The sequence below is a fragment of the Pecten maximus genome, chromosome 14 (genome assembly GCF_902652985.1).
Source record: "Pecten maximus chromosome 14, xPecMax1.1, whole genome shotgun sequence".
NCBI lineage: Eukaryota > Metazoa > Mollusca > Bivalvia > Pectinida > Pectinidae > Pecten > Pecten maximus.
The window spans coordinates 37,531,053-37,675,231 of NC_047028.1; the positions used below are offsets into that span (position 1 = coordinate 37,531,053).

Genomic DNA, 144,179 nt, shown 5'->3' on the forward strand with positions numbered 1-144,179 from the left:
GGATGCGTTAGACTTCAGAGATACACATGCTTGAACGTATTTTACCAAACCAGAACGGTCTTCCGCTTAATGATTGGTTATTCAACTTATTGTTAATTCGTCCGCGTGGTAACGTCACACAAAATGGCATCTTTTTCATAACCAGTTACATTTCAAGCTTGATTGACTACTCACATTGCCTACCTCTTTTGGTAGCGGAAAACTTTGATTTAAAAACGAGATGTCAGCATCGTCATCAACCTTATCTCCATTCGACATGACTGGTCTCGGGGCAGGATTCGGGCTATACAGGCCCCGCAGGCCAAGTTATACATACGCTACCCAGGCAGGTAGACAACGAACAGAGAGCTATAGGTACGCCGTTAAGAAAAGTGCTGCAGATGTTGAAGAGCAGACGGATTTTATAGAGGGGTACCTTACCAAGAGAGGACGAAAAGAAAGCTATGTAAGAGCCACTAGGAGAGGGGACGATGCCCTCGAGTTGAGATCAGTTCTTGACAATTGTTCTTCACCAAAACCCTCTAAAAACAACATACTGATGACATCTGCTTCCCACGTGGAAGACAATATCAAAAACGACGAAAAACAGCAACAGCAACAACAGCAGCAGCACCACCACTACCAGCAGCAACAGCAGCAACAACAGCAACAACAACAAAAACAGCAACAGCAACAACAACACCTTAGAATGAATCACGCACCAAACAACCGGATGACTGTTAGTCTAACCACTTCCGGTGGGGGAACTCCGGACCATATTGACGAGCTTAAGACGGCGATTGCTTGTAGGTCTAAAATTACAAAACCTAAACAGTCTGTTTACAAACTAAACGATGACCTAAATATCCAGAGTCCAAGCTACAACAAAGGAGGAGGCGGTAAAAGGCTTCCAATAACAGGCGAAAACCACATTGTATGTCATGATAATACAAAGGAAAATGTCGGGACTCCCTGCTCGGAATTAAGTAGCACTGTACCATCAATTATTGTTTTTACATTCAAGAAAAATTTAGTGTTTTTATGCATTAGTTTTATCACACTGTTTTCCTCATTCAGGGCTATACAGAACCTGCAGAGCTCCATCAACGACAAAGGAAACCTAGGCATTATTGCAATGGCGGTTGTACACGGGACCATGTTTTTAACGTGTTTGTGGGCACCGTCAATCATCAACAAATTGTCTGCAAAGTGGTCTCTTGTTATTGGGATGTTGAGCTTTCTCACGTGGATTGGAGCCAATTTCTATCCTACATTTTACACACTTATACCTACAGCTATATTTTCGGGATGTGGTCAAGGAATTCTTTGGACAGCAGAAATTTCTTACATTTTAAAACTAGCATTTGATTCTTCTCGTGTAAGTAGGGGCAATGTAGACAGAGAGGTCCTTCGGTTTCACGGAATATTTCTAGCTTGCTTCCAAACAACACATATCTGGGGCAATCTGATTTCCTCGTTTGTGCTGAATTTCTACAAGGAAGAGCCAAAACCGTTTTATCCTGTGGATCTTATCGGAAACTTCACAGACATGGATATGTACGGCGAAGAAGCAGGTGAAGATGTCGCTGTTTTAAAAAGCTGTGGCGTCCTTCATCCGTGTGGTATCCCAGACTCCAGGAAAACTACAGGTAATTTTTCACGTCTATATCACACAACTAAAGGGACATTATGTAAAATTCCTATCTTTTGTTAATAGGAAAACAGACATATTTCTCTACATCGAGAAAATTGTTATAAAGTACTGCGAGAACATTGCCATAGGTGAAGTTCATATATCATATATGTACTGTCTATATCAGTATATCAACACTGTACTGTCTATATCAGTATATCAACACTGTACTGTCTATATCAGTATATCAACACTGTACTGTCTATATCCACACTGTACTGTCTATATCAACACTATACTGTCTATATCAGTATATCAACACTGTACTGTCTATATCAGTATATCAACACTGTACTGTCTATATCAGTATATCAACACTGTACTGTCTATATCAGTATATCAACACTGTACTGTATATATCAGTATATCAACACTGTACTGTCTATATCAGTATATCAACACTGTACTGTCTATATCAGTATATCAACACTGTACTGTCTATATCAACACTGTACTGTCTATATCAACACTGTACTGTCTATATCAACACTGTACTGTCTATATCAGTATATCAACACTGTACTGTCTATATCAACACTGTACTGTCTATATCAGTATATCAACACTGTACTGTCTGATACAAACACTGTACTGTCTATATGCAACACTGTACTGTCTATATCAGTATATTCAACACTGGTACTGTCTATATCAACACTGTACTGTCTATCACTCAAACACTGTACTGTCTATATCACGCCTGTACCTATATCAACACTGTACTGTCTATATCAACACTGTACTGTCCTATATCAGTATATCAACACCTGTACTGTCTATATCAGGATATCAACACTGTACTGTCTATAATCAACACTGTTACTGTCTATATCAGTATATCAACACTGTACTGTCTATATCAAACACTGTACTGTCTATATCAACATGTACTGTCTATATAAACAATGTACAGTCTATATAGTAGTATATCACACTGTACTGTCTATAATCAACAATGTTACTGTCTATAATCAACACTGTACTGTCTATATCAACACTGTACTGTCTATATCAACACTGTACTGTCTATATAAACAATGTACAGTCTATATTAGTATATCAACACTGTACTGTCTATATCAACAATGTGCTGTCTGTATCAACACTGTACTGTCTATATCAACACTGTACTGTCTATATCAGTATATCAACACTGTACTGTCTATATCAACACTGTACTGTTTATATCAACACTGTACTGGTCTATATCAAACACTGTACTGTCTATATCAGTATATCAACACTGTACTGTCTTATCATTTTATATCACACACTGTACTGTCTATATCAACACTGTACTGTCTATATCCCAGTATATCAACATGTTTACTGTCTATATCACACGGACTGTACTGTCTAATCATATATCAACACGTCTGTCTATATTCAACACTGTACTCTAATCAGTATATCAACACCTGTACTGTCATATCAACACTTTTACTGTCTATATCAACACTTTACGTCTATTCAACACTGTACTGTCTATCAGTATCAACACTGCTACTTTCTATATCAACACTGTACTGTCTATCATCAGTTATATCAACACTGTACGTTTCTTACTGTATATCAACCTGTACTGTCTATATATCAACCCATGTACGTCTATCAACACACTGTTAACTGTCTATATCAGTAGTATATCAACACTGTACTGTCTATATCAACACTGTACTGTCTAATCATAATCAACACGTACTTCTATATCACACTGTACTGTCTATATCAGTATATTCAACACTGTACCATGTTTATATCAACACTGTACTGTCTATATCAACAGTACTGCTATCAACACTGTACTGTCTATATCAACAACTGTACTGTCTATATCACACGTACTGTCTATATCAAACACCTGTACTGTCTATATCAACACTGTACTGTCTATATCAACACTGTACTGTCCATATCAACACTGTACTGTCTATATCAACACTGTACTGTCTATATCAACACTGTACTGTCTATATCAACACTGTACTGTCTATATCAGTATATCAACACTGTACTGTCTATATCAACACTGTACTGTCTATATCAACACTGTACTGTCTATATCAGTATATCAAACACTGTACTGTCTATATAAACACTGTACTGTCCTATATCAACCTGACTGTCAATTATCAACACTGTACTGTCTTATCAAACACTGTACTGGGTCTAGTATCAACACTGTACTGTCTATATCAACACTGTACTGTCATATGCAGTATATCAACCTGTACTGTCTATATCAACACTGTAGCTGTCTATATCACACTGTACTGTCTATATCAGTCATATCAACACTGTACTGTCTATATCAAGTAGAGCACACTGTACTGTCTATAATCAAACACTGTACTGTCCTATCGTATATCAACCATGTACTGTCTATATCAGTTATCAACACTGTACTGTCTATATCAACACTGTACTGTCTATATCAGTATATCCAACACTGTACTGTCTATATCAACACTGTACAGTCTATATCAACACTGTACGGTCTAATTCAACTACTGTACTGTCTATATCAGTATATCAAAACACTGTACTGTCTATATCAACACTGTACTGTCTATATCACAATGTACGGTCTATATCAACACTGTATGTCTATACACTGTACTGTCTATATCAACACTGTACTGTCTATATCAACACTGTACTGTCTATATCAGTATATCAACACTGTACTGTCTATATCAACACTGTACTGTCTATATCAACACTGTACTGTCTATATCAGTATATCAACACTGTACTGTCTATATCAACACTGTACTGTCTATATCAGTATATCAACACTGTACTGTCTATATCAGTATATCCACACTGTACTGTCTATATCAACACTGTACTGTCTATATCTGTATATCAACACTGTACTGTCTATATCAACACTGTACTGTCTATATCAGTATATCAACACTGTACTGTCTATATCAACACTGTACTGTCTATATCCACACTGTACTGTCTATATCAACACTGTACTGTCTATATCAACACTGTACTGTCTATATCAGTATATCAACACTGTACTGTCTATATCAACACTGTACTGTCTATATCAGTATATCAACACTGTACTGTGTATATCAACACTGTACTGTCTATATCAGTATATCAACACTGTACTGTCTATATCAACACTGTACTGTCTATATCAACACTGTACTGTCTATATCAGTATATCAACACTGTACTGTCTATATCAACACTGTACTGTCTATATCAACACTGTACAGTCTATATCAGTATATCAACACTGTACTGTCTATATCAACACTGTACTGTCTATATCAACACTGTACTGTCTATATCAGTATATCAACACTGTACTGTCTATATCAGTATATCAACACTGTACTGTCTATATCAACACTGTACTGTCTATATCAGTATATCAACACTGTACTGTCTATATCAACACTGTACTGTCTATATCAACACTGTACTGTCTATATCAACACTGTACTGTCTATATCAGTATATCACACTGTACTGTCTATATCAACTGTACTGTCTATATCAACACTGTACTGTCTATATCAGTATATCAACACTGTACTGTCTATATCAACACTGTACTGTCTATATCAACACTGTACTGTCTATATCAGTATATCAACACTGTACTGTCTATATCAACACTGTACTGTCTATATCAGTATATCAACACTGTACTGTCTATATCAGTATATCAACACTGTACTGTCTATATCAACACTGTACTGTCTATATCAGTATATCAACACTGTACTGTCTATATCAACACTGTACTGTCTATATCAGTATATCAACACTGTACTGTCTATATCAACACTGTACTGTCTATATCAGTATTATCAACACTGTACTGTCTATATCAACACTGTTAACTGTCGTCTATATCAACACTGTACTGTCTATATCAGTATATCAACACTGTACTGTCTATATCAACACTGTACTGTCTATATCAACACTGTACAGTCTATATCAGTATATCAACACTGTACTGTCTATATCAACACTGTACTGTCTATATCAACACTGTACTGTCTATATCAGTATATCAACACTGTACTGTCTATATACAGTTATATCAACACTGTACTGTCTATATCAACACGTACTGTTTAGTACACTGTACTTCATATCAACACTGTACTGTCTATATCAGTATATCAACACTGTACTGTCTATATCAACACTGTACTGTCTATATCAACACTGTACTGTCTATATCAGTATATCAACACTGTACTGTCTATATCACACTGTACTGTCTATATCAACACTGTACTGTCTATATCAACGTATTCTATACAACACTGTACTGTCTATATCACTCGTCATATCAACACTGTACTGTCTATATCAACACTGTACGTCTATATCACATTCAGTATATCTATCAACACTGTAACTGTCTATATCAACACTGTACTGTCTATATCAACACTGTACTGTCTATATCAACACTGTACTGTCTATATCAACACTGTACTGTCTATATCAACACTGTACTGTCTATATCAACACTGTACTGTCTATATCAACACTGTACTGTCTATATCAACACTGTACTGTCTATATCAACACTGTACTGTCTATATCAGTATATCAACACTGTACTGTCTATATCAACACTGTACTGTCTATATCAACACTGTACTGTCTATATCAACACTGTACTGTCTATATCAACACTGTACTGTCTATATCAACACTGTACTGTCTATATCAACACTGTACTGTCTGTATCAACACTGTACTTTCTATATCAACGCTGTACTGTCTATATCAGTATATCAACACTGTACTGTCTATATCAACACTGTACTGTCTATATCAACACTGTACTGTCTATATTAACACTGTACTGTCTATATCAACACTGTACTGTCTGTATCAACACTGTACTTTCTATATCAACGCTGTACTGTCTATATCAACACTGTACTGTCTATATCAACACTGTACTGTCTATATCAACACTGTACTGTCTATATCAGTATATCAACACTGTACTGTCTATATCAACACTGTACTGTCTATATCAACACTGTACTGTCTATATCAACACTGTACTGTCTATATCAACACTGTACTGTCTATATCAACACTGTACTGTCTATATCAACACTGTACTGTCTATATCAACACTGTACTGTCTATATCAGTATATCAACACTGTACTGTCTATATCAACACTGTACTGTCTATATCAACACTGTACTGTCTATATCAACACTGTACTGTCTATATCAACACTGTACTGTCTATATCAACACTGTACTGTCTATATCAACACTGTACTGTCTATATCAGTATATCAACACTGTACTGTCTATATCAACACTGTACTGTCTATATCAACACTGTACTGTCTATATCAACACTGTACTGTCTATATCAGTATATCAACACTGTACTGTCTATATCAACACTGTACTGTCTATATCAACACTGTACTGTCTATATCAACACTGTACTGTCTATATCACTATATCAACACTGTACTGTCTATATCAGTATATCAACACTGTACTGTCTATATCAGTATATCAACACTGTACTGTCTATATCATCACTGTACTGTCTATATCAGTATATCAACACTGTACTGTCTATATCACTATATCAACACTGTACTGTCTATATCAGTATATCAACACTGTACTGTCTATATCAGTATATCAACACTGTACTGTCTATATCAACACTGTACTGTCTATATCAACACTGTACTGTCTATATCAACACTGTACTGTCTGTATCAACACTGTACTGTCTATATCAACACTGTACTGTCTATATCAACACTGTACTGTCTATATCAGTATATCAACACTGTACTGTCTATATCACTATATCAACACTGTACTGTCTATATCAACACTGTACTGTCTATATCTACACTGTACAGTCTATATCAGTATATCAACACTGTACTGTCTATATCAACACTGTACTGTCTATATCAGTATATCAACACTGTACTGTCTATATCAGTATATCAACACTGTACTGTCTATATCAGTATATCAACACTGTACTGTCTATATCAGTATATCAACACTGTACTGTCTATATCAGTATATCAACACTGTACTGTCTATTTCAACACTGTACTGTCTATATCAACAATGTGCTGTCTGTATCAACACTGTACTGTCTATATCAACACTGTACTGTCTATATCAGTATATCAACACTGTACTGTCTATATCAACACTGTACTGTCTATATCAACACTGTACTGTCTATATCAGTATATCAACACTGTACTGTCTATATCAACACTGTACTGTCTATATCAACACTGTACTGTCTATATCAACACTGTACTGTCTATATCAGTATATCAACACTGTACTGTCTATATCAACACTGTACTGTTTATATCAACACTGTACTGTCTGTATCACTATATCAACACTGTACTGTCTATATCAACACTGTACTGTCTATATCAGTATATCAACACTGTACTGTCTATATCAGTATATCAACACTGTACTGTCTATATCAACACTGTACTGTCTATATCAGTATATCAACACTGTACTGTCTATATCAACACTGTACTGTCTATACCAACACTGTACTGTCTATATCAGTATATCAACACTGTACTGTCTATATCAACACTGTACTGTCTATATCAGTATATCAACACTGTACTGTCTATATCAACACTGTACTGTCTATATCAGTATATTAACACTGTACTGTCTATATCAACACTTTACTGTCTATATCAACACTGTACTGTCTATATCAGTATATCAACACTGTACTGTCTATATCAGTATATTAACACTGTACTGTCTATATCAGTATATCAACACTGTACTGTCTATATCAGTATATCAACACTGTACTGTCTATATCCACACTGTACTGTCTATATCAACACTGTACTGTCTATATCAGTATATCAACACTGTACTGTCTATATCAACACTGTACTGTCTATATCAGTATATCAACACTGTACTGTCTATATCAACACTGTACTGTCTATATCAACACTGTACTGTCTATATCAACACTGTACGGTCTATATCAACACTGTACTGTTTATATCAACACTGTGCTGTCTATATCAACACTGTACTGTTTATATCAACACTGTACTGTCTATATCAGTATATCAACACTGTACTGTCTATATCAGTACAGCTGTATATTAACATGATGTTTTTAAGATATACTTTATGATCTTAAACATATACTCGTTTGAAAAATAATTTGCAGATTCTTTTCTGAAATAATATCAACCGCGGCCCCTAGGCCATTGTTTTTGAATTCATTCACAGTTCATCCAGAAATGTCTACTGATAATTCGTATCTGTGTGTATAGCGTTGATACTACAGTTAATTGTTATTACACTGTAATTCAAACTCTGACGGGTATACAGGCTCTCTTGTAGGCAAATATGAGGATATACAATAAGGAAGAATGAACGAGTCAAAATACAGTGTATTTGATTTCTTAAAACCCACACAAAATCTGACTGATGATTCAATATTCTGGATGTTGCAAAACTCGCTCGCTCCCATCTCATAGAAATGTGTATTTCGTAAAAACTGAAGCTTGCATTTCACTCGCAAGAGGCTAACCAAAATGAAAAATTCTGAATTCGTTCCCTGAATCCGTGATGCGATGGAGACACCTGTAAAACGTTCGTCTTGATTCTATCATGGGCCCCCATTTTCTACCATCACCACCCCTATACGGGGAACGTAGAGAATCGCACGTGCCGTGTTGAAACATGATGGTCTGCCTTCATTGGGCTGATTGAACATTTTATAAGGAAAACGATTGGTTTACTGTTCGACTTCAAACCGCTTCCTTCCTGATTCTAAGGTGCTCGTGGCGAAACGCTACATTGTCTTGTCCTTGGTCCACGTCCGTCCGTCCGTTACGTAATTGACTTCTCCATATGCATGTTCTCTTTGGTCCCTCATTATGCCAGCAGAATTTAAGACTGAAAACAAAATGTCCATTTTAAATTTAATAAAAGGAAAACGAGAAAATATTAATCTTACAAAGAACCAACATAGATAATTCAATGGTGGACGTCAAATAATATTTTTTTCTTTATTTTCCGTCTTGGAATACACACCAAATGCATTTTTCAGAGCAATTGTAATACAACTACGCAATTACATTTATGCATATCTCTTACACATATAACAGATCGCGTGACAAATTAAATTTTAATAAATGCCTCCGCTAGGGATCGAACCCAGGACCTCTGGCTTACTAGTCTTACGCTCACCCGATCGAGCTAAAGAGAAGATCTCTCTAGCCGAGCGGTATATTGCGGCTAGTATTTACCAGAGTAACACTTGTAAGCTGATATACCTCAAGCTATCGTGGATTCAATTAACTATATCTGTATAAGCGTTTTTATTGAAAAAGAGCCACATTTCTATAATTAACAAGGAAAACTTAAATGTCACGAGGTTACAGATTTATAGGGCTACACAGTTTGATAAATAACATTAAATAATTAATCTGCATCGATTCTCATCCACACAGAAAGTAGCATTTGCTATTCCAACAGAATTGTTTTGTGTAATTTATATTTGCTAACAACTTTTCGTAAAGAGTGGGTATATAATCTGGAGTTTGAAATGTCATTTTAAACGTAAATTCAAACACATATTGTCGACTTGTTCATTTCACCTCATCCTGGAATTTGGCTTGCCTTAGTAAAATCAAAGGCTACGTTTTCATCTCACATGTTAAGAAGAGGTATTTACATGAATTCAGATAAAGTTATTTTGCAATTTGTCAATATCTGAAAATTACTATACCCTAAATACTTTTTTGTCAGTTTTAAAATCTTTTTATTCATCCTTTTGCATATTATAAGTACATGAAATACACAGAAAAAAACATAAATTATAGATAAAGTTTGACAGCAGCACAATATCATTTTTGAGAAGAGCATCAAGGGTGACAATGATTTGGTATACATAATAGCAACATTTTAGAAAATGCGTACCTGTACCTTAAATACTTGTTATGTGTGTTTTGGTTGTGTTTTTTTTCGACTTTGTTAACAAAGCGACCCATTATCATGTTTGAATTTGGAAAGGACTTACGAAAACACAAGTTTAGTCGAAAGTAGATTAATATTGATAAGTAAACCAGTTAGGAGTGTTTAAGACCGATATCACCGTGTAAAGTAATGATAGTTGATGTCGTTAATGAGACATGCTCTTATTACTGCTGCACACAAAAAAATGGCCGACGATCTATTAATAGAATTGATGACGCCTTGTTGCTTCTTTTTCGAACACACATATAAATATACATTTACACTTCAGAACAAGACTTCATATAGTCAATGTAAACTTAATCTATTTTACAATTGTGAAACAATTTACATTAACTTATATTATAACCTCTTGTTGGCCAGAAACAAAGCACGTTCTTTTAAGACTTTGAGTCACACACTCTAAAGTACAAAGTTTATTTTCTCGAACTTTCATAACTCGAAGATCGCGCGTAAATCGAATAAAATCAGCTCTGACAGAAATGTTCCTTTTTGAAATATAGTCGGTTAGCTCAAATGCTCGATATATTTCGTATTTCGAAGTATCCCCCCCCTGACTTCGAGATAATAAAGTTTGACTGTGCATCATACTCTCGATTAAGAAATTGATTTTCTCCTTGTAAACCGTCTCTGTACTGGTGATGTATAGGGTCTATATGCTCTACTGGACTGGGTCACAACTGAGTCTATCGCTAAGAATATCATATTCTTTATCACACATATTGCGGGTACAAAACAAGGCATTTCCTCTTCGGGAGAAGCTCATTATTTCAGATGTTACTATTCAGGGAGAAACCGTTGTTCGTATCACAGACATTACTTCCTTTCAATGTTTAAATTTCATGGCGTCATTTGTTGTTAAACATTTGGGCAATAACGTTTGAAGTGATTTCTAACAATATATATATAAAAAGGAACTTTTGAATTTGAGGGACTACTAGTCTCCATACATATTGGTGATGGACTTTCATTAAAATATTTTAACTTTAAGATAACATCGTATCTATATAGGTAATCAATTTCCTGTTTTGAAATGCACCAACACAAAGGAACGTCCATCACACCTCTGATTAACTCACGATGGAACTATGATGTTTTGGACTGAAGTATAAGTATAAAGTGTAAATCTACCGAAGTTAGGTAAAAGCCGGTTCCGTTATTTATAGGAATGTAGACGTGGCATGCAGAATGTGTGTCCAATACCTTGTGAAACACAAGTGGGAATAAGGAATTTAGATGTTGCACAATCTAACTGAACATTCAGTTCCGTTCATGAACCCCAAGGACTGTTTGATGTTCCACAAAATACTGAAGTTTCAGATCTGTTCATGAACCTCAAGAACTGTATAATGTTCCATAATCTAGCTGAGGTTTCAGATCTGTTCATGAACCTCAAGGACTGCATGATGTTCCACAATCTAACTGAGGTTTCAGATCTGTTCATGAACCCCAAGAACTGTTTAATGTTCCACAATCTTACTGATGTTTCAGTTTTGTCAATGAACCTCAAGGGCTGTATGATGTTCCACAATCTAACTGAGGTTTCAGATCTGTTCATGAACCTCAATTACTGTATGATGTACCAATATCTAACTGTGGTTTAAGTTCTGTCTATGAACCTCAAAGGCTGTATGATGTTCCACAATCTAACTGAGGTTTCAGCTCTGTTCATGAACCTCAAAGGCTGTTTGATGTTCCACAATTTAACTGAGGTTTCAGCTCTGTCCATGAACCTCGACAGTCACCGTTATCGTTGACGTGGGCGGCAGGTTGAATAGACAATTTGGCATCACCAGGGGGAAACTGTCATCGAAAGCTTCGCGCGACATGCCGGTGTGTAACGTAATGAGTGGAATTGTCAGTGACAATGAATTCCCACGCTGGCTCGACAGATCTGATTGTATGGCATCTAAGTTGATAATGGTGCTGAATAGAGCTACATCCTCTCTCTGTCATGGCCTTCTCATGTTTCGGGAAGAAAAATAATCTTTAATACCGAATTTTATTCTGCCGTTAACACAGTACATATAAAATATGGATGTAACAAATAGTTGTCAAGGAAGAAATTTAAGGATCTCATTAAACAAAATATAGATGTGACGTATTGAAGTCAAGGACAAAATTATATCTCATTACATAAAATATGGATGTTATATATAATTGTAAAGGAATAAATTAGATCTCATTATACAAAATATGGATGTAACTTATAGTTGTCAAGGAATAAATTTTATCTCATTACACAAAAATGGATTAACTTAAAGTTGTCAAGGAATAAATTAGATCTCATTACACAAAAATAGATGTAACAAATAGTTGTAAAGGATCTCATTAAGTAAAATATGGTTGTAACTTACTTTTGTAAAGGAATAAATTAGAGGATTTCATTACACAAAATATGGATTTAACATATAGTTGGCGAGGATAGATTAGATTTCATCACACAAAATAATAGCCAAAACTAAGATGGTCATGATAAACACGTGTGTTAGATAATCTGAAGTACGGCACGTGAAATATATATTTTAGAGATTGCACAAATTTCGCTTTTCCTTCTGTTGCTATGAGTATGTGTTTTCCTCACTTAGCCGTAATTCTTAAGCAGCCATAACACAGCATGTACACATATCTTATTGACCCTGACCTAACTATTTGGCACATCATACAATCAGTGTCCTCCCTGCTAAAGGCACATTTCTTCGTTTAGACATTTGAAACATGCACAATTTCTATTGATGAAGTTTATGTCTGAAAGATGATTAGATGAGAGTTTGTGGCTACAGGTAATGAAATTAACGCAGAAATATAAAGGGAAAGGGCGTATCGTATACAAGTACCGTATGTCTTGGGGTAATTAGTGATAATTCGGGTCGAATTAAGAATTTTCAGGACTTAATACTCGAAGAACTTTGGTTCATCTTGAGAGTAAAACTGCCGTATTAATGTCACGACTATAACTTTTACTACATGGAAAAAATACACATTTCCAAGTATTATTACCTAAATTTTTTTCAAACGAAGGAATTCCCCTTTAATGGAGGAGGGTGCATTTATAACCCTGTCTATTAGTACAACTCTCTTTAAGGGAGATTACGCGGAAAACAAACCATATAGGTTCTCCATGGGAGGTTCTGCGGGAGACAAACTGTATATGTCCTCTACGGGAGCTTCTGCGGGAGACAAAATATAAAGGTCCTCCACGGGAGATTATGCGGGAGACAACCCATAAAGGCAATTAACGGCAGGGGCGTTTAGTGATGACACATTGTACAATTGTAGCTTGCAGCATATCACTTCAATCGAGGTTTTAGATTCGTTCAATCCGCATGAACGACACTCCGTTCATCTAATAAATGTTCCCGAGTAGACATCAATATCTCTATATCTACTTGATAGAAAGGCTGTTATCAATTTCTAGATTTTCATTATTTTTCATCAATTTTATATCGATTACAACCGCGCGGTATAATGGTATTGTTAACAGCATATTGTTTATTGTTGATTCTGGCCACATATTTGCTTTTCAAAAGATGTCTTGTATAGGAGTGCGACCATTTGAGTCTTGGCCTCTCTGAGCACTCAATTACTAGCTCTGATAGATTCTTAAGCCTCCTGGTAGGATGTCGGCTAAGAGAATTGGAAAATGTCAGTTAGAGCCCTCGATGCTTTCTAGTTTCGTTTATACCACAAATGTATAGTAAAATGGGATACTCTCTGCGAATGGAAATTACCGATATATTTACATCAATTTGACGACATCTATTTTAGGTTTAATTCCGGCAATTCCGGAGCTGGACCTAAATACTGCTGTACAATATGTTATCATTCTACTCTCTGAATGATTGTGAAATACGACCGTCAATGCTTACATTCCTAAATATATTTCTCTTTATATACATACTTTATTCATACTGTCTATGATATTTGCTATATCCATTTTACTCTGTATATATGTGACATCTATTGGTGGGGACTTATATAGGCTTGCCTGTTGTCCAATCCATTTGTTTTCTAAACAATTAAATTTGCTGAAAAAACCCATCTCAATTGATTTGACCTCGAGGTTGCCTGTTCTGTAAGCCATTTGCACAGCATGTGGAGAAACTGCTTTCTATTTAGAATAGAGGCTCCGCGTTGATGTTATATTGTACAGGAGAGACCACTGTGCTTGTTTATCTACAAGGTTTTATGTGGCAAACATTGTGGATCGCTAATTTATCATAACGCTAATCAGTTTTAATTAGCAGTTGCGCTAAATTTGAGCACACTAAAATAAGTATGTTATATGATTGATTGATTGATTGTTGGGACTAAACGTCCTTGTTACGGTTATAACCGAACCTGGGACACAAGTATGTTAAAAATGTGTTTTTTTAGGACATTATTCTTTTGCCAAATGGGGCCGCTGTGGTTGAGCTGTTAAGGTGTCTCGGCACTTTATCACTAGCCCTCCACCTCTGGGTTGCGAGTTCGAAACCCACGTGAGGCAGTTGCCAGGTACTGACTGTAGGCCGGTGGTTTATCTCCGGGTACTCTGGCTTTCCTCCACCTCCAAAACCTGGCACGTCCTTAAATGACCCAGGCTGCTAATAGGAAGTTAAACAAAAAACAAACAAACAAACAAAATTTTGGCAAAAGGATTCGGTATAGGCAAAAATAAAAGGCCACCTTTTCTCCAAAATAGCTGAAATTGTGACGTTACAGCTAAATCACGATTTAATTAATAACCTTATCAAAACATTGTCCTGCTACTCACAAGTATCTATACATGTTTCCATCACGGTAGAAACGGGCCTGATCGCTTAATTTGTTTTCGAAAGTAAAACTGTAAAAGAGTCTATACATCCTGCCTGTCACAATTGAGCAAGACAGAAACTGCGTGGAGATTAGATATACTATGTACTCGTCTACAATGTGAAATATCGTGTGAGAAAACTGTGCCCTGAGGAGGGCGTTGTCTTTGGACCAATCCAATTTAAAGCAGCCTTAGAAACATACTTAAGATAGGAGAAAAGTAATAAAGTGCTCTAATGGACTACTTGCTTTGCGATTCTCGGTAGAACATTACATGTGTACCAAAGTGTTCTAGTTCTGAGACTTTCAGCAAGAAATATCGCTCTCACGCACCAACAAATAAAATGTTGTTTTGTCTGATAAAGTATAACATTTTATGTATTTATACTATGTAATCGTTTATACTGTATTGTGCTGTCTTATACCCGAAGAATATGTCACACTTGTGCCTACTGCTTGCTATATTTCAACTACGTTTACTGCTGACTACGTCCTGTCAGCTATAGCAGTAGGCAGTGGGCAATAAGCAATAGGCAGTAGGCAATTGGAAGTAAGCAATAGACAATAAGCAATATGCAGTGGGCATTTGGAAGTAAGCAATAGACAATAAGCAATATGCAGTGGGCATTTGGAAGTAAGCAATAGACAATAAGCAATATGCAGTGGGCAATTGGAAGTAAGCAATAGACAATAAGCAATATGCAGTGGGCAATTGGAAGTAAGCAATAGACAATAAGCAATATGCAGTAGGCAATTGGAAGTAAGCAATAGACAATAAGCAATATGCAGTGGGCAATTGGAAGTAAGCAATAGACAATAAGCAATATGCAGTGGGCAATTGGAAGTAAGCAATAGACAATAAGCAATATGCAGTAGGCAATTGGAAGTAAGCAATAGACAATAAGCAATATGCAGTGGGCAATTGGAAGTAAGCAATAGACAATAAGCAATAGGCAGTGGGCAATTGGAAGTAAGCAATAGACAATAAGCAATATGCAGATGGTAATAAATAACAAAGAGTAGGCAATGGGCAGCTGGCAATAATCATTAGGCAATAGACAGTAAGCAATAAGCAATGTGCAGTGGGCAATAGGTCCTCCGCAGTAAGCAAGACGCTTATTGACTTCCATACACGCGGCGGCAATAATTCTCCTCCTCCTCCTCCTCCTCCTCCTCATCATCATTATCATCATCATCATTATCATCACCGAAGAGAACGCAGTTTAAAGGTCAACTGTTTATCTAAACAAATGCCTTGGTGTAAAATTACAATATATAGGTGTTTTCAGATGCGAGACGTTTTTTATTACAGATTATCACAACTACTGTTGTAGTAAGTGCAAGCCTGCTGGTCATCTGTCTGGACTAGTCCCAGCACACGCCATAGATGTGGGCGTTCTGTAATTTATTGCCTTCTGCAGTTTGAGCATAAACATCAGCATTGATGGAGCCCCATTAAATCAAAGGAGAAGAAAATGGGCTTGATGTTCCTGTGTCGCTTATGTTGTGCAATACTGTGTTCGGTGTTGATTTTTAAAGTTCCGCTGGCCAAGTATTCATTAATACCATCAACTAGTAAAACATGTTTATACATAATAGGAAACGATATAGCGACAAAAAATATCAAATATTGATGTTTTTCATACTTCCGTTGCTCAACACCCACGCGTAGTGTGTAAGTCTGATCACGTGACTAAACTGGCTGTTTCGCCATCATACCGCAGAATTCAGTTAAAAAGAATTCACAAACAACAACACATTCTTAATGAAAATATAGTTGAGCGGTCGCCTCTGTGAAAAAGGTTAAAGAGTCTGTCCCCTGGCTGAGACCTACCGGAGTCTATAAAACTGTTTCATTTTAGGGAGTGGGGCGACTGGTTCGAATGTTGTAGGTATAATGTGACTGGATGGGGTGTCCTGCTGGATGTCTTCGGCAGTATGTTTCTGTGAGATAGCACTATAAAGTCGGCAACAATATTACCAAATAACAAGGACAAAGATATAAAGATATCGCAGTCTACCAAAACACACATACACTCCTCGAATGCATCTAGCAAACAGAGGAGGCTGTCTTTAAAGGGCATTCCGTCGTTTGAATAAGGTTTAGGTCGTCAAAATTAAACTTACTGGAAAAAATGTACTGGAAAAATGTATTTTTAAAGTAGTTAAACTTATAATCTTTACATTAATAGGTCAGTTTTACTCTCAAAATAAACCAAAGTTCTTCGTGTATTAAGTCCTGAAAATTCTTAATTCGACCCTTATCACTAATTACCGCCAAGACATACAGTATTTGTCGACAATACGCATTTTCCCTGTACATTTCGACGGAAATTTCAGTATTTGTAGGCACAAACACTCATATAATCATAGTTCGGACATAGAGTATATTTTATTAATAGAAATTGTGCATGCTTCTGATGTCCGAATGAAGGAATGCCGCTTTAAATGACTAGAGCTTATGGACAATCCAAAACGTTCGAAACGGCACTGATGTTAATTTATATTTTCATACTAAAAGCCCCAAATTAAAAAGGAACAAGAATATACCGGTTTTATTAGAGTATTTAACGACTGGTTTGTCACCTTGAAGTTAGTTTGTGAAATAACGACGACAGTCCTTAAAACTTAACAATAATATATCAAATTAATGCTGAAATACGAGAGAATCTAATACACTCTCCCACTCAAAAAAATGGCTGCCCTCTAAATATGTTAAAAACAGATTTCCGGATTTGGAAGCTTTCCCGACATATTGATTTTACCGAGTCATCCAGGAAAAATAAAACACGGGCTTTGTACAGCTCACGTGCAGCATCGCCTGGTATTGTTTGACCCATTATATTCGTACGACCGATACATGTTTACGATCTGATCTCCTACAATATAGATATTGGTTTGGAGAGAGAGCGTACTTCCGGTTACGATTTGATCTCCTACAATATAGATATTGGGTTGTAGAAGTAGCGTACTTCCGGTTACGATCTGATCTCGTACAATATAGATATAGGGTTGTAGAGATAGCGTACTTCCGGTTACGATCTGCTCTCCTACAATATAGATATTGGGTTGGAGAGAGAGCGTACTTCCGGTTACGATATGATCTCCTACAATATAGATATTGGGTTGGAGAGAGAGCGTACTTCCGGTTACGATATGATCTCCTACAATATAGATATAGGGTTGTAGAGATAGCGTGCTTCCGGTTACGATATGATCTCCTGCAATATAGATATAGGGTTGTAGAGATAGTGTGCCTTCCGGTTACGATCTGATCTCCAACAATATCTGTATAGGTTTGTAGAAATAGAAGTATCGGCCTTCCGGTTACAATCTGATCTTCACAATATCGATATAAGGTTGTAGAGATAGAGGTAGCGAGCCTTCCGTTAACGATCTGATCTCCTACATTATAGATAGGGTTGTAGAGGTAGCGTACTTCCGGTTACGATCTGATCTCCTACAATATAGATATAGGGTTGTAGAGGTAGCGTACTTCCGGTTACGATCTGATCTCCTACAATATAGATATAGGGTTGTAGAGAGAGCGTGACTTCCGGTTACAATCTGATCTCCTACAATATAGATATAGGGTTGTAGAGATAGCGTGACTTCCGGTTACGATATGATCTCCTACAATATAGATATAGGGTTGTAGAGAGAGCTTACTTCCGGTTACGATCTGATCCCCTACAATATAGATATAGGGCTGTAGAGATAGCGTACTTCCGGTTACGATATGATCTCCTACAATATAGATATAGGATTGTAGAGAGAACGTACTTCCGGTTACGATCTGATCTCCTTCAATATAGACATAGGGTTATAGAGGTAGCAACATCCGCCCCTCTTTATATATATGATATATGTTAAAATGATTGTATTGTATCAGATTGAAATGATGAGCTCTAGAAACTGAGTATGAGACATTTGTAATAACCAGATATTGAATTTGTTTATTGCAACATCATCATCATCATTGTGCATTTATATTATCATCATTACATATATTTAAATTAACATATAAAAACATACAAAATATATGACACTCTTCCGCGACCTCAATACTTATCCTCTTACAAACAGATTTCTATCACCATCAATATATATTGTTATTGCAATTTCTTTTAAATTGACGTCTATAACAAAATTTTGTCAAGTATTTATCGCATATACCTTCTGTGTTTATCAAGTTCGCCTTAGTTAACGCCTTGTGTGTGCTTTAATTCAATTTCCTGGGAATAATGTCAATGTCGAGTCGTCTTAATACGATTTACTGGGGCGTGTCAATCGCAACATCCCAGGGAAATTTCCGGCAACACTCGGAAATTTTTCCGAGTGTTGCCGGAAATTTCCCCGAGATGTCGCGATTGGGGGCGTGTTTGTGTGGTTTCTCTTCTCCGTACAACCACGTGACTAGCAAGGTTTATATACATTACTGTTAGGATATTGGTTATATTTAACTCGTGGGAATTAATACATATGTCTGAAGGACGAGATTCATATGTATTATAGGAACATGTACACAAGAAATATTACATTGAAAAGAGGAGATAGACTATTAGCGAGTCTGGCTATTACTACATTTGTATGTACCTTCTGTTGACACTGTCCAGTGTTGATAATTAATGACAATTCTAACGCCGATTCTCACTTATCAATAAATACATTCTCACCGAGACAAGTACAAAATCTTACTCAGAAATAATTAAAATTTATATAATAACATTCATCTGCTGCTGACCTTCGCAAAGTTGGGCAAACTGTTAAACTCGGCATCGAGGCGTGATTCGCCGGGAGTTTTTGCTCATACTGCAGTTGTAGTTTTGACAGCCAAATGTTTATCTTCATTGTCAGAAAGACTCCCCAATAGCATTCGCTTTTAAGCAAAATGATGGTTATATTTATAAAAAAAAGAAAAGAAAAAAGATAACGATTTGTTAATTTTACGTTTTTGTTTTCAAAAATCTGTAGCAAGTTCTATAGAAAATGTTACGTATTGGTTCCAATAATGACTGCAATGGAAATTCCTTCTCCGTTCAGAATCAAATCGACATTTGGAAATGACATGGTATCACAAATTATACTTTATCGTCAGTACAGATGTACCGGTTGTGTCGCCGCATGCCCGTTTTCACTTGTTACGAGAAAATTCCTGATATTTTCCCGATGAAGGACCTTACCCACATTGGTTTAAAGCTGGATATGATTATATCATTATATTTCGTATGTTTTAACAAATGCATAAACAACACAAATACTCTATGTTTTGGCAATAGAACAACAAACACGTTGGTTGTTGAAAAATGAGCATTTTAGTAAATGCAGGTTACATATTCACAAACCAAACAAACTGATGGCTTCTTATTCAAAACGCCCCATTGACGTGCAAGTATAGGGGTTTCATTATGCACACAGGTAAAACAAAAAAATATTACACCGAATCCACACATAACAGTTAAATAAGGAGAACATAAAAAGCAGGTGGAGATATGAGCATGTGGTTATAAAATGGATAAACATGTTGTTGTTTTTTGTGTGGAAATAAATAAAGAAGGTTAATTAGTGACTCAAAATTTCATCTTGTAGTATTCGGTTATCCGGTTTTTATCTGTAGTTATAGAGAACACGGTTTCTATCTGTAGTTACAGAGAACACGGTTTTTATCTGTAATTACAGAGAACACGGTTTTTATCTGTAATTACAGAGAACACGAATTTTATCTGTAGTTACAGAGAACACGATTTGTATCTGTAGTTACAGAGAACACGATTTTTATCTGTAGTTACAGAGAACACGATTTTTATCTGAAGTTACAGAAAACACGATTTTTATCGTGTAGTTACAGAGAACACGATTTGTATCTGTAGTTACAGAGAACACGATTTTTATCTGTAATTACAGAGAACACGGTTTGTATCGTGTAGTAACAGAGAACACGATTTTTATCTTGTAGTTACAGAGAACACGATTTTTATCTGTAGTTACAGAGAACACGGTTTTTATCTGTAATTACTGAGAACACGATTTTTATCTGTAGTTCCAGAGAACACGATTTTTATCTGTAGTTCCAGAGAACACGATTTTTATCTGTAGTTACAGAGAACACGATTTTTATCTTCTAGTTACAGAGAACACGATTTTTATCTGTAGTTACAGACAATACTATTTTTATGTGTAGTTACAGAGAACACGATTTTTATGTGTAGTTACAGAGAACACGATTTTTATCTGTAGTTACAGAGAACACGATTTTTATCTGTAGTTACAGAGAACACGGTTTTTATCTGTAGTTACAGAGAACACGATTTTTATCTGTAGTTACAGACAATACTATTTTTATCTGTAGTTACAGAGAACACGATTTTTATCTGTAGTTCCAGAGAACACGGTTTTTATCTGTAGTTACAGAGAACACGGTTTTTATCGTGTAGTTACAGAGAACACGATTTTTATCTGTAGTTACAGAGAACACGGTTTTTATCTGTAGTTACAGAGAACACGATTTTTATCTGTAGTTACAGAGAACACGATTTTTATCTTCTAGTTACAGAGAACACGATTTTTATCTGTAGTTACAGACAATACTATTTTTATCTGTAGTTACAGAGAACACAATTTTTATCTGTAGTTCCAGAGAACACGGTTTTTATCTGTAGTTACAGAGAACACGGTTTTTATCTTCTAGTTACAGAGAACACGATTTTTATCTGTAGTTCCAGAGAACACGATTTTTATCTGTAGTTACAGAGAACGAGGTTTTTATCTGTAGTTACAGAGAACACGGTTTTTATCTGTAGTTACAGAGAACACGATTTTTATCTGTAGTTACAGAGAACACGAATTTTATCTGTAGTTACAGACAATACTATTTTTATCTGTAGTTACAGAGAACACGAATTTTATCTGTAGTTACAGAGAACACGATTTTTATCTGTAGTTACAGAGAACACGATGTTTATCTGTAGTTACAGAGAACACGATTTGTATCTTCTAGTTACAGAGAACACGATTTTTATCTGTAGTTACAGACAATACTTTTTTTTATCTGTAGTTACAGAGAACACGATTTTTATCTGTAGTTACAGAGAACACGATTTTTATCTGTAGTTACAGAGAACACGGTTTTTTATCGTGTAGTTACAGAGAACACGATTTTTATCTGTAGTTACAGAGAACACGATTTTTATCTGTAGTTACAGAGAACACGGTTTTTTATCGTGTAGTTACAGAGAACACGATTTTTATCTGTAGTTACAGAGAACACGGTTTTTTATCGTGTAGTTACAGAGAACACGATTTTTATCTTCTAGTTACAGAGAACACGATTTTTATCTGTACTTACAGACAATACTATTTTTATCTGTAGTTACAGAGAACACGATTTTTATCTGTAGTTACAGAGAACACGATTTTTATCTGTAGTTACAGAGAACACGGTTTTTATCTGTAGTTACAGAGAACACGATTTTTATCGTGTAGTTACAGAGAACACGATTTTTATCTGTACTTACAGAGAACACGATTTTTATCTGTAGTTACAGAGAACACGATTTTTATCTTGTAGCTACAGAGAACACGATTTTTATCTGTAGTTACAGAGAACACGATTTTTATCTTGTAGTTACAGAGAACACGATTTTTATCTGTAGTTACAGAGAACACGGTTTTTATGTGTAGTTACAGAGAACACGATTTTTATCTGTAGTTACAGAGAACACGATTTTTATCTGTAGTTACAGAGAACACGATTTTTATCTGTAGTTACAGACAATACTATTTTTATCTGTAGTTACAGAGAACACAATTTTTATCTGTAGTTCCAGAGAACACGGTTTTTATCTGTAGTTACAGAGAACACGGTTTTTATCTTCTAGTTACAGAGAACACGATTTTTATCTGTAGTTCCAGAGAACACGATTTTTATCTGTAGTTACAGAGAACGAGGTTTTTATCTGTAGTTACAGAGAACACGGTTTTTATCTGTAGTTACAGAGAACACGATTTTTATCTGTAGTTACAGAGAACACGAATTTTATCTGTAGTTACAGACAATACTATTTTTATCTGTAGTTACAGAGAACACGAATTTTATCTGTAGTTACAGAGAACACGATTTTTATCTGTAGTTACAGAGAACACGATGTTTATCTGTAGTTACAGAGAACACGATTTGTATCTTCTAGTTACAGAGAACACGATTTTTATCTGTAGTTACAGACAATACTTTTTTTTATCTGTAGTTACAGAGAACACGATTTTTATCTGTAGTTACAGAGAACACGATTTTTATCTGTAGTTACAGAGAACACGGTTTTTTATCGTGTAGTTACAGAGAACACGATTTTTATCTGTAGTTACAGAGAACACGATTTTTATCTGTAGTTACAGAGAACACGGTTTTTTATCGTGTAGTTACAGAGAACACGATTTTTATCTGTAGTTACAGAGAACACGGTTTTTTATCGTGTAGTTACAGAGAACACGATTTTTATCTTCTAGTTACAGAGAACACGATTTTTATCTGTACTTACAGACAATACTATTTTTATCTGTAGTTACAGAGAACACGATTTTTATCTGTAGTTACAGAGAACACGATTTTTATCTGTAGTTACAGAGAACACGGTTTTTATCTGTAGTTACAGAGAACACGATTTTTATCGTGTAGTTACAGAGAACACGATTTTTATCTGTACTTACAGAGAACACGATTTTTATCTGTAGTTACAGAGAACACGATTTTTATCTTGTAGCTACAGAGAACACGATTTTTATCTGTAGTTACAGAGAACACGATTTTTATCTGTAGTTACAGAGAACACGATTTTTATCTTGTAGTTACAGAGAACACGATTTTTATCTGTAGTTACAGAGAACACGGTTTTTATGTGTAGTTACAGAGAACACGATTTTTATCTGTAGTTACAGAGAACACGATTTTTATCTGTAGTTACAGAGAACACGATTTTTATCTTGTAGTTACAGAGAACACGATTTTTATCTGTAGTAACAGAGAACACGGTTTTTATCTGTAATTACAGAGAACACGGTTTTTATCTGTAATTACAGAGAACACGAATTTTATCTGTAGTTACAGAGAACACGATTTGTATCTGTAGTTACAGAGAACACGATTTTTATCTGTAGTTACAGAGAACACGATTTTTATCTGAAGTTACAGAAAACACGATTTTTATCGTGTAGTTACAGAGAACACGATTTGTATCTGTAGTTACAGAGAACACGATTTTTATCTGTAATTACAGAGAACACGGTTTGTATCGTGTAGTTACAGAGAACACGATTTTTATCTTGTAGTTACAGAGAACACGATTTTTATCTGTAGTTACAGAGAACACGGTTTTTATCTGTAATTACTGAGAACACGATTTTTATCTGTAGTTCCAGAGAACACGAATTTTATCTGTAGTTCCAGAGAACACGATTTTTATCTGTAGTTACAGAGAACACGATTTTTATCTTCTAGTTACAGAGAACACGATTTTTATCTGTAGTTCCAGAGAACACGATTTTTATCTGTAGTTACAGAGAACACGATTTTTATCTGTAGTTACAGAGAACACGGTTTTTATCTGTAATTACTGAGAACACGATTTTTATCTGTAGTTACAGAGAACACGATTTTTATCTGTAGTTCCAGAGAACACGATTTTTATCTGTAGTTACAGAGAACACGATTTTTATCTTCTAGTTACAGAGAACACGATTTTTATCTGTAGTTACAGACAGTACTATTTTTATGTGTAGTTACAGAGAACACGATTTTTATCTGTAGATATTGGGCCTGTAGCATGCTGGGGTGAAGGGCTACCAAGTTTGTTAAAATAAATTACTTTGACCTTCATTCAAGGTCACAGGGGTCAAATACACTATAATCTTCAAACAACTTCTTCTCAATAACCAGAAGACCCAGGGACCTGATATTGGGCCTGTAGCATGCTGGGGTGAAGGGCTACAAAGTTTGTTCAAATAAATGACCTTGACCTTCATTCAAGGTCACATGGGTCAAATAGGCTATAATCTTCAAAAGACTTCTTCTCAATAACCAAGAGGCCCAGGGACTTGATATTTGGCCTGTATCATGCTGGGGTGAAAGGCTACCAAGTTTGTTAAAATAAATGACCTTGACCTTCATTCAAGGTCACATGGGTCAAATAGGTTATAATCTTCAAACGACTTCTTCTCAATAACTAGGGCCCAGGGACTTGATATTGGGCCTGTAGCATGCTAAAGTGAAGAGCTACCAAGTTTGTTAAAATAAATGACCTTGACTATCATTCAAGGTCACATGGGTCAAATACACTATAATCTTCAAACGACTTCTTCTCAATAACCAAGAGGCCCAAGGACTTGATATTGGGCCTGTAGCATGCTGGGGTGAAAGGCTACCAAGTTTGTTAAAATAAATGACCTTGACCTTCATTCAAGGTCACATGGGTCAAAAAGGTTATAATCTTCAAACGACTTCTTAAATCTGAATAACTAGGGCCCAGGGACTTGATATTGGGCCTGTAGCATGCTAAAGTGAAGGGCTACCAAGTTTGTTAAAATAAATGACCTTGACTATCATTCAAGGTCACATGGGTCAAATACACTATAATCTTCAAATGACTTCTTCTCAATAACCAAAAGCCCCAGGGACCTGATATTGGGCCTGTAGCATGCTGGGGTGAAGGGCTACCAAGTTTGTTAAAATAAATGACCTTGACTTTCATTCAAGGTCACACGGGTCAAATAGACTATAATCTTCAAACGACTTCTTCTCAATAACCAAGAGGCCCAGGGACTTGATATTGAGACTGTAGCATGCTAGGATGAAGGGCTACCAAGTTTGTTAAAATAAATGACCTTGACCTTCATTCAAGGTCACATGGGTCAAATAGGCTATAATCTTCAAAAGACTTCTTCTCAATAACCAAGAGGCCCAGGGACTTGATATTTGGCCTGTATCATGCTGGGGTGAAAGGCTACCAAGTTTGTTAAAATAAATGACCTTGACCTTCATTCAAGGTCACATGGGTCAAATAGGTTATAATCTTCAAACGACTTCTTCTCAATAACTAGGGCCCAGGGACTTGATATTGGGCCTGTAGCATGCTAAAGTGAAGAGCTACCAAGTTTGTTAAAATAAATGACCTTGACTATCATTCAAGGTCACATGGGTCAAATACACTATAATCTTCAAACGACTTCTTCTCAATAACCAAGAGGCCCAGGGACTTGATATTGGGCCTGTAGCATGCTGGGGTGAAAGGCTACCAAGTTTGTTAAAATAAATGACCTTGACCTTCATTCAAGGTCACATGGGTCAAAAAGGTTATAATCTTCAAACGACTTCTTCTCAATAACTAGGGCCCAGGGACTTGATATTGGGCCTGTAGCATGCTAAAGTGAAGGGCTACCAAGTTTGTTAAAATAAATGACCTTGACTATCATTCAAGGTCACATGGGTCAAATACACTATAATCTTCAAATGACTTCTTCTCAATAACCAAGAGGTCCAGGGACGTGATATTTAGCCTGTAGCATGCTGGGTGAAGGGCTACAAAGTTTGTTAAAATAAATGACCTGGACCTTCATTCAAGGTCACATGGGTCAAATAGGCTATAATCTTCAAAAGACTTCTTCTCAATAACCAAGAGGCACAGGGACTTGATATTGGGCCTGTAGCATGCTGGGGTGAAAGGCTACCAAGTTTGTTAAAATAAATGACCTTGACCTTCATTCAAGGTCACATTTGTCAAATAGGTTATAATATTCAAACGACTTCTTCTCAATAACCAAGAGGCCCAGGGACTTGATATTGGGCCTGTAGCATGCTGGGGTGAAAGGCTACCAAGTTTGTTAAAATAAATGACCTTGACCTTCATTCAAGGTCACATGGGTCAAAAAGGTTATAATCTTCAAACGACTTCTTCTCAATAACTAGGGCCCAGGGACTTGATATTGGGCCTGTAGCATGCTAAAGTGAAGGGCTACCAAGTTTGTTAAAATAAATGACCTTGACTATCATTCAAGGTCACATGGGTCAAATACACTATAATCTTCAAATGACTTCTTCTCAATAACCAAGAGGTCCAGGGACTTGATATTTAGCCTGTAGCATGCTGGGTGAAGGGCTACAAAGTTTGTTAAAATAAATGACCTGGACCTTCATTCAAGGTCACATGGGTCAAATAGGCTATAATCTTCAAAAGACTTCTTCTCAATAACCAAGAGGCACAGGGACTTGATATTGGGCCTGTAGCATGCTGGGGTGAAAGGCTACCAAGTTTGTTAAAATAAATGACCTTGACCTTCATTCAAGGTCACATGGGTCAATTAGGTTAAAATCTTTAAAAGACTTCTTCTCAATAACCAAGAGGCCCAGTGACTTGATATTGGGCCTGTAGCATGCTTGGGTGAAGAGCCAAGACCCGATCTTAGACCAATAGTATGCTGGAATGAGGGACTAAAAAATATATTGACATGAATAAACTTAGCTTACTCTGATATTTGAATAAAGTTGTTATCAGCATAGTATCTGTAGAAATGACCTCAATCAACTGCAAATTTGCTCTAGAGCCAGGTGAGCGATACAGGCCCATTGGGCCTCTTGTTATCTGTAGTTACAGAGAACACGATTTTTATCGTGTAGTTACAGAGAACACGATTTTTATCTGTACTTACAGAGAACACGATTTTTATCTGTAGTTACAGAGAACACGATTTTTATCTGTAGTTACAGAGAACACGATTTTTATCTGTAGTTACAGAGAACACGATTTTTATCTGTAGTTACAGAGAACACGATTTTTATCTTGTAGTTACAGAGAACACGATTTTTATCTGTAGTTACAGAGAACACGATTTTTATCTGTAGTAACAGAGAGCACGATTTTTATCTTGTAGTTCCAGAGAACACGGTTTTTATCTGTAGTTACAGAGAACACGATTTTTATCTGTAGTTACAGACAATACTATTTTTATCTGTAGTTACAGAGAACACGATTTTTATCTGTAGTTCCAGAGAACACGGTTTTTATCTGTAGTTACAGAGAACACGGTTTTTATCGTGTAGTTACAGAGAACACGATTTTTATCTGTAGTTACAGAGAACACGGTTTTTATCTGTAGTTACAGAGAACACGATTTTTATCTGTAGTTACAGAGAACACGATTTTTATCTTCTAGTTACAGAGAACACGATTTTTATCTGTAGTTACAGAGAACACGATTTTTATCTTGTAGTTACAGAGAACACGATTTTTATCTGTAGTAACAGAGAGCACGATTTTTATCTTGTAGTTCCAGAGAACACGGTTTTTATCTGTAGTTACAGAGAACACGATTTTTATCTGTAGTTACAGAGAACACGGTTTTTATCGTGTAGTTACAGAGAACACGATTTTTATCTGTAGTTACAGAGAACACGGTTTTTATCTGTAGTTACAGAGAACACGATTTTTATCTGTAGTTACAGAGAACACGATTTTTATCTTCTAGTTACAGAGAACACGATTTTTATCTGTAGTTACAGAGAACACGATTTCTATCTTGTAGTTACAGAGAACACGATTTTTATCTGTAATTACAGAGAACACGATTTTTATCTTGCAGTTACAGAGAACACGATTTTTATCTTGTAGTTACAGAGAACACGGTTTTTATCTGTAGTTACAGAGAACACGATTTCTATCTTGTAGTTACAGAGAACACGGTTTTTATCTTGTAGTTACAGAGAACACGATTTCTATCTGTAGTTACAGAGAACACGATTTTTATCTGTAGTTACAGAGAACACGGTTTTTAGCTTGTAGTTACAGAGAACACGATTTTTATCGTGTAGTTACAGAGAACACGATTTCTATCTTGTAGTAACAGAGAACACGATTTCTATCTTCTAGTTACAGGGAACACAATTTTTATCTGTAGTTACAGAGAACACGATTTTATCTGTAGTTACAGGGAACACAATTTTTATCTTGTAGTTCCAGAGAATACGGTTTTTATTTCTTTTTCTATTAAGGAAGCCGGTTATGATTTATTATATCCGTAATTCCTATTTCTTATCAGTGGGAATTCAATCACTCTATTGACCAGGACTGGGCAATGCTTTAAACAATTTCCATTCAAAGCCTCACAGAAATAAATATGGATAGCCGATGGGTGCCCAATGTCGTCACAGAGCTGATAGATCAACCGCTATGTTGACATGCGTGTTCCTAAAACACCGCCATTACCGTTACGACGAACCCTATATGACGCGCCTCGGGCCTGATCTCGGCGGTAATAGGTTTGACCCGGAACCTCGGAGGAGCCTCGGAGGAACGTCGGGGAAAGCCATCGGAAAGGACACTTACCAGTAAAATACCAGCTTTAAATATACACAATATTTCTTAAAACAAATAGTGTTAGATGTGGAATTCATTGTGATTTTTGTGTCTGGGTTGTTCCATAGCAGAATGACTGATTGAGGGCGGGGATTTCCCCCTTAAAGGCCTCGTGTATTCGTGAACAGTGTAAAACGAGTGTGGGGCGATTTAGTATTTACATCTATGGTCAGTTGATGGTCAATATTTGGTCACTTCCGTGTGAGTGGACATTTGAGGGAGTCCATCTGAATCAATTTCTGTATGGACGTTCTGCAGTACTCGGAAACACTGTTCATTATCCCGATATGTCAACTTTCACTTGACATCTGTAGAAAGATCTACACAAGATTAATACCACAATATCTCAACTAGATAGCTTTGATTTCTGTTTCTTTGATATTTCTCATTTCTTCTATGATATTATACAGTTATCAAATGGGTATGAGGGCGATAGTAATTTTGTCAGTCCCGAAGCAACAACTGTTGCACGAGGGCTATAGCCGTGTGACAGTTTTTTCGAACTGTCACACGGTGTGATAGTCCTGGAAACACATGCACAATCCTCTCGAGGCTGATAGTCAAATTATCACATTACTTTTATATAGAGAAAAAAGGTTAAGGTATAATAACATGCCCTATAGATATATATATATATATGTTAGTTTCTGTGAAATCTTAGCATGACTGACATCACTGTGACATCACTGTGACTGTGACATCACTGTGACTGTGACTTCACTATGACATCACTGTGACATCACAGTGACATCACTGTGACATCACAGTGACATCACTGTGACATCACTGTGACTGTGACATCACTGTGCCATCTTTGTGACATTTTGATATCACTGTGACATCACTGTGACATCACTGTGACATCACTTTGATATCATTGTGACATCACTGTGCGAATGTGGGATATTTTTTTAGGATCAAAGTAAGGACATACTCCTTACCAGGAGAATGTCATTAGAAATGAGTTACTCACCATTGTTACAGCCTTATTAGTGACGTCACTGTTATTCTAGATAATATTTTAGGGGCTAGAGTACATAAACAGGAGAGTGACCGAAATGCCTTTTCCTTAATCTTGAGGGTGATATTGGTGGTAGTTGAATTTTTTTTTCCTCCGAGGTGATAGTCGGAGATATGAAAATATGCTCTACATGTATTCTGATTCAGTTTTATAAACACAATTTAAGCTTACAATGAATATCATATAAATTTCAATGATGGCACCACAAGAAAAACAAATCTTGGAAATTATTTAAAATAACAATTAATCACATTTGTAAATTAAGACTGATCTTGTCTCTAGTTTTGGGGGTATCTTTTGTTAAAAAGTAAAGAATCGAGCCGATATACAATTCAAATGTCGAATAGATAAACAAGGAGGCGGCTACTGGACTATGATCTACTTACAATGATGATACCAAACTGTAATACTGTTTACCTGTCATCGAAACGACACACTACTGAAATGCGCAGGTAAATCCTGACGACTTTTGATAAGTTTTGGTAAATCACCAATTAATTTTAGAAACTCTATTGATGGAAATAAATAAAACAGGCCAACATCTTATACCTATCATCATATACAAGCAGAAATAAAATGTATATTAGAAGGGAAAGATTCTAGGAGATCGATACCAGTTTTAGAGATCGACAAAGCTCCACACCAGGGGCAGTAAAAGTGGAAAGATAATGACTTGGAATCCATTCATTTGAAGAAAGTTTGAAACAGTTTAAGTAGACCTAGGAAAAATGGATTGATAAGTGAGTTTATCATTTGACGTATTTTTACTATAGAAAATAGAGATTTCAAATTTCAAACAGAATTATGGCAAAAATTGATATATCAAATACCAAGCAAGATGATATTTCAAAATTATATTCATCAATGTAATGTTCCTAAGTAGTAAATTTGATAGTTTAGATAACTTACTTATATGTGAATAAGAATGAGACTCTCTCGATGATTGATAAATATCCGGGGTCGGAAAACTGGTGTTCGGGGAAATAACACAGAAAACCCGTACGGAGTGAGGGGAGGGGGAAATGACACAGAAAACCCGTACAGAGTGATGGGAGGGGGGAATAACACAGAAAACCCGTACGGAGTGAGGGGAGGGGGAAATAACACAGAAAACCCGTACGGAGTGAGGGGAGGGGGAAATGACACAGAAAACCCGTACGGAGTGATGGGAGGGGGGAATAACACAGAAAACCCGTACGGAGTGAGGGGAGGGGGAAATGACACAGAAAACCCGTACGGAGTGATGGGAGGGGGGAATAACACAGAAAACCCGTACGGAGTGAGGGGAGGGGGAAATGACACAGAAAACCCGTACGGAGTGATGGGAGGGGGGAATAACACAGAAAACCCGTACGGAGTGAGGGGAGGGGGAAATAACACAGAAAACCCGTACGGAGTGAGGGGAGGGGGAAATAACACAGAAAAACCCGTACGGAGTGATGGGAGGGGGGAATAACACAGAAAACCCGTACGGAGTGAGGGGAGGGGGAAATAACACAGAAAACCCGTACGGAGTGAGGGGAGGGGGAAATAACATAGAAAAACCCGTACGGAGTGAGGGGAGGGGGAAATGACACAGAAAACCCGTACGGAGTGAGGGGAGGGGGAAATAACACAGAAAACCCGTACGGAGTGATGGGAGGGGGGAATAACACAGAAAACCCGTACGGAGTGAGGGGAGGGGGAAATGACACAGAAAACCCGTACGGAGTGATGGGAGGGGGGAATAACACAGAAAACCCGTACGGAGTGAGGGGAGGGGGAAATAACACAGAAAACCCGTACGGAGTGAGGGGAGGGGGAAATAACACAGAAAAACCCGTACGGAGTGATGGGAGGGGGGAATAACACAGAAAACCCGTACGGAGTGAGGGGAGGGGGAAATAACACAGAAAACCCGTACGGAGTGAGGGGAGGGGGAAATGACACAGAAAACCCGTACGGAGTGATGGGAGGGGGGAATAACACAGAAAACCCGTACGGAGTGAGGGGAGGGGGAAATGACACAGAAAACCCGTACGGAGTGAGGGGAGGGGGGAATAACACAGAAAACCCGTACGGAGTGAGGGGAGGGGGAAATAACACAGAAAACCCGTACGGAGTGAGGGGAGGGGGAAATAACACAGAAAAACCCGTACGGAGTGATGGGAGGGGGGAATAACACAGAAAACCCGTACGGAGTGAGGGGAGGGGGAAATAACACAGAAAACCCGTACGGAGTGAGGGGAGGGGGAAATAACACAGAAAAACCCGTACGGAGTGAGGGGAGGGGGAAATGACACAGAAAACCCGTACGGAGTGAGGGGAGGGGGAAATAACACAGAAAACCCGTACGGAGTGAGGGGAGGGGGAAATGACACAGAAAACCCGTACGGAGTGAGGGGAGGGGGGAATGACACAGAAAACCCGTACGGAGTGAGGGGAGGGGGAAATGACACAGAAAACCCGTACGGGGTGAGGGGAGGGGGAAATAACACAGAAAACCCGTACGGAGTGAGGGGAGGGGGAAATAACACAGAAAACCCGTACGGAGTGAAATAACACAGAAAACCCGTACGGAGTGAGGGGAGGGGGGAATGACACAGAAAACCCGTACGGAGTGAAGGGAATGGGAAATAACACAGAAAACCCGTACGGAGTGAGGGGAGGGGGGAATAACACAGAAAACCCGTACGGAGTGAGGGGAGGGGGAAATAACACAGAAAACCCGTACGGAGTGAGGGGAGGGGGGAAATAACACAGAAAACCCGTACGGAGTGAGAGGAGGGGGAAATAACACAGAAAACCCGTACGGGGTGAGGGGAGGGGGAAATACCACAGAAAACCCGTACGGAGTGAGGGGAGGGGGAAATAACGCAGAAAACCCGTACGGAGTGAGGGGAGGGGGGAAATAACACAGAAAACCCGTACGGAGTGAGGGGAGGGGGAAATGACACAGAAAACCCGTACGGAGTGAGGGGAGGGGGAAATAACACAGAAAACCAGTTATCTGCTGATAATGTCACGGGAAGTCGTCAGATGTGAACATTAACTGATATTCGGTGATTGGTCATTGATGATTAGACACGAACTGGTGACATAAATTCCGCCATGATTTCTGTCTTCCTAGAGTACACGGCGAATTCTCTATCGACTAACTGACTAACGCTCTCAGACGACTGCACATGTGTCGGGGAGTCGTATGGTGAGTCAGACAGCTGCAATTGCACAAATAGTTTAAAATATAGATAGGAACCGTGTCCCTAGAGCTGGTAAATTCTCGTCTGTGTAAACAGACAGAGGCTTCTCAAAACGGTCCTGTCGCTTATGTTTAACAGCAGACACGACAAACAACACTATAAAGAAATGTATGTCTGTTTCGATACCTAATTAAAGGTTGATAATATACAAATGTTTACTTTTGTATCTTGAACCAAAACGGGAAACACGAGTTTAGTACATTGATAGTTTCCGAGGCATTGAGCCATACCGGTAAATACGAGTTTTATTACATAGACAGTTTCCGAGGCATTGAGCCATACCGGTAAATACGAGTTTTATTACATAGACAGTTTCCGAGGCATTGAGCCATACCGGTAAACACGAGTTTTATTACATAGACAGTTTCCGAGGCATTGAGCCATACCGGTAAATACGAGTTTTATTACATAGACAGTTTCCGAGGCATTGAGCCATACCGGTAAACACGAGTTTTATTACATAGACAGTTTCCGAGGCATTGAGCCATACCGGTAAATACGAGTTTTATTACATAGACAGTTTCCGAGGCATTGAGCCATACCGGTAAACACGAGTTTTATTACATAGACAGTTTCCGAGGCATTGAGCCATACCGGTAAATACGAGTTTTATTACATAGACAGTTTCCGAGGCATTGAGCCATACCGGTAAATACGAGTTTTATTACATAGACAGTTTCCGAGGCATTGAGCCATACCGGTAAATACGAGTTTTATTACATAGACAGTTTCCGAGGCATTGAGCCATACCGGTAAATACGAGTTTTATTACATAGACAGTTTCCGAGGCATTGAGCCATACCGGTAAATACGAGTTTTATTACATAGACAGTTTCCGAGGCATTCATTACATAGACTGTTTCTGAGATCACCATGCCAACACAGAAGTTTATGTTGTATTTGTTGATAGTTCACAAGGAAACGATACATGCTCTGTGTACTATATTTGAATGAAGATATCAAACAAACAAAGAGTCGATAAACATATGAAAGAAACATTAAGAAGAAATTAAAAGTTTAATTACATCAATAATTAAACATTGACAGCCATATGACGGACAAGAAAAATAGAACGACATGACAAAAGAGGAGAATAAAATATCATTTACTTATAAAGTATACCAAACTCTTAAACCCTCTACCAAACTCTTAAACCCTCTACCAAACTCCTAAACCCTCTACCAAACTCTTAAACCTTATACCAAACTCTTAAACCATCTACCAAACTCTTAAACCATCTACCAAACTCTTAAACCCTCTACCAAACTCTTAAACCCTCTACCAAACTCTTAAACCCTATACCAAACTCTTAAACCATCTACCAAACTCTTAAACCTTATACCAAACTCTTAAACCATCGACCAAACTCTTAAACCAGCGACCAAACGCGGAAACCGCTGAGACCAAACGAGGAAACCCGCGACCAAACGCGGAAACCAGCGACCACACGCGGGAAACTCCGCGATTCCAAACGCGGGAAACTCAGCGACCAAAACGCGGAAACCGGAGACCAATACGCGGAAACAACAGACCAAACGCGGAACCAGCGACCAAACGCCGGAAACCGGAGACCAAACCGCGAACCCTGAGACCAATACCGCGGAAACCCCGGCGACCACCCGGGGGTCGGAAACGGCAGACCACAACCGCGGCGGAAACCAGGACCACACGCGGCTTGAAACCCGCGACCCAAACGCGGAAACCCGGGACCAAACGCTTGAAACGACAGACCAAACGCGGAACCGGAGACCCAAACGCGGAAACCCGGACCAACGCGGGAAACCCGGCGACCACACGCGGAAACCCTCTACCAAACGCGGAAACCCGTCCGACCAAACGCTGAAACCCGCGACACACGCTGAAACCCGCTGACCAAGCTCGTTAAACCCGTCGACCAAACTCGTAAACCCGCTACCAAACGCTGAAACCCGGGACCAAACGCGGGAAACCCCGCGACCAAACGCGGAACCCCGCGACCACACGCGGAAACCCGCGACCAACGCGGCAACCCGGACCAAACGCGGAAACCCGCTGAGACCAAACGCGTGAAACCGGAGACCAAACGCGAACCCGGGACCCAAACGCGGAACCCGCGACCAAACGCGGAAACCGCGACCAAACGCGGAAACCCGCGACCAAACGCGGAAACCGGAGACCAAACGCGGAAACCCGCGACCAAACGCGGAAACGCGCGACCAAACGCGGAAACCGGAGACCAAACGCGGAAACCGGAGACCAACGCGGAAACCCGCGACCACACGCGAAACCCGCGACCACACGCGGAAACCCGGGACCAAACGCGGAAACCCGCGACCACACGCGGAAACCGCGAGACCAAACGCGGAAACCCGCGACCAAACGCGGAAACCGGAGACCAAACGCGGAAACCCGCGACCAAACGCGGAAACCAGCGACCAAACGCGGAACCCGCGATCCACACGCGGAAACCCGCGACCCAAAGCGGAACCCGCGACCACACGCGAAACCGGAGACCAAACGCGGAAACCCGCGACCAAACGCGGAAACCGGAGACCAAACGCGGAAACCCGCGACCAAACGCGGAAACCCGCGACCACCACGCGGAAACCGGGAGACCAAACGCGGAAACCCGCGACCAAACGCGGAAACCCGCGACCACACGCGGAAACCCGCGACCAAACGCGGAAACCGTGAGACCAACGCGGAAACCCGGACCAAACGCGGAAACCGGAGACCAAACGCGGAAACCCGCGACCAAACGCGGAAACCGGCGACACACGCGGAAACCGGGAGACCAAACGCGGAAACCAGCGACCACACGCGGAAACCCGCGACCAAAAGCGGGAAACCGGAGACCAAACGCGGAAACCGGAGACCAAACGCGGAAACCGGATACCACACGCGGAAACCAGCGACCAAACGCGGAAACCGGAGACCAAACGCGGAAACCGGAGACCACACGCGGAAACCAGCGACCCAAACGCGGAAACCCGCGACACACGCGGAAACCCCAGACCAAACGCGGAACCAGCGACCAAACGCGTAAACCCGCGACCACACGCGGAAACCCCAGACCAAACGCTGAAACCAGCGACCACACGCGGAAACCCCAGGCCAAACGCGGAAACCAGCGACCACACGCGGAAACCCGCGACCAAACGCGGAAACCAGCGACCACACGCGGAACCAGCGACCACACTCTTAAACCCCATACCAAACTCTTAAACCCTCTACCAAACTCTTAAACCATCTACCACACTCTTAAACCCCATACCAAACTCTTAAACCATCTACCACACTCTTAAACCCTCTACCAAACTCTTAAACCCTGTACCAAACTCTTAAACCCATACCAAACTCTTAAACCCTCTACCAAACTCTTAAACCCTGTACCAAACTCTCAAACCATCTACCAAACTCCTAAACCCTGTACCAAACTCATAAACCCTCTACCACACTCTTAAACCCTCTACCACACTCTTAAACCCTCTACCACACTCTTAAACCCTCTACCACACTCTTAAATCCAATACTAAACTCTTAAACAGTCAACTACACTCGCGAAGAAACGTCCTGTTGGACTGTTAAGCAATGTTAAAGAATTTGAAAGGTGAACAATCACCGTTTTTTCAATATTCCGTCTATCTGTGATGGCGAATGCCTATATGACTCACATCTCTATTATGGGACAAGTCACGAGCCACCAGTCGCCATGGTAACTATTGGTTACATCTATTAAACAATAGTAATTGAATTTTTAATAAACCGTGCTGCTGAGGCCGTGCGAAATGTTGAACGACACCATCCTCCATTCTATTGCTCTTTATTTAATTGTCGATGACGTATGTTCTGCTCAAATCGAAATCACAAACATACACCAACCCAGCGGTTATAGCAGAATGTTAACGCAAAGGTATTCATTCTCCAGAAAACTGGAGTGTTAATACAGTGAGGGGCCTCGGTGGCCGAGTGGTTAAGATGTCCCGACACTTTATCACTAGCCCTCCACCTCTGGGTTGCGAGTTCGAAACCTACGTGGGGCAGTTGCCAGGTACTGACCGTAGGTCGGTGTTTTTTTCCCGGGTACTCCGGCTTTCCTCCACCTCCAAGACCTGGCACGTCCTTAAATGACCCAGGCTGTTAATAGGACATTAAACAAAATAAACTAAACCAAATCAAAGTGTTAATACAGAGTATTAGGTGAGTGTTAGTATACAAATATAGCATGGTTGTCTGTGCAATAGTCCAGAATATTTGACCCTCGGTACTGGTAATCGACCGATGTTCTGTTGCACTCGGCCGAAACTATTGCACGGACACACATGATATGCTTGTTTTATTACATAATCACTAAAACACACTTAGAATCACAGAAATCTTGACTTTTCTTTAGGCCTAGAAGTCGCCATGACTGTTGTCTAGCAGTGTTGACATCAGAGACGCTTGAAAGGGTAGGAATAAATCCTGAAAACGTCAGAGTTGTTCACTAGTTCGCAAGTGACCGAATTCTGAAATGTCAAAGGTGTTCAATAGTCTGCACGTGACCGAATTCTGAAACGTCACAGGTGTTCAATAGTTCGCACGTGACCGAATTCTGAAACGTGACCGTGCAATTGTCATTTACAGCATGCAATAGTTCGTAATATACCTTATGCGTATAATTAAGGATAATCAAATCCATCATGTGATAATACAGATTAGTTGCTGGTATTAGTACAGAGCTATTTATTCACCAGCCCTGTTTCACGTTTAGTTCATGTGCTTTTGAACTCAATTAGATATTGCACGTGTGTTACATACATGTACAGATACAGATAGAGATACAGATATTTTATTAAAGTCTCACCTTTCGTAATTACATTAAAACATTGCTGTACATACATATGGAAAATCACATAAAATTTCATCACGAAAGCCGCCCTAAAAGAGTTATGAGAGACTATAGATATATTTAAGAAATATGAAAAAGTTTTGTAAAGTAATTTTTTATTTTACATACATGAATTTATACATGGCATACATTAGTCACGTTTTGCTCTCGCATGGACGAGAATTGATCAAAGGACGGTGTATAGATCTATAAAATGGCTGCACTGTATATTTCAACGCAGTCGAAACTAAGCCTCTAAACTACATTGTATATTAGTCAGTTCATGGATTTAAGTTACCTAAACTGTTTGGCATGATCGACATCGTCTGAACGCTTTAAATGACGTCACTAAGCTAAAATGACACCAGTTCGGAAAGTGTACACAGTACAGCGATATCGTGCCCATCCCTCCATTAGCTGCTAGAAATGTTTTCTTCAGTTTTTACAAATGTTCGGTTGAGTTTGGGAATGGATATGTTTCCATGGTGACGGCTTTACAAATCTCTGAATTGTGACTCGCTCACGAATTGTTTACTGTCAGTTTCTTTGTTTTACTTAAATTTTTAAAATATCATGATATTGACATGCTAAGACTATATTTGAAAGTATATTTCACAGAAAAGCGGTGGTAAAGTTCCCGTGAAAGGAGACATATTTGGGAGGCTGTGCAACTATTTTCCAAAAATCTCATTACTTAGTAGTTTCTGACCTCCAACAATTCTGATTGGCTAACCTCTGACCTTTGACCACGGACTACTTTTTCAATCATTTGTTCTTTTTTGTTGTCGTCCGTCAATCATAAACATCAGCACGGACACGTTTTCCTGATTTACCAGCGGTTAGTATTGACGTAACTTGGTGAAAGGCGTGTCGTCAAGGAAAGATCGAACACTCTTGAGTTTAAGTCGTTTGAAATAAAATTTGATGATAGTATAATATGCACGGAACCGAGATAATGCATTGATCATAACGTACCAAAAGTGACCCCTATGTCCGTGAATATGTGAACCCCGATAGTCATGAATCTTCAAACCTGTATTAGTCACGGTCCCTTATCGTGGTTATTTGAATAAAATGGTCACGACCATCTAATGTAGACTAAGCCTGGAGCTTCCCTTCCCCTTGTGCAGTGGTAGGTTAGTGTCACTCGGTACGAACAATTAATGTCGTCAACAGAACTAAACAAAAAGCAAAAAGAAATTCATTTACCCTTTAAGCGATTTTTTATCACAAACACAAAAATATCAATTTCATCAGTAAGTTGATAAAGAAATTCCTTGTAAACACACTGATACGCAAGCATGGGTGAGCAATCCAACTCGGTTCCCGGTTTGTTGAAATGCATGGTGTCTTGAATGAATAAATGTCATGCTGAATTTTCAAAATCATTATAAATAATATTTGCATACGCACAAAGTTCAGGGAAAGACCAATAATTGAATCTGACAGTGATTAGATTAATATTCAGCTGTGACGTTCGACTTCGCGGTGTCGTCTTCGAATATTTGCGCGGAGTCATTTAAACAATTGTTCTATCAATAAAACAACAAGCTAAATGATTGTCATACTACAAATTAATTTTGTAAAACTGTCAGATTCACAAATAAAGCAAAATAGACATATGTCGTACATCTAAAACAGATAATAAGCTTTCCTTCATTACGAGCTATATTTTGTCGCGTAGTGATTCGGCTCTCAGAATTTTGTTATACGTGTGTATACTGTAGGTTGGTGGAATTGAACTCCGTGCATAATTAGGTAGCACACCACAGTAAGACAGCCTGGCCATGGCAATTTTTTTGTTAAGCAAATAACTCCTGTATTATGATATGCAAAAAAAAATGAAAAAATAAATGTACACTATAATTGGTATATTCAGTATGAAGTAGTACATACAGGCTTCACATTTATTAAAACAAAAATCAATAAATTGGTTCCGGATTTTAAATATCCGGATTTTCCGAACGTGTGTTTACACAGGAAATTTAGTTTTGCCTACAGCGCAAAATGGAAGCCCACAGAAAAGGTAAGATAGCGGAAAAACTTAATTTACAACATATGTCCAAACAAGATTAATTCTGTCTTTGGGATAGAGATATTTCATTTTAAATAGGTTTCAGAAAAAAAATTGTGTAGAGAATTGTGCCATTTTGGGTCAAATATCATAATATTTTGCAATTTTTGAGAATTTTTTAAGCTGTTACCATGGTATTCACAGCTCTAAAAATCACAGAAAATATCAGTTTACTTATCCTTCAGAGCTCTATTAAAATTGCAAATGTTGCACAGATTTCAAATATATATACTTTATTAGAGGTTATATGTAAGGTTAACTGGCAATGTTTACATATCTAAAACATGTGCCATATTTTTCAGAATTTGGCATTTTTACTGTACACTGCTACCTTAGTAGCGAGGTAAATGTGTTGTGAGATACATGTAAAATGTTCCACAACAGGTGACGGTTGTTAAACATGTTTATCTAGCTTTCATTAGTTAATTTTAAAATTTACAAAAGACACCATGCAGCTTTAGATGAACACGATAATCAACCTCTTTACTGGGGATACTTCATTGAAAACCGTACATATTTTTCGGGGTGAATCGAACACATGAAGGCTGGTCTGATCAGAGACATGTATATCACGTGGCACGTCTCTGCTCTGATGGAACACTGGTAGCACACTTGCGGTCCACATTGACAGCCTGGGTTAGGTTACCCGACCGGACATGAAAAGGTATATATGTGGTCATATGGACAACCCCGTGAAGTTTTCCCGGAAACTACGGTTTCCTCCGAAAGTAGGACTCCTTGCACGTTTCAATCCGGGCCAACAAGCTAAGATTAATATAATTATAAGTTGATATAACTTGTTTAGTAATTGCTGTACAATAAATAAAGTTTACAGAACACATATTTCTGGATATACTTAAGTACAGTGTAGAAAAAATCTTTACATAGAGATAGGCGCGTTAGTACTATGCTGAGCGCTGTATTACATGTACTTTGCTCTAGGCAAGATTAATTAATGTTGGTGATTAGTTCAAGTCTACACAATATTATTACTCATCTACAGAATTGGTTATGCCTTATTTTCATTTAACGATAGCCTTAATGTAATATTTGGTTCGCTATAGCCGGCTATATATTGGGATATATATAATTACAAAAAGGCACAATCGAGTATGGAATGCACTAATCCATGAAATCAGATAATTTTCACTCGAAGTGGCAAAATATTTTAAATGCAATAGTAGATGATATAGGGCTGACATAATCGTATTCTTTCCAAAAATCTCTTTTTTGAAACGACTGAAAATATATTATTGTACATAAGTTGTTTTTGCTTGATACAAAAAACAATGATCGATAGGATTCCATTGCATAATAACACATTGAATTTATCAACAACAACAAAATATATATTTTGAACTTTCAAACAAGATCACTTGGCACGTACAAAAATCTGCACTGACTTGTACAGTGTATGTACAGAGGTCACAATTCGGCTATCGATCGATCTTGCTAGCTCCGACACTATACCGAATGAGCTTAGGAGAAATTCTACCCAGTCGAGGCTGACAAAGGCTTCTGCCTCTTACACACTCCCTCCCTCGTCTGAGCTTAAATGGATATTTCCCACAAGTTAGCATTTTCGTTTTATTTTTATTTCTGTTTGATGTTTTTAACACATTCATAAGTATCTACTTTTGTTCTTTTTGAAATCATATACAATTAACGCGGTTCTGATTATGTCATAAGACTGCGTTGTAGTAGCCGAACTGTATGAAATGTTGCAGTTGCCGAACTGTATGAAATGTTGTAGTTGCCGAACTGTATGAAATATTGGTGTACATTATAGTTGTATTAGCCGAACTGTATGAAATATTGGTGAACATTATAGTTGTATTAGCCGAACTGTATGAAATATTGGTGAACATTATAGTTGTATTAGCCGAACTGTATGAAATATTGGTGAACATTATAGTTGTATTAGCCGAACTGTATGAAATATTGGTGAACATTATAGTTGTATTAGCCGAACTTTATGACATATTGGTGTACATTATAGTTGTATTAGCCGAGCTGTTTGAAACATTGAATTTGGTGTACGTTATAATTGTATTAGCCGAGCTGTTTGAAACATTGGTGTACATAATAGTTGTATTAGCCGAACTGTATGAAATATTGGTGAACATTATAAAATATGGGCTTAAAACTAACGAAACGATGACTTTGCGACCCCAACAGAAACTATAAATGAACAGCTACACATTTGTATTTTTACCAAATATTTTACATACAAATCTATGATCCAAGAGTCGTAAGTTCCGGATTCCCGACTGCTCTTTATTTAGACAGCCTATTTTCATATTGGCCAAAGTGACCGCAAGAAGTTAAAGATGGTTGTTTTGTATGTTTTCTTTCACTTGTCTAAATCGACCACAGGGAAAATGTGTTTATGCTGACAAAAGTTTGAATAGCAATTAGATAATAAAACATATTATCATTCTCGCTACGTTATGAAGATCATATATAATAATGCATATTTCATAACGATGATCTGTATTTTAATCAGACTGTTTAAATAGTCATTAGAAAGAGATCATACAAGGTACAGACAAAACAAGATATTTTGCTTCTTTTGTGGAACATCCCTTAAAGAGAGTAGCTCCCTAATCGAGCCGGTGGAAGGCGCCTACGTCTTAAACAAATACCAGTATGTCATTCTATCCATCTCTAGGGGAGAGCTTCCTCCTGGTTTTATAGTTTTAACACCGAGGCTTGTTAGAACCAGACTAAGATAAATTGTCAATATTTCTTGCGTCCATACATGGCCACCATTGTAACAGTGGTCATTACTTTTTCCATTGTCTAGGGATCGAACTGTGCACCTCTTTATTCTGTCATACTTAATACGTCTGGTTTTCAACGTTACGCTGTTAAGAGAGTTTTCTCCGGTCAAGTTGATAGCATTTACGTCATTGGTATCATTAACATGTTCAAGTCGATTTGCCGACATAGACACATGTATAGATGACAAACAGCATTAATATTGACTATGATATTAGAATAGCTGGACCGAATGGTCATCGCCTCATGGGCGACAAAACTTCATATCTGTGTGCATCATTTCATTTCTAAGTTGTTTAAGGCCCACAGAGAGACCTTCGGTTTTGCCGATTGCCGCCAGATTTGACCCGGAATACAATCGAAAACATAATAGGTCCTAACGGAAGACAAACATATCTATAATTTCACATTATGATGGTTTATAGGGATAGAGTAGCTCAAGGTCAAGGTCGCTGTTGCTAAAATAGAAACAATATCAACTGTTAATTACATCATTTAGAGCGACACAGTAACATTCTGAAATATTACTGATGATAAGCTGTGATATCATTATCGGTTGGTTTAAAAATACCCTAAGAGCTAGGTTAATGACGCTGTTTCCATAAATAGAACAGAAGGCTAACCTTGCCGGAACCCCACATTGCCATGATAAGCATATATGGGCTTATTAGATTTCCGTGGACATCGTTCAAGGTTAAAGGGGCGTTCCTTCGTTTGAATAAAGTTTAGGTCGTCAAAATTGAACTTAATGGGAAATATGCATTTTTTTAAAGTAGAAAAAGTTACAATCTTTACATTAATACGGCAGTTTTACTCTCAAGATAAACCAAAGTTCTTCGAGTTTTAAGTCCTGAAAATTCTTAATTTGACCCGAAGTATCACTAATTACCCCCAAAGACATACGGTACTTGTATACGATACGCGTTTTTCTTGTACATTTCGGTGTTTATTTCATTACATGTAGACACAAACACTCATATAATCATTGTTCGGACATAGATTTATCAATAGAAATTGTGCATGTTTCTGATGTCCGAACGAAGGGAGGCCCCTTTAATATGTGAACAATCACATTTTACTTTTTTTGAAACATATCACCCTTATTAGCTGACTTAGTTAAACATAATGTCCTTATAATAAAAATATTCTTTAACATCAAGTCAAAAGGTTATAAGAGGAATCAAACCGTATAGTAGATTATAGGATGTACAGGTACAACTAAATTCAATATAAAAACAAATGGGTTTGTAACATCTCGATTTCTCTTCAACGAAAAACCTTTTCTGCTTGTGACTAAAACAAATATCATAGATAATGCGCTGTCTTTGATATTCATTTATCTCATTACTGGTGTTATGTATGCACAATGTCATACAATTTAAACAAAACTTCGATTAAAAGATTCTACATTTGCACAGCCTCTTGCAGTCTAGTTCATTCATATGGGACACTATTTTACAACTTTTATTACACATTTTTTATCCCCATTTGATATCTTGTTTTATAGAAATTTATTTTTGTCATGACAGGTTTCTTTTGTCCCCTTATTTGTGTCACAGAATCGTTCCTTGTATTGCTTTCGTCCCTGTTAATTGTTGATAGGATTATGCCCCTCATAAGATATCGGGTGTCAAATGATGTGGACCTGCCCCGTTTACATTGGATTTTTAGACTTGGAAACTTGATTAATAACATTATATTCCTGGCTCGAGATTGGGATCATCAAAGACTTTTCCCAAAAGTGCCACCACCATTCCTGGTACTATCAACTAAAGTCGATGTGCAGTCTATTCTCGACTTTCTATGGAAGCCCATATGCGTTTTTATGTTTCAGTTTAGAGCAATCTCAACTTTCTATGGAAGCTCATTTGTGTATTTTTTACAGGGTTGGACAATTTCGACTTTCTATGGAAGCTCATTTGTGTATTAATATTTCAGTTAAGGGCAATTTCGACTCTCTATGGAAGCCCATTTGCATATTAATGTTTCAGGTTTGGACAATTTCGACTTTCTATGGAAGCTCATTTGTGTATTAATGTTTCAGGTTTGGACAATTTCGACGTTTTATGGAAGCTCATGTGTGCCTACATGGTATTGGGATTTCTTGGATTTTGCCTTATTTTCTTCTGCTTGGATAGAATTGGTGCCAAAGTTGACCCAGAGAAGACAATCTTCGGGGTAAGTGGTTTCCTACATGTGTATGTGTCGGTAATACGTGTGAGATTCAAATTTAGGTCACTGCTACTTTCTTCTTGCATATTGAAGTTACGTCAAACTCAAAATACAGCAATGTATGATTATTGATATTCCCGCGTTGCTAATAAATTCCCCATACACATTTGAGTTTTAGAAAAAACATTTATGATAACATGTATGCTTGTTGTAAATGTTAATTGATCTGTACGTTAAAGCTAAACTTTTAATTCACCATCAAGATGGAATTTGCGCATGAGCAGTCGACATATACAAAGTATTCGACGTGTTTATACAGCAGTACGTCTGGGTTATTCCAATGTTCCCTATTAAGAGAAAATCGCGTCCTTGACCTTAGCCAGACTATTTTATCGTTAAAACACGTTGTGGGTACGTTTCCTTCCGTGTTACGAGTTATTGAACAACTTTAGCTATATGGGAGGCCGACATCTAAGGTTTGGCTAAACCTCGATTGATTTTTTTTCTCTAAAGGATCAAACAACTTTTGCAAATTAATCAGCCGGCAAGAACCAGAGTTTGGTGAATATAAATAGGTTTGTTCGGGGTGTAGATGCTGTTTTGAGGACGGCTCGGCATGTAAACAATCGGGGGTGTAAACCGAGTCAGTGATTAGGCGCGAAGATGATGAGTTCCCGATAAGCTCTTGTGAAATGTATTTATCTCAAAAATGTCTCCTTGTAAGGCAATTTATACAAAAGAATATATATAAATGTATATGAAATAGGTACATTTTTGTATATATTTAGATTGCTTCTGTGTATAATATAGAAATCTCAATTAGACGAATAATGAAATTGTTCAGTATATGATAGAGCATGTCCGAAATATAGTTTTAGGTGATCTTGTCTGAAAGAGCCAGTGTATACAATACACTGACCAAAAACAACAACAACAACAAAAACAAAACAAACAAACAAAAAAAAAGGGGGGGGGGGGGGGGGGGGGGGGGGGGGGGGGGGAGGGGGAGAGGGGGGATGAAAAAAAAGATATATATGATATACATATATCTGAATGTAATCTTTACATGTTTACATCCACATTGATTGTTTAGCAGCTCCATTCAGTCCGTATACCTTGATATTTCCTTTTGATCAATTTTTATTTATTTTTTACATCGGTCATCCTTTGTGAAAAAAGAAAAAAAAAAGAAAAACAATCTCGCGATTTAGTCATTCTGTTATACACATGACCCTAATTATAGTTACGTAGGCGTTCCCGGGAGAATATCAAAACGAGATTTTGCCTTTGGTGCATAATGCATATTCTCATTTTTCTATAAAATAACATTAGTATAAGCGTTACATCGCATTTATGACTATATGGGGATCATAAAAATTAAGTTTTGACGAATTTCATTGCACCTCTTACTCAAAATCACGTCACCTGATTCTGAGCATGAAATGTAGATATATATCTAGCAATTCCGATATGCGTAAAAACTATTTTTCCCATACACATATTGTACAATTTCAACTGGTATTCTGTCTTTTTAACATTGATTTCAGCATCACTATTGTCAATTTCAGACTGTAATAAGTTGGATAATTAGAACTGGTTACACGTGACACACAAAACAATTTGTGACTCATTATATCGACAACATAATGTATTTAGCGGTAATTCTAGTCTAAAGCTTTTCGCGCTAAAAGCCTTTCACTAACTCAGTATTACGTTAACTACAATTTATATATATTTTTCAATAGCAAATACTGTGGGCGGAAAATTCATCCTTGCGTTAATTGTTTTAATTTTGATATGCACTAAAATTTCAGTGTGTCAATTTAAATACGGTTACTGTTTGAAATAATCTCGATACACGTCTGAAATCTTCATTAATTAACAAACTTCGATCACCAGGAATTCAATAAAAACATTTTGCTGAAGATTATATTGTCTAGTTACCAATCAACACTTGATAGTATGTTATGGCCGAGTAGTTAAGGTGTCCCGACACTTTATCACTAGCCGTCCATCTCTGGGTTGCGAGATCGAAACCCACGCGGAGCAGTTGCCAGGTACTGACCGTAGGTCGGTGGTTTTTCTCCGGGTACTCCGACTTTCCTACACCTCCAAAACCAGGCACGTCTTTTAATGACCCTGGCTGTTAATAGGACGCTAAACAAAATAAACCAAATGTTAATAAAGTACACATATAGGATAAGTGTGGTTCCAAGTAAAGATTAATATGAGGTATTTCCGGTTATCAGTGTTTCCGAAATACCTCATAGTTTTACCCGCCCGTCCATTAGGAGTTGTGACCGTTTCCTATCTTGACGTCTATCAACAAGAATATATGTTTACTTTTTTCTGAATTGCCAAAAATGAAAATGGATGGGCTGAATGATGGAGTTATTGTTCTCAGATTGACACCACGTACAAGGCAAATGACAATAGACTTTGTCATAAAAATTGATCCCGTGTATTGTGTTTTATTACAATACTTGCTCCAGTAGACGTTTCCATGCTGTTTGTTTAGAGATGCTATATCGGCCGGTCCGTAATGTCGGTTTTGTCACACGTGGCTCTGAGAGAGAGTGCTGAGCGAACACCATTATCGGCTATTGGTGTTTACAACATGGCCGCCATCTATCAGAGACGTCCCTAAATACATTAGTGTAGGATCCATACGCCTTTACAGGCATAACGGTGGAATCTCCATAGCGGACCCTTTCATCATAATTTCATATGGAAATGAAGTTATTTTAGGAAAAATGCTAGACATTTGCGTCTATTATGTTGTAACTCCAAACTCGTGTTTGACAGCCGACTTATGCCATATTTTGAAAACTAATATATCGATTAGTTATCAGGCAGAAAGCAAGACTACCGCTGAACCTCGCCGTAGAGTATTCCTCGTCTGTTTAAAAGCAATGTTATCAATGTTCGTGTATAGGATCAAACAGACTACATCTGCAATGTGTGTAGACTATATATACAATGTGTAGACTATATATACAATGTGTGTAGACTATATATACAATGTGTGTAGACTATATATACAATGTATAGACTATATATACAATGTGTGTAGACTATATATACAATGTGTGTAGACTATATATACAATGTGTGTAGACTATATATACAATGTGTGTAGACTATATATACAATATGTGTAGACAATATATACAATGTGTGTAGACTATATATACAATGTGTAGACTATATACACAATGTGTGTAGAATATATACAATGTATGTAGACTATATATAATGTGTGTAGACTATATATACAATGTGTGTAGACTATATATACAATGTGTGTAGACTATATATACAATGTATGTAGACTATATATACAATGTGTGTAGACTATATATACAATGTGTGTAGACTATATACAATGTGTGTAGACTATATACAATGTATGTAGACTATATATAATGTGTGTAGACTATATACACAATGTGTGTAGACAATATATACAATGTGTGTAGCCTATATATAATGTGTGTAGACTATATATACAATGTGTGTAGACTATATACAATGTATGTAGACTATATATACAATGTGTGTATACTATATATACAATGTGTAGACTATATATACAATGTGTGTAGACTATATATACAATGTGTGTAGACTATATACAATGTATGTAGACTATATATAATGTGTGTATACTATATATACAATGTGTAGACTATATACACAATGTGTGTAGACTATATATACAATGTGTGTAGACTATATATACAATGTGTGTAGACTATATATATAATGTGTGTAGAATATATATGGTGTGTGTAGACTATATATACAATGTGTGTAGACTATATATACAATGTGTGTAGACTATATATAATGTGTGTAGACTATATATACAATGTGTGTAGACTATATACAATGTATGTAGACTATATATACAATGTGTGTAGACTATATATACAATGTGTGTAGACTATATATACAATGTGTGTAGACTATATATATAATGTGTGTAGACTATATATACAATGTGTAGACTATATATACAATGTGTGTAGACTATATATACAATGTGTGTAGACTATATATACAATGTATGTAGACTATATATACAATGTGTGTAGACTATATACAATGTGTGTAGACTATATATACAATATGTGTAGACTATATATACAAAGTGTAGACTATATATACAATGTGTGTAGACTATATACAATGTGTGTAGACTATATATACAATGTGTGTAGACTATATATACAAAGTGTAGACTATATATACAATGTGTATAGACTATATATACAATGTGTGTAGACTATATATACAATGTGTCTAGACGATGTATACAATGTGTAGATTATATATACCATGTGTAGACTATATATACAATATGTGTAGACTATATATACAATGTGTGTAGACTATATATACAATGTGTGTAGACTATATATACAATGTGTAGACTATATATACAATGTGTGTAGACTATATATACAATGTGTAGACTATATATACAATGTGTGTAGACTATATATACAATGTGTGTAGACTATATATACAATGTGTGTAGACTATATATACAATGTGTGTAGACTATATATACAATGTGTGTAGACTATATATACCATGTGTGTAGACTATATATACAATGTGTGTAGACTATATATACCATGTGTAGACGATATATACAATGTGTGTAGACTATATATGTACTTAGATTCTTCCATAGTTAAGAAAATTAGGAGCCAGAAAACATCTTTGATAAAAACGCGAATAGTGCTTTTACATAATGCTGCGTACGCACGTCTAGAGAAACAAAACAATATGGCAGATGTTGACGAAAGTAAGAGCAACGTAAAAAGGATATAGATCTTAAAAATGGACAAACATAAACGAATTTCTCCGCAACACAATTTCAGCCGACCTGGTGAAACTGAAACTTCCCCCCTCGTTGGAGCTCACGAGTGTTACCACCAGCTGAACTCAGGCTGTAGTGTAATAGCCCATTAATGTGTTGCATGGTGTAAAAATCTGATTAATAACAAATAAAGCAATGCATTGATATTCTCAAATCAAAAATACCTGGAAAGATTATAAAGTTCTTACAGCAGCTCATATACGTTATCGTTTAAATAATAAAATAAAATTTAAAAGAGTAAAAAAAAAATGTATACAAAACTGAATGAATTATCTCAAGTTACATCTTATTGATACGAAGTTAGAGATGATTTCAGTTATTATGTATTTTGTTGAGTATAAAACCTACGGGATTATCGATCAAAACCTCACCATTATGGCGACATCGTAATTCTCTAAACACGTCCTACCTGTTATCGTTAAATATAAATCGTTATACTTTAACACAACCAATCATCATAATGTAATTGTGTAATCTATTTCTTCATAGTGTAGTTTGGTACGCGATGATTAGTGTGCGTAAAATGAACAAAAGAGTTATTATTTTTTTTGTTTTTATAAGTTGTGGTCCGTGTAGTTGATCTTAGGTCTGTTTCGCGTTAAGTAGTAGAGATCGATCAGCCTACCGCCCTGGTAATTAATTATATCTTACAAGCACCAAGTGCGATTAATTATTCGTCCCCTGCCGTTTGAAAAACGGGGGGGACTATAGGTTTACCCTCCGTCCGTCCGTCCGTCCGTCCGGCCGTCTGTCCGTCTGTCTGTCTGTCACGCAATAGTTGTCCGGACAACTCCTTCTAAAGTACTACTCCGATTTTAATGAAACTTGGTATACATGATCAATATAACATGTAGTTGTGCATCCCACATTTTTTTTCTTCTAAAAACCAATTTTCAAAATGGCCGCCGACTTCTCATTGGTTGAGACTTGTCCGGACAACTCCTCCTAAAGTACTACTCCAATTTTAACGAAACTTGGTATACATGATCAGTATAACATGTAGTTGTGCATCCCACATTTTTTTTTCAAAAATTCATTTTTCAAAATGGCTGCCGGCTTCTCATTGGTTGAGACTTGTCCGGACAACTCCTCCTAAAGTACTACTCCGATTTTAACGAAACGTGGTATACATGATCAGTATAACATGTAGTTGTGCATCCCAATTTTTTTTTCAAAAATTCATTTTTCAAAATGGCTGCCGGCTTCTCATTGGTTGAGGCTTGTCCGGACAACTCCTCCTAAAGTACTACTCCGATTTTAATGAAACTTGGTATACATGATCAGTACAACATGTAGTTGTGCATCCCACATTTATTTTTCAAAAATTCATTTTTTCAAAATGGCCCCCGGCTTCTCATTGGTTGAGGCGTGTCCGGACAATCCTAAAGTACTACTCCGATTTTAATGAAACTTGGTATACGTGATCAGTATAACACGTAGTTTAAAAAATGGGAAATAGATAGTTGCACACCTGGGTCAGGCAGGGGACTTTGTATTGCTGTTGCAATACTATCCATCCTTGTTGCTATTATAAACTTAAGTTACCCTGGTTGATAATTGATTAAGTATATACTTGAATATGTCTCTATGTCATGGAACCAGAACCGTAACAAAAAAAAAAAAAAAAAAAAAAAAGCAAAAAAACAAACAACAAAAAAAAAAAAAAAAAAACCTAGTGTAAAACGAAGCCGTTGATGACGAGAGTACACTTCGATATTTTGTCTTTTGGCTCCATAACATAAAAATATATTCAAATTTAAATTTCTATCAACTGTACCTACTCCATGTTAAGATCCACTTTGATGGACTCTTTTTCTCTTCGGAATTAATACGCCATGTATCAGCCAATTAAAAGCAACGTTAGAAACGGCGACACCATTTTTTATGCATCCGGAACTCCTCGTTTTTCCCCCCAAAATACACAAGTACATCCAAGCCGAGGATGATCCGAATGCATTTTTACGTTATGTGGTGGAATGTCGTGATTCCTGAAAAAAATTCCAGCAATGGGTGACGTCAAATTTGGCCGAAGGAATTTTTTAACATTTAAAAAAGTATCCATGCCCAACTATATAACCTAAATACTTTCGAGTAGCTTAAATTTGTATAAGAAACAGTATTCCGCTAACTCTCGCTTTAATTTTAGTACTGACGATCATTGTAAATCTGTATGGAAGGTGTTGGATCTCCGACAAAATTAAATAATATATTGTAAATATTTTATATTTTTTTGTATTGCTGGGCTTATCGCCCCGTGAGCAACCAGGGTCATTTTGAGCAGGGCCTTCATGTAGTAGTTGGTAACTACCTCACTGAACAACATACGGGAGGCCCGTCGCATTCCAACCAGAGCAATTAAGGTAAAGTGTTTTGCCCAAGAGCACAACCATGACATCACAGACTGGTCCGTTTCTCAGCTTCCCAAGAAACACAAACTGACACGGGTAGAGAGATTCGAACCATGCCCCTGAGGTTATATGGCCGGCGCTCTAACCGACTGATCTTATTTTATTATATAATACCAAAAGTTATATGCTTTGTGGTATTACCGCCTTAAAAAGTTGTCGCTCCACTATCGTTTAAACTAGAAATGAATAATGCTATCGTGCTCCGCTTATAGGTTCTTAGCTTTCAATTAGTTTCAGGTCACTGAAGTCACTTTTAATTACGTTTGTTAATTAGGCTATTTGTTTACCATTTGCGAAATTGTATACATCTCTGTGACAAGCTGTACTGCACATGTGGACTGACAGCGGTGTAGTGTATTCAGGAAGCGTTCAATTGTTGTTTCTCTCGCAATACTGTTGACTATCCGAACGACTTAAGATTCAAGCGGTAAGCTATGGGGACTTCGTAACGTAACGTAACGCAACGTAACGCAACGTAACGTAACGTAACGTAACGTAACGCAACGTAACGCAACGCGGTCCTTAGAAAACAAAAGAACCACGTGGTATCGAGTCAGTTACAGTATACGGCTTAATTCATCATTTGAAAATAATCTTTATATAACATTTCTAATTTCATACCGGACGTGTCATCACTGCTGCACCTCGTAACAGTTTCTGAGTAAAACATAATTTATTTACTAAATCTCTCTCCTCTCGATCGTTTCTTCACGTATGGGCACATTAAATATTAAACTCTGTGAACGCCACGCGCTGGTTCAGGATTCTTTAAAAAGCGTACAAATGTGCAACACAATAAGTCGTTTTCATTTTTTAACGAGTTTCTCATCCATTCTCTATTCCACGGGTTACCATAGCATCAACAGGCGCGCATATGTAAACCCTTGCTTGACTTTTTTGTTTTTGTTTATTTGTTATTATTTTCGCTTCCTAAACTTTCTAATTACTATTTACACTACTATTGAATCATGGTTATGGCATTTTAGTGACATTGTTTTCTTAATTTAATGGAGAATGGATTTTGATAAACCCCAAACAGGTTTATAGTAATCTTGTACGTATACATCCGTTCCTCCGTTATGATATAATGTTTACTTATCCATGATGGCTTATAAGGGCCATTTTTACTTCTTTTTTTTATTATTATTTTCTTACATGTCGAAAAAGGGCCCTTTAACTTTACTGAAAGGCAGTTTTTCGACCCGAATAACAAACGGATTTTTAGGAAATAATACGTCGCTTTTTTTGCCTTTTTCATCACCAATACACACTGTTTCGCATTTTGGAGGTGAAACAAGTACTGTTTTATTAAAGTTAAACGGCGTTATTCGTAATCAGCCAACATTCTGTCACGTTCTGTAAACACCCAATATACCATGCAGATATACACTACTTCATCTGCCCGTATTAGGAGAGGTGTTTCCCATGGAGAAGAATGATGGTACTCATAAAATATAATAATACTGGACGATAGCTGTCTGCTGATTGTGAAGTTAGAATTGTCTCCCATCGACTAACGCTAGATGCTGCAGATTACTTATAATTCGCGAATACTTTATTTCGCGTTCTTATCTCTTTAAAACATATTCACGAATACTGAGCTTTCATATTCATGGACTTCCCAAGACCCCTATATCGGTGCCAGCATCCAAAGGTGTTATTTTTGTATAAATAATCGGGAAGGATTTGAATTCGTGATTGATATTCCTCGCAAATTATCGCTGAAATAAATCCCACGGGAAAATAATTATTGACAGTATATAATTCCAGCCTGTCTTTTGATTACCAATGACAGATTCATTTGCAACAAATGAAGATAACTATTTAACTTAGCTCTATCGATCAGATCGATAAGATACGTGGATGCGTGTATGTAAGGAAAAGAAATGATGGTTTCTTTCCGTAGATGTTTCAATGATAGACATACCATGCGGTTTAAATAATCTTAAACACTAGTTGACAGCCACAACCTATACACGGGTCAATTAAAGGTCAGGTATATGCCTACTGTATATAGAGTGACTCTTATTATGGTTAGCGACAAAATTCTAAAATAAATCGCGGTTAGATTGTCAGAACTCTCTGCAGTAGAATACGGCATACATTATTTACAGTCGGAATTATTAAAGCGAACAATTTAGATATGTCCACATTCTGAAATATTCTGGCTTCAAAATGTTAAGGTCATAGGATCAGCGATATCCACATGACCAAAAAATGCATGTCCAATTTTCAGGAAAACGGTTCTCAATGTGATTACACAAATGTACATTGTCATAATAATAATTAAGGAGATATTGATAATTGTTTTCGAACAACTCATTATTATCTGTTTTCACGGTTTAATCCTGTTTCTCCCAAAACTGAAAATCCAGGTAATTTTTTTGGGGGGGACAAACAGGATTTGTTTACACAGGGGTCTAATTATTAAGTAAACGGAGGAGACCGTTATCGCTCTCATTCATTTAAACAAACATTGCATTTCTCGTGTAAAATTCAAGGTAAAAGAAATGTCAATACATTGTTTTATAACGTCGATTCTGTGAGTTCAGTCATTACAACATGCTATAATAGGCTTTTCCACCATCTTGCATACGGCCATTAACAAAATACCCACTCCAGAGTGCATACTCTGTGAAAGTAGAATTTCCAGTAATCCCGACTTAAGTTTGGGCTCTATAAGATCAATCTGATGAAATTGTGATAATTAAACACAATTCTAAGCTTGAAAGCGTAATTTTAATGACGATCTGTGATTTTACAAAGTACAGTGGTCGTTAATGCTGCGTAATACAATTAATGCCTGAATGTTCAGTAAGTCCTTTCCTGTCCGAAATTTACCAATCATTGTAACATTTTGATTGGAATTCCAAAACTTCGGCGCTTGGCTATAAACTAAAAATCAACCGTGTACTCTGAGCTCATTACGATAATCATTTATGTACGTGTTCCTAATAATGTACGTCACTCATTTACGGTGATCATATTTGAAATGGATCACACATGCTTTTTTATGTGTGGTTTGTCATATACAGATTGTATATGGCGAGGGGTTATAAGACAAATTCGATTTAACCAATATTTTGTTGGGAAGTACATCTAACAATGAATTGTCCAACGAAGATATTAAATATTTTTTAGATTCACAAATTTAAGATTTTTGTATCAAATGTTAAAACATATGAACCACTTCAATAGTTAATCGTAAGTTTACAAATTCAGGTCAATTTCATGTGAACATTTCCCGGTCAAATTGACAGGAAAAGAGCAGTTCATGTAAAAAAATTAACCGGAATTCAACCTAAAATTGGCCTAAATTCGACCCGAATCGACATGAATTTGACATTATTTTATTTTTCATGTCAAATTCTGGTCAATTTCGGTCAGTATTTTTTTTTCAGGTCAAACATCCCTCGGGATATTTTGCCTGTGTTTGTGTTACAATATTAATTCTATCGTGTGTTTGTTTCAGATTATTGACCAGCATGTTTCCTTACTTGTCACCCATAAGACCTTCCGGCTGTTGATTCCCTTGTTGATATTCAGTGGACTCCAACAAGGCTTTATATTCGCCGATTTTACAAAGGTTAGTATTACATTGGTTAGTATTACATTGGTTAGTATTACATTGGTTAGTATTACATTGGTTAGTATTACATTGGTTAGTATTACATTGGTTAGTATTACATTGGTTAGTATTACATTGGTTAGTATTACATTGGTTAGTATTACATTGGTTAGTATTACATTGGTTAGTATTACAAAGGTTAGTATTACATTGGTTAGTATTACATTGGTTAGTATTACATTGGTTAGTATTACATTGGTTAGTATTACATTGGTTAGTATTACAAAGGTTAGTATTACATTGGTTAGTATTACATTGGTTAGTATTACATTGGTTAGTATTACAAAGGTTAGTATTACATTGGTTAGTATTACATTGGTTAGTATTACATTGGTTAGTATTACATTGGTTAGTATTACATTGGTTAGTATTACATTGGTTAGTATTACATTGGTTAGTATTACATTGGTTAGTATTACATTGGTTAGTATTACATTGGTTAGTATTACAAAGGTTAGTATTACATTGGTTAGTATTACATTGGTTAGTATTACATTGGTTAGTATTACATTGGTTAGTATTACAAAGGTTAGTATTACATTGGTTAGTATTACATTGGTTAGTATTACATTGGTTAGTATTACATTGGTTAGTATTACATTGGTTAGTATTACATTGGTTAGTATTACAAAGGTTAGTATTACATTGGTTAGTATTACATTGGTTAGTATTACATTGGTTAGTATTACAAAGGTTAGTATTACATTGGTTAGTATTACATTGGTTAGTATTACATTGGTTAGTATTACATTGGTTAGTATTACATTGGTTAGTATTACATTGGTTAGTATTACAAATGGTTAGTATTACATTGGTTAGTATTACATTGGTTAGTATTACATTGGTTAGTATTACAAAGGTTAGTATTACATTGGTTAGTATTACATTGGTTAGTATTACATTGGTTAGTATTACATTGGTTAGTATTACATTGGTTAGTATTACATTGGTTAGTATTACATTGGTTAGTATTACATTGGTTAGTATTACAATGGTTAGTATTACATTGGTTAGTATTACAAAGGTTAGTATTACATTGGTTAGTATTACAAAGGTTAGTATTACATTGGTTAGTATTACATTGGTTAGTATTACAAAGGTTAGTATTACATTGGTTAGTATTACAAAGGTTAGTATTACAAAGGTTAGTATTACATTGGTTAGTATTACATTGGTTAGTATTACATTGGTTAGTATTACAAAGGTTAGTATTACATTGGTTAGTATTACATTGGTTAGTATTACAAAGGTTAGTATTACATTGGTTAGTATTACATTGGTTAGTATTACATTGGTTAGTATTACATTGGTTAGTATTACATTGGTTAGTATTACAAAGGTTAGTATTACAAAGGTTAGTATTACAAAGGTTAGTATTACATTGGTTAGTATTACAAAGGTTAGTATTACAAAGGTTAGTATTACAAAGGTTAGTATTACAAAGGTTAGTATTACATTGGTTAGTATTACATTGGTTAGTATTACAAAGGTTAGTATTACATTGGTTAGTATTACATTGGTTAGTATTACATTGGTTAGTATTACAAAGGTTAGTATTACATTTTCACTGACTCTACCAGTCGGCGATGAACACACAACATTGTATTCCTGTTCTCTGCTAATAACTTATCCCGGAATTGTTAGCCGTTCGGAATTTTTGTTGATGTACATACTGTAGTCTTTCAACGAGTCCGCTCATTACAACGAGTCCGCTCATTACAACGAGTACGCTCATTACAGCGAGTCCGCTCATTACAACGAGTCCGCTCATTACAGCGAGTCTGCTCATTACAGCGAGTTTGTTCATTACAATGAGTCCGCTCATTACAACGAGTCCGCTCATTACAGTGAGTCCGCTCATTACAGCGAGTCTGCTCATTACAACGAATCCGCTCATTACAGCGAGTCCTCTCATTATAGCGAGTCCGCTCATTACAGCGAGTCCGCTCATTACAACGAGTCCGCTCATTACAACGAGTCCTCTCATTACAGCGAGTCCTCTCATTACAGCGAGTCTGCTCATTACAACGAGTCCGCTCATTACAGCGAGTCCGCTCATTACAGCGAGTCCGCTCATTACAGCGAGTCCGCTCACTACAACGAGTCCGCTCATTACAGCGAGTCCTCTCATTATAGCGAGTCCGCTCATTACAACGAGCCCGCTCATTACAACGAGTCCTCTCATTACAGCGAGTCCGCTCATTACAACGAGTCCTCTCATTATAACGAGTCTACTCATTACAGCGAGTCCGCTCATTACAACGAGTCCTCTCATTATAACGAGTCCTCTCATTACAGCGAGTCCGCTCATTACAACAAGTCTGCTCATTTGTGAATGTGTGTCACTAGTCCTTTGTCTATGTTTTTGTCCTCTAAATGGTGTTGGAACCTTGCCGTACGTGTTTTGCTGGTGTCTGCACGTGTAATTGGATTTACTTTCAAACTTGTCAATTTCCTTTCCTTATATAGGCACACTGTATATCTCTGCAGTGTAAACACTCTGTTCTCCAATCTTCTGTAACCAATACGCTTTCTAATGACATTAACTTGATTAACAAACAGGGAGTATTGACCTCTGTCCTTAAAAAACAACAACAAAACAACAACAGCAGCAAAAAACAACAAACAAACAAAAACAACAAAACATCAACCCCCCCCCCCAAAAAAAAACAACAACAACAACAACAAAAAAAACAACAAAAAAAACCCCCCCAAAACAAACAAACAAACAAAAAGCAACAAACAAACAATAAACACTCAAACAACAAAACAACATATATACGTATGTTGTTTTGCTGTTTGAGTGTTTGGAGTCACTTATATATCAACTATATTTAGCAAACCGACGAAAGAAAATGCTCTAGCTGAATACAAAAATGTCTCTCAGATATTTAAAAAAAATCTTACTATTTTTGGGTGATTGGATTAACAGAATGCTTCACAATTCATACGGAACTGAGCACGAATATAATTTTAGTTTACTTGAATTAGATGTATTGTTGTAGCGCATTATTTTAGTACAAAACAAAATCAGAATTTTGAACAGTTGATATATGCACTCCTTTTTGTTGAAACGGCATTTCAAACTCATCATAGTAGACATTTATATATGGTGCCTATTGTTATGTTACCAGATGTATACACATATCGCGTATCATTTGTATTCGTAATTTCCCTAAGAAAGCATTAAAGTGTCTGTCGTGTTAATTGTGTTAATTGTGATATGTTGATGTTTATTTCGTCAGTAATTTTGCGCTCTTAGAGCTAGACTGGCGTTCATCATCTGCAATCACTTCGGTACAGTGCTGTACTTTTTCAAACACAATAATGAAATATTCCTATATTTAGTAAAAATCACGATTGCAGTTTTAATCAATTGGCACATACTGTATTTCTTACTAAATTTATATAGAAATAATAAATGTATTTTTTTTCTGTGCCAACAATTTATGAGGTAATCTGGATCGCAGCATGTCACAATGTCGCCTCATTTCTGACTTACCAATACTACAGCTGGATTGCACAAAATACACACGCTATCGGCACGTTCATTACACTTTTAGAGTTTTATAAATTGATCAGAAATGAAATAAACTGAATCATATAGTTGATAGATGCTCAGGAAATGTGAGTTGATTTAGTGTCTCGCCTGTAGACGCAAAACGGAGAGTGATACACATTGTCCACATATATTGTTAGGTAAACTATATTTTACTTATCTGTATCCTAGTTCAAATAAATCCTGTCATGCAGGGTTTTCGTAGAAATGAAGCAATGGTAAATTCCTATGATAAACCATTCCGATAACCACGATGATTCCTCACGATAATCCCTCACGATAATCCCTCACGATAATTCCTCACGATGATACCTCACGATAATTCCTCACGGTAACACCTCACGATAATTCCTCACGATAATATCTCACGATAATTCCTCACGATAATTCCTCATGATAATACCTCACGATAATACCTCACGGTAACACCTCACGATCATTCCTCACGATAATCCCTCACGATAATTCCTCACGATAATACCTCACGATAATCCCTCACGATAATTCCTCACGGTAACACCTCACGATAATTCCTCACGATAATACCTCACGATAATTCCTCACGATAATTCCTCATGATAACACCTCACGATAATTCCTCACGGTAACACCTCACGATAATTCCTCACGATAATACCTCATGATAATTCCTCATGATAATTCCTCACGGTAACACCTCACGATAATTCCTCACGATAATACCTCATGATAATTCCTCATGATAATACCTCACGGTAACACCTCACGATAATTCCTCACGATAATTCCTCACGATAACACCTCACGATAATTCCTCACGATAATACCTCACGATAATCCCTCACGATAATTCCTCACGGTAACACCTCACGATAATTCCTCACGATAATACCTCACGATAATTCCTCACGATAATTCCTCATGATAACACCTCACGATAATTCCTCACGGTAACACCTCACGATAATTCCTCACGATAACACCTCATGATAATTCCTCATGATAATACCTCACGGTAACACCTCACGATAATTCCTCACGATAATTCCTCACGATAATACCTCACGATAATTCCTCATGATAATACCTCACGGTAACACCTCACGATAATTCCTCACGATAATACCTCACGATAATACCTCACGATAATCCTTCACGATAATTCCTCACGATAATCCCTCACGATAATACCGCACGATAATACCTCACGATAATACCTCACGATAATCCTTCACGATAATTCCTCACGATAATCCCTCACGATAATTCCTCACGATAATTCCTCACGATAATACCTCACGATAATACCTCACGATAATCCTTCACGATAATTCCTCACGATAATTCCTCACGATAATACCTCACGATAATACCTCACGATAATCCTTCACGATAATTCCTCACGATAATCCCTCACGATAATACCGCACGATAATACCTCACGATAATCCTTCACGATAATTCCTCACGATAATCCTTCACGATAATCCCTCGCGATAATACCTCACGATAATACCTCACGATAATCCTTCACGATAATTCCTCACGATAATCCTTCACGATAATACCTCACGATAATACCTCACGTTAATTCCTCACGATAATCCCTCCGGTTTTTACCTCTACATGTACACAGTTCTGTCTGTACTCTATCCATCGCCAATGTCAGAGCGACAGCTTGGGAATTCAGTATCAATATATTCATTTTTATCAACACGTACAACACGTACCCAGTAAAAATGCTATTACCAACATTGCTCGCTCTTTTCGAGACTGACTCAAATAAGAAAAACATATTTTTTTCATTGAAAATGTGATCGAAAGAAAAATTCAATGTATTTAATTGAGCATTGTTTAGTAACTATTCAATAGGAAAAGCATAACAGCCATCTATACTATGACTCTTTCATGGGAACCAATTATTCTCATTTTTTATCAATTAATAAAAAAAAAAAAAAAACTGTAGGTAGGCTGGTAATGTCAACAAGAAGACGAATGTAAAAATAGAAAACAACAACCTGTTTTCCTTTTTAATTTGTATATTACGTCTTCATGGTATCTAATGTGTACACATTCAGTGAAGTGAAGTACAGTTTCTGTAAATGACAATTGCACACACGGAAGGCGACTCGTATGTAGATTATAAGTGCAATAAAGCACCTTGTACTTATCTTTTGGTTTTGTTATGTACATCTCAATATGCTATCGGTCAATAATTGTATTTGTGTGCACCTCAAAGTGTTATCGGTCAATAATTGTTTTTGTGTACACCTAAATGTGTTATCGGTCAATAATTGTTTTTTATGTACACCTAAATGTGTTATCGGTTAATAATTGTTTTTTATGTACACCTAAATGTGTTATCGGTTAATAATTGTTTTTTATGTACACCTAAATGTGTTATCGGTTAATAATTGTTTTTATATACACCTAAATGTGATAAGGGTTAATCATTTATTATTGTTTGTATGTATACCTCAAAGTGTTATCGGTCAATATTTGATTCTGTGCACACCTCGATGTGTTAAGGGTTAATTATTGTTTTTGTATACACCTCAAAATGTTATCGGTCAATATTTGATTTTATGTACACCTTGTTTTTGCAGTCATACGTCACCTGTGCCCTAGGAAAGGAGTACATAGGATACTCCATGATCGTGATGGGCGTGGCCAATGTTGTAAGCTCCGTACTGGTAGCGCTGGTCGCCAAGATGGTCCCACGGGAGGTGGTGTTTGGGTTCGGCGGGGTCATACACATGGCCATCATGATTGGCTTTCTGATCTGGATTCCTATGAACAATTTATTCATCTATTTCATTTTAGCAGCATCCTGGGGATTCTGTGATGCAGTTTGGCAGACACAGTGCAACAGTAAGTACAACTATGGTTTCACCATCGTCTCGTTCATGTAAAACACAATCCCATTCTCCTTCAACATTTTAGTTACAGCCATTATGCTTCTAGAAATCCCAGTTTTCTTGCATTATTTAAAGTCTTCTGTCCTACTAATTTCAGAGCTTGTTTTCATTATTTGTAATTAAAAGCGTCTGTCCTAGAAATCCTAAAGCTTTTTTTAATTATTTGCAATCAAAGAGTTCTGTCCTAGAGTTTTTTCCCCATTATTTGTAATTAACGGCTTCTGTCCTAGCAATTCAAGAGCTATGTTTAAATTATTTGCAATTAAAAGGTTATGTCCTAGAAACCCCAGATTTTGTTTTCCTTATTTGTAATAAACGGCTTCTGTCCTGGAGATCCCAGAGCTTTGTTTTCATTTGCTGTAATCAAAAGCTTCTGTCCTAAAATCAAAGTTCTTTTATTAATTTGCATGTAAAAGCTTCTGTTCCTCGTCCATAAGTCTATATTTCTGTTCCGTTTTTCTATAACTCTATGGTTGATTCCCGTTGCTATTATTCAATGGTTTGGATATTGTTCCCTATTCGAACTTTAAAGTTCATGAATGGCTTTATATGGCTACTCTGTGTCATGTTGTAACTTCCGCTTTATTCCTTCAAAATCTATGTTTTCTTTACATACCATCAATATCGTACATTCCTTTCGACCTTTTTGGAGTTATTTGTTTCTATCGCCACACGGGTATCAACACGGCCCTTAGCATTCCCGACGATACCAGAAGGACAAGCCAGTCGTATGATATGCAGTTTAAAAGCTCCACTGCATCTAACGCTCAGTTTTATGGAATAGTGTTAACATCTTATGTGTCCAATCCAAGATGTGTCTACAACTATCGTTAATCACCCCTGTCAACTATTTACCTCAATGCCACAGTATTGAAGGTTTGAAAGATGGCCTACATTAATACGTTATCAGAGTTTGGCTATGGGAGACTTATCCTCATATCGACAAAGCGTCGTCGACAAAGCAGAACTCTCCAAGAACATATAGATTTATTCTCTCAATGCCAATCTTATTTTTGTGGTATTACATCCGGGTTCGTATTAATATTGGTATTCTTTCTTTGGTATATTTGAAATATTAAAAGGTGAGTACACAAACAAACAGGGGATCTAACTAACTCGTTGAGCCCAATGAGATATCCTCCTGAGACGGATTATGTTTTCCTGGTCTGCAGCTCTAATCTATAGTCGATAAAACCCAGACTTCATGTCCAACTTTGGAAAATAAGTAAATATCCTATAAGATATTTTATCGTTAACTAAAACACACGGATATGTAAATGTTGTAGAATAGAGAATTCACAAGTTTTCTCACAGACATGATGACATTTCGTCCCCTAGATATGCTGGCTCATATCCTCTAACACAGTAAGGGATATCTCCGGCAATGTGTTTGTGTATCACAACTCAATGAAGTGCCTCTGTGTTTGCACTATTTAGTCTAACTCGTGTTGTTTTTGGGGCCGCGGTGGCCGAGTGGTTAAGGTGTCCCGACACTTTATCACTAGCCCTCCACCTCTGGGTTCCGAGTTCGAAACCTACGTGGGGCAGTTGCCAGGTACTGACCGTAGGCCGGTGGTTTTTCTCCGGGTACTCCGGCTTTCCTCCACCTCCAAAACCTGGCACGTCCTTAAATGACCCTGGCTGTTAATAGGACGTTAAACAAAAACAAACCAAAATTGTATCTATATTAGCGTGTTTGCTTTCGTTAGTCCCGTTTCTCTTTCATTAAAACGTCTGCTTCCTCTCACCGGTACGTTGTAGGCCATGCGCAATACAAGTGTACTGTCTGAAATGGAATAGTAGTACAGTCAATTATTACAGTCCATCTTCTAGAGAAAAGTTGATGCCTCTCTGTTTCCTAAAACGTCTGTGTGACTGCGATCAATACTTCTTAAAGCGTTTGTATGACTCAGGTCGATACGTCTGATGAAATTGATAGGTATTTGGCACAGTCTGATACATTGATAGTGTTATAATGTATTACTGTTCAAGAGGGATGTCTTACTATATATTTTTTTTTTCATGGCTGATCCTCTCGATAATTGTATTTAACTTTATCATATCACAGACGTCTCCGTATAAGCGTGGTTCACCATTTGTTTGCAGCTTACAAGAATTGTAAATGTCAGCGCGGTATATGCTTAAATCATATATATCAACCCGAACTCTCGTGGATATCATTTGTCAAAAACGTAGATATATATATATACATTTCGCATACAAGAGTAAATGTAATGAGAATTCTCCATATCGACAGTTCTTAAAATCGGTCATTGCACCGAGTTCTGAATACGTTCCATCTCTGTTAAATACCAAATGATTGAAATGCACCCTCTTACCTTTAACATTGTTGGCATTATGTTTCCATATGTACTAAGGATATACAATAATACACATGCATTTTTACGTCTAAAGCACAACGCTGAGATGTAAATATATATTTAAAAAAATAACTTTCCCTGATACGTTTGAAGACGATTCATGTTTTTTTCCAGTAAAAGAAGATTTATAATCTAACAGTGTTTTATTTTGATTGAACATTTTGACTGACAGGTCCGAATACGGTAAAATATGAAACGTTCTTTCGGTAAAAATTGTCGTTTTCGTGGTTGAATAACCACGGCAGTTTGTACCCACGAAATAATGTGAATGTTCCTAACCACGAAAGAAAGAAAACACGAATATTTCATGTCGTACAGTATATGCAGGTCCTATATTCTAACTGGTTAATAACATTACAGGTGACTGTATCTGGTTAATATTGATAGAAAAGCTATCCCCTACCCCTAGTATATCAACAAGCTGCAACACTTGAAAAGCGGAGATGGATATTCGATTTCAATTCTCTTTTAGTTTATTTAGCCTGACTAAAATACCAAATGCACACAAACTTCAGTAAACCACTTGGTTAAGAATCCTTAACGATCTATGTGTGTTTTTCTTTTGTCGAGTGACAATAATGTAAAGATAAGAAAATGGACCAAGAGCGGTCGTGATATTCGACGATGCATCGACTTTGAAACGAAAGAAGGCTGTGTATTTCAGAGCAGTTTTGCAACGGGCAACTTGATTGGTCGACAGCCCTGTAAACAGTACTAAGTATAATTGTTGACCAATCAGATTGTCCGTTTTAAAAAAGTTCTATAATAGATAGCCTCCTTCCCTTCCACACTCGCTGAATCGTCCGATCTGGTTGATAAAGTAGAAGTGGGGGCTATTTTTTCTTCAATAACTGACCAGATGCAGGCGTCTGTGATTGTGTTAACATTTTCGGTTGACTTGCTTCTTACGAAAATCTTTCCATTTCATGAATCAACCTACTAATTAAAGTGTACTTACCCGTGTGATCTTGTTTTCTGTAGACGAATTATCAGAATGTGAAGGTGCTTGGGCGACCATCCGAACTAGAACATTGAATGCATTACAGCGTTATACATATGTCTCCTTTAAAACCACGAGTTTAAAGTCATGGAGTCTGCAAAATTGACATTTTGGTAACCGATAGCTTGGTCAGCAGCAAAAGATGCAATTTTCGTGCAAATAATCGCAAAGGATTTGAATTTGCGATTAACGCAAAATTAAATCCCAAGCGAAATATAAGCGATTCACAGTAGTATGTTCTGTTTACTAAAGAAACAACACATTCTACCCTCAATATATCATGTTTTGTTTGACAATTTGTTATTCATATTGGTATACATAGTGAAAATTACTGCTGATAATTTCATTTTCGTATGTCCCACCTGGTACTGTAAACGTGGTTATTTTCGCGGTGTGTTAATTTCGCGATTTCAAAATGTAAACTATACATGTGAGGGTAATTTTCGCGATCAATCCACATCCGTTTTTAGTTCTAGATTGCGCAAATAAATATCAAAATGTAAAACTATACGCGTGGGGGAAATTTTCGTGAACAAAAGTACTCCTCTCAATTAGCCTAATTCCCCCTCGCGTAAATGTTTCCACGTTTACAGTATAAAATAGAAGTATGCTTTTTCCTTCTTGATAGGATATTGATTTGGTATACACGTAATGATTTATAATTAATGATATATACACATGTATTCTAAAATAAATAAATACAAAAATTATTAATTAGTTCTGTTAATTTAATTTGTGGTAGTCGTGACTTGTGCACAGCAACGTACTATATTTGATACATTTTTATCAAAATATAGTTTTTACACAACTATTTATAAAAATCAAGTAGACATATACAAATATTTAACATTTGTTTTGTATATTTTGCAGCCCTAATATGTGTCACCTGTCCGGAAGATGCGGATATAGCATTTGCCAATTACCGTCTGCTACAAAGTTTCGGATTGGCGTTTTCGTTTTTGAGTGGGACCTTCATGTGTGTTGCCGGGAAGCTTTACATCCTCATTATCATGTTAGTAGTGTCGGTTATGTTCTACGTATTGGCGGAGTACAAAGTCAGACAGGTGGACAATGACGTGTTCGAGGAGCCTGCGCAAAACTGATACACCGGAAGTACAATGTAGCTACAACTCCACATACCGACTCTCAGCGGAGGAATATGCAATATATCTTATGTATAAATGTGATGTTCGTTTTATACAATTTAATTGATTGACGATATTTCCATTCGTTTAAATCAATGCAGTATTATTACATAGATGATAATATATAAAAGATATCATGTCTTGCATACATATTACTTTGCATGAGTCACGTCATTGAAGGTTGTAGTTTTGCGTCATTCTTCGCTAATGATTGATCTGATGAAGTTTAATGTCATGTGTATTGGTATGTGCGACACAACTTGTGTACACAAGAGACATTTTCAAATATACCAGGTGAATAAATGTAAGTAGGTTCACTGTCTCCACTTACTGTACAGACTTACAGTCGATCATATTTGTTCACAGTAAATCCGTTTGTCGTAGTAATGGATAAGTTCTAAAACACTGATGATTAAGCCTTCGTAAGCTCCAGCAAACTGGATGGTATGGATATGAAAATATTATGGTCGAGTTCAGTGTGATAAACACACTACACGGGTTTATATCAGCATATTTCATCTCCAAAAAATACTTAAGTGATAAAATATCGTGACGTCAGATAGTGTTTCCTTGTTTTGGTTTTACTAAATTTATTTACGAATACTTAATTTTTGTGTTGACTAATTGTGATTATTTATTACTTTATGTTGACTTATGTGTTTATGTATTATTTTGTTTTGACCAGATATGATTAGAAATTATTACGTTTTAATTAACTGTGATAAGATATCAGTTTGTGTTGACTGTGATTAAAAAATACTTTGTTTGACTAAATGGGATTAGAAATTAATTGGTTTTGACTAAATGTTATCAGATATTACTTTGCGTTAATTGATTGTGACTAGAAATTACTTTGTTTTGACTGATTGTGATGATAAATTACATTGTGTTGACTAAATGTGATTATAAATTACTTTGTGTTGACTAAATGTGATTAGAAATTACTTTGTTTTGACTAAATGTGATAACAATTACTTTGTTTTGACTAAATGTGATAAAAATTACTTTGTTTTTGACTAAATGTGATTATAAATTACTTTGTTTTGACTGATTGTGATTATAAATTACTTTGTTTTGACTGATTGTGATTATAAATTACTTTGTTTTGACTAAATGTGATTAGAAATTAATTGGTTTTGACTATATGTTATTATATATTACTTTTTGTTGATTGATTGTGATTAGAAATCAAATTGCATTGACTGAATGTGATTAGAAATTACTTTCCATTGACTGCGCGTGATTAACAATTAAGTACTTTGTATTGGCTGACTGTGACACTTACGTTATAGTGACCGATTGTGGTTATGGATTAATGATTATGAGAGGTCATTACTTTGTATCACATATCCGTGACGTCGGAATTGATTTATCTTCAAGAATTCTGAAACTCATCCTGCATCATCCCATGTTGATCTGCCTTAGCAGAATTTGACCGATAGATCGGTTTGCTAACTTATATAGCAACATACAACATATATTATAGTCGGTTTAAAAATATCTGAACACATTGATGGCACATTTTTATCCTGAACGTTAGTTTCAATTAAAACTCAGACTATTAGTTACCATAACAGCATATGTAGCAACAGTTGTATGATATACTAATGTTAAAACCAGTGAAGATGAAGGATCGATACTTCTGAATGATATGACTTTGTGTTTACTGTTATTTTGTTAACTGTGTGGTGTATTCCAGTTGGCGAGGTGATGAGTCTCCAATTTAACTATTTAATATGACATTGTATATATATATATATATGTGTGTATGTGTGTGGGCGATGTTGTGTATGTGTGTGTGTTTGATTCAAATACAATCGAGTTTTAAACGAGTTTTAGAGTAAAGTGTTGGTACAGATAACATGACATTGACGTCACTCTAAGATTAAGCAAATTCACGTTTGTCAAACATATTTCATGTATAACCTACATAACGTAAGAGTACGGCCCCATTGTTGTATTTTGCAGTCATGTTTATTACAGGTATTAATAGAATATGTGCATGCCCTCCCCAACTCGAAACTCAGTATACCCTCCCCTTACAGCAAATTCAATATACCCTCCCCTTACAGAAAACTCAATATACCCCCCCTAACAGCAACCTTAATATACCCTCGCCTACCAGCAAATTCAATATACCCTCCCTTTACAGAAAACTCAATATACCCTCCGCTACCAGCAAACTCAATATGACCCCACTACGTTACAGAAAACTCAATATACCCTCGCCTAACAGTAAACTTAATACACCCTCTCCTAACAGGAAACTCAATATGCCCTCGTCGTATAGAGAACTAAATACACCCTCCCCTACCAGGAAACTCAATATCCCCTCGTCGTATAGAGAACTAAATATACCCTCCCCTACCAGGAAACTCCCCTAACTTCCCAATAACACTTTAAGAGCATATTTATAGAAAGAAGCATTTACCAAATTACTGCATATTGTTTGTTTACAAAACAAGTATACGTAAAAGCTATTAAATGTTTTTTGTTCTATGACAAGGAGATACCTACAGTCAAATAAAGACAATACTATTATAACTATGGCAACACAGATAGGTATTGCTGCTGTTTACATAGGCTCGTGATGGTGTCTTAGAGTTTTTTTATATTGCGCGCATGCGCAGAGGCCACAGTGTTGCCAAACATCATTATTGACCATTAAATCCCACCCTCATCCCCATTATCCCTGATGTCACATTTGACTCTTAGCTTTTGCAATAAGAGAAAACAAGTTAGATGTATTATGTTAATGTAAAGCCTGAGAACCACCCCGTAGATGTTGTAATTCCGTACTGTCGCACACTATAAGTCTCTATATATATATATTATATACAGCACCAACATCTAACAGTAACGAAAACTAGATCGATATGAGTAACCTCTCACTATTTCACTACATAGGTATGACACTGTTGTACGATTTGAATATCCCCCACACTATTCCACAAAATATCATGTTGTTGTACAATTTCAATATTCCTCACTATTCCACAAAATTATCATGATGTTGTTGTGCGGTTTGAATATTCCTTCACAATTTCTCTACATGACCATTAAGCTGTTGTAAGTGAATCTGTTTTTTCTTGAAACAGATTTGTGTCACTAACACTGAATATTCATACCATACTTTTGTATTACATTCCTGTATTAGATATACCATCACATACCACTCTCACACAATGGTATATTCTCCAATGAAAACCCTGTCTTTCTTGTATTAAATAAACTATATAAAGTCCAAAATACTTATTGTCTTTTTGGTTAAATTTACCATGCAAACATAACATTTTGCATCACATAATCTGCCTGATATCCAGTGAATTCGTCCGTGTAATATTTTTACATATTTCAATAGTGTTATATACCATGTAGCGTTTTTCATTGGCTGTCTCAGTCAGATTGTGACGTCATAATATAGACAATTACATGACGTCATGACTTGTGAATGATGCAATTGAATCTCAACCAGGTTATGTCCTCAAAATGTTTGCTTTAAAACCTGTCAAAATGTACGTATTCTGCGTCATGCGTTAACAAATGTATCATATACAGGGTATTAGTTTTAATTTTACGAGATTTTATGAAACCAGACTCGAAGATTTAAATTTTGCTCGCCAAGGCTAGAAAAAAAAAACAAAAAAAAAAAAAAACAAAAAAAACTTAGTCCACATCATGGTTTATTTTTTGTTCACTTAATTGTGGTGGATTAAACAGACGTACGTCAATGTGCATCCTGTTTAAATGTAAACTAAAGACAAGTTCAGTAATATCCAAAATAATGACTACCACTTTCTCATACAGCTTTCTGATCCTCCAGTAAATTCTCGACAAAGGGAGGCAATTTCGAAGTAAGATAGAAAAATCCAAATGGGCCTAAACTAAAGATACTTGGCCCTGACATCACTGTTTCATCAGGATTCAGAAATCTAATCATGGTAATGTTATATCTATTTTTAAGAAATATACTCTGCCTAATACTAAATTCATATTTTGGATGAGCTTGTAGTTTTGAACAACATCATACAATGCATCATTTTGATAATGAAGTCATGAAACTGTTTATCTTAGCGAACGTTATTGATTTTTTCTCCAAAAGTAAAGGAATGTCCCAAAAATACACGCCATACTATCTATTATTGCAAGGATATTATTAACATAGAACGTGTTTTTTTATAATGTGTGTATAGAGTACAGACGACAGACAACAATTAACTTAATATCGGAAACAATCATGACTGGACCGCAGATCTTATAGTAAGACAATTATTCTTTTTCAAACGTTCTCATAAAAAACCACCTGTTAATGAACGAAACTGACATAACTTTAAAACCTTCGTCCTAAAAGGCCGGTCTTATCTTCAAAAGTTGAAATTACTTTTACTCCAATATCTATATGAACTTAAACAGAGAGAAGTCCATTGTTCACCCTCTGACCTTTCATCCCCGAAATCTCTGAGCTCACAAAGCAATGATGCTTTGCATAGCGTACCATATGCAGCTAACTCTAAAGTATCTTCCTGCAAAAATATGCTCATCACTGGGGGCAAAAGAATGGACAGAATTGGGACCCATCCCTTCATATATCGGATCAATACGTGATTCCCAAACGAACAGGTAATGTCAAATTATCTATAGATATAAGATATGGTCAGATAATAGTTAATTTTTATGGGGTAAAACAGAATCACGTGAAAGTTCATATTTTGAGATACCGACCTGATACTGTTACTATTTCAGAAGCACCCGGTTAATATTGCATTTATAATACATCACTATGCCCAAACGTTAATCCCCCTTTATCTTGATAAATATAATGCAATTCCACCCTTTTGCAAACAAGTTTCATGTCTATTATTAAAAATCATAAAGACCTTTGATTCGGTTAACATGGCGTTATATCAACCTGTCAGAATCTGAAATATTGACATCAACTCTCAGTTAATATTTTATTCTACCAGGTCAGTATAACATCATACTGACTTCAACAAAGGTCCATAACTTAAAATCATGGAGAGAATATACAGATTCCACCCATTCACTATATAACAAAACAAAACATATCTTTAATTGTGTTCGAAAAGTTTGAGGCAAACAAATTCATTTAAAGTATATTTAAAATGATCACATACCATTGTAGTCGGGATAGTAACCTTTTCAGAAATTTTTCAGATCGCTTCATGTTTAAACTGGCGTGCCTAGGATTAAAAAGGATTAAACTTGCATTGATAAAATGGCTATTAGTCCAGTAATTTCATGATTTAACCTCCAACTAAAGTTTGTCTTATGCATGTACTTTGAAAGTGAAATAAAGTCTAACAAATTAACTTTTGAAATAATATTGTTTTGCCCGAAATAGGATCAGATACATAAGACTATTAATTGCTTACTGGACAAATTTTGATGTATAATATCAAGCTCTTGTATCACTGAATACGGGGAGGTAACTGTATTTCAAGACCAATCTATGTATAGGTATTCATATTGCAAGACAAACTATTGAATTAATCGACATGAATATACATACAAAATTGACCGGCTTTAGATATAGAAAAACTTTGGAATATGATTTATGTTTAAATTTCAAAAATGAGAGGTTCTACCTTCACAATTTATATTTGAATTCATAAATGTAAGACCTGTGTTGTTAAGTCCGAAGTGAAGAATATTTCAATTTTTCTGAAACATTGGAATGTGCATTAAATTATATGCAAGACAATTCTATAACACAATCGGCTTAATTGGTCAAAAAAGATGTTTATCTTCGTATGTGAATGTACCAGTTTTCATGCATTATCATCAGATAAAATGCCATGTTATAATAAGTTAAACATAAACCCACATTGTTCAGATAAAAATATAATAGCATTGAAAAGAAAACACATGCCAATATTTCCGAGTTCAAGAAGAAAAGATTTTAAGAAGCCATCAGATGATCATACACACACTTGTGTAACGTGGTCAGGTCTACCAGTCTGATAGACTTCACCTCCTTACAATAAATAAGGGTATCCAAAAGGTCCTGGTTAACAGACAACAACTCTTGGTACCAGATTTCAACTCCTGGTTAGCGGAGTTAATCTTCTGCCTCTGGTAGTTAAGGCTCTGTATACGGATTTATATACAGTTTATTGCACCATTCAGTGAGAGTTACAACAACGGCCAGAATAAACAGTTCAATAAAGTATTTATTAACATACAGATAGTCATATGCTGACTGTAAACACCACAGACCAATGTGAATGATGGATAAAATAAGTTATCGTTCACTAAGTGAATAATCTCCCAAACTCACTTCTATAGATACATGTATGTCACATTACTTAGATTAAATATATCTCAGTATAAATTTGAATTCACTTATGTAACACATCCAATAATACCGCTTTACATTTGTAAAAGCACTAATTATAAGTCACTACGATAGTAAACGTAAACAGATGTGCGTAAAATTGACCTAGATAATGTAATGACGTATATCAGGGGAATCCCTGTTAAATATAGTTCTACAATATATTATAGACGATAGGAATTGTTCGCTAGGAAAAATAGAGAGTGAGTCACGCTCGAACCTGGTTAGCGGTTCTGAACCTGAAATAAACCTACCGATCTCTCTGGCTGCTGAGACGTGACTGATGTTTTAAGTCTGGATGTCCCGAAATCGGGACTATGTCCCACGAAATAAATTCACGTGTCGGGAGAATACTTTGATTGGTTAAATGACAACTTCCGGTCGCAGACATGCGCACAGGCAACGCACCGGAGAACAGCATGTTGTCAACAATTTACATTGAGATCAATTACAGAAAACTATAAACTGCGCCGATAAATGACGAATTATAAAGGTAACATATGTATGAATAGATAGAATATGATCTAATAGATCTGGGAATAACGCAGATTCCCGCTGACAATTATTATTCAAAGTAGAACGATTATAATTTCCCTCTCGTACAACACTCGGCATGTTCACAATAAGCAGACAACTTTCTTCAAACACTCTCTGATTCCATACGATATGTTCAACGCCAAAAGCGATCTTTCTCACACACATACATACCAATTGTGTGAACCGGGGAACGTTACACTTGTATACAAAATCGTTCTGCCTATTGTATAAGGCTTTAATTCGACCCCATTTGGAATATTGAGCATGTGTATGGAAATCATACAAACAACAGGACATTGATCTGCTTGAAAACACGAGCTACGGAATAACTACCAGGAATGAAAGATATTTCGTATGAGGAACGATTGCGTCGCCTTAAACTCCCATCGTTACTTAATCATCGTAACAGGGGCGACATGATGAAAGTTTTCAACATCTTGAAGGAAGGCTATGAGTTAACAGCACCATGCGGTCTTTTGCCAATAAAGCAAGAGAGAAGGACACGGGACATTCACCCAGCCTTGAAAAATCAAGAAGTAGACTGGACATGAGGAAATTATCGTTCAATAAAAGAAGTGTGGACAGCTGGAACTCTTTACCAGAAAATGTAGTTCAAGCCCCAAATTTAATCAGTTTCAAAAACAAACAAATTTTGGAGTAACGTCACAACATTAACACAAATATATCTTTGTTTGAATATTGTATGGACAACGATCTGAACAAAGAGGCAATTATGCCTGCGGTCACAGTTAAGCCATTATGAAAGTTCAATATTTTTTTTCGGGTAGTTATATATTTGTTATATTAAGTTAAGCCATTATTAAAGTTCAATATTTTTCTATTGTATGTATCTTGTATTGCAAAAGAGGTAGATATCACACTCCTAATGTGGTAAGATTTGTGATTTTTCTCAGTCATATCAAAGATTATTTAATGTTTCACAAATCTAGATTTCAATAGATCTTTTATCTGTTAGAATACTAATAACTACCCGAAAAATGTCTTGCTGCTAGTTTAATGTTCTATTATTGTTATTGCTTTTGGTGAAATGATTGGACTATATATATTTTTGATATACTTATAATCTTCCATCATCCCTTTACCGGGAAAGATAATTCGATGTACAAAAAACTTATTGAAAGATTATTTTTTACTTTTATTTATTTCAAAAAGAAGAACAAAAAAATTGAAAACGCCGTTTTATGCCAAAGCCATCAATCGTCTAAAAATGAATTTCTATAACATTTCAACAAGTAAATTGAAAAAAAATACGGAATCAACATGTAAACCAACTCAACAACAAACGCAATCAACCAATAGTCCTGTAATTCTGTGTTGAATGGGTTAACTCTGAACCAAGAATGCCAAACTCTTTAGTTCACTCACCCTTTAAGATAAACAAATAATTTTATTTAGTGACTTTCTTATAAAACCCAAATACTAGTATGTCAAGATGCTTCTTCGACTTTAGTTCATGAACATTTTTCACACTAGTTTTTTTTTAGATTAGTTTTATGAAAATATTTCAGGAATATAACTTTATTTATGTTCAGTTACAACAAGATATTTCCCTAGATGGAAACGTTTCACTCAGATTGAGACACAACGCCTGACTTCCATGACGTGTATGTCATGAATTAACTCCTACATTATCAACATGCAATCACCATACTCTACCTCATGCTACTTGTTAACAATATATTGGGCAAGAACCTAGTGCTGACCTTCTGACGTGGCCAACCAAGTATAACGACGCCATATCTAGTGTTTCTAGTGTCCGTGAACCATGGAACACTGCTCTTTGTTGTTTCGGGTTGCCACAAAAGGGGCTACATGTATCTGTTGGTGCTCGAGTGACATTGTACACGAGAAAACATGTACACAGTATCAAGCTACATTTCTGCGGCCATAGGGCGTCATTCACGAACTTTTAGAACTCAAACTTCATGATAACACAACCCTCTAACATCAACCACACGACTACAATTCAGAATAAATCACTTCACATCTTAATGATTGATTATCATGTATATAACAAGACCCAAATCAATCTAGGTTATATTTTAAACACGCCCCGAAGAACATTTTCAAAGAACTGTTCAACCTGAACACTTGCCAACGCGTGCTCCCGATAACTTTGATACCTGTTTCGTTAATGCAGCTGATTTTTATTATTACAGTGTCAATCGCGTTTTTGATTAGCAGGGGTTGGGGGAGGGATGGGGGTATTCATCAACGTTCTTCAAACGATAGAGGAGAAGCTCGTGTAGGTTTCAGACGATGGGAAAGTCCATGACATAAATTCCCCATAGGAAAGAATCACAGGATTTAAGGGAAATCCCCTAGTTAAGGAACTTTCCTTGGATGGTGATTTTGATGGAACCGGGGACAGAACAATATCCAAAGGCAAGATACGACATAATATAAAGCTGGGGAAAGTTAAACTTCTATTCAAAATGAAAGGCAGATAGAAGGCAAGGAACTACCGAGTGGTGTTATGAGTAAAGTATCCAAAATTCTGGAAAAAATCTCTACAGAAACAACTCGATTTATTGTTGTTTAATTAAACAATATTTTATATGAGCTTCGATCAGGCTTCAGAAACTCCTTTTCTACCTACTCATATTTCATTCAGGTTGTTGATCACATGAGGAGGAAAAAGGTTGGTTTACAGGAGGGGTCTGAGGCTAGCAATACAGTTTGTTGCGTCCCTCAAGATGTAGCTTATTCGGGCCTCTAATGTATCTTAATCATGATCATGATATTCAAATTAGTATTCATTATTAATGCAAGCTATTGACATATATAGAGGATAGGACAATACTATTTTTGGAAGGAGATTCTTTGGTTATATCCCAAAAATGATCAAACATTTTATAATTTTGCCTGGAATGGCTAATCGACAATGAAATATCTCTTCACTTGGGCAAAACGGAGTTTCGTTTTTGGTTCCGAAAGAAATAAAAGATATCTTCTCAGACAGCTGATTTGTTGCGCCTAGCCGTGCCATGCCAGGATCATGCGTTAGAAACAAAGCCCACAGGTAAAATATCTTGGTACATTTTAGATGAATACTGAGCTGGACATCGCCGAATACCCACGGTTGGTTACACTACACTAGCTACTCTTAACACTAAACGTAGGGTATGGTGCGATCAACCGTGGTTATAGAGTAGCATAGTTCAGTCTAATCAACCGTGGGTATCCGACGATGTCGGGTGTCTTTAGGCGACAACAAGAACATTGGTCGTGGTTGTTCTAGAACATAGGAACAATGTTCTTACTGCATTATTATTTAGAACAAAGTAAAGAACATGTTCTAGGAACAAGAATTTCACAGCATCTCCACAGCAAGAACACGACGAATAAAAATGGCGGCGTTGGGTCAATGTAAACTGCCGAGCGTCTGTATTTTATTCATAGCGTGTTCAATGAACAGCGTTGATTAAAGATATTGCTATACTGTTATTTAGATAAACAAATACGAGTCTTATGAGTGTTTAAAATATTTCATAGCTCATTTTTCCACCTATTTTTTTACTGCCAACTGTGTAGAAGACGCCACGTTCCTGCCACGTTCTTGGTGACAGGGCGTTCATATACAAAAACATGTTCTACATCGTTCCCGAATCAACAAGAACGTGTCGCCCAAAAAACAACCTCGTGGATGAATTGTTGACAATGTTATCTGATGAGTGATTCAGTGGCTGGGGTTCTGTATAGGAACACTGGCTACCTTTCAGTCAAGACTAGAAAACTCTGTTCCGGACTTATCCAATGGCACTTCCAACACAAAGAGACAGAAGAATTGCATGTACCTACGTCAGGCTGGAACACAGTCACGTGCTTAACATTTAGACATGAACAACATACACTAAAAATTAGGTTTTCAACATTGTACACAATAATTGTTCATATCCTAAAGAATATTTACCTCTCAAACAAATAGATAAATAAATAAACAAAAGATCAAATTCTAGGAATTATGAAATTAAATCGTGAAATAATGAAAATCCCGCCAATTCTTCTAATAGTGTGAACTAAAGATTGAAATAATCTCCTCGATTACAAAAAATATCCTAAAAAATTAACAAGGACACTGTTTCAAAAGGCCATTTAAAAACACTTTCTGGATGAGTAAAAAATCTCAAAATGAATATGTGTGTAAAATTGTAACCGTTATTTTCAAATCTGTACTTCGATATAAAACATCATCACTCATATTACTTTGTCTGATGATTTCTTTATCAGAAATTCGGAAACTGAAATGGATCATTCCATGTGATGCCATTAGCGTATTTAAAAATGGCAATTATCTCTACAACGGTTAATTATATAATTTTTATGCATGTAAATTACTTTGTATTGTGTGCAATAAAACTGTTACGTATGTATATATCGCTTTATCTAAATAAACATTAGTAGTAGTACTGTATGAGATGTGTATAACTTGTGTCCAATCCTTTTGTCAAAGCTTTGCAATAAAATATGTTTAAACTATGAAACTTTTGTAATGGAGGAAGGGAGACAATCGTACATTGTACATACACTGTACCATAATGCAATGGAAAAATCTACAAAATGACTTGTAACCATTTAAGCATTGAACTGCTTTCAGTTGGAAGTTATGGGCTGATGAATGCCAACTGGACAAAGGCAAATTCAACATGAAGCGCTAGCGCGCTTCATTAAATTTGCCTTTGTCCAGTTGGGTTCATCAGCCGATAACTTCAAACTAAAAGCAGTTCAATGCTTATATTTACATTTGACAACGATTTTTAAAGACTATATCCAGGAATTTTGCTCCGACGATGAATGAATTATCGTCAAAGACGGAACAGCCTTTTCAACAGCCATCTTTCGTTATCGCCGACGTGACAATTATGACGTCACTATATTAATGACGTCATAATAAAGAAAGTTATGGACTCATAACTTCCAAGTGAGCTTGGTAAAGTTGTATAGTGGGGCTGCAGTGTAAATGTAAATATAGAACGTATCAACAATGGTCTAAATAAGTGTATGTGTGACGAGAAAAGTACCAAAAATGTATGTGATTAACAAATACTATGTTTATTTCATATTTGATTAACGAATATAATGAATATTACTATTACATACGGTCTCAAACTGGTTTTGATAGATAAGAGAATGGTGAAAAGTTATAAAAATTGCATTCAATTATGTCGTTTTAAAGCTGTAAACAGAACACTGTAATACATGAACGTAATATTAATCTTGATCGTGAGTCGCTCTCTTATCTGCTGGCTCTCCCCCAGGATAAAACAATTACAAATACCCCTTTCTGTCTTTCCACATCTCCATTTTTTGTTTTAATGACATATTTTCTTTTTCTTCTTTTATAGTAACGATACAGTGTCTGGTACTCGTTTTTTGCTTTCACTAGCAAAAAAATCTACAGTTTACAATTATAACCTTTGAAAAGGGCGATACATAGTTTGATTACGTAGGTTTCGAACCCGCAACCCATAGATGGAGCGCTAGTGATAAAGTGTCGGGACGGGTCATTATAAAATGACTGTTTTGTTTTTCAATAGTCATGTAATTAATGCAAGTTACACTTGTGTATGTAATGATATACTTATTTGTGAATTAAACATTTGTAAACTTCATTGCATCTTTTAAACACTACACAGTCAAATGTAAACTTACACATTAAAATGCATTTAATACACTAATTCTAATGATAATTAAATATTCTAATAATGTAAATTATTGTATATGGTTCTGATATGTAAACTTCATTTTTTAACAACAATTGCGAAACAAGTTATATTGACTTATATTAATCATGCTTGTTGGCCCTGATGGAAGCGCGCGGGGGGTCTTACTGTGGGAGGAAACCGGAGTACCCCGGGGAAAACCCACGTGGTCGGGCAGGTGACCAAAACCTTTTCACGTCCGAACGGGAAATCAAACCCCAGCCGCCTAGGTGAAAGGCAAGTGTGTTACCACTGCGCCACCCGACCACCCAATACTGTAAATTATTGTATATAGGGTTCTGATAGTAAGATACAGCACAGAGACACGTCTAGTGTTATAGGGTATACTTAGCCAGAAATACAGTTTACTTACAGATGTACATTATAGTGTTATAGGGTATACTTAGCCAGAAACACTTACAGATGTACATTATAGTGTTATAGGGTATACTTAGCCAGAAACACTTACAGATGTACATTATAGTGTTATAGGGTATACTTAGCCAGAAACACTTACAGATGTACATTATAGTGTTATAGGGTATACTTAGCCAGAAACACTTACAGATGTACATTATAGTGTTATAGGGTATACTTAGCCAGAAACACTTACAGATGTACATTATGGTGTTATAGGGTATACTTAGCCAGAAACACTTACAGATGTACATTATGGTGTTATAGGGTATACTTAGCCAGAAACACTTACAGATGTACATTATAGTGTTATAGGGTATACTTAGCCAGAAACACTTACAGATGTACATTATAGTGTTATAGGGTATACTTAGCCAGAAACACTTACAGATGTACATTATAGTGTTATAGGGTATACTTAGCCAGAAACACTTACAGATGTACATTATGGTGCTATAGGGTATACTTAGCCAGAAACACTTACAGATGTACATTATGGTGCTATAGGGTATACTTACAGTGCAGGCCGTAGGAATGAACACAAAGTCACCATGTGCCGGTGTTTGATTTTCTATTCAAGGGGTCAATCACCGCGACTGATCACCCTAAATCCCTATCAGGGATCATGAACACGGCGTCATCGCGATCCCCGGTGTTAATGTGTTCATCAAAATCCGCGGTGATCGTTTCTCCGCGAAACATCAAAGCAATTTGTCCGCCGCGAATCCTGATGATGCAGCCCCGGAGGGCCACGATTACATTCAGCCCTCGGTTTTACCTGTGGTGGTGTGGCTCTCAGTTGACCATTATCGACCCTTATCGTTGTACGTGTACCGATTTTTTTACCGCTAGCAGTCGAGACGATTGGTAGATTTTGTGACTTACATGCAAGTGTCCTATCCCTAATGTAAGACTCGAATTCGAAGTGATACGGTTCTCCGTGACGATCATGGGTATAACTAAATAAAAAAAAAACATCTGGATACCGTATAGTGAGCCTACGAAATTCCCTTAACGTCTCAATTGCTGCTGTTGATAAATGATGTGGTTTAAATGATCTGCAATTCAATACTTGTATATAGGCCTATGCATTTAGTCACTACTGATTTAGCTGACCTGTTTATAGATGGCGCTTTGTGCATGACCTCAGATGCCATGACCTCGGAGAGGCCACATAAGGGGCTCGTTATTTAGTGAAAGATCTCGTACTTATTTTTACGTGATCTAGCAAAGTCCTTAATTGCATAATTTAGTCATCACACATATCTGAAGTATCTAGCTAGTAAGATGTCTGTTTGAGAAATTGATCCATATACGTGTACGACCTGTGACGGATGAGAAGACGATAAACATTGATAAGATCATTATTTGTCCTCGCGGGGACATAATGTATGTTTTTTGTTTCGTAATTGTTTGAAGAAAACCAAATTTTATCCTGAATAATATAGCTTATAATTATTTCGTCTGACTTTTTGTAGCGGGTTTCATACATAGACTGTATAATTATTTAAACATTTCGTAGTTTAAATACACGACTTAAAGACGTTGTGTGTTTTCTTACTATCATTATTATCAGGGACGATTCCGGCGTGGCTAATAGCATAGACATACACTTGGGCGCATTCAAATTACCGGTAGATATAGAAATCCATGCTCATATTTTCCAAACTATATATACAGTAGTTAATCAACTTCATTATTTCATTAACAGCCAAATTGTCACAGCAAAATCATTATGCGAGGTCTCTTTTTTTTCGATTACATGCATGATTGGAATCTATGTGTGTATACTATAAATGTTGTGTATATATTGTTAAATGGAAATCGTCAAATAGATATTGTTTGAAATACATAGAATACAGAATGATGTGTATGTATAGTCCGATGTGCTCTCTTTATTGTGAGAAAACAATACATTGGTGAATGTGATAAAGAAATCTATAAAATACATTTTAACATATTTCAATTAATTATAAGCATAACATGGGAATCTTTCCCGTCCCTTTTATTTTGGAAGCAAAACAAAATAACGTACTAACAATACAGACGTCACCATTACGATCAAGACCTAACGTCCAAACACCGTCCTTTCTATAGACCAGTCTATTTTACGTCCAACGAAGCCTGATGATAGATCATGTAATTTGAAATTTTCCATTGAACTGGTAGGTAACAAAGGAGTTCCAGAAGAAAATATTTACCTTCTGTGAAGAGAATGTCGGAGATGAGTATATAATAGATATATTATATCATTATCGTGGTTTTGTTTTACCGCAATCATTGAAAATTCGCTAGGAAATAATATATTCCAAATCATTACCGTTTAAAACCAAATGAAATCAAACTGAATGATCTATTAAACGGTCATACTTATAAATGAGTTATAAATGGTGTATCATTATTTTCTAGAAAAAAATCTCTATATCGCGTAATATAATCATAATTGAAGTTAGTGAAAGCGATATAGATTAATTCTCTATACACAGAACAATTACATGCCGTGTAATTACCGTTATAGAAATGTTTTCACCGACTGTTAACACCTGTCAATCACATATTTTAATTACAATAGAGAGTATACCTGTTTCGCAATGACCCCATCGGACCCCTATGGTTTTTTTTACCTGAGGGGAGTATATGTTGTTATCCAGAAGTATTTGAGGCTGTAGTTGGTCGATGTCTACTACCTGTATCTCACATCTTACTGTAGGATTTTTTTTTGAAATAAATAAATGAAATTGCACGTTTTAAATCGCAACAATTAGTGTTCGTGTATTATCTCAATAATTAATAACAAATACACGGGATAACAGCTACCGTAATTATTTAAGTAAATATAAACTAAATATTGTGAAATTATACCCTTATGTTTTGGGCGACACTCTCATAAATCCTAGCGTAAGACTTTTTTACAGCCAATTAATTAGACAATAGATTGCTGGGATACCTGCATCGAATGGGGTGAACAGTTTACCTGATGACACACCATAATCAGGCACAGCCTACTATAGCTCCGCCCACATACTCTCAGATTTGTTGTCACAGGTGTGATTGACATGTCTAAATGATTTTTACAAAGGACATCGTCGAAGTTTTAATCGTTTGCTGATGTCACTGCACGTTCATGAAATTAATGTAAAGGCTATAAGCAGACATATAGATTCGCTTGTTATCGTACATTGATTGATATATTTAATCAGAAGACAGTTACCTGAACAATAGCAAACTCGTAGAGACTCGGCAAAAATCAGACACCGCAGATCGTTAGTACCGACCGCAGTGTAATTTAATTAGGGTGCATGTGATTATTTATTTATTACCATATGTCGTTCAATTAACGCATTAAAATCACAGACACATTGTTGACTTGAACATTACAATAAGCAGACATCTGTCTCCGGCCGTATCTTCATCTGTGTACCATTGTCGTGGTCATTTATTTGCTACATAAAATACTGTGTTATCGGACATAAACATAATATGTCGTTACTAAAACCAAAGACATATACATGTCTCTGCTAAAACATATATATCATGTGGCATAAAACTTAGTTGTTGCTAGCCACATCGTCATTCACAATATAAAAGTGGTACGCATTCAGATATTTTCATTTATATTTATAACGTACCCGCATGTGAGCCCACAGGCGCTTGCATAGAAAATATTACTTTCAGGTTTTTTTATATGACAGTGGTATGTGTAATTTGTTAGCGCCTGTGGTAGGACTGTGATCTAAAGTTTTCTGGCTGCAGTTCAAAGGAACCTTGCAACTTACCTGTGATAGAAATCACGACTTACCTGGCTGTGATCGGGTGACATGCTGACAAACGGTGATGAGTACACAACTAAATTCACACATGTTCCTAATAATTTGATAGTTGTGTAATTGTCTGTAGCTAATTTCAGGTATCAAACGTCATTTTTTTCAGCGGTATTATCAAGCACTAGCAGGAAAATCAAAACACTTATTCCTTTATCTAATAAACAATATTGTGCATAGTTACAGATCAAAACAAAGTTCGTGCGTAAAATCGTCTTTGACATAGATACGCGATTTACACACGGGAGTCGTACAATGACAGCATGTACTTGTCTGTGATATTTAAATAAGACACACTAAAAAAATCCTCATCCTTGCACATGTTTCACTTTGTATCCCTAAATGATCGTTTCTTTAAATATCGTTATTAATAATACCGAAGACGAGTTTAAGTTCTTTATACTAAGCCTTTCGGCTCAACTGTAGGCATGTGAATATTCGAGGTACGGACAAAAGCCCCCCCCCCCCCCCCCCCCCCCCCCGGACATTAGCCCCTAGGACAATAGCCCCTCCGGACAAAAGGCCCTTCACACTAATATTCATAGTACAAATGTATAACAAAATTATTGATCACTTTAGCCACATATTATTCATTGTTTTGTTAATTTTACAGGAGAAGTCGTTTATCAGTTGGTAAAATTTGCTGACTAATCCCTTTGTCATTTCTGTATATCAATAAAATATGTTTAAACTTAAACTACAACACGTGTACAGTGGACCCGCGATAATCCGGACGCCGATAGTCCGGAAAACTCGCAGTCCGGACGGAAATGCACGGGAACGGATTTCCGTAACGTTATTTGTACTCACCAGTCCTGAAATTCGGATTCCGATTCCGGAAGCCCATTTTGGGAACGGAGCGTACTTTTCATTAGCAAACTTCCCTCAATAATCCGGACAATTTTTTCACCACGAGGAGAAAAAAATGTCGGGGCAAGTCACCCGTGTCGACAGCTGTACAGACTATCGCTTGACACTGTGCGTAGTCAATAGCGACCGCTGTCAGGTCATAGCCCCGGGTGTTTACCTGTGTTACAATGTGTAGCTTTTGTTTTTATAACGGTACATTGCTTTTTCTCTACGACCTAAATGTTACAGTATTAAAGGATTTTATAGTATAGCCTGGTCTTGCTTTTTTCAACTTGACGTACAATATCTATGATAGTTATTTTACAGACGGCAACTTTTATAAGAACACATATTGCTATTTCGTAGTTAGTAAGAATTTATGCACAAACATACAGTGCGTGATACGATAATTAATCAATCTCAAATACATGTAATAAATTTATGATCGGTAATTAACATCATTAACGCTTGTATTTGGTAAACATGGATATCGGCTTGTAACACCGTTACGTGAAACGACGACTCATTGAAAGATGCACGTTATTAATTACACACACATTTACGTATTACGCAGTGATCACAAGAACTGGGTTGATTACACACAAATTAGTCAATAGTCGTCTGATACTTAATTAATTATATAAGCGTCACATTGTTAAGTGAATACGGGTTTAATAATTATCGGACATCTTGGGTAGTTCTCGCTGGTGTCGCGTACTTTTAAATAGATAGCTTGGGGTTTCTGGTACGTAAAAATCACAAAAAAACATGGACTGATGGTAAGTTGTAAAATCCGGGTCTTTTATTGTATACATATATACCCTTACACATAGTGTTATGTGATTATATACATGTATATAACAATTAATTCACTATTTACATCATAAACAATATCCTATCATAGATTTGTGCTGGAATTGCACATACAGACAATTCAACTACTAATAAAAGTAATACAACATATGTATGAGAAACATTATATGACTATACATAATTATTGGTTATTAAGCCATTCTAATTTTCTCTTCCTTGCAAATTTAATATATTTAGCAAGATTTGAGATATCATTTCTATTATTTCTTGTTAACAGCTCTATTAATTTGAACATGCTAGGTTTTCATAAAATTATGAGGTTTAATGCATTTCTTTCGTAATCAATACAAATAAGGACAATTTAAGATGAGATGAAATTGAATGGAGTGAAAATAGCCTTCATAGCGTAATTGACTTGATTACGTGGTGGTCTTAAAGTGTACCCGTAACGATTTGCTATTTCAAGTTTAAATGTGATTTAGGATGAAACTAAAAATGCTGAAAGGCCGACTTTCACAGCGACTTTAGTTTTAGAGTAATTGCGATTTTTCTCGAACCCAGAGCCGTTGACTACGTTTTGGTGATCTCTGACCTGTGACGTCAGAGGTTTAATGGGATCAGAGCCGTCATATAGGAAATATATATAGAAACACGTGCCTGCAACTAATGCGAATGAGACAACAATAATGAAAGTGCTGAATAAACTTTTTGACTTATATTTGTGAGTTAGTTAATAACAAATGTTACCGAAACCAAGGGCATATAATCTTCTATTATAACGTGCCATATACAACATGTAACATCTTATTAATTTTCTATTATAACGGGCCAAATACAACGTGTATCATCTTACTCATTTTCTTTTATAACAGGTCGTATATAACATGTAAAATTTGAATAATTTTCTATTTTAACGGGTCGCTGTAACATGTATGGCATTTGAATAATGGGCCGTTTATAACGACTTACATCATATAGTCTTTATTATGAGGGCATTTGCGGGTTGTTACATACCAATATTGATTTCGGTTATAATACTTCTAGTAACAGAAGTTTAAAATACAATTCATACACGATGTGAAATAAAAGTTAAAAAATTGGAATTTTTATTAGCCAAAACAGCAATAGATATGTTGCAAATACACTTGAAGATACCGTTATTTGTGATTTTCGGAAAGATTCATAGAGTAAATTTTCAACATCGTGGGTTTATGAATGAGGCAACTTAGGTTAATCATTCTATAGACAAACCTTTCAAATACTTTTTTTTTCGCTTGAAAGGAAAACGAAACCCACTGAATTCCAAAAATAATATGTTTGATTTCAACAACTTAAAAATGCATTCCCTGTAGTAACACGCAATTCTTAATAAAATTCAAGCTCAATTTACGTACAACATGTGAAAGTATATCTTCGGAACTTTTTTGAAGTACATAGAAACCAAACGCGAGAACTCACAAGAATTATCGGCGTGTGCCGATTAGAACACCAGACACATGTAGTGCAGTGACAGGTGTGACGAGCTTGTGGATCATAATTTCACACCTGGTAATTGTTTAGCGGTTATACTAACCCACTCAATTCGTAGTTCTCCGAACATGTTTCTAATCTTCTAAAGTCCTGTTTTAAGTGAAGATATGACTTGTGACCCACGAATGGAAAGTAAAACCACAATGATCTCGATCACTTCACAATAACGACACAATAACAAAACAAAAAAGAAATATAATGATAATAAAAAAGAAATGAATAAAATTTGAAAAATTCATACACGAAAATTATTGCGAGTTAATAAGTTTTAGTATTAATTATGATTAATCACGATGAACTAAATTGTATGTTATATATATATATATATATATATAACGGAGCGAAAATGATGGTTTTAATAAGAACCTATACTATGTACCTGTACATAAAGTATCAATTATATTATAATTGTTGCGAATCACTTTTATTTAATTTCAATGACAACGATCATATAAAAAATATATCTTTCTCAAGAATGTAATCGTCCGTTATCCCTGAGACCATGACATGTAAAATACCCTCGGGATAAAATCTGTATATGTAGAAGTTTGTTGCAGGCTCCAACACTGGTATTCATACGTGAGAGATTTAGTCTATTGTAGATCATGATGATTATAATATATTACTTTCTGAATTAAGTGTTCTCCATGACTTGAAGCGTGTTTTGTATAGAATATAATGCATAGATTTTATTTCGGCACTCGGCCAACCGATTTTGATGTGGTTCGCGACATCATTCTTTGGTTTTTACAAAAAAATACCATGTTTGCATATCGTTTTTTTTGTTCTTGGTACACTTTAACACGGAGTTTCACCACGTCAGCATTTGAACACCAAGAATTTTAACTCTGTACATGTACCACTTGTGATATATACTGAAATAACTAAAGTTTTATATACATGTATGACTAAAAACAAACACATTTTATGTTAGATATTTTATTAGAAGATGTTTTTAGATAATGCAATGAACTTTCAAAATACATGTCAAATACAATTTATATAATTCATATATATTCATAAATATATATGATCTCTAGCAATATAGTCTTTGGAAAAAACATTTGATTGTGTGACATGGATTATAAAATAGAGAAATGCTTTAACAGCTTAATATTTAAATCACACGCTTCAGAAAAAAAACACGTTGAAATTTTATTGTTATCACATGAATAAATCAGCAAATATGTTTTTTATCTTCTAAAAACCACCGTACTGTCTTCTTAAATAATGTTAAATAAATATAATGTTTATTATCAAAAATACCAAAGAAACTGTGGATGTAATACCATGTACTGACTTTCGTATACGTGAAGTATCACTATCGAAATGGAGATCATTTCCAAATCGTGTGCTTTTAACATGCATCTTATTGCCGTACTCAACAAGACTAACACCGTAACATGAATTAAATAACTTCCACAATTCCAATGATCGATGGTAAAATTATGGATTGATATACATGTATTTAACTCGTTATGGTCATAAACGTGATAAAACTAACTTTCTGATAGCAAAACTTTAAAAGAATAGTTATCATTTATTTGCAAATATATTTATCTGTAAAAGATTGATACATAGTAATAACAAGACATTTCGTAACTGTCTTGTAAATCTTACCTGTGCACGGAGAATGACTTGTCAATCATTCTGATCAACCAATGAAATACGCGCAAAGCCTTTCCGTGGCGTTTGATTGACAGCAACAATGCTCACTGAGGTGTGACGAACTTCAGTGTCATCTGCTTTGTATAAGGTGACTTGTCAATCCAACCGATGAAATTCGTGTACGGCCAGGTATCCATTTCTATTGCGTTTGATTGACAGACAGCCAAGATGGATACTATCCACCAATGACGGCTATCATGTTGATTCATCACAAAATGAAAACGTGTTGTATTCTATAAGACGCTACGTAATAAAATGTACAAGTATTATGATTTTATAAAAATCATTGAAATCACATTTTTGATAGAAACAGTAACCATAAAATAGGCCAGAGTAAAAAAAAAATACTCAGTGACATGATATTAATGTGAAGACATGCAACAGCCGGTACATTTAACACCCATATTATATGGATGCCCTAAGATACGATATATTGCAGGTTTTTGACTATGCAACCAGTATCATTACACATAATAAGTGTTATTCCCACTTTTGATCAGTTTCATAGGTGGAATTAGCCAGAGTTTCTATTGGCCTCCTCTGGCACACTACGATATGAAAACGTGGAATTCTCCGACAGCTGACATGTGGCATGTCGCTAAGATTTTGGTCCTAATACAATAAAATCGGGAATGACATAACACTTACATATATGGATAAATGAGATATTTATTTACCCCAGTATACCCATTTAGTCCCATCTAGGTGTGTAATTCAGTCCTTATAGACCCTCGCTTTACGCTAGTCAATATTTCATTCTGGATTCGACGCCATGTTGCTAACTATACATTGTAGGTCGCGGTCGGCCTAATTACCTAATCCATGTGCGATGCTACAACTTTTATTTCTATAGATTTTACCGCTTATAATTAAGACATTATGATTTTTTGAATTTAATATAACAAGTTTTGTGAAATAATAAGCTTAGTTTTCTTGATTTAAACTACGTTAGAAGAAAAAGACAATAAATTATATGTGGTCTTTTCGGTCCATTGCGTTCCGATTCGGCTGGTTAGTCGTACTGTCACTTACAAAATGGCAGGTCAACAGTGTGAAATTTTGACTAGCGTAAAGCAAGGGTCTATACTGACGGAATAAAACACCTAGGTGGGACTAAATGGGTGATCTGGGGGTAAATACATATCTCATTTATCCATATTGGTAAGATACGTGTGATTTCACACCGGTTTTACTGTATTTACACCTTACATCTTAGCGACACCAAACGGTGACGGAAAATTCCATGTTTTCATAGAGTAGTGCGTTCTGGCCCTACAGCAGACATGCAAATTATATCCTTACTTGGATGAAAGTTGTTCGAAATGTTCATCAATCCGTGATTCTTACATCTACTACACAAGAAATAACATCCATCAAATCTACTTTCTTTTACCGGTCAGCGACACACAGCGGAATCTTTACAGTTCTTTATATCTAAATATGCTACACATTATCTATGTCCCCTCTAGACTACGACTATAGTGACAAAATAAAATAAAATATCACATATTTTCAAGCTAAGTAAAACTGATGTTTAATTCTACGGCATTTATAAGAGCTGGAAACAATTAAAACCAATGGTAAATGTAAAGTTTCAATTACGTTATACCGTACGTCCCTGGTCACATCGATCATAGCGTTGATAGGTATCAGTTATATACATGTAGTTAGCCTACTCCATATCGATCCATATTACAGGTAAATTTTATCGCATGAGTAAGCACCGATGAGTCCTGCTGATCCACTGTGATTCTCTGTGATCCTCAGTGTCTCGATCGCGGAGGTTCACCGCGGCACGCTTGGTCACCGCGATCTTTGATGATTTAACTCCGGTGATTGATTGGCATAATTGGTCTATCACTAGGAAACACGGTGATTATTTCTCCATGTACACTCGTCACCATAAATCGCGGTGTGGGGGGTAGAAGTATTAAAAGCTACGGTCCTTACTGTAGCCAGAAACACTTACAGATGTACATTATAGTGTTATAGGGTATACTTAGCCAGAAACACTTACAGATGTACATTATAGTGTTATAGGGTATACTTAGCCAGAAACACTTACAGATGTACATTATAGTGTTATAGGGTATACTTAGCCAGAAACACTTACAGATGTACATTATGGTGCTATAGGGTATACTTAGCCAGAAACACTTACAGATGTACATTATGGTGCTATAGGGTATACTTAGCCAGAAACACTTACAGATGTACATTATAGTGTTATAGGGTATACTTAGCCAGAAACACTTACAGATGTACATTATAGTGTTATAGGGTATACTTAGCCAGAAACACTTACAGATGTACATTATAGTGTTATAGGGTATACTTAGCCAGAAACACTTACAGATGTACATTATAGTGTTATAGGGTATACTTAGCCAGAAACACTTACAGATGTACATTATAGTGTTATAGGGTATACTTAGCCAGAAACACTTACAGATGTACATTATGGTGCTATAGGGTATACTTAGCCAGAAACACTTACAGATGTACATTATAGTGTTATAGGGTATACTTAGCCAGAAACACTTACAGATGTACATTATGGTGCTATAGGGTATACTTAGCCAGAAACACTTACAGATGTACATTATAGTGTTATAGGGTATACTTAGCCAGAAACACTTACAGATGTACATTATAGTGTTATAGGGTATACTTAGCCAGAAACACTTACAGATGTACATTATAGTGTTATAGGGTATACTTAGCCAGAAACACTTACAGATGTACATTATGGTGTTATAGGGTATACTTAGCCAGAAACACTTACAGATGTACATTATGGTGCTATAGGGTATACTTAGCCAGAAACACTTACAGATGTACATTATAGTGTTATAGGGTATACTTAGCCAGAAACACTTACAGATGTACATTATAAACTATGAAGACTGTAATGTATATAGGTTGGTGTTTCTGGTTGATTATATTGTTACGGTATTATTATCAAGCATACGACTAACAGGTTTATCGCACGCTATGACGATCTATTGACATTTCAGTGGGCTAATTTTATCACAACATTATATAGACATGTCCCAGTGTCATGAACATGTACGTCAAAATTGTTCGAAGATGACTCGCTGCATCTAGTTAAAAAATGCTTATCAATGAGAATGCTTCTGTAAATACAGATGAAAGATATCAACAATATCTTCAGCGAAAAGAAAAATCAAAGACTTTGACGTCATTTCATTTAGAATCGATATCGTCTTAAAAATTCACTGAGAATGGATCACCTGTCATTTCACTACCAGTACATGTAGTGTATGTAGGATAACAATTCGTTTTTAAATTTGGGATTTTAACTTGATCATGAAAGGAAAAGAAGGTAATGGATAAACGAAAGAAAGCTAATGTAAAGTTTCAGAATAATACATTAATACTATTTTTCTTTTCAATTCCGGTCCGTCCCGTTACCCAATCCATGCGTTAGTGTCAACCAACATGGCGGCGTACATCGTCAACAGTGACTCTAGCAGCGATCTTTTTGGCAGAATACGGAGATTTAAGAATTCTGAAGAGGAAAGACTACTGAAGACAAGTTTAAAACATATAGTTCAAAATGATCTGCCTTTCATTAACTTGGTCATAGACTCATGTAATGGAAAAAGAGGAGGTTTGTTTACGGAAGCCTGTGTGGAACTTTCGCCCTATGTTGAAGATGTTGGAGTTGATACTGAGGAAATTGGCTTGATTAACATGAGATTACTGTTCAAATTGGACATTTTTGAAAAATTCTTGGAGAATGGAATCGATTCTGTACTTAATGACACAGATATAGTGACCGTTTTCCTGACTTTACTGGAATTTCTTCGAGGCAAGTCAAAAATGAAGCAAAAGTCATACAGGGCCTGCTTCGTGCGCTTAAACTTTTCACTTGTACTAAGTAACTAGGCCTAATTAATTTTGCAAACATTACCTCGTTTTGCTGCTGTCTCAGTTCTAACGTTAACATTACCAACAATATAGCTATCTATTTAGAAATAAAATAATAATAATAATAATAATAATAATAAAAAAAATAATAAAAATAAAAAAGCTCTCGAGGTTTCTGTAAATCAAAGATACATAGTTATAAGATTAATTCATAACAAACAAAGAATAAAATGTCCAGCTTAAAAATGACATCTCAAAAAGAAAAGGTGGATGGGTGTATATCAGAAGCTATTTATTCAAAGCAGACAGAGCTTGGAAGGAAATAGATGCTAGAAATAATAAATGTTACAATCATTCCTCCCTCATATACATGTAGCAGGTATATATATATATATACACATGTACTTGTAACAACAAAGAAAGGTCAACCCAGAAAGTTAATGCGAAGAAAAAGATGTATATACAACAATGACCAATTATAATTTATAATTACAATTGATTATCAGATAAGTTGATGTTACCAGATTAGTTTTTTTTTTTTTTAATTTTTAATTTTTGAAGACATTTTTAATACATGAATAGATAATAACCTCATGCACACATACACACCCTCAAACATACACACATCAGTTCCAGAATGTATGGTTTGCCATTATATATCATCATGATCAGAATAACCTCAAGATCTTTCATTGTCTTAAAAGCAACCTCATCCGCATCATCGTACTCATCATCACCATCGTAATCACATCATCATACAAGTCAACATACTCTCATCATCATAGTATCATCATCATAATCTCATCATACTCATCATCATAATAATCATCATTCTAATCATCTTCATAATATCATCATCATTAACTACAAAGGTAAATGCATGTACATAGGAAACCATACAAACTCCTATAAATGTGAATGTACTCTGATAGATATACATACACCCTCACACACATATATACATATTCAGTTTCCTGGTAGCCTGATCAATCCTGTCGAGGGCTCAGTTTCTGTGTTGGTCATATCAACTCTATCCACGTCTACCGAGTCATCAGCAGGATTGACCACGCTCCACACTGATAAGTACCTCTTACACACACACACACACACACAATTTTGGAAAACAGGGGGGGGGGGGGGGGGGGGGGGGGATAGACAAAGAAGATAGACAAAGGATGGGACCATTTATACATAAAATTAAAATAATATACCTTGATAGGAGATGGAAAGTAATTATTATCTGCTTATTTAATGAGTATCAGCAACACAGCACTGGAGAAAAAAAAGAGATATGGTAATTATAAGTCGGAGATTTTCTCCCAGTTTTTCCACTCTTTTTCAAACTTTTCCCTACAGGCTTCTCCTTTACTATATGCAATAATTTTTTGCGTCTCATGATATTGTTTAAGAGCACTTATCAGACCATTGATGTTTAAAGACTTGTGAAAACATCGCATTTTATAAATATATTGTTTGATAACGAGGAGAATTTCATTGTCAACTTTACAGTTATTAGGATTTTGAGATAGTAGTCCAAAAATAAAAGATTGCTTATTGAAATTAAATGGGATAAAAAGAGCATCTAATAAAATTCTAAGACTTTCTAATAAGTTCTGAACTTCACAACATTCCCACAAGATATGTATGATAGTTTCAATTTCAGAATTGCATAAAGTACAAAGAGGAGAAATTACTAGCTGTGATTTGAAAAGAAAAGAGTTTGTGGTTAAGATGTGATGATTAACTCTGTACTGAAACCACTGAAGTTTGGTATTTTTTGTATCAATAAAGGGAATCTTGAATATCCTAGTCCAAGTTGTATCATTCAAGTTAAAAGCTTCATTCCACTTCTTTTTACCTGTGGGGACATTGTTATTTTTAATAAAAATATTATAGAAATCCTTTGAGCCTTTTCTGTGTTTCATGAATAATTCTATGTTCATTGGCAAACAAGGATATGGGATTTTTAATACAGGAATTTCTTTTGAAGACAAAAACTTTCTTACTGCTGACAAAAGGCTATGATACTGAAGAAAATTAGTTTTTACTTGATATGTGCGAGTTACTTCTTGGAGAGTGTGAAAACATCCAGTATTATGATCTGATATCAAATCATTTATCATAATTATGTTTTTGTTATAGAAATTCTTAAAAAATACTGATTTCTGGCCAACAGTTATATCTTTATTAAACCATAGTGGTGTTTTTAGGATAGAATCTTTCATAATGCTATTTTTTTCGATTGATAGATTTAAATTGTACCAGGCTTTAAACACATCAGCCCAGAATATAGTACTGCAACTTTTTGCACATTTCTGCACATAATCATTGCCGCAATTGGCTAGCAAATCAATGTTAATGTAACTTTTCAAAATAGCTTGCCACTTGGCTGTAGTTTGAAAAAGCCTTCTCACCCAAGATAATTTTAATGAATCTATAAAAGCTTTTATATTTATCATTTTTAAACCACCATTTAGATAATCTTGAACAATAATTTCTCTTTTTACTTTATCTGTTTTGCTATTCCACAAAAATTCAAAAAGAATGGAATTTAGTGTTGAAGTAAACTGTTCATCAGGACTAGGGAGTGAAATAAAGAGATGGTTAAATTGTGAAATGAGGAGCGATTTAATAATATAGATTCTACCGATAGGGGTCAAAACTCTTCTTTTCCATGTTTTAAGAAGTGACTTTAATTTAATTAGTTTTTTATCGAAATTCAGTTTTGGTAACTCATGTAGGTTGACATGAAATTCAATCCCCAATAGCGTAAATTTGTGTTTGCCCCATTGCAAATTAAGATCTGGTAGGAAAGTATTAGTTAATTAAGATTAGTTAATGATCATGCAATTTCATCCTATTGTCAACTCATCACTAGTATATATATACAACAAAAAGTTAAAATGTTTTACATGTGAAGAAATATACCGACTTAAAAACATGTCATTTCAGATCGTAAGGTCCATGGGAAAGCAATAAAAGAAATAATTAAAGAAGCTCCTGGTAAAACAACTGTTATGGTAGCCCTTGCCCAACACCTACTGTCACAGCTGGTTCCTGACAAAGAATATCTTGTGGATTCAACAGCAAAGCAGCTTCCCAAAAAATGTCCAGATTGCAATGTTCAGATCCAAGCTGGGAATACTTCAATAGGTAAGGAAAGGTTGGGTTTTATGTTAATACTGGTATGGAATATTAATATAAACGTCAACATTCTCCATACAAATGAATATCAATAATGTATGGAATATTAATGTTAATATTCTCCATACAAATAAATATCAATAATGTATGAAATATTAATGTTATTATTCTCCATACAAATGAATATCAATAATGTATGGAATATTAATGTTAATATTCTCCATACAAATAAATATCAATAATGTATGAAATATTAATGTTATTATTCTCCATACAAATGAATATCAATAATGTAGGGAATATTAATGTTAATATTCTCCATACAAATGAATATCAATAATGTATGAAATATTAATGTTACTATTCTCCATACAAATGAATATCAATAATGTATGGAATATTAATGTTAATATTCTCCATACAAATGAATATCAATAATGTATGAAATATTAATGTTACTATTCTCCATACATATGAATATCAGTAATGTATGGAATATTAATGTTAATATTCTCCATACATATGAATATCAATAATGTATGGAATATTAATGTTAATATTCTCCATACATATGAATATCAGTAATGTATGGAATATTAACATTCTCTGTTGTCTATTTTACAAAGAAAAATTATACAAGTTTATACATGTAATGTTGTCTTAATTATTTAATTTACCATCAAATAAAAACAAAACCAAGTAAATAGTATGTACTGTACATGTATGACTGTTGTATTGAATAATATAATTTGATCACATTATTATGCCTTTTCAGTCTATCTGTATATACGGATGTACATGCAGTACTTATATATGTCAATGATTAGTTCTGTAGGGTTAATAATAGTCTAAGTAAGAGTAACGTCGTGCAAATGTACATCCGATTTTAATTATATTGGGTGGTGTGTGGGGTGACAACTGTAGGTCACTCTGACCTACATTTTAATCTTTGACCCACGTACATCAAGCAAAAAGCTTGTTTAGAGTGGCATGAGATTAGCTACATGAGTCAGTGTGACTTGTATCAAAAGTAGGTCAGAGGGACCTTCATTTTGACTTTTAACCTATAGCTATAGCTACATTCAGGGGGTGACGGAGGAGGGTGTTGGTGGGGGCTGTAATTTGTCAAATTGTCTTATTTAATTTGTTTCTATTGAAAACCTCTCATAAAACCTGCCTTTGTGTCTTTAAAGTATGGCCATGATTGAGGAGTAATCCTAATTGCTGTGATCTTCATTGTTGTTTCAGGGTCATTGTCCACCTGGCATGGGAGAGCAGACATCCTTATAAACAAAACTATTGCAGTTACAGTTGTAGAAGAAGATACAGAAACTGGAAATTCTTCAAATGATTCAAAATTAAGAAATTCTTCAAATGATACAAAATTAAGAAATTCTTTACATGATACGGACATGGAAAATGCCTTAAATGATGCAGATTTAGGAAGCTCTTCAGATTCAATTAATGTGGAACCATCTATTAAGAGACGGAAAACAGCGTCAAATGAAAAAACTGAGATCTTTATTGATGTAAGCAGAGGAGAGGACATTCTGACTAATTTATATACCTTGGACCAGATAGTGGCAGAGACGGTAACAAATGGATTTGCACAGGTTAATATGGACAATTTATTAAGTGGTCTGTTTATTCCTACAATTGGGTGTACGGCTGGACATGCTTCGATTTTCCTTTACGACCCTGAAAATGACATTCTGCTGCAGGCTGGTGAACTGTTACAACTCTGGCATGTATCGCCTTCAGAAAGACTGCTTTCTGTTTTTTCCATTGTCTGTCTTTGGCTATTTTTAAATTTTAAAACATTCAGTGTTAAAAACCTGAAAGACAAAGTTAAATTAGACAAATCCAGATTTCATGAGTACATGAAATATAAGTTGAGATTCTATAAAGAGATACAAATTGGGATGTTGTCTTGCACTTCAACATCCCCGAGGCCTCTAGGGACCTTAACACAAGACTTAAAAATGTACTGCACGTTCAGGAAACCCAGTGAACACATTCGATGAGGAAGACACTCCAGATCAGTAGAGACTGGAGCGACAGGATTTGGTCCATCTTGAAGGGAGATTGGGTGGTCTGAGGAAGCAAAGTGGACATATGCTGATGTTGGACGTCCATCTATGGCCAGTGTGTAATTTTATCTAATAATTTGCACATGTAATTTTGGCTAGAAACATAATTTTTTTGGTATGGTGTGGAATCCTTAAAATACACATGGAGTGTGGTGTATATATATATATAGATGTTGATGGGTTAATAAGGGCTGGCTAGGTTCATTGTCATTTTATGCATACCATCCTACATGTATATACAAAATTGAACAGTTCACTCATCATTGTGGACAATTTACCAAGCATACTTCTGAAAAAATCAGGATTTGAATAAATTTACAACAATCAAAATCCACATGATGTGTTTATGATTTTTTCTGATATGGTTTGTACATCACATTGTCCCTTCTGAAGTATATATTTTAAACACATTTTGATATATAGCTTTTAACAATGAATCATCAAGGACATGCTTGGTGATGTGGTCTGGAGGTTAAGTTTGATATGGCAGATTTTTATTTTTCATCTAATCTGCTCTTTTATTGTGACCTATATGTCCTGTGGACTGTATATTTTTATGTTGCCTGCCTGAAGGACAAGTGAGTGAGCTTAAGTTAAGCCGTAGTGTGGATTCTGTGGTATACCTAGATCTGTCTTCAACATTTTCATTTAAAATGTTTTTGGACATGACCAAAGGTCTCAGAATCAAGATTTTTGGCTGCTATGTTCCTTAGATGAAGCTTGATAATTTACAAAAAGAAATGGCCTTTATACATAATCAAGGTCGCAGGGGTCAAATTTATTCAAACACTTAAATGACTTTTATCCCGAATAACCAAACACCTTGACCAATATTAAAGGTCGCAGATGCTTATTTTTTAATAACCAAAAGACCTAGAATCAATTTATTTGATTGAAAGGTTCATGGAATGCAGTCTAACAAAAAAATGACATTGAACCATATTCAAGGTCACATAGGTCACATTTGCTGAAACACTTCAACATATTCTGATTAAAATATATAGATGCCTCCAATTGCAGTATTAAGATTAACGGCTCCTCATATGTCTATTCTTCAAGTGTACTAAAAGGCCCAGAATCATGGTGCTTCCTTGAATGAAGTCCATTATCGTTTGTGAAAAGAAATGGCCTTGACCCACACTCAATGTTACAGGGGTCAAGTTTGCTAATACACCCAAGTATGAATTTTTGTTTAACTAATGACCTTGAATTAATGAAACATTGAATAGCTGGTCAGCGGTGAAGGCCCATTGGGCCTCTTCTTTGTATACATTCCTGTGTCAAATCATACATGGCTTCTTGTAGGCATGCACTGAAAGAAATATTTTGTTAGATTTGTTTAACCAGGTCAAATCTTCAGAAGAAATGCACGATTTTATTATCAAACTCATAGAAAGGAGATGAACTGTGGCAGAGGTCGCGACCCTTCCACAACACGAATACTAAATACATCATATTAAAGCATCAATATTATACATTATCACATAGTCGTCCTCCAAACTGCTATCCCGTGAATTCGTCCATGTAATATTTTTGTGCATGTTTCCCTGGAGTAAGACACCCTGGACCGTTTTTCATTGGCCGACTTTTATGGTCAAAGGTCAAGGTCAAATGGGAAACAAAATTATGAATGTACTGAAAAATCTTTAAATGACTTCCTCCTAATAACCAAGAGGACCAAGACCAAGTTATTGGGCAGTGGCATGACTGTATGACGGGCTCCGACATTTGTTCAAATCAATGACCTTGACTTATTCTCAAGGTCAAGGTCAAATGATCTAACATCCTTAAACGACTTTTCAATAACCAATGGGCTCAGATTCATGAAAATCGAGCAGTAGCATGCTTGAATGAAGGGTAACCAAGTTCGTTCAAATGAATGACCTTTATATACTTCTATGGTCACAGGGTCAAACGTTAACGCCTTAAGCTCTTCTCAATAACCAATAAGCTCAGGGTCATGATGTTAGGCAAGTAGCATGCTGGGATGAAGGGCTGCCAAGTTTCTTTAAATTGATGACCTTGGTCTACTTTAAAGGTCGTAGGGGTCAAATGTCTGAAAATCTTTAAACGACTTTCAATAACCAAGTGGCCCGGCGTATATGATATTTGACCAGTAGCTAGCCGGAGTTTCCTCTGGCTCTGACACCATGTCTGGGGTAGGGCCAGAGCGTACTGCTGTAGTAAAACCTGGAATTCTGTTTGGTGTCGCTAAGATTTTGGCACAGATAAAATAAAGTCGGGCGTGACATAATACCTAACTTCTATATATTGATAAATGAGATATTAATCTACACAAAAACATCGATTTAGTCCCCAGATCGATGTTCTATTCCGTCCGCCTCGCATGTGGTATGGAAGTTTAGACATGTAATGTCCTCGATCCCCTGTCAACAAGTATATCCTTCGTTTGAATAAAGCTTAGGTCGTCAAAATTAAACTTACTGGAAAATGTGTATTTCTTCCATGTAGTAAAAGTTATAATATATAAATACGGCAGTTTTACTCTCAAGATAAACCAAAGTTCTTCGTTCATTAATTCCTAAAAAATCTTAATTCGACCCGAAGTATCACTAATACCGTATTTGTATACGATATGCCATTTTCCTGTACATTTCGGCGTTAATTGCATTACATGCACAAACACTCATGTTATCATCGTTCAGACAAAGATTTCATCAATAACAATTGCGCATGTTTCTGATGTCCGAAAGGAATGCTCCTTAAATAAGCATCTTGTTATTATAAAGGTTTTAGAAGTTTTCGTTATTATTTTTGACAATTTTTACAGATCCATAAAAAACGTAAGCTCGTCAAACACAAAATGCTGGTAATAACCAAAAGAAATGCTATTAACAATCTAATATTCTGAAATGCGGAAAAGTAATGTTAGGGCCCACTTAACTTAAATAAAATACACAGCCATTCCTGTAAAATCGATTACTCTTCATGTAACTTTCGCTTGAATACATAAATGTTGTCATTTAAATAGATGATCGATATTTTAATTGTTTTGTTTGTTTTAAAGACTATTATTAGTTTAAATAAAAGTGAAAAAGAAAGGCTTTGCTAGACGTTTTGTACAAATTGCTACTGCTTCACCAGAGTTCACTCCCTTTCAACACATCACAGCATATTGTTCCCTCTGTTGTACGTTCGCTGAAATTGATCATTGTTTTATCAAACAATACGAATGTTAATCATGCGATTTATTTGTCCGACTTTAAGTAAAGTAGTAAAAAGTGGCGTTATAACTGACTTCAATGTATTCTAGCTATTTCCCAATACAATACTAAATGATGTAGTATCCGCCTCTTCGTGCTGCCCAGCTTCCTAAATCACACAGTACACTCAATGTAATTATAAAAAAAAAACAAAAAAAAACAACCCCCATAATTATTGAAGGTTACATAGTGATACTGGACATGTCCCTGATACCAATCACCTAACAGGAGGCTAAAGCTCGCTTTATAATACTAAATAATGTAGTACCTCCCAGTGCTGGCCAACTCCCACAACCAAACAGACAATCAATGTAATTAATAACAGATGTTTATTACATTTTTACCAGTGAAATATCAAAAATTATTCATTCTATAAAAGTGATGTTTTTCACTAGTGAAAAATATCACTTTTGCTGATTTGACCAATCAAATTAATGATTAGAAAATACCAAAATAATTGACCAATCAGAAAGCCCGACATATATGTCAGCACCTGGACAGGGGAAACTACTTTTTTTGTTTACAAATTATCGCTGTAGGCCTAGTTAGCATACGGAGTAGGTTTTTCGTTGATAAAAAATGTAATAAACAGAATATCTAACAGTGTCTTCAGTAATACCAAATATATTTCACTCGTGTGGCTAATATTTTGATATTTTTCACTCGTGCTGCGCACTCGTGAAAAATATCAAAATATTAGCCCCACTCGTGAAATATATTTGGTATTACTGAAGACACTGTTAGATATCCTCTATTTATTATTGACGGTTACACGGTACTGTGGTACCGGGCATGTACGCATGTATACAATGATGTACCGGTACCAACCGCCTCAAAGGAGACTACAGCTCGCGATCGGATACATGTAACTGTTAACCAAGAAGATATCGGAAAAGTAACAGGGACATTTTGATACATGTATGTCACCAAGACAAGTATAGCTACCTACTTATTTATGAGCTATCACATATCATATATCACATTGTATGGCCGGACGATTTCAAGGGGGTGGGGTTTGTTTGCCATGGGTAGCCTTCACAACGCAGGCAAAATAGGCCCGGTGTGTAAGCAGTCGTGGCCATATTTCTCAACTTTGGTGTTTTTAACTAAGAATGGAGACACTTTAGACAATTACCAGGTGGTCCGTCCAACATTTATGCAACACGTTTCCCTTCCTGATTGAGTGTGTCTATCTTTATTTGTTAAGGAAGGGAAGCTGACAAAGACCAACCCAATTTGTCACACACTGAAGACAAGGGACACGGTTCATTCCTTAATTAATTTTCAGTCTAAGAGCGAAAATGAAAAGAAACAGATTTTGTAAGTCCGACCGACTTATCTGTCTAAACTGCCCTTTTCTGTCTTCAGTCACGTCCTAGTCGAACACAGCCATCACTTTTCCCACAGGTCAGTAGCAAATTTTACAAGAGTTTCCTCCCTTAGTATGGAATTTTCTATTGTAGAAAATTTACTCGCAATAAAATTTCATTTCTTTTTATATTACATTTAGCACCAATGGACTTCCGTATTATGTAATATGCGGAAGTAAAACCTGTTCACCAAGTGGAACTCAATAATGTTCTGGGATTTTGATAAATGTATCGTTGAATTGGGTAAAACAAACTTCGGTTAAACAAATCCGCTATTCAAAGGAATTCGAGTGAAGGAAGAGGGGTACTCGAAATAGAATGGAGAGTCTTGGGTATGTCGATATAATACAGGTATGTTTAACCCGTCAGCTGGTCATGACCATGTAGTTTTAATCCTTTTGATTTGAAATTATTTATTTATTTATTTCAAAAGTGTGACCGGATTTCTTCCTCACAGTATAACGTTTCCTCATTTGACACAGGACTCTGGGTTTTTAAAAGTTACAACAAGGATGAATTTCTTATTCTTTCTCTGCATTAAATTACGTTTCTTGTAAGTCACGTACGAGTGTGACGTTAGATGTCCGACACTACATATCCCCGTACGAGTGTGACGTTAGATGTCCGACACTACAGATCTCCGTACGGGTGTGACGTTAGATGTCCGACACTACAGATCTCCGTACGAGTGTGACGTTAGATGTCCTACACTACAGATCTCCCTACGAGTGTGACGTTAGATGTCCGACAGTACAGATCTCCGTACGAGTGTGACGTTAGATGTCCGACACTACAGATCTCCGTACGAGTGTGACGTTAGATGTCCGACACTACAGATCTCCGTACGAGTGTGACGTTAGATGTCCGACACTACAGATCTCCGTACGAGTGTGACGTTAGATGTCCGACACTACAGATCTCAGTACGAGTGTGACGTTTGATGTCCGACACTACAGATCTCCGTACGAGTGTGTCGTTAGATGTCCGACACTACAGATCTCCGTACGAGTGTGACGTTAGATGTCCGACACTACAGATCTCCGTACGAGTGTGACGTTAGATGTCCGACACTACAGATCTCCGTACGACTGTGACGTTAGATGTCCGACACTACAGATCTCCGTACGACTGTGACGTTAGATGTCCAACACTACAGATCTCCGTACGAGTGTGACGTTAGATCTCCGTACGAGTGTGACGTTAGATGTCCGACACTACAGATCTCCGTACGACTGTGACGTTAGATGTCCGACACTACAGATCTCCGTACGAGTGTGACGTTAGATGTCCGACACTACAGATCTCCGTACGGGTGTGACGTTAGATGTCCGACACTACAGATCTCCGTACGAGTGTGACGTTAGATGTCCGACACTACAGATCTCAGTACGAGTGTGACGTTAGATGTCCGACACTACAGATCTCCGTACGAGTGTGACGTTAGATGTCCGACACTACAGATCTCAGTACGAGTGTGACGTTAGATGTCCGACACTACAGATCTCCGTACGGGTGTGACGTTAGATGTCCGACACTACAGATCTCCGTACGAGTGTGACGTTAAATGTCCGACACTACATATCTCCGTACGAGTGTGACGTTAGATGTCCGACACTACAGATCTCCGTACGGGTGTGACGTTAGATGTCCGACACTACAGATCTCCGTACGGGTGTGACGTTAGATGTCCGACACTACAGATCTCCGTACGACTGTGACGTTAGATCTCCGACACTACAGATCTCCGTACGGGTGTGATGTTAGATGTCCGACACTACAGATCTCCGTACGAGTGTGACGTTAGATGTCCGACACTACAGATCTCCGTACGAGTGTGACGTTAGATGTCCGACACTACAGATCTCCGTACGAGTGTGACGTTAGATGTCCGACACTACAGATATCCGTACGACTGTGGCGTTAGATGTCCGACACTACAGATCTCCGTACGAGTGTGACGTTAGATGTCCGACACTACAGATATCCGTACGAGTGTGACGTTAGATGTCCGACACTACAGATCTCCGTACGAGTGTGACGTTAGATGTGCGACACTACAGATCTCCGTACGGGTGTGACGTTAGATGTCCGACACTACAGGTCTCCGAACGAGTGTGACGTTAGATGTCCGACACTACAGATCTCCGTACCTGTGTGACGTTAGATGTCCGACACTACAGATCTCCGTACGAGTGTGACGTTATATGTCCGACACTACAGATCTCCGTACCTGTGTGACGTTAGATGTCCGACACTACAGATCTCCGTACGAGTGTGACGTTATATGTCCGACACTACAGATCTCCGTACGAGTGTGACGTTAGATGTCCGACACTACAGATCTCCGTACGAGTGTGACGTTAGATGTCCGACACTACAGATCTCCGTACGAGTGTGACGTTAGATGTCCGACACTACAGATCTCCGTACGGGTGTGACGTTAGATGTCCGACACTACAGATCTCCGTACGACTGTGACGTTAGATGTCCGACACTACAGATCTCAGTACGAGTGTGACGTTAGATGTCCGACACTACAGATCTCCGTACGGGTGTGACGTTAGATGTCCGACACTACAGATCTCAGTACGAGTGTGACGTTAGATGTCCGACACTACAGATCTCCGTACGAGTGTGACGTTAGATGTCCGACACTACAGATCTCCGTACGAGTGTGACGTCAGATGTCCGACACTACAGATCTCCGTACGAGTGTGACGTTAGATGTCCGACACTACAGATCTCCGTACGGGTGTGACGTTAGATGTCCGACACTACAGATCTCCGTACGAGTGTGACGTTAGATGTCCGACACTACAGATCTCCGTACGGGTGTGACGTTAGATGTCCGACACTACAGATCTCCGTACGAGTGTGACGTTAGATGTCCGACACTACAGATCTCCGTACGAGTGTGACGTTAGATGTCTGACACTACAGATCTCCGTACGAGTGTGACGTTAGATGTCCGACACTACAGATCTCAGTACGAGTGTGACGTTAGATGTCCGACACAACAGATCTCCGTACGAGTGTGACGTTAGATGTCCGACACTACAGATCTCAGTACGAGTGTGACGTTAGATGTCCGACACAACAGATCTCCGTACGAGTGTGACGTTAGATGTCCGACACTACAGATCTCCGTACGAGTGTGACGTTAGATGTCCGACACTACAGATCTCCGTACGGGTGTGACGTTAGATGTCCGACACTACAGATCTCCGTACGGGTGTGACGTTAGATGTCCGACACTACAGATCTCCGTACGAGTGTGACGTTAGATGTCCGACACTACAGATCTCCGTACGAGTGTGACGTTAGATGTCCGACACTACAGATCTCCGTACGAGTGTTACGTTAGATGTCCGACACTACAGATCTCCGTACGAGTGTGACGTTAGATGTCCGACACTACAGATCACTGTACGGGTGTGACGTTAGATGTCCGACACTACAGATCTCCGTACGAGTGTGACGTTAGATCTCCGTACGAGTGTGACGTTAGATGTCCGACACTACAGATCTCCGTACGACTGTGACGTTAGATGTCCGACACTACAGATCTCCGTACGAGTGTGACGTTAGATGTCCGACACTACAGATCTCCGTACGAGTGTGACGTTAGATGTCCGACACTACAGATCTCCGTACGAGTGTGACGTTAGATGTCCGACACTACAGATCACTGTACGGGTGTGACGTTAGATGTCCGACACTACAGATCTCCGTACGAGTGTGACGTTAGATCTCCGTACGAGTGTGACGTTAGATGTCCGACACTACAGATCTCCGTACGACTGTGACGTTAGATGTCCGACACTACAGATCTCCGTACGAGTGTGACGTTAGATGTCCGACACTACAGATCTCCGTACGACTGTGACGTTAGATCTCCGACACAACAGATCTCCGTACGAGTGTGACGTTAGATGTCCGACACTACAGATCTCCGTACGAGTGTGACGTTAGATGTCCAACACTACAGATCTCCGTACGACTGTGACGTTAGATCTCCGACACAACAGATCTCCGTACGAGTGTGACGTTAGATGTCCGACACTACATATCCCCGTACGAGTGTGACGTTAGATGTCCGACACTACAGATCTCCGTACGAGTGTGACGTTAGATGTCCGACACTACAGATCTCCGTACGGGTGTTATGTTAGATGTCCTACACTACAGATCTCCGTACGAGTGTGACGTTAGATGTCCGACACTACAGATCTCCGTACGAGTGTGACGTTAGATGTCCGACACTACAGATCTCCGTACGAGTGTGACGTTAGATGTCCGACACTACAGATCTCCGTATGAGTGTGATGTTAGATGTCCGACACTACAGATCTCCGTACGACTGTGACGTTAGATGTCCGACACTACATATCCCCGTACGAGTGTGACATTAAATCTCCGTATGTGTGTGACGTTGAATGTCCAACATTACATACAACTGCGGAGAACTGATCACGCTAAATCGCGAACGGTTAGGAAAGAAAAGGATAATCAGTCTTCTTCAGATCAACTTTAAGCGTAGGATATGTAAAGGGAGTTTCTGATTGATTAAATATTTGTTTTTGGTAATGACAATGTTAACTTTACCTTTGCGAACATCTCGGAGTTGTGCCATTTCTCGACTGTGCTTTACTCAGAAGGGTAGAGCCAAATACTCACAGACTTACAACATCAGGTCCCGACGGACCTGTTCTTTTGTCTTCAGGTTCAATAAGACGTCTGGGTCTCACTGTGTTTATACGATCGTAAACGCAATGAAAAGGCAGTCCAATTCCCGTATAGCACAACAATATCAACCCCCTGTGTTTCCTTATCACCAGTAACTGTTGACAGGACGCAGAGATACATTCGTCAATTGATACACATGAGAACTTTCACATGATATTTTATTAGTCACAGCTCCATAATCTAATTATTTTCTCGGGAGAAATCCTTATACATGTAGATATTTTCGTAGAATTAAGTTTAAGACCTGATTATATAAATATAATTTGTTCCTGCTACATTATCTAACCCCCCCCCCCAAAAAAAAAACAAACAACAACACCCCAACATGGGATGTCAACTGAATACAGACAGGAACGTACACATATCTATGTAAAAACATCTAGCTGATACAGAAAGTAATGTATCCGTGGGGACCATTAAAGGAACAAGCGAAACAGTATTGACCTTACTATATCTCACATCCAATACAGGGATCCAAACAGTTGTTAATTCCGTGTGAATTAAGGAGTATCCCATTGAGTGAAAATTGATTGATTAATTTATTTAATGGGTTTTACGTCCGTTATTAAGTGAACATGTTTCTTTGACGTTATATTGGCAACTGACGACGACATCGGAAACAAGCTCCGCCCACCTCTCGCCTGATTGGCTCGGCGGAAACACTCAAGTGTTATAGTTCATGATCAGCAGGTGTGTTTAAATTCACATCGTCGGTAACCACAAGCGATGTGTCCTAGGCTCGGTTAAAACCGGAACAAGGACGTTAAGCCCCATCAATCAATCAATCAATCAACCGCACGCGATCTATCTTCTCATATATAACTCCGATCGACACCCGTGGAGGCACTTTCATAAAAAGTCTCGTTTTCATGAATTATATATGAACCAAAGCCAGTAATCTGATTTGTTCCGTAGATAGTGGCTACGGAAAATCTGACCAATCAGAAACGTCGTTTTAGATGTTAATTGGTTTGTTTGACAAGATGTTATATAACAAACAAAGCCGACATGTGGGTGGCGCCATCTGGGTACAGATTCTATTTTACAGCCGAAGAAGAGCTCCGATGAAAAGAAGCATTTTGATTGGTCGATAAAAATATAATTATCCAGATAACTTAATTCAATGTTCATGTTTGTATATATATATATACATGTGTATGTAAGACTATTTGTACAGCGGCTATATCGTATTGCCCCCGGTGGACATTTATAATAATTGACCCGGATCATGTAGTTCATTATTTCAGTGCGTTTGTGTGATACGTAAAGACACTGATAATACGTATTTATTAAAACTAAACGCCAAAATAAACAGCTACATGATTCCACAAAATGAATAAATACACGAAATGCAAAAATCATCTTCAATCAATATCCGTAGTAAGGGAAATATCACGTGCTGACCTTGAACGTTATCCTGAGGTCAATTACGTTCAAGGATTACCACGAATCTGATAACAATATGTGTTTTAAACTCGCTGTGTATTATAGGCAGAGCGTGCTTTGATCATGTTACATTTTTCTGATTACAGATTTCAGAAAAGACGAAAATAATTTACGAATAAATGGCATAGGAACGTCTAAAACAACTTTTGACAATTTAAAGTTTTAAAACATTTAATAATCTCCATCGTTGCTCTAAGTATATTGAATGAAACTGCTGTAGTAAATTCCCAATATACTGGTTGGTTCCACTAATTCTATCAGCTTTGTAACATGCCTTGGTAAATTCCAATTCCACGAAAGTAATTGCTTCCAAATTTCAGTCTATTTATTTTGTTTCTTTTCTATTTGGAAGTTTTGCATTATCACATTACATGGTTAATTCCATTCGACGACAACCCGGCGAAATAAGTGAAAACGTCGACCGGCTTCGCTTGTATGACTTCACATTCCCTTCTACTGTATCTTACCAATAAATGAACCATTCTGAAATCAACATCCGAGTTGTGATTGAACAATTTTAGTAATGAAATTATTACTACGGCACTGCCAAATAAGCCGAGCTTTCTGAACTCGCCTGTCGCAGTCGACCTTCGCAGATCAATAACCGATATTTTCCGGGAAGTAAAGTTTTCTCAAACTCTTCCAGATTGCACCGTATATGGGTTTAGTTGATTGGAGACCTGTCCGTGAATAAATTAGCTTTAATCTGCGACTATCGGTCATCAACTTGGCAAACATGTCAGGCCAATATGCAAAGATGAGCTGGATTAATAGTGGTATTCGCGGATATTAAAACAGATGTGTGTTTTCCTAGTAATTCATATATTTACTCATGGGCTGTGGCGAACGGCAGTGAATCAAGTAAACATGGCGACCATCATCAAACGCACTCCAAGTCACGATTCTACTTCCAAATTAATGAAATTCTTTCAAATATTCAAATTAAATGTCATTGAATATTTCGTCGGGAAAATTAATACCACTTTATGCGAAACAGAGGAATCACAATAAAATATATGTCACAATGTTTATTGTAATGTCGGTTTAACTTCTTTTATGTATATATATATAGCCATTGTTTATTGCGTAGACAGATTAGATGTGTCTTATTTTGTACACACTGTTTCATTCATTGTTTATATTATAGGCCTGTTAAAACTTCTACAACTGTAGATTTCGTACTCATTAAATGATAATTTCCTCTTATAAATATTGAAATGGATTTTATATTTCCTTTCTTGTACAGTAGGTCCTTCTTAATGGTAAAGTTATTGATTTGTTCTGATTGAAGTGTTTATAAAACAATATTTTCAACAGTAATTTTTACAATTAAAGTCGTTTTAAGATGAATGAGTGTCAGTTCAAGAATCACGTGACATCTGGAATTATGAACGATATAAATTAAAAAAAAACTCATTTTGTTCGAGTTTCTATTGCATAATAAAGGAATTGGTTATGAATGACTACTAGTTTTACACGTAGCTTGTACATAGTCTTTTGTTAAGCGTTTGTTCATCGATGTGCGAGAGTTATAGACCCCCTTATCGCGATTCAGATCTGAGATGTTGTAGGCAAGCAGCTGGCTATTTGGACAGGTTGCCGGCGATTAGGATCCCTGTATATGTGATTGATGGACTATCTCTGAGGGGATTTACGGTGTTACAGTGATAACCTCGCCGGGCACCAATCACCTTCCCTCATTTATACGACAGCAGCAAAAATGGAATATATATATGACAAAACTGTGACTGTGAGTTTGACCGTTTTCTGATTGGTCGAGACCTACCCTAAAGGTATTGACAAAAAATAATATTCAAACCGCATTAATACGCATGAAATTTGCATTGCTTTTAAATTCAATTGACTCCTACCTTAAAAAAGAATTTGGGGAAAAACTCGTGTTCTTTTCAAAGCTTTTATACCAAGCAGTGAAGAAAGCATGACAAAAACACGTATCACACTTCACAGCTTTTTCTGAATAAGTTAAATACCGGTTAACAAATCCAGCAGTCAACTTCATCCATAGTCAATAATTATATAATGCTTGCAGTACGGTTAAAAACATTGTTAAATGTTAATTCATTCATTCAACTTGACATCCTTGATACTCTAAGGATAGTGTCGTCATAGGTCATGACGTCATTTCAATAGCTACGGAATAAACACTTGCTTCACCAATATCACAATAAAAGGATAATAGTCTCGTAAAGATTAAGATAAAGAGCATTGTGTGCAATACTAGCGGAAGTAAAACCCGTTAAATAAATCCGAAATATGTGAAGTGGTGAAAAATGAAGAAAAAAAAAAAGAAAAACAGTTACGAACGTAAATATTTTGCGAAAACAAAAATGAGTCTTAAAATCAATGTGACAAGGGATATTGCTTTCGTAAACAAAAGTATATTAAGCGCATGCCTTCCTTCAATACGAACACAGGCAGATACAATTTCCAGATAATCATTACAAACGTGAAAACGAAATAAATCAACAATAAAGGACAGATGGATAAGATTGCAGATATATGTACCGTGAAACAAATGAAAATAATTAAAATAATAATAATGAAAACATAAAAGAAAGTTCAAAATGACAACAAACATTTGGATGCAATGTATTTAAAGTTCAAATACCGATACCAACCATCAGTGGAGCGGAGTGGTGGTCAATCTGAACAGAGAACTAACGCAAGGCAATCATTGATATTGATCCGTATGGATAAACAGAAAGTTGAACAAAAGAAAAAAAAAGGAATGCATGCAAGATGAGGCATTACTTCTAGACACTCTTATTTACATTTGAAAGAAAAACCGAGGTTTTTGGCCGTCTAACTTTCTCCATTCGTCCTATTACATTAGAAACCTCCGCGTTTAACTATCTGTACGCATAAAGTTCAAATGTATCATTTTTAGATTTTTTAAACTTCACACAGGAGTGAGAGATTCTATTTATCCGCTTTATCCGCTGTCGAGTAATAAATCCTTCTGTTACCTTGAGGGCGTGACGGATGAATATCTAGCACGAGGGGTGGATATTTCTCTATTATGTCCCCAAAGTAGGGGATGCTTATTTTCCAAAGGCATGTCCTTTTCATTTAAGTAGTTTCCAGTTGCTCACATATTGAAAATGATACATGGCAATGCAACGCAGTGTTTTCGTGACATGATTGAATTCTCGACGTGACGTCATTGTATTGTATTATTGATGTGACGTCATTGTATTTTTGCCATGTTGTCATTGTATTGTATTGTGGGTCGTGACGTCATTGTGTTTTTGCCATGTTGTCATTGTATTGTTGGTCGTGACGTCATTGTATTTTTGCCATGTTGTCATTGTATTGTCGGTCGTGACGTCATTGCATTTTTGCCATGTTGTCATTGCATTGTCGGTCGTGACGTCATTGCATTTTTGCCATGTTGTCATTGTATTGTTGACCTGACGTCATTGTTTAATTGCCAGCACGTGCTGATATAATCTAGGGGATGGCAGAAGAATATTGAACAGGTAAAACGGGTTGCAAATCTGTGAATGATCAGAATAGTAGAATGTAGTACTTATGGTCCTGTTTTACTTATATCCCATCTGTAGCAGTATTTTATCCCGCTGAAGGCTTATACCCCTGAAATCAATTAGAAAAAAATACTTTCAAGCGTTTTTTGGCCAATTCATCATCTATGGTGTCGTTGAAGCGTTTATGCAGCCATGATTGTTATTGAATGGAGAGTTCTTTCAGGAACGATAACTCGCTATATACTTGGAATGGATTTCTAGTGACGTGGTGCAGGATCATCAAGAATGCCATATGATGCTGTTTTAACCAAGGGATGGTTAGATTGTTTCCATCAGCGGGAATAAATGGAGAACAGATGGTCAAAAATATAGCTTATATTTTTAGAAACTGTCTTTCTATCCTGCAACAGTCAGAAAAAAAGGCGAAACGGATTCAGCAATGTTTCATATATCTTCGCCTTCTAAACGTTGTTTCACTTCAAAGTAGGTCAGTCTAATTGACACATGTGGTAAGATTCTAAAAAAACCCAGCTGTTTTCAGTCACTGCCGAATACAGCAAAACTATATGTGGTGGGTGTATTCCGACAATACTGTTGCCAGTTGCATGATACAACTTTTTGTATTTATATATTTAAGTAGTATAAACTGCTCTATATATATTGTGAATCGTCAATTACACCTGATTGGTATCTCCCGGTCTCGGCCTAAGGGGATGATATGTTTTATTGAGGTGTATCCTCGCCTTTCCTGGTGTTTCTGATCTCACCCTCAGGGGTCAAACCAGAGATTCCTCTTTCACAACACTTGCATGACACCACGAAAAATCGCAATAAAAACACGAGAACTTTGGTTTGCACTGATTTAACGTAAATTACTCTGTATTTAAGCATATTTTATTTACTTCTCCTTACAGCAATAATTCAACAAATGATGGACTGTCAGTTACAATTTATGTATAAGTATGAAGTGATTCTAAAGTTTAACATACAACGAACACATTTTAAAGTCTAGTTAATAATCTAATATTTTAAAATTTTCATCTGAAGCGCGGATATCAAATCATAAGAGAGCAAACAGGTCTCATTCCTGGTTGACAGAGGGATTCCTCATCAATCCTCATCTAGAGCAATAACACGGCCTCTCATCAACAATACTATCCATTGAGATGACTTCATTTCATAAAAAAGATGGCCAGATTGGCAAATGAACAAAATATTTCCTCTACCTGACTCATAAAGGGCGGAATTTCTAGATACTATTGACACCCTCTATGGAGCCTCTAGTTAGACAACTCTTCCGTAAGTTATACAATGTACTTGTATCCAATCAGAGTCCACCGACCAAAGTAGGAACCTCCAATCATATACAGCTGGCACAGAAAAAAGTGTCAAATCGGAGTCAGCCGACCAAAGTATTGCCCCCCCCCCCCCCCCCCCCCAACGATATACAACCGGCAAAGAAAAAGTATCAAATCAGAGTCAGCCGACCAAATTAGGAAATCCCAATGTATTCAGGTGGCGCAGAAAAAGTATCCAATCAGAGTCAGTCGACAAAGTTTGGTTTGTTTGTTTTTGTTTAACGTCCTATTAACAGCCAAGGTCATTTAAGGACGTGCCAGGTTTTGGAGGTGGAGGAAAGCCGGAGTACCCGGAGAAAAACCACCGGCCTACGGTCAGTACCTGGCAACTGCCCCACGTAGGTTTCTACTCGCAACCCAGAGGTGGAGGGCTAGTGTTAAAGTGTCGGGACACCTTAACCACTCGGCCACCGCGGCCCCAGTCGACAAAGTAGAAACCTCCAATGATATAGAGATGTAAGAGTAAGATTAGAGTAGAAATACAAACGCCGATATAAAGAAAAGAAAACAAAATAACGAAATAATGATTCAATCTCATAATCGATTAAACGAGGGCAAAATGTAAACAAAGATATAGATTTGCGAGTGGTTAATGTGTCCCGACACTTTATCACTAGCCCTCCACCTCTGGGTTGCGAGTTCGAAACCAACGTGGGGCAGTTGCCAGGTAATGACTGTAGGCCGGTGGTTTTCTCCGGGTACTCCGGCTTTCCTCCACCTCCAAAACCTGGCACGTCCTTAAATGACCCTGGCTGTTAATAGGACGTTAAACAAAACAAACCAAAGATTAGAGACTCATTGGAAATGGAAGTAGAAAGACCAGATACTCCGGTAGAGGAAGCGTATTCTGCTTCATCGAGGACACCCTCCATATAAATCTAGGTCACGGCGACACGCGCCATATAAATCTAGGTCACGGCGACACCCTCTATATAAATCTAGGTCACGGCGACACGCGCCATATAAATCTAGGTCACGGCGACACCCTCTATATAAATCTAGGTCACGGCGACACCCTCCATATAAATCTAGGTCAAACTCAGTTTACGTCACAGTCTGAAGTGATAACTAGAGTGGAACTAATAGGCATATCAACACGTATCAAACACGTGATTTATCATTAACAATTCCTGATTAATATTGGAGTGCCGATATTATTCGGCAAAGACTAGAATGTGTCGCGCAACGGTCGACAAAACAGCCATAGACAATTGCCTATCAATAATGGATTATAAATCATATATCTATGTGGTAACGGATGTAGATGGGAATCTAATTTGGCTACTGCGACCTCGTAAATCTACCGTTTGAAATCCTCTCAGCTCGTATTGTTCGGCTTCAACCAATACTGAATGTCCATTCATTAAGACGCTTGGAAACTACATGCATTGTTTCTATCCTTACAAGCGTCCACTCGCTACAGATTCTGATGCCGTCGGGGACAATTATTGGACACTTGATAGACCCTGGGCCAGACGAGCGTCCATAGCGACATACTTATAGCAATGATTGTAGTGAAGGAACCGAATGGCGGGTCTACTCAGACTTCAATATCCGGAAAAGCAAATGGCTGCCCGATAATGACCGGTCCTGACTGGCCAATGCATATATGGATCTCGATTGGCCGGATAGGCGTGGACATTTAAACGTGTGAACGGAGTATTAATAAAGTCGGCAGTGTTTGTTTTGTCTGGGACGATTCCATTTACAGGTAGTACACGGCACGGAGATCTGAACCTTGTAATACTGGCACCGGGTGTGATTCTGATGTCATACCTGCGGGACATAATTTTAGGATTTGTTTCGTAGCTTATCATGCCACCTCTTTGGACATTACCGAAGCACATTTCATTGATCATATACGACTTGGACCAAAGGGAAAATTCAACAAAGAGAAATTCGTGAAAATAGCTGAATTTCTGATCGGCTACATCTGTATTGAATTTTACCTTCTAACAGACTATTGAAAAACCCATGGGAACACATTGTGCCCCTGTCTTGTTTTTGTTTTCAAACGAGTTGACCCTACAATGGACCCTGCGGAGATCTTCAATTCCGCCTACTGATAGGAATGTATATTGTATATTGATGAAGTGCTATCTTTAAATAACAGAAACGTCATTTGCCATGTTGAAATCGAATATACTGTGTAGAAATTGAGATCAAGCACACCACAGGCTATTCAGCATCAGTTGCTCACCTCGATCTTCACTCACAATTTAATCAACATGGACTTACGTCTAAGCACTATGATAAGCGTGATTATTTCAATATCCGAACGGTTAATTGTCCATTTTGGATACATTGTATTACCATCCCTGTCTCCCCTACATACAATGTTCATGGCCTTTCCCTCAACGTCACGATTTCCGTGACAGATGTGGACTACTATGAAAAAACGAACCACGCAAGCTTTCTAGACACGTACTGGTAGGTTGATGAAGACAATAGGCACGTGTTATGACTGACATCATGTTATCCATATTTCTTTGTACGATAGGAAGTCAAACCTGATATTAATACCCAATAGATATAAATGTGATTTAACCAAGATGTGACCTATATTCGCTCTGTGGGTGTCGCCGGCGAAACAGAAGACGCGTTCACTTCCGGAACTTCTATGTATATTAGTTCATTTTCAGGGACATGTATATTTCCTATTTTGCTCTCGTTTTTTCGTTTTGAGTAAAAAATATGGTTTCGTTATTATGTCGATATTCTCTGTTGTTTTGGACTAATGATTAAATATATTAAAGTCCACTTATGTGAGTATCGTGAAGACCATGCTAGCTCAGTGACTGGATAAAACACACATAATGAACCTAAAATGTTCTTTAAAAGCATGCGATGTACATTATATCGGATATTGAAAAATTACACTCTATATCATGATAGGAATTCTAAGCTTCTGATTTGTGATACAGGTACATTATAGACAACGAGAGCGAGTCTGAAACATTAGCCGTCACGAAGGAGAAAGATTGACTTCCGACAACCTAAACAGTGCCTACTCACAGCATCCCGTGGACGGCTTCCTGTTTAGAACCTGATCCGTTCTCTACGCATGCGTTACGGTATAACCGGAAGTTGAATCTACCAGAAGCTCGACTTAACGTTGTCATTCTGACACATTCATTTAGGGTTCCTTAGACGTTTCAATATGTCTATATATATAGCAAAATCTATAGTAGCTTTCGATCAATAAATACTGGTATCAAAGACAAACATGTACTAGCTTTTTTTTTTCTTTTTTTTTTCGAGACAACGGTGATGTTAAAGGACATTAAAATGAAGATAAGAAATCGGGATAGGAAAAAAAAAAAAAAAAAATAAGGCCTTGAATAATATTAAAATATAAAATAAGATATAAACATGTATTTTAATACAAATATCAAATCGAGGGGTATGATTGTACTTTCCGTTCAATATAATAATCATTAGATAGAAAGATCAGGTGACAGATATTAAAATTAGATTTTTAATAATTTAGTAAAAAATCAAAACAAGCAGGTATGTACTCGTCATCAAAATATGATATTTTCATAAAGCTGGATTAAGGAAATCTATTTTTAGCGTATGTTTGGGGAAAATTATGTCACTAGCATTCATTGATACACTAAATACGTTTGCTTTTATTGAGAGGTTACGTAAGCATAGATAAAACCATAGATTGTATCATTCTTTGAGTTTGTCGACCAAAACTACAAACCACCTATCAAATAGGTGGTAACGGGAGAGGGCAACTGTTCTGATGGTCACGATGGCAACGAATGCGACATTTTTTCACGGGGACAATTGATTTTTGCTGTTTCAGACGATAATTGGATTTATTGGAAGCCAAAACAACGTGGACAAAGTTAATACAGTGTATTTGATTATATTTCCCTTTGATCTGCTTTGTCAATATAAAACCATACCGGATAAAAACGGAAAGTTATATCAGACCATTATTCTCACACAATCCTCCCCCATTAGATCAATGATATGAAGAACAATGTTTCTGACGTCATCACTAAATGACGTCTGTTTGAATGACGTCACTATATTGAATATGTTTTAATTGATAATTAATTTTCTGTTGTTTGTAGGCAGAATGCGGCTTTCTGATTGGTTGAGATTTTTTCGTACCTCTATGAAAAAAATTCTGCAAACGGCGCAAAAAATGTAAAGTTACAATACGGTGATTAACTAAATTGTACATACAAGTTGTTTTGATTTAAAAAAATCTATTTCAAAAATAAATTATAAGCGTCATTTTTCAGTTTTTTAGGGGTATGAAAAATATTGCCTGCAGTCCTACAACCGTCCTATAGCCGTCCTATAGCCGTCCTACGGCCGTCTTCATTCTGATGATTCCGACATAAACTTACAAAGTATTGCCAGGAAAAAATTTCTTGATGGAGAACTTAATACGAGGTTGAAATTTCTGAACATTTTCACATTAGCCATTGAAAATTAAAATCACCGTTATAAGTTTCATACAATTTTTGATATTCAACAAAAACATCATATCGTTTTAGCTGATGTTCTGTGATAGCTGTGTTAAACAATGTTATAGATATAATAAAGGTATTAATGCTGTTGTTGACGAAGGCCTATTGGTCCCCAATAGTTTTGACATCTTTGCAGGCACAAACTGATACCTTTTCTGCTGATCCCGTGTCGTATATATACGGTGGCCGAGTGGTTAAGGTGTCCCGACACTTTATCACTAGCCCGACACCTCTGGGTTACGGGTTCGAAACCGAAGTGGGGCATTTGCCAGGTGCTGACCGTAGGCCGGCGGTTTTTCTCCGAGTACTCCACTCCGGTTTTCCTCCACCTCCAAAACCAGGCACATCCTTAAAATTCAACACATAAATAAACCAATAAAAAGTATACATAGATAGCAGGAGATCTGCACCTTCAAAATGTTCTACATAACACACGATCAGAAAGAAACACTTGCCTGACGTCTTTAAGACGAGTTGTAAGGACGAGTGTCAATAGCGAATCAAAGGAGAGAGGACGCCAGAAATGTCAAAATCTACAACTCCTTCTGGGATTTCAATGACTACCTTGGTTTGTCTGTTTGTGATTCTCAAAAGAATTCGTAACCGTTGATCGGTTAGACAAAGGGTTATAACAATCGCGCCGAGGATAGCTTACAGAAATATCTCGCTTTATGAAACTTATTTGATAAGGAAACGGCGAGTTGTTCACGAGGAAGTTGAAGTAAATGGCAGCTAGCCACAGGTGGCGGACATTGGAAGAAGAGTCGACTAGGGAGGTCGCGTATCCGATTGATTTCTCTAATACTGTAATGTCTTGCGGCAGTATTGGCACAGCCGGTGTAACGTTGAAAATGGACCCCCGTGGAAAATGGAACCCGGGTCCATTTTCAATGGAACCGGGATGCCGTGGAAAACGGAACAAAATATAAAATTTTCTTTACATACCCGTTGAAAATGGACCCCGTTGAATATTGAACCACATAAAAGTATTGGATCTCGGTACCAGTTTATATTGTCATAGACGTTGCGATAAGATATGCTTACATGCTACAATGTATAAACGATATTGAAGGGCAATGGTAAAATAAAATCGCCCGTGACCTTAGGTGACCTTTGATATCACATTAGGCTGTTATGAGAAGTGTATATAAAATGTAAATAATAATTATGTACATTGATTAACACTTTAACTCGTGACATCTGGTGACCCAGATAATGACCATTAGCATCACTTTAAATAAGATGTCCCTATACATGTATACCATTTATCGACATTGATCGATAATTTGACCCGTGACCTTAATTGAACTTGATAATGACATTTCGTATAACTTTACACTGTTTTAAAATATGCATATAAAATGTATGCGACATTGGTCCACATTAATTAAGAATTTTACTTGTGACCTTTGGTGACCCATATAATGACCTTTGGTATATATTCAAACTAAATTATGATATGCATAGTGAATGTATACGATATTGATCGACATTGATTAACAATTTGACCTGTGACCTCGTGTGACCCATATAATGACCTTTGCTATGACGCATTACTGTTATAAGATATTCATTTAACATGTACACGATATTGATCGCCATTGGTACACAATTCAACCTTTGACCTTTAGTGACCCAGATAATGACCTTTCGTATAAATCATCACCGTTATAAGTTATGCATATGAAATGTATACGACATTGGTCCACATTAATCAATAATTTGACCTGTGACCTTTGGTGACCCATATAATGACCTTTGGTATATATTCAAACTGAAATATAATATGTATATGGGATGTATACGATATTGATCGACATTGATTAATAATTTGACCTTTGACCCTTGGTGACTCATAAAATGACCTTTGAAATAACTTAACACTGTTACAAGATATTCACGTAACATGAACACGATTTTGATCGACATTGATTAACAATTTGACCTGTGACCTCTTGTGACCCATATAATGACCTTTGCTATAACTCATTACTGTTATAAGATATTCATTTAACATGTACACGATATTTGATCGACATTGATACACAATTTGAACTTTGACCTTTGGTGACACAGATAATGACCTTTGGTATATATTTAATCTGTAATAGGTTATACACGATGTACATATGAAATGTATATGATATTGATCAACATTGAAACACAATTTGACCTTTGACCTTCGGTAAGCCATTTAATAAACTTTGGTATAACTTATCACTGCTATATAATATTCACATAGCATGAAAACGATATAGATCGACCTTGATACACATTTTGACCTATGATCTTTGGTGACCCATATAATGACCTTTTGTGTAACTTTCAACTATATACGCATATGGCATGTTCACGACGTTGGTCCATATTTTAGAAGAATCTGACTTGTGACCTTTGGTGTCAATTTCTTTGGTACAAACTCTTACGTATACGATGATAATCGACATTGACCTTTGAAGTTTGGTGACACATATAATGACATATTGTATAAATATTAACTATCATAAGCTACATAAAACATGTATACGATATTGATCGACATAGATTTGTCCAATAATGTTTTCAGTAATTTATTCATTAACCAATATCTACTGTAACGTTTGAATATGGAACTGGTGTCACTTTGAAAATTTAATAAACGGGGTAATTTTCAGCAAATGATATGGAAATCGGTCAGTATATCGTGGGGTCCATTTTCAACGTTGAATATGAACCCGGGGTCATTTTCAGTGAATAATATGGAAGTTGGTCAGTATGTCGTGGGGTCCATTTTAAACGTTGAATATGGAACCGGGGCCATTTTAAACAAATGATATTGAAATGGGTCAGTATATTGTGGGGTCCATTTTCAACGTTGAATATGGAACCGGGGTCATTTTCAGTAAATAATATGGAAATGGGTCAGTATGTTGGTGGGTCCATTTTCAACGTTGAATATGGACCTGCGTCATTTAAAAGTAAAATATATTGAAATGGGTCAGTATGTCGTGGGGTCCATTTCCAAAGTTGAATATGGAACCAGGGTCATTTTCAGTAAATAATATGGAAATTGGTCAATATTTCGTGGGGTCCATTTTCAACGTTGAATATGGAACCGGGGTCATTTTCAGTAAATAATATGGAAATTGGTCAGTATGTCGTGGGGTCCATTTTCAACGTTGATTATGGAACCGGGGTCATTTTAAACTAATGCTATGGAAAAGGGTCAGTATATTGTAGGGTCCATTTTCAACGTTGAATATGGAACCGGGGTCATTTTCAGCAAATGATATGGAAATGGGTCAGTATGTCGTGGGGTCCATTTTCAACGTTGAATATGGAACCGGGGTCATTTTAAACTAATGCTATGGAAATGGGTCAGTATATTGTGAGGTCCATATTCAACGTTGACTATGGACCCGCGTCATTTAAAAGTAAAATATATTGAAATGGGTCAGTATGTCGTTGGGTCCATTTTCAACGTTGAATATGGAACCGGGGTCATTTTCAGTAAATAATATGGAAATTGGTCAGTATGTCGTGGGGTCCATTTTCAACGTTGAATATGGAACCGGGGTCATTTTCAGTAAATAATATGGAAATTGGTCAGTATGTCGTGGGGTCCATTTTCAACGTTGATTATTGAACCGGGATCATTTTAAACTAATGATATGGAAATGGGTCAGTATATTGTGGGGTCCATTTTAAACGTTGAATATGGAACCGGGGCCATTTTAAACAAATTATATTGAAATGGGTCAGTATATTGTGGGGTCCATTTTCAACGTTGAATATGGACCCGCGTCATTTAAAAGTAGAATATATTGAAATGGGTCAGTATGTCGTGGGGTCCATTTCCAACGTTGAAACTGGAACCAGGGTCATTTTCAGCAACTGATATGGAAATGGGTCAGTATGTCGTTGGGTCCATTTTCAACGTTGAATATGGAACCGGGGTCATTTTCAGTGAATAATATGGAAATTGGTCAGTATGTCGTGGGGTCCATTTTCAACGTTGATTATAGAACCGGGGTCATTTTCAGTAAATAATATGGAAGTAGGTCAGTTTGTCGTTGGGTCCATTTTCAACGTTGAAAATGGAACCGGGGTCATTTTCATTGAATAATATGGAAATGGGTCAGTATGTCGTTGGGTCCATTTTCAACGTTGAATATGGAACCGGGGTCATTTTCAGTGAATAATATGGAAATTGGTCAGTATGTCGTGGGGTCCATTTTCAACGTTGATTATGGAACCGGGGTCATTTTCAGCAAATGATATGGAAATGGGTCAGTATATTGTGGGGTCCATTTTCAACGTTGAATATGGAACCGGGGTCATTTTCAGTAAATAATATGGAAGTAGGTCAGTTTGTCGTTGGGTCCATTTTCAACGTTGAAAATGGAACCGGGGTCATTTTCATTGAATAATATGGAAGTGGGTCAGTATGTCGTGGGGTCCATTTTCAACGTTGAATATGGAACCGGGGTCATTTTAAACTAATGCTATGGAAATGGGTCAGTATATTGTGGGGTCCATACTCAACGTTGACTATGGAACCGGGGTCTTTTTCAGTAAATAATATGGAAATTGGTCAGTATGTCGTGGGGTCCATTTTCAACGTTGAATATGGAACCGGGGTCATTTTCAGTAAATAATATGGAAATTGGTCAGTATGTCGTGGGGTCCATTTTCAACGTTGATTATTGAACCGGGATCATTTTAAACTAATGACATGGAAATGGGTCAGTATATTGTGGGGTCCATTTTCAACGTTGAATATGGAACCGGGGTCTTTTTCAGCAAATGATATGGAAATTAGTCAGTATGTCGTGGGGTCCATTTTAAACGTTGATTATGGAACCGGGGTCATTTTCAGCAAATGATATGGAAATGGGTCAGGTTATTGTGGGGTCCATTTTCAACGTTGAATATGGAACCGGGGTCATTTTCAGTAAATAATATGGAAGTAGGTCAGTTTGTCGTTGGGTCCATTTTCAACGTTGAAAATGGAACCGGGGTCATTTTCAGTGAATAATATGGAAGTGGATCAGTATGTCGTGGGGTCCATTTTCAACGTTGAATATGGAACCGGGGTCATTTTAAACTAATGCTATGGAAATGGGTCAGTATATTGTTGGGTCCATATTCAACGTTGACTATGGAACCGGGTCATTTTCAGTAAATAATATGGAAATTGTTCAGTGTGTTGTAGGGTCCATTTTCAACGTTGAATATGGAACCGGGGTCAATTTAAAAAAAAAAAATGGAAATTTGTCAGTTTGTTGTAGGGTCCATTTTCAACGTTAAAAAATATGAAACCGGGGTTACTTTTTAAAAATAATATGGAAATGGGTCAATATGTTGTGGGGTCCATTATAGGACCACAGATCACTCTAGACCACTTTGTGGGGGTATGGGGTATATCTATCAGAGCTGCTGCTCAGTTTATTTCTATTACTTTTGACATCATGTCTCGCATGCTTTGTAGTAACCAATGACATCAGGTCTCAAATTGTGCATAATTACTGATAACCGTCGCCATATCTTCATAGATGGTAATGCCAGTTCTTGAGCATTGTTATTTCCTGGTTATTTAACATAGCATAATTATGCTACACAGTTATCGATGTTGATATGTCCCATGTTATACAATGTATATATATACTTACTTATGACATCATTTTCCATACTTAATGAATGTAACGATGACTTCATATCTTATTTACCAGATATGTATACAATGTATACTGTAGTTACCAATGCCGCCACTGCTGACGCAATGTCTCATATTCTAAATCTATGATATTGCCCATTATATATTTCTTATGGCTTTTGGTGCTTGGACTAAAAAAAAAAGAGAAATGGTTATTTCTTATTGAGCAATAATGACTTGACAGTTTAAATTTATTTGATGCAAAAGTTTATGAAAGCTTCCGTTGCAAAGTGTATCTATAATGCACATTCATATACAGTAAACCCCCACTTACTCGAATTCGTGCGGACCTGGTCGAGGTTCGGGGAATACATAGTATTCGAGTAATTCGAGGTAGATTTAATAGGTATGAACTCTGTCGGGACGAAAGGAAATGTTCGACGAATGAGGGTATTCGAGTAAACCGGGTTCGAGTAAGTGGGGTTTTACTGTATTCAATCATTATCATATTGTTTTGGTTTGGTTTATTTTGTTTAACGTCCTATAATTCTTGACGGCATATGGATTATCAACTTCGCTAGCCAAGGGTGTTCAATACGATACTCTCCTTTTCGGATTATCAGTCCCCACACTATTGGAACAGAGGGAGTAATTTAACGTTCACACCTTCCAAGAGTCTTTTACCATTTACACGTACTCCTTTTGAATTAAAAGTTGTAAAAGTTAACATTATTTTTCCTGGTTAGAAAAGACTTAATATAGAGAAATATAGAGTGATGTCAATGATGTGATTATATACAATGTTTACTTTTATATAACCTGATGATAGTCTTTCTTTCTTATTTTTTGTTTGTTTTATATGCAATGTTGATTCACACCTAAACGATAAACCTTAATACTATCAATAGTATGTTTCAATATTTCCATTGTATTAGACGTTTTTAGCTCACCTGCCCGAAGGGAAATTGAACTTGTGCCATATTCAACGTTAAAAATGGACCCCACGACATACTGACCCATTTCCATACCATTTTTTTTAAATGACCCCAGTTCCATATTTAACGTTGAAAATGGACCCCACAACATACTGACCCATTTCAACATCATTTGCTGAAAATGACACCGGTTCCATGTTAAACGTTGAAAATGGACCTCATAACATACTGACCCATTTGCTTATTTTTTTTTATGACCCCGGTTCCATATTCAACGTTGAAAATGGACCCCACAGCATACTGACCAATTTGCATATCATTTGCTGAAAATGACCCCGGTTCCATATTCAACGTTGAAAATGGACTCCTCAACATGCTGACCCATTTCCATATTATATGTTTTAAATGACACCGGCTCCGTATTCAAATGTTACAGCGGATCTCGGTTTATGAAAAAAAAAGAAATTGCTTATTCATGTCGATGAATATAATATACATGATTATCTTACTATTTTTTTGAATATATACGAAAGGTCATTATATGGGTCAACCAAGGTCAATGGTAAATATCGATCAATATCGTATACATTTTATATGCATATCTTATTACAGCTTGAAGATAAACCAAAGGCTATTATATAAGTTACCAAAGGCCACAGGTCACATCGCCAATCAATGTCGATCAATATCGTGTACGTGTTAGATGAATATCTAATCATAGTGATAAGGTATACCAAAGTTCATAATATAGGTCACAAAAGGTCAAAGGTAAAATGTTGATCAATATTGTGTACATTTTATATGCATATCATATTACAGTTTGAAGATATACCAAAGGTCATTATATGGGTCACCAAAGGTCAAAGGTCAAATTATCAAACAATGTAGATCAATATCGCGTACATGTCATATGCATATCTGATAACAGTGATAAGTTATACCAAAGGTCATTATATGGGTCACCAAAGGTCAAAGGTGAAATGTTGATCAATATTGTGTACATTTTATATGCATATTCTATTACAGTTTGAAGATATAGCAAAGGTCATTATATGGGTCACCAAAGGTCAAAGGTCAAATTATCAACCAATGTCGATCGATATCGTTTACATGTGATATGCATATCTGATAACAGTGATAAGTTATACCAAAGGTCATAATATGGGTCACCAAAGGTCACAGGTCAAATTGTCAAACTGTGTCGATTAATATCGTGAACGTGTTAGATGAATAATTTATCATAGTGATAAGTTATGCCAAAGGTCATAATATTGGTCACCAAAGGTCAAAGGTCAAATGTTTTACAAATGTTGATCAATATTGTATACATGTTATATGCATATTATACTACAGTTTGAAGATATACCAAAGGTCATTATATGGGTCACCAAAGATCGAAAGGTTAATCAATATCGATCAAAATTGTATGCTTGTATACAGACTTGTATCTTATAACAGTGCTATTATTCAGAGAAACATGTACATGTGCCTCACTTTTCAACGGGTTCCGTTTTCAACAGGCTACACGTGGAAAAGAGAGACCTGATGGGGTCCATTTTCAACAGGAGGGTCAGTTTTCCACGGCATCCCGGTTCCATGGGGTTCCATTTTCCACGGGGGTCCATTTTCAACGTTACACCGGCTTCTAATGTTGGATAAATTAGCTGGCGAAATTCTTGCAATGTTAAAACAATAGGCACGTTTATATTTACCAGGGAAATTTTCAAGGTGTTTTTTTTTCATTAAGAATAATATTCCTTGCGTAGATAACATGTTTGATAGAATTTTATTTTCTAAAAGTCCGAATAAGCACGCTATAGCATTAACGGTACTTGTCGATAGGTCGGCGAGAGGGTCAGTCGCGTCTGTATTAAATCTGGTCCTTTGGGATCAGAAGAATGAATTATGAACACTGCCATACATCATTGTCACCGAACTTACGGCCCGCTGTCGCGATTGTAACAATGCACGGTCATTACACACCAAATCTCGTGACACTTTAACGTCTGCGACACATTCTCGCTGGACACGTCTAATTAACAACGATTACACACAATACCCAAATATGACGGTCATATAAATTCTCAGAACAATGTCGATGCTGTCGGAATGTCAGTGTATGGCCGCAGTAGAGTTATCTGAGGCCAATAAATATAATATATATACATTGTATGTATGGTCAAAAATGTAACTGTGTTGCTTTCACGGTTTCACACTGTTGTTTTGTTTAAAATGCGTTTTATTTGTCAGTTTCCATTTAACGATATATATAAAGCATACACATTTTTTTTCTGGTCGCTTATTGGGGAGTTATTTTTATCACGGGAATGAAAAATTGTGGTCGCTGGTCGCGTAAACAGAGGGTCGCTAACGCTCGGGAGGAATTTAAATGGTCGCTTAGAACAGAGGGTCGCTAAATAGAGATGGTCGTTTGGACAGATTCGACTGTATACAGCAATTACTATACAAAAAGGAATCAGAAACAAGTGTCAAGACACTTATATAAATATGACACCTATATATATATAGATTGACGGTACATAACAGCATAGACAAGATAAAACACAACATCTTATCATATTGGCAATGGTCTAATGTGAATGCATCAGTTGGATTTTAATGATGAGCACAAAATAATATCCTGTTGAATATCAAACATATTTCAGAATATACAGATTTATATATTTTCATGATGGCGTTAGCGATAGTCATCATATAAGCCCTTGGATATTCTTCTTTGTACATTTTGTGATTTTAAGTTTTATTAACATTGGATAAATTAACAAAAAAAAACAAAAAAAACAACAGAATGCTCTGTCAAATAGCTTCGCCTTCCTGCATACGAAAGGGTTATGAATTAAAACCAAGAAACAGGAAAAACTAGCCGATAACAGTCATGGCGTGTTAATTCTTTTCATGTAGGTACATGTACAAGTAATAACGTAACTAAGTTTTGATACACGTGATTGGTTCCATAAACTTTGTATACTTTGTAAACTTCACATATTTACATTCATATTTTAAATAATTCGTATAAAACAGGTGTACATTTGTTCGAGAACAACTTTTGGACCAAACTTTCGTTCTCACCTAGGCGGCCTATCGTCGATCAGCACTGAATTTGTTTCTCTGACCTTCACTTCCATGGATACTGGGGAAAAAGAACAAAACTAATCATGGCTCTCTGCATGCCGTACATCTGCAACAAAATTACTACGATTAACAGGCACACGTAGCAACTAATTTAAGCCTTTCAAACATTCTAGTCGGAAACCAGGCTCTGGCATTCTTCTTTAAACGAGAAGATTGCAAATAGGAGACAGTATGGGTACAGGACAGGGATTTAGAGCGAGAGAAAGAGATGGGGCGCTATTCCGAAAGTTACACTAGGAAACATTGTCAGACAAACGGTCTGGTCTTATTGAGATAAATGTTTATATCAATACGACCCGTGTACTTCCGCCCTCCCCCCATAGTTTATAGCGACATCTTGTACATTTGATTCTATAAATCTCCGAAACGCTTGTAATCCACAAAGGGATTACGATGTATTTCAAACGTTGAACTGGAAGGTTATGCATTATTTAGCTAGCGTCTATATCAGCCTTACTCACGACGCACACTAGAATTAGATGTTGGTTTGAAGCTCTATACAGGAACAGAATGCTACTGTTCGGTATCCCGATAAATATAAACAGACAAGTGCAATGGATGCGAAGCGAGACATTCATTAATCAAAGTCACGTGGTACGTTTCTACATATTTTAATGTAATTAATTTTTAATTAATTTAATTTTAATTTACATAGAGAAAAGTTAATTATTTCATGTCGTCATTTCTAACAGACTTTAATTGGCATAGTGTTTTTAGATGTTCTAATAAGTATTATAAAACACAACAAACTCAATCAGGATTTGTTAATCAAGATTGATTCGTGAAATAAATACGCAAAATTATCACCGCGGTCGTTAATTAGGAAAAATGTGAAATGACCATGAAATAGAAACACCATCTCCGGTCTCTATTTTTGTGTAATGTATATCGCGACGAAAGCTTGTTATTAGAGGGATACGTATCATTTACTGTACTGCGACTTGAAGATAAAGTTGCGGTAGTGTTACAGTTAATATCAGAGTTTCTTTATGATTGCTCAAATAATTCAAGCAAAATTGATATTCCAGCACGCTACCATTCTCTACAATGTCACATTAAATTTTGCACCCACAGTACTTAACGCCATTAAGCAGAGACAATGATGGGCTGTTGATGATTTCTGATTTTTACATTTCTACGGGTAATCCTTTAATAAGCAAATATAAATCATTGTACAATATATATTAGCAAGGATTCTGTGGAGCAATTTATTAGTGTCGGTGTTTCTAATATTTTCAATTATAAGTAATTGATATCAAGTGGTAATTATTTAGAACTCTAACAGTCGACTTCACACGCTGCATTCGCGTGACGTCATCAATCATTGTCTCGTAACCCAGTGGGCTTATATTGTCGCTGTCTATTGTATCTGTCATAAAACATTGTCAACGGTCACCTTGCCAACCTCGCCATGAGACATCAATGACATTTTCAGTGTATGAAGCTTCTAGAAAGTAGTTCTATAACTGTCGCGGATTCACACTGTGTGAGGCGTATGAAATATAGCGTCACACATCGGGGGCAACCTTTGTGGAGAGGCATACTCCATCTATACTACTTCGGCGTCCATTAAGACAATATCTTCTCATTAGTAAGGTTATAGGTTGTTTAATAGGGCAACACATTTATTTCTAGACGAACCTTTGCTAACGTCAGAGATCGGGTATGGTAAGCTAATAACAATAACAGCAATTAGGCTCCCTTTTAAATAACCTAATTAAAAATCATGGGATAAGTATACCTATACTTATCTACGTAGAACTTATATAGCCAGTGAACTTATATGCGTGTACGAGTTAACGAAGAGTGGAAGACAATGAAATCATGAGGCTAACTCATAAAAAATAACTAGGGACTGTTCAATACTCTAAACAATGGCGTCATGACTCGGGGCTGTTCAATACTCACAACAATGGCGTAACGACTAGGGGCTGTTCAATACTCACAACAATGGCGTCATGACTCGGGGCTGTTCAATACTCACAACAATGGCGTAACGACTAGGGGCTGTTCAATACTCACAACAATGGCGTAACGACTAGGGGCTGTTCAATACTCACAACAATGGCGTCATGACAAGGGGCTGTTCAATACTCAAAACAATGACGTCATGATTAGGGGCAGTTCAATACTCATAACAATGGCATCATGACTAGAGGTGTTCAATACTTACAACAATAACGTCATGACTAAGGGTTGTAGAATATTCACAACAATGGCGTCATTACTAGGGGCAGTTCAATACTCTAAACAATGACGTCATGATTAGGGGGCTGTTCAATACTCTAAACAATGACGCCATGAATAGGGGACTGTTCAATACTAAAAACAATGATATCATGACTAGGGGCAGTTCAATATTCACAACAATGACGTCATTACTAGGGGCAGTTCAATACTCTAAACAATGACGTCATGATTAGGGGCAGTTCAATACTCATAACAATGGCATCATGACTAGGGACTGTTCAATACTCTAAACAATGACGTCAGGACTAGGGGGCTGTTCAATACTCTAAACAATGACGTCAGGACTAGGGGGCTGTTCAATACTCTAAACAATGGCGTCATGATAAGGGGCAGTTCAATACTTACTACAATGGCGTCATGACGAAGGACTGTTCAATACTCACAACAATGACGTCATGACTAGGGACTGTTCAATACTCTAAACAATGACGTCAGGACTAGGGGGCTTTTCAATACTCATAAAAATGACGTCATGACTAGAGGCAGTCTAATACTCACAACAATGACGTCATGAGTAGGGGACTATTCAATACTCTAAACAATGACGTCATTACAAGGGGCTGTTCAATACTCACAAAAGTGACGTCATGACTAAGGGCTGTTTAATACTCACCTCACAACAATGACGTCATGACTAGGGCTGTTCAATACTCTAAACAATGACGTCATGACTAGGACTGTTCAATACTCACAACAGTGACGTCATGACTAGGGGCTGTTCAATACTCACAATAATGGCGTCATGACTAGGGGCCGTTCAATACTCTTAACAATGACGTCATTACAAGGGGCTGTTCAATACTCACAAAAGTGACGTCATGACTAAGGGCTGTTTAATACTCACCTCACAACAATGACGTCATGACTAGGGCTGTTCAATACTCTAAACAATGACGTCATGACTAGGACTGTTCAATACTCACAACAGTGACGTCATGACTAGGGGCTGTTCAATACTCACAATAATGGCGTCATGACTAGGGGCCGTTCAATACTCTTAACAATGACGTCATTACAAGGGGCTGTTCAATACTCACAAAAGTGACGTCATGACTAAGGGCTGTTTAATACTCACCTCACAACAATGACGTCATGACTAGGACTGTTCAATACTCACAACAGTGACGTCATGACTAGGGGCTGTTCAATACTCACAATAATGGCGTCATGACTAGGGCTGTTCAATACTCTAAACAATGACGTCATGACTAGGACTGTTCAATACTCACAACAATGGCGTCATGAGTAGGTGGTTTTCAATACTCAATGTCGTCGGGATTTTAGGCAGGTCAATACTCACAATGACGTGATGACTAGGGTGTGTTCCATACTCGCAACAATGTTGTCAGGACTAGGGGCAGTTATATACTCAAAACAATGACGTCATGTCCAAGGACGGTCCATACCCACAATTAATGATAAATTGAGAATATTAATTGAACATTACGACGTAGAGGGATAATTCAACAACCACAAAAAGTCAATGAGAGACTTTAACAGGGGGTAAAGATATAACATAGAAACATTTTGTCTATCCTGTTACACACACTATGGCGGAGTCAGCGAGAACCGATTCGTGTGAGGAAGTGTCTGGAGACTAGTCATACTTCCTCACACCGCACGCTGCTATCATTTACACGGCCAGAGATAAAAGGGACGGCGCTATAAATAATTAAGATGAAAGTGAGATTTATCATGGTAAACAAGTAAGAAAATTCGATTGAATTACACGGATAAATCTGTTTTCCGTTTTATTACTGCCTTGTCAATCATTGTCCGGCGTGGTTTAGGAGATACTGACTTGACAAACCTCACGTGATTCATAGTTATGGGTGCCCGGCATGCCTATTTCACATTTGTAAGGTGCGGGTGGATACAGACAGGCCTAGAGCGGTCCCCGAAGGTTGTACTGGCGTGGCAAGTTCTAACACAATTGTCTGTGCGTGTGACGTAAGGTTTCTCCCAATGTAGATCAACGTGTCTTTGTTGCTATTCATTGTAGTTTTAACAAAAGGAAATAGATCTAATTAATTAACTCACGTAATCCGTAATGAGCTTAATCGGATAAATGTCGATACGAAAATCGTATCTTTTACCATGCAATTTTGAGTCAAGTGTAAATTTCTTCTTAGACTAATATTACACAAATATCGACATTCAGAGAAGTCAATATAAGGGACGTACGATTGATGAAATACAATTTTTGATACTATTAGTGTATAACAACATTATATGTAAATGCAGAGATCGGTAGTCTTTGCGGCTTAACGTATAGTAAACAGCAATGTCTCTGCGCGAACGTTTTATCATTACACTTTGAAATATGATTAAACACATACATGCCATGTACAATCCAAAATGCAGGTCCCCTTATGAAGATGGTTATTATAGGTTACCGCCGGAGAAAAACCTGTGACGTCTATTGGATTACCTCCCTTGAAAGCCCAATTCATCATCTGAACTAACTTCCAGAAGATTGTTACATTAGATCCGTAAAGCTGATCATAATTCAGCTGACGTGGTTGGTCTCTGTCACAGCGAACATCTAATGTAGCGAGCTATCGGAAATCAGTATCCGGGCGCCATCTATCGGTCTATGCAAAAAAGTCGCCTGTCACCTTTATTTAAGTGCACGTTCCTCATATCATCCGCTCCACCGCTGAAGGTGTCAAACCAGGGTCTCAAATGATCATATTTGACGATTGTATAAAATGTCACTTGTTCAACAACAGGTCACAAGCCCCACGCGTCAAAAGCAACTCGGCTGATTATTATCATGTAACTCGCGCAGGTTTTAGGAAAATAGGCTCGCGCGGAATGGCAAAAAGCCCGGATGGTGTAGAGGTCTTCAAAACGCTTGACTTTCATTGCGATCACAGGCTAAAGCTTCATAACCTATAATAACATTCAATTTGGTAATGGGTGGGTATGTTCCTGGTCTGACGGGATACATATTCTCTGTTCGCTGAAATAACTTCATATTACCTCTCGTGCAGGGAAGCTCGACGTTTTATGCGAATATAATAAGAATGATTTCCTATGAAAGTAAAACAGATTTTACCATGGATGGTATTATAATGATAAAGTTAGCTCGCCATATTGATCTCAATAGAGGGAGCTGTAATCGATTCCAATCTAATGGCGAAGCGCAATCCCCTTCTCGGGAGTTTCTTTTCAAAGATCAACAAACAAATGGAAAAGTTAAAAAAAAAGAAAAACTTTATATTTAATGTACATTGTATCTTAATCTAGCAAATGCCGGACCAAAGTTTAAGCCATACAGTCCTGTGAGTTTTCAGACGCATACGGGAGATATATCTTCAGAAATGAACCCCGCATTATACTGACAACTCTCAACCCGCTTTACAACGACTTAATGTGACTGGCCTACATATATACACACATAACAATACAAAATGATATAAATGAATAAATAGAAAATCAGAAAAGTAAATGTTTTCGAGATTGATAAACCTTAGTTATAAACAATACTAAAACAGAATTCCACGGAAGTGGATTTGTCGCCAGCGCAGAATGTTGGGTGATTACAAGATTTATCACATGGAAACGAATTTTCTATTCTTAGTAACAATGACCTTAACCTTTGACCTTGGGACTTGAAAAGCAATCATAGCAAGCGCTAATGGTAAAAAAAAATCTGCATTAAGTTTATGCCTGATCAGCCCAGGGAACTCGAGTTATCGGTCGGAAACATTTTTTTCTTTTCTACTTGAAGTAACAGTGACCTCTGACCTTCGGACATAGAAAGTAATTCTAAGAAAGCCGTTTTGATAAGGAAGATCTGCATAAAAATTGAATTTGATAGGCCCAAGGGAATTCGAGTTATCGCACGGAAACAAATTTTCTATTTTAGTAACAGTGACCTTTGACCATCGGACATGATTCTAAGTAAGCACTTTTGGTAAGGTGGATCTGCCTGAAGTTTGAGTTTGCCCGGCCCAAGGGAAGTCGAGTTATCGGATGGAAACATCTGTGCCGACGCCACCGCCTACACCGACATAGTAATACCTATATGTCGCCTGCTTTTTACAGGCGACACCAAAAAGGGAGATATCTTCAATAAATAAACACACTTAAAAGATATTCATGTAAAAAAGATACACGTCTTGTTTTCAGGGAAACGACTCTCAAGGTGAGTAAATGAATTTAAAAATATACTTTTCATTGCTTTGTTTGTTCAAGGTAAAATAACGTTGTGGCGTGTTTACATTACAAATCATATCGAACAAATCCCCCCCCCCCCCCCCCCCCCCCCCCCCGGGAAAAATACCAAAGATACTATGTATTTAAGTTAAAGGAATACTTACCAGTATTATGTAAATCCTACGTTTTACTTACCTTGCTTTTTCAAATCTGGTAGATCGTGATTTTTTTGTGATGTTTATCATCACACTTAGGGAACGGAATTCGGCTTATTGCTTCTGATACAAATATTGCTAATAAGCTATCATGCATGTACGGAATTAACGAAATTATTCTTCAAGCGGGCAGGTTTGAATAGGTAGATACCTTACGCTAGAGATTGCATAAAAAAACATGTAATATGCAATTAAACTATAAGTATTTGAAAGATAGTAATAAAAATAAATACATATATCAAATTTAATTAAAACAATATATATGTATTTTACCGCATTTGTAATAGAACTTTCGTTTATATACAAGGGATGATTGATATGTTGTAAGCCTCGTATTGAAGGGTGTACTCAAGAATGTTTGTTTTAAGTCCTACTATTCTCTGACTATACATGATCGTATACCGAAGGTATGGTCTCATTTGGTTGGTTTACATCGACGAGGTAGCACTTTAAAGCAAACAAGACAAACGGCTTTTTCAAAAATGGACAAAATCGTTGAAAGAGCACTGATCCAATATTTACATCAAAAAGGATTAACACCTTAGGATATCAATAATGATATGGTTGCAACAAACAAAGAAGCTACAGTGAAAAGGTGGGTGGCAGAATTTAGGTACCGCCGACAGAGCATTGAGGATGACCAACGTGCTGGAAGGCCTGCCAATGTTGCAACGCCGCCATAAATGGTCAATAAAGTTCATGATATTGTTATGACTGACAGACGAGTCACAAAAAGATACATAGTCAGTAGAGTTGGCATTTCACCGGAAAAAGTACATTTCATTCTGACCGAAGATCTTTCAATAGATCTTTTCGGCCAAAAAAAAAAGTATTTTTCCTATCTTGTATATCTTGCAATAGTGTAAAAGGATGTGTGTGAGTTTTTGTCGAATGAATCTAATTATACTTTATGATGATGAGTATATGAGGATGATAGTAATGGAATGTGTTGATGAAATGATATGATGACAATGACAGTTAAGCCTATTGCATTTGGATTGTAAAGATGATGGTGTAAATTGTCATGATATGTGTGGAAGGATGTTGATGACAAAGATGATGGTGTAAATTGTCACGACTATGTGTGGAAGGATGTTGATGAGGATGACGATTATATATAATGTTTCAATGATGATGAAATTTTGATGAATGGTTACAATGATGACAATAACGATGATAATTCTTATAATGATTTTGAAGATGATGGTGAGCAATTTGATTGATGATCATGATGTTGATTAATGATTTTGAAGAGAATGATAATGATGATGAACGATGACGTTGATGATGATGATGATGATGATGATGATGATGATTATGATGATGATGATGATGATTGTTGATTAATGATTTTGATTATGATGATAACGATGATGAACGATTTAATCATGATGATGATAATGATAATGAAAAATCTTGATGATGATGAATGTCAAATGATGATGGTGATGATGATTATGAACAATTCTTATGATGATGCCTTTTCAACATGTGTGAAAGTAAGAGTGTGTGTTTGACATTTTCTTTTTACAAGTAATGACAAAATTTTGAAAAATACAAAAATACACAAAAAAAGAGAAGATTTTCGGCCAGATGGGTACCACGACAGTGCATTTCCTTTTGCTGACGTCCTGCGTTTTTTTTTTATCATGTTTTGATTATGATATTACCACTACTAATTCTTACTTACTGTTCAATTTTCATATTTATACATTTTGATTTTAAATATCGGTAGGTAGATTTTAACATTTGCAGTTTACTTGTTTTGAGTAAAATCTTTAAAATTTTAATGGGATGTATTTGAGGATAACATTAAATCGTGAAAAAAATCATGAACTTTTTTTATTTGTTTTTTTTTAGGGTTTAACGTCCTCGCAAAAGCAAGGTTCATATGAGGACGGGTGTCAAGGTGACACCATCAACCAGGGTCATATGAGGACGGATGTCAAGGAGACACCAACAGCCAGGGTCATATGAGGACGGGTGTCAAGGAGACACTAACGTCCAGGGTCATATGAGGACGGGTGTCAAGATGACACCAACAGTCAGGGTCATATGAGGACGGGTGTCAAGGTGACACCAACAACCAGGGTCATATGAGGACGGACGTCAAGGAGACACCAACAGCCAGGGTCATATGAGGACGGGTGTCAAGGAGACACCAACAACCAGGGTCATATGAGGACGGATGTCAAGGAGACACCAACAACCAGGGTCATATGAGGACGGATGTCAAGGAGACACCAACAGCCAGGGTCATATGAGGACGGACGTCAAGGAGACACCAACAGTCAGGGTCATATGAGAACGGATGTAAAGGGGACACCAACAGCCAGGGTCATATGAGGACGGGTGTCAAGATGACACCAACAGTCAGGGTCATATAAGGACGGATGTCAAGGTGACACCAACAGCCAGGTACATATGAGGATGGGTGTCTGAGAGACATCGACAACCAGGGTCATACGAGGACGGTTGTCAAGGAGACACCAACAGCCAGGGTCATATGAGGATGGGTGTCTGAGAGACATCGACAACCAAGGTCATATGAGGACGGGTGTCAAGGAGAAACCAACAGCCAGGGTCATATGAGGATGGGTGTCAAGGAGACACCAACAGCCAGGTACATATGAGGATGGGTGTCTGAGAGACATCGACAACCAGGGTCATATGAGGACGGGTGTCAAGGAGAAACCAACAGCCAGGGTCATATGAGGATGGGTGTCTGAGAGACATCGACAACCGGGGTCATATGAGGACGGGTGTCAAGGAGACACCAACAGCAAGGTTCATATGAGGACGGGTGTCTGAGAGATATCGACAGCCAGGGTCATACGAGGACGGGTGTCAAGGAGACACCAACAGCCAGGTACATATGAGGACGGGTGTCAAGTAAACAGTTGTCAAGAACTACGTTCTGAATTCTCTTTCGGGAATAATTTTAAACTCGATGGACAATCGTGCCGGTACTTATTTCCAGAAGCTGTCCGTGAGGTCTTTTATTACGTATAACACCTGGAGTACACGTAGATGTTTTGACTCTATAAATATGACGGGCAGTTAGACTTTAGTTGGGGGTAAAGTCAGGGTAAACAGTTTATGTTCTTGTATTGGAGTTTATTAGAAGTATAAATGGACATTTTTGGGAAAGAACCAATTTTTACAGTTTTAGACAACATAATTATCATGACAACTGTTTTCAGAAAACCGCCATAATGCCTACCCTAGGGAGGACAGATCGTCTCAAAAAAAAAGAAAAAGATATACGTATTTAACTATGTATATACATTGTATGGTATAAACATTGAATAACAATGCGTTACCAGATGACAGTATTCGCTTGACAGGAATACCGTTAAGGTGGTATGTAAAAGTAAGATATACTTAGTATTAAACCATATGTCGAGTTCGAGAGAAAAAAAAATCACGGTAAATTTTCAAATACAAAGTTAATCTACTACTCCAGGCCATTTAATGTTCTGTTTGTTAAAGGTTTACCTCATTTCTAAAGTATCATAATAGCGCTTTAGTTACTCCATTGAACTCTTGGCGAGTTTCTATTTTATTCCGTTAGCCGTACTATTATTGAATTGACGATTCAATGTGTTTTATCGTTCTCTTGTCTTGTCAAATAAAGTTTTGCTACAGAAATATATTCCATTGTGAGGAGACTAAAGATCTTTTTCTCTACATCTATTTAACATAACCATAAACTACCATCGCTTCATCCACGTCTCCGGAGAACAAACGGGTTTCTTATAACGAATAACACTTCTGATTGGCCACCATTACGGGTACTTATATAGTATTTTTTTTACATTTCTGATTGGTCGACAATACAGGTACTTACATCTGTATATAGTATCTTTAAACATTGCGATTTAAAACAGTTTAAGCAATTGAATAAAACTATCGCATTAGTAAAATATAGATCACATGTATACTGGAATCGACTATTGCCTATAGGTGTTGGCGAATCAGTAATTTTAACTAAAGGTTTACCAAACGGGGCAAAATATGAGGAAATGAACGCTGAAGAGAAATACTTTAAACATGCCCAATGGTTAGAAGTCCAAGTCTTTCGGAATGGATTTCGATCAATGACGCAATTTAAATCAAAGTCATATGCAGGAATGTAATCTAATAGAGGGAGCAATGGTTATGACTAACCGTGTACGCCAAAAGTTTTACAGCACAGGGATTTCAAAAAATGTCGCGATGAGATCATGAACATTCGGACTAGTTCTTATCCAGAAAAAAAAATCCCATGTTCTAAAAATGGGAACAAGGGTAGGTAATGATATCTTCAACATTAGTTAAACCAGTACGTCATTCTTACATATCATATGGCACAATGATTCCAAACAATGTCCTGTTATTTTCCAACAGGAAGACAGCACTTTAACGTTGTGTACGTAGTTGCCTTGTTTCCAAAGACAATACAAATATGTAGGTTTACATCTTTTATAATAGAAAATATAAACAATTAAATACATTTACTGTCAGTATTATGGTATCTGCCTTAGCAATGCGTGGCGTGCCTAATGCAAAAACAATTTACTATAGTCGCACGCCCTTTGAGTATGTTATTTAAGAGGTTCGACCAATACTAACGTGCCAGGCGATCTCTATAATCAAGCTTTGTATATAGCTAATTTTGAAACAATGTAAAGAAATTTAATGAAGTGACACTTACTTCCGGTATCGCTAGAATGCCTTCTACCGAATGTAATCACTTCCTGTTTGACAATCTTGAATGCTTGTCATGCGAAATAATTAGAACGGATATGAACTAGGCAAACACATTTTCCATGCTGTATTTGACTAGAGAAATTTACAATCCCCAGATCAATTATTGTATTGATAACTTGTGAAACGGGAAAGTTATTGCAATTTGACAATATTGAGAGAGAAAAAATAATTTAAAAAACCCCGATACAATCACTTTGCGAAATTTAACGTTGTCACCGAGGAGAAAACACACGAATATAATTAGTTCAGTTAGTTAATAGGCGTTCTGATTACGCCTGTGCTAATTTGCCGTCGCTGTCTTGAAAACAATTGTCATGGTGTAACATCGAAGGACACGTTTTGTCAACGATTGCTTTAAGGTATAATTTTATGTAACTAGTATTTGCCAGGAAAGCTCACTACAGACGAGATTTGCTTTGACATGTTGCTGTGTGATCCGCGATATGCAGATTTTAATGAAACCCGTCGTACTTTGAGAAGCGACCACAAAATAGAACATAGGTATGTACAATGGTCGGTATGCCAAAATTTAAACTTAGAGAATATCAACAAAAAGGTCAGTAAGACATACCACTGTCTACGTTTCGTTTTTTTTTTTATATACATGCCACTTATTTTGAATCAGGATTAAGGTTTTACCACGCCAAATGACCACTTGATGGTTGACGACACTACCATCTCGCTTGACGTTAGGTCGATATTCCCTTGATGTTTTACGACAATCTTCATCTCGCTTTACGTTAGATCGATATTCCCTTGATGCATTCGGCTCACCTCGGCGGATTCCGGTACCCTACATCTAATACCGGAATCTGCTGAGGTGAGCCGAATGTCCCTTGATGGTTTACGGCAATCTTCATCCCGCTTTACGTTACGCCGATATTCCCTTGATGGTTTACGACAATCTTCATCCCGCTTTACGTTATGTCGATATTCCCTTGTTGGTTAACGACACAATTTATCCCTCTTTACGTTATATTCCCTGACATACATATGACTTACTAACATTTCCTAAAAATGAATGACTAATTAGTACTCGCTGACATATAAATGACTAACAATCATTCCCTGACATTTAAATGACCAATTAAAGTTCCCTGACATATAAATGACCAACATGTTAAAGTTCCCTGACATATAAATGACTAATCAACGTTCCCTGACATGTAAATGTTATTGACAGTGCCTCTTTATAAGTTTAAAGTGCAGTAGTCATTCACATAATCTATGATGGATTTTACATAATGGGTTCACAAACAGCATCCAAAGAGCATAACAAATCTCAGTAAGAATATCAAATGTTTTGGGAACATATTAACGTAAACATTTATTCTGTGCAGACCTACTGAAAAATTCTCCTCATTTCACTTTTCTGTAACCAGATGAGTTCAGAGAAATAGCAAGTATGAACAAAATTATTTCTCTTTTTTTGAAATTTTACGGTTAAGTGCCCTATTGAAGTGCTAATACATACATGTACCATGGTATGGCAGAGTGTTTACAGCGGATAATGACATTGGACGAGATCAATTGATTCAGGGACGGTGTATGATTTTTAAACGGCCGTGATCTATTCTTACAACATTTAACTGCATAGCCATCATCACCTGTATTAGGCCAGCTAATAATTTGTAAATTTGATTTGTACAATTCCAGGAGAGAAATGGAGTTTTGATAAATCAAATCATGTCTTAGTACGTGACGTGTTATCATACTGTCAAAATAGGCAATTTTCATTTTTATAACCTCATCCCTCTTATGAGAAATAAGATCGTCCATTTTCAAAGCCCGGATCAGTTTATATAATCTATGGAGGGGAAACAGATTGATGATTGAAAGCAGATTTACCATCGTGAAATCAACTTATTTTCCGACAAGCTAAGTGACACGTCAACTCTTGTTTCCTTCCTAAAATACGTGATTTTTAAAAATAATGACAGATTCTGGCGGAACGTGAGGAACGAATAGGGAATCTTAAGTATTGTACATGTAACGGCCTTCTATGGTATTAAGAGTCACTCATTATTAACAGCGATATTTTTAAGACAAAAGACAGGTTATGATGTATAATAGCTGTACAATTCAATACTTATAACTATTTTATCTCCTCATTTTTAAAACCTATTTAATGATTCTAATTAGATTTGAAATTGGGGAAAAAGTTATTACCAACTGCGCTATCCTTTTTAGTGAACAATTGTGTTACTGGTGATCTGTCTGCGTCCCCGTGGGAATAATTATGACGTCATCACGGGCTCAATTGTTAAACCATACATCTAGGTTTATATCGCCGTTTTATCAGGCATATGTAGGCATTAATAAACTCAGAGCCTATCAGCATGTAACAGGAGAGGAGAAAATGAAGCGGCCAGACTGGGGTTCGAACACGGGACCTCCGAACACTAGCCGGAAGCTCTACCAATTGAGCTACCTGGTCACCGATGATCGACCCAATCCAGTCCCGCTACACACATCCCTCCTTTTTTCCAAGTCTTCGCCCTCGAAGACACACGAGACCCTTATACCACCACCGTGGGCATTTTAGTTGGCCGCCAATTTTGTAACAGGAGAGGAGAAAATGTAGCGGCCAGACTGGGGTTCGAACCCGGGACCTCCGTACACTAGCCGGGTGCTCTACCAATTGAGCTAACTGGTCACCGATGATCGACCCAGCCCAGTCCGCTACATACCTGTATGTATAACACGCTCAAATGCCAAAACATAATATTAATGATATAATGGTCTGAAGTTGGAAGTTCTTTGTCCGAAACTTCACGGTGACATTATGAAAAACTTAAGCATACCGATGATTAGTGCAATTTCCCCCTTTTACACCGCCTGCAAAACAAATACAAAGTTGTATTTCTTTAATAGAATAGTACAAATATTACACTCCCGGATTGAGGGTGTGTTCGGGTCTTGGTTAAGAACTTCTAGTGTCCATCAGATATTCTCATGATTAGATTGACACTTTAAGCGCTTTAACAAAAACAAAAACAAAAAACAAAAAATGTTTGGACAATTTCGTGGGAGAAAAAATTCAAGAATCATATGCGCTAAAAAGCAAACTTTTCTGTGATGACAAGAGTTTTGTACAAAAAGGAACTACGTACAAAAAATGTCCAATTGCTTTTGAATTGCGTTGATTCACTTCACTGTCTTTTACAACGAGTTTCACTTTAATTTGTTGTATTCTGGACAAAGCATGTACTTCTGTACCCGAAAAAGAATATCAAAGTAAGTTTAGTAATAAATAAAGAAATGATTCGACGATTAATCGGCGCGTTCTTAATTAACTGAATGTGTTGGAACAAAGTTGTTATGATCAATGAATCAGTGTTGCGTACGTATTCATCAAATGTTGGAATTCTTTTTGAAAACATTTCGGTATCCATGTGTGTATGTCGTTATATCTTTAAGAAGACATAACGACGCCTGTGTTTATAACGAAACGTGCACTGTCAACGATAACGATATTTTCACACGAAAACAGTGTAAATTATCACCACTGTTAATTTTTTTACGAAAGAATTCCGATCTATATAGAGTCTAGGTTCCGCTTCTAATCAGTGACATCAGGGCGACACGTGGTCTTTGCATCACGTTAGTTGAATATGTACATGTTACAGTATAAGTCAGATGAGTACTTTTCTTTGATCACAAAAATGGTTTGCCCATTAAACCATCAGCTAAGACGACAGTGTGAGCGGGAAGTAACTGATTAGACGTGGTTTATGTGTATTTTTATGTGACTTCGTCCAGTGATTTCACAGATCGGGACACAATCCGAGGAGGCGTGGACCTTGTGTTCTCTCGTTCATCAAAATAGCGTACATCTTTGGTTTAATTAGCTGACGGAGACGAAAAGAAATATCACGAACCCTGTTGAAATTAAGATCTGCTACAATACTGATTGTATATGACAATTTCTTAGTATTGCATTGTTAACGCTGCGAAGTAAAAATTCCATGTCCAATGGTTTCCGGTACCTACAACGTTGTCATTGTGCCACTATGTTCCTCTTCACAATGAGGTTCCTGATGGAGCACGGGAACCCAGGTGTGGTTGCTTTGACCATTATAACAAACCGCACATCAGGCTGTCATGGCGTCCATACTGATCACTTTT

The 144,179-nt window shown here is 36.8% G+C and overlaps 2 protein-coding genes across 2 annotated transcripts; both read left to right on the plus strand.

Annotated features, from left to right (window-relative positions):
• The first annotated feature begins 220 nt into the window (after positions 1–220).
• LOC117341906 (protein unc-93 homolog A-like) lies at positions 221–68,764 on the plus strand. Its single transcript, XM_033903766.1, has 5 exons — positions 221–1,628; positions 45,927–46,060; positions 56,826–56,939; positions 63,126–63,390; positions 67,689–68,764. The coding sequence occupies exons 1-5, from the start codon at positions 221–223 to the stop codon at positions 67,919–67,921; spliced, it is 2,154 nt and encodes a 717-aa protein (XP_033759657.1). The 3' UTR covers positions 67,922–68,764.
• A 24,339-nt stretch (positions 68,765–93,103) lies between these two features.
• Positions 93,104–99,138, plus strand: LOC117342734. Its single transcript, XM_033904953.1, has 3 exons — positions 93,104–93,511; positions 96,523–96,723; positions 97,963–99,138. Exons 1-3 carry the CDS (start codon positions 93,139–93,141, stop codon positions 98,736–98,738), a joined length of 1,350 nt encoding a protein of 449 aa, XP_033760844.1. The 5' UTR covers positions 93,104–93,138; the 3' UTR covers positions 98,739–99,138.
• The last annotated feature ends 45,041 nt before the right edge of the window (positions 99,139–144,179 follow it).

Bases quoted from the DNA above. Each gene is read 5' to 3' on its own strand.
- LOC117341906 (XM_033903766.1), top strand. From the start codon at position 221: ATGTCAGCATCGTCATCAACCTTATCTCCATTCGACATGACTGGTCTC. The intron at 1,629-45,926 runs GTAATTTTTCAC...TTAATGTTTCAG, and splicing joins AGACTCCAGGAAAACTACAG to GTTTGGACAATTTCGACGTT. The intron at 63,391-67,688 runs GTAAGTACAACT...TATATTTTGCAG, and splicing joins TTGGCAGACACAGTGCAACA to CCCTAATATGTGTCACCTGT.
- LOC117342734 (XM_033904953.1), top strand. From the start codon at position 93,139: ATGGCGGCGTACATCGTCAACAGTGACTCTAGCAGCGATCTTTTTGGC. The intron at 93,512-96,522 runs GCAAGTCAAAAA...ATGTCATTTCAG, and splicing joins TTTACTGGAATTTCTTCGAG to ATCGTAAGGTCCATGGGAAA. The intron at 96,724-97,962 runs GTAAGGAAAGGT...TTGTTGTTTCAG, and splicing joins AGCTGGGAATACTTCAATAG to GGTCATTGTCCACCTGGCAT.